At 42.3% G+C, this 144179-nt stretch overlaps 1 protein-coding gene across 4 annotated transcripts; it reads right to left on the bottom strand.

The window, feature by feature from the left end:
• Positions 1 to 5215: 5215 nt before the first annotated feature.
• On the bottom strand, positions 5216 to 77358 carry LOC141917670 (mitogen-activated protein kinase kinase kinase 1-like). 4 transcript variants are annotated; one of them, XM_074811050.1, is made up of 20 exons: positions 76890 to 77358; positions 39454 to 39604; positions 36809 to 37012; positions 35037 to 35237; positions 34044 to 34160; positions 33343 to 33491; positions 23780 to 23901; positions 22981 to 23062; positions 22671 to 22848; positions 20765 to 21055; positions 20215 to 20336; positions 18986 to 19077; positions 18536 to 18728; positions 16951 to 18220; positions 14834 to 14986; positions 13319 to 13481; positions 10687 to 10818; positions 9565 to 9707; positions 8972 to 9103; positions 5216 to 7635 (listed from the first exon to the last, which is right to left on the bottom strand). In XM_074811050.1, the coding sequence occupies exons 1-20, from the start codon at positions 77306 to 77308 to the stop codon at positions 7486 to 7488; spliced, it is 4464 nt and encodes a 1487-aa protein (XP_074667151.1). In that variant the 5' UTR covers positions 77309 to 77358; the 3' UTR covers positions 5216 to 7485. The 4 variants fall into 4 exon arrangements, 3 of the variants coding, with proteins under 3 accessions (XP_074667151.1, XP_074667153.1, XP_074667152.1); XM_074811051.1 differs by having other exon boundaries at positions 7499 to 8470; XR_012621394.1 differs by having other exon boundaries at positions 7547 to 7635; positions 8278 to 9103.
• Between the last annotated feature and the right edge of the window lie 66821 nt (positions 77359 to 144179).

Genomic DNA, 144179 nt, shown 5'->3' on the forward strand with positions numbered 1-144179 from the left:
AAGAATATGAGGAGTCTTCCCCCCGAGGAGGAAGGAGCAGCAGAAACAATGGATGATGAACTGATCACAACCCCCATTTGCCATCCTCCTGCACTGCTCAGGGGGAGGAGGTAGAGAAAACAGGAGCAAAGCTGAGCCCAGGAAGAAGGGATGGGTGGGGGGAAGGTGTTTTTAAGGTGTGGTTGTATTTCCCACTGTCCTACTCTGAGTGGTAAATTAGTGGTGGTGGTGTTTAAATTAAATTGATGCTCTTTTTTCTTCCCCAATCAAATCTATCATTTGCCCATGACCATAATGGGCCAATCATCCCTCCCTGTCCTTATGTCAATTTTATTTTCTTCCCCCCCCTCTGTGAGGGGGAAGGGGTGAGTGAGCAGCTGTGTGGTGCTCAGTTGCCCTCTTGTCACGTCCCAATTTCTGGGGACAATGACTGAGATTCGCCAATTCACAGGTCAGGATTAAGGTGAAACAACACCAGGGATTCTTCAATTCACAATTCAATTTTTATTTGTTCACAACAGATATTGGCATGAAACTTTGTCAGTAAGCCTTGCAACCTCTGCAACAAGTGGTAAACCTCATAACATACACCGCCAAATTGCCAAACCTTACAACATACACCAACTAGCATCAGATCTTATACCCTGACAAGCCTTGCCTTATATGCAGGGATACAGAATGAGAAGAAAAACAGAAAAAGAGAGTGAGAGAGGCAGGGAGGGAGACAGACAAAAAGGAAGATTTCACCAGTCCTGGTTCCAGCATTGGTCCAGCCACCCCAAGGGTCCAGTTCTGGAGGGGTGCAGCCACCTGGGGCTTTGACTCATGTCCTTTTATAACTCCTTGCTCCTCTTCCAGGCAGGCACTTGGACTCGTTATGCTAATTAGGCATCATGTGCAGTCTATGCTTCTAGAATTCTCCTTGCTTTTGGTACATGTGTAGTTTGTACCTTCAGCTTCTTCTGGAAATGAGTCGGTGTGCTCGAGGGCTGTTGGGGAGTTACTCCCCCCTCCCCACAGGTGTGACCATTGTCTGACCTTTCTTCTTGGCACATGCATCGTGAAAACAGTTTCTCTATTGGCTCTACAGAGTCACTCAGGATAGGGAAGTTCAGCCTCCAAAAAGTGTGGTCCCACCTTCACGGGACCCCCTCCTCTCACCGTGCCTCCCTGTCATTACCTGCACAGTCCCAACGTTTCCATAGAAATAGTTTCCTTTACCAAATTTCTTTATCGGATGTTTGAGACATTAACTATAGTTTCATTGAATTGTCACACCTCTGGGCTTAAACACATGACCCTAACCATTCTATGGTTTATTTATCTGCAGTTTACAGATGCATCTTTAACCTTGCCTTAACAAAGTCTAAGGTTAAGCAGAAAAGCTGGTTTTCCAATATGCACAATAACTCTATCCAACCAAATTTTAGATTTTTAAAATAGCTCCAGAATTACATTACAAGTCTAGATGATCTGCTCTAAAATCCTTGTACATCCTCTAAATAAAGAGGATTAATTTGGTCCCTGAAGGTAGCAACTGTGATATAGTATACTTCATATTTGCTAAATTTCATGGTTAATAATTATGCTAGTAGCTATAGCTACTGCACACCTGGGGATAATCATAAGATTGGTCAGGTGAGACATTGAAATTTATAAAGCATAGGCTTTGTTCTCCACACCCTAGAAAATGACTGGAACATCCTGGACCATAAAGACAATGTATAGAATTGTGTTGAGAATGAGCTATTTGACAGTCTGACAAAGTGATTAATCGATCAGTTAACTTGGCAATGAAACCAACTTTTGGGTGTCCTGTAGTGAACTACCTTCATTATAATACTAAAACCACACCCACAGGTCAAAGAGACCCCTGCCCAGGTTAAGACCCTTCCCCTGAGCATGCAGAGTAGTAGAAGCATTAGGTAAGCCGTGTTATAATTGTATGATAATCACAAACCAATCAGTATCTAATAGGCGTGTTTGGAAAAGCACTAACCTCTGATTTTTGTGTATAGAAGCAGCATGAAAACCTGCTGTTGGGGTGCTTGATTTGTGGAAAAGTCCACTGAGCACCCAGGTCTGAATAAATACAGTATCTCTCCTGAATGTGTTAAGATTGGTTCATTGCATGCCGGGCACAAATCTGCTTTTCAGGTAACAACTGGTCCAGAAATTTCTTTGGGGTGTTAAATTCAGGACTAATTGCTTTCTCACAGCTTCAAAGTTATTCTTGACTACATACCAGTACAGGACACTCACTTGCAGACCGCTCCTTGTAAATATTGATCTAATTGTCACTTTTCCCACATTTCCAAACAAAACTGCTACTACTACACTGTAGTGTAACCACTGCTTGTAAAACTGCATCTTCAGAGCTATGCTAATCTCATTTGTAAAGATGTGGAAAAAAGAACAAAAAGAAATAATCTTTAAATCACTTAAAATCAGTCTATTAAAAAAGCTAACTCTTCTACGCAGGTGCACACTTTTGTGTAACTCATCTTCATATGGAATAATATTCAACCACGTTTGTCTTTTTTACACATATGTGGGGATTCGGAAGGAGTCCCTGCAAGAAAACGGACGTGTGAGCAATCCTGCATATGGGTAAGACTGGCAAAGCCTCAGCTTCAGCGAGGATGTGACGAGGGAATGACCCTGGAAGAATGAGGAAGAACCCAGGAAGGTAAACAACTTCAAGGTGTTGGCCTGGGCAGAGAAGAAGTTTGTACAATGTCGATGTGGCAGTTCTCAGCCAATCAGAAGAGAGCTTAAGGAGCATGTGCAAAGCTAACTGTCCAATCAGAAAGAATTGTACCATGTGATTGTACCTTGTGATTTTCACCTGCAGTATAAAAGGCTGGTCTACCATATTAAAGTTGGCATTGCTTAATCACTGTGTGATCATACGCATGTCTTTATCTCCCATACACATATAGTATTGTGTTGTATCATACAAATCTATGAGCTCTTTGATTCACTGCTAACCTCTCCATGTTGTGGCTATAGACAGTGTTTCACTTCTGAAAAATATCCCAGCACATCAAACTCCTGATAACACACGTTGGCTGTTTTTTCTAGATACTGAGGAATTCCTAGACAGGGTTTAGAGATGTATAAGAATATTAAATGTACTGCTGAAAAAGGACCAGATGATTCATCAAGCCTGAAAATCATGCCTCTGTCTAGAGCTACTACACTCCTCTGAAGTCCTATTTTGAATTTACACAAGAGATACCCAGACAACTATAGGAGCTTTAATTCATCCTTATTGCACTAAACACAGCTATACTCCTGCTTCAGCAGGCAAAACATGCTCTGCTGCCCAATTCTTGGACTGGTCCCAATCCCATACCACCAGCATAAGCTAGAGACCACATGCAGGGGATGATTCTGTTGACAAATTAAACAGAAACAAATCTAAAGCATTTCAACAGATCTGTCCTAGCTTGGCCACACTAACAGAATTACAAATCTTTTTAAGAAATGTAAGCAAATACAGTTCCAAGAAATGAGAAGGAAGAACAGAGAAGTGCTGATTTTCCAAACAGAAGAGAGTTCTTCTAAGTAAAGGGTTTATTTTCTTTCTCCAACTTGTATTTTTGTGCTTTGAAAAAATTTATAGTCTTGTCTGTTGATCCCTGTGGAGACCTCAAAACTCAAGTTTTTCAGATCCTTATCCAAAACAGAAACCCCAAAGGATTGCTCACCTGCTTGAAACTGCTCCTATGCATTTCTGTTTGAAGAATGTGGAACAACTTTTCTAGCAGCTGAGAAATCAGACATTGAGTATGGAAAGGTTTGGGTTTTTTTAGAAACAAAATTACCCCCTCCCCCAATAATGCTTTGCTTCTTTCCAAAAAAAGTCTAGGCAGTTTATACATAAATATTCTTATTCTCCTAATTGTGATTTTGTTAAGGAATGACAAAAATAAAACCCGTGGAAAGAAATTAGTGTAGAATTTTGGCATTCTATAGTTAGATAGAGGGTTAGAAATCACATCTAACAGACAGAAATAAGAACATTTCATTACCAGGATACATAGACACAACCATCCCTTTTGGTACAAAACCTTTGATAACAAAGACTCCAGTTCCAGCAGACACCAGGGAACTTTGGTCTTGAGTAATACTGGACCTTAGTGTATTAAACAGAACTTCCTCTGGACTAAATACATGTTGATTCTGATAGCTACATGAAGTTACTTTTGACCATTTCTGCTCAACAGTCAGTAATTCCAGATATTTACGTTTAAATTTATGGAAGTAAGGCCAAGATAAGCATTTGTCTACTGAAATAATTTATGAACAGAGCTTTAAATATTTTTCAGTAGTGTTTCAAGGACATCATCAGAGATAATTTTGTCTTGGGAGCTTTTGGTAATATATCAGAGGGTCCCATTTAAAAAAAAATAAATCTTAAGATTACATTTTTCATAAATAAAATATGGGAGAGTCATTTTACAGCAGTAAGTTATCTGCACTATTGTTTTAAACTAACCTGAATGAATGAATATTCTTTCATACTGGTCCTACTATAAAACCATCATCTGATGTATTTATAGCTACACAAACAGATTAAATACCACTGAGCTCTTGGTGACAAACATTGAAGTTGTTTTTAAGATTTTAATATTGAAGGGGTGCATCCTTTGATACACTCCCGCTTCCTTGGGTGACATCCCTTAGACTAATCCAAAGGCCACAGCTTGTCCTTGAGGTTTGCACAGACACAAGCAAGCTTTGAGACAGTCATATGACATTTCAGTCTCTCACACACTGAAAACCATAAAAACAGCAGATTAACTTCCAAGATACACCTCAATGGCTCCAGAACTGATCTAACCAAATCAACTCTCTTAACTTGGCAATTAATAGTTACATTTCTGTAGTAATGTGAAATTTAGATATTTAATGTTAGATCTAAGGGCATAAGCAAAATGAGGTTCATAGATACAGAGCAGTTCCTACCCTTATTATAAATTTAAAAATATTTAGTGTTTGTTACTGCCCTTTATCTAAGCATTCTTCATTGATATACCCAAGATATACATATATCAGTCAATATTCATGTCATTTAATATTAGAAACAAAGTCTTACTATATCAAGTGTTACAGAATTTCATATGCATAAACAGTGAAGTGTACCAGAAATATTTTATGCACATCATTAAATTGAACATATTTACATTAAAATAAGCAAAGGACAATATTTGTTCAAAAACTTTATTATAAAGAAAAAACACCAAAATAGGTACAAATTATACTATACAAAATTGTTTCAATGGGATAAAAACTTAATTAAAGTATCTTGATATATTTAAAATAACAGGATACAATGAAGCCAAATGTCTTAACCCAGAGATTTCTGTAAAATTTGCTTGCACAGCTAATAGAAGTTAGCCCTTAAGCCCTGGAAGTCTTAGGAATTAGTCACATAGCAAATATAGTTTCATTGTGAAAATGAATTTTGGTAGAAGAAACTCTATAGGACACCTGAGGTAGTAGAAACTGGAATAAACAGCAATAGACATTATTTATAACTTAAGTACCAAATAACATTAAGAACACAAAAAATAATTACACAACAGTTTGCAGTCCAGCTTTGATCCAAAGAAAATAAGAATACTGCATCACATCTGCATTTTAAAAACACCACAATTACCAGCAAGCTGAGGGAAACACAATCTCAAATACATTTGGACACCTAGAAGCAGTTTGAGTTTGAAATGTGATAGTCATGGTGATCTACAAAGTAATACTGATTAGCTGAGGTTCATCAGTTTATACAGTTTACATTTCTGCCAGAAACAGCATTAATCTGACAACTAATCTTCCAGTACATGAATTGGCAAGAGGGCATCCTTTAAAGGTTGCACATAAACACATTCACAACTAATGACACTGCTTTGTATTAGTATGAGCACTATCATCCCTGTAAACATATCTTTAAAATGTTTTACTTTCAATTTGTATTGTACATTTTTAATGTACTATAGCCTATTTAGTCCCGAGTCTTTGAAAATAACCAATTCTATTTCAGTCCAACAATTCAACTGGCTTATGAAGAGTTAAAACATGAACAGTATTTTTTTTTTCAAAAATGATTAAACAAAATGAGTATTTGATTTAAAAAGATCCTCCCTCTTAAAAAGGCAAAAGAAAAGCTGCCATTTTCCTTCAGCATTACACACATCAATCTAAAAATCTGCCTTTAAAATAATTTTTAAAACACACCTGCTAAAACACACAAGTCTTACACTACAGGTGAAGCTTTACTTCACATTTTAGTTCACCTTGTTTTTCAAGTCCAAGTTTGTTTCTTGTTAAAATAAATACCTTTCTTATGGTAATATTTTTAACACTTTCAAATTAAATCATCACTAATGGCTACAGTAAATAGATGATGCACAGCAGAAGGAAAACCGCAGGTAAAACTTGTTATCAATGGAGAATGTGACCTCAGTTTTGTTACACAGAGAATGAGATTTGCTCATAGGTGGCACTTGCTCCCACTGAAGTACAGGACAGTCTCCCATAAACTTTAATGGGAGCTGGGTTTGGGGCTTTTGACATGAAACTTCTCTACATCATTTGCCAGAAGAAACTGCTATATGAAAAGAAGGCTCAACGTTTAGCACAATTCAGACTAAGTTGTTTTATGCAAAACATTTTTTTTAAAATAACCTATACTATCAGAGGCTGAAACACTGACTTGAAGATGGCATTTTATTTTATTCCAGATTTCAGAAAAACTGTTTTTAAAACTTGTGTCAGCAAGATGCTCCATGACACAGTTTACATCTTTTTCTAAAGACTATTTTAAAAGATCACCTTTCCCTGAAAGTTAAAAATACAATGAAAACAAACTTTAATTTCAAAAGAAATTACATGACCAGCAATAAATGCAGTGAACTACAACTGCCTGCTCTTACTTTAAGGCAAAATGTTTTTTTTAAAGTATCCATCAATGTTTGGATTTGTTACTCAGAGAACTTTGTATAATTAAGAGACACAGATACAGAACTTCCTTCTAACCAGTGCTGAAAATTGACTAATTGCAGAACCCTCTGCTTACATCTACATGATGTGAAATGGAACAGTGATTGCTATATTAAAATAGAACCTGAGTCCCTCAGCTGCCAATATTGCTGAAAAAAGTGCTCCAAATAAAAATCACTTATCTGCAAAATAATCATGCAGATTTAAGGAAAAATGCTTTTGTGTTCACATAGAGCCAGATGTTTGAAAAGACAGTTTACAAGTCTCTGTACAAGTTGTGAAATGTTGCATACTGAGGCTTAAAGATCTTGATTTGTCAATCACATACTTAGGTAGGGTCCTCCACTGTCCTTATGTCCTTGATGTATCTACCACATTAGGGACAACAGAATAACACAAGCTGCTGTGCTTAACTGCACTGCAAGACAGTTATCATATATTCAGTAGCATCTTCAGTATATCAGCCTTACACATAAGTAGCTACCATGTAGTACAGAAGACTGGGTGTTTCAGCAGCTCCCTTGATGGGGGTCTGTCTTGAGGTTGAAGTTCTAAACACCGAAGAGTCACATCTCTCAAACCAGGAGACAGATGTGAAGGGATTGATGGAGCAGTAGTTGCACTAGCAATCTGAACAAAGGGAAAATAACTTTTTTTAGAAGTTAGTGATTCTTAAGCCCCTCTCCTACCCCAAAAACCTTCAACAAGCTAGTCATTTTCAGCTGACTAGTTATATTATGAGCTTTTATCCACTTAACATATTTCCTACTGCAGTTTGATGATTACATTACTGCTTCCATTTTATAAAATGGGTCTTAAGTTCCCTTTATGCTTCTTTCCCCAATAACATATGCTCTATTACTTTTCAGTCTCTCTCCTTGCATTTATCTCTAAATTTTCCTCTTACAGCAAGATTCTGAAGTAATCATCTGCTAAGCAGGCCATAAGAAAAGCTCTTATGCCACACTTACAGCTATTATTTAGCCTAATACTTGCCATCACTTAACTGTCATAGTATAAGAAAACATTGAGATACATTAAGTTGAGCAATGTTACATTATGATATGTTAAGCTGGGTATGCTCTCTTGCATTGTCTTACTGTATTTCTGCTACCACCCCAAAGGGCAATCTTTCCCAGATAGAAGCAGATCACTCCCAACCAAATTTTGATCTTCTCTAGATCAAATTAAGTAAGTTGAGAACACTAGGGTGACACCATCAGATTCACACAGAACCAAGACAATTACATCTCTCAAGTGATTTGTACTTACTTAGAACATACTTGAATACCCCTGTGTTAGTTCTGTTTTGTGGAAACACTTTCTTTACTCATGCTAGTGAAGATGCTAATCACTTTCTTCACTTGTGGCAGTATTTTCTTTATGCCTACAGTTCAACTAGATTTTTAGAATTAAATATACCTAGTTGATTTTAGTGAGAAACATGAATGCCAAAATAGATGACCTAGAAGAGAGAATAATATTCATATATAGCATGGCATAATGGTAAATATCTTTCAGCAAAATCTGAACATGGAACATCAGGTTTTTACCAAAGGACATTTCCCACTATGAAATATGAATACACACATAAATGTTTTATGGTAGAAAAACTTCTTTTGCTCCTGTACTTTACAGGATTGTAAAGAAAGAGTTCAAATACCAATCTTCTGCCTAGAGTCAAGATCAACTCTATTCCCAATTTTTTTTTTAGCCTGTTACATTATGTATTTAGATCTTAGAACAGAGCCTTTTCTGCATATTATTGTGTTGGTAGCTTTTTTTTTTTTAAACAAGTATGATTATTATGTTGGTATCAACATTGATTTTGTACTAACAGCTCCAATATAAAGAGCAGCCATTGCAACAAACCCTACTACTTGTATACTTTTCTAAAATTCACATTGCTATACATGAAATTAGTCAGTATCTTTTGTAGCATATTTGTAGCAACAAAGTACCTCACCTTAAATATCAGAGCGAGATGATTGGAGTGTTTCTCTGCATTCCAGGGAGGTTTAGCACAAGCCATTTCTATAACAACACAGCCAACACTCCACACATCACAGCTCCTACCGTATTGCTGACCTCTCAGAACCTGAACAGACAGATCAAAACTCAGATTATCTACTTCAAAGTCTCTTAACTCTAATTTAGATTTTAAAAAAAATCATCCATCAAGTGCATTCCAATTAACATTTCAGGTTGAGAGTATGATCAGTGATGCCATAAGATTTATACAGCTGTAGAGAGCTAGTAAATAAAATGCCTGATTTAAGGGGCAAGTATCTTGCAATAGTTAGCTTTTGACCAAATGGTCATTTGAGCTTTAATAACAATATTTATTATGTAGCTTGTAACAAACTACTTAGAACAACTTTGACAGCAAGAAAAAAATGTCATTATCATGGTGATAATGTTGGAATCATTCCTATTTTTTAGAACGAGTACATTTAAAACATTTGAAGCATTTACAGCAATTTTCTGTTAATTTGGCTGTATGAATTAACTTAAAGAGTACAAACTATTTGAAGTAACTTCCAAAACTGGTTTTCTTACCTCTGGTGCCATAAATGCAATAGTTCCCAACAACTGTCCTTGAAACTCCCCAGCACCAGTTCCTTTTGATGCCAACCTGGCTGCAGCTCCAAAATCAGCAATTCTTAATCTATGACCTGTGCTGTCAATTAGCAAATTGGCACCTGTCAACAGCATAATAAAAATATTGCTAGTAGGCTTTTTATTAAAGGCAAAAGGATGAACAGATACTCTTTCTCCCTCTCTTTCAAAGCTATAAATAGGTTGATGGTCCCCACCCACAATATCAAGGAGATCCAAATATCAAGGACAAAGTCTAATAATGTCACTTTTCTGTTACGCCTGAATGATACTGCACACAGCTTGAGGCTGTCCAAAAGATTTAGAGAAGCAATCAAACTTTCAAAGTAGGGCCAACACAGGATTCTGGAATAATACCTGGAGATGGAATAATGAAAGAAAATGGTGACCTAAAATCCTGGAAGTTTTCATTGCCTGCAGCTCCCTGTGAAATTTCATACTTAAGCAACTTTGAGTTGTCTTGAAGAGAATTACAGAGGAATTGAAAGTTTTCCTATTTTAAAGAAAAATACTGAAAAGCAAATATTTGCCATCACTATGTTGCTACTTACCTGAATATCTCTCCAGTTTATGGACAGCTATAGTGACATTACAGGGAGAAGTTTAGGAAGACTGGTATTTCCTAATAAGGTTCACATTTTGTTCGTCAAACAGTACAACTGTGTTTATGTTCAATTAGGATGAAGGAAGATGACCCATCCTAACATTCCCATACATTAGAAACCTGACCTCTTTATTTTGGCTTATTCACAAATTTTACTATCATTTCAGGGTTTTTACATTAATTTAACTAACAATCTTTAAAGCTATATAACAACTTCATATTTTATTTGAACAAATTCAGAAAATAAATTTTTTTAAAACCATTGGCACAGGTAGCAAGTATCCCCAAGCATACCATAAATGTTCTGATTAATTTCAGTAAAGGTTCTTAAGCACGATCAAACCCAATGGAAATAACACTCTTGAGATGGCATCCAAGAGAAGCAATAGGTCTCAAGCCAAAATAGGTGCTGCTTTCTGAATATTCCTTTTTAAAAAGGCATTCTAAATAATTCTCACCTTTAACATCTCTATGGATTATCTGATTCTCATGGAGGTAAGAAAGGCCACGTAACAGTTGATCTGTGTAATTAATAATAACAGATTCTTTAAAGGCTCCATATTTACTTAACAAATGAGCAACTGAACCACCTAGAAGTTAAAAAAAAAAATACAATTTATCAACACTTATATTTCATATTAGTAGAATGCAGCACTGCCTCCCTAAAATTGGAACTTGGTATTTATATTTCTCATTTATAACTAGATTTGCTCCCCCCTCCCCAAACCTCAACATTAAAAGTTCCATAGGCAAAAAGTAATATACTTGGTTACTTAATTACTTTTTACCTGGAACTGTACACATTACAAAGACATAAGTCTTCATGCTTCCTAATATTTTCATCTGTCCTTAAAAGAAAGTACAAACCCCTTTGTGTATAAAGTACTGTTGCTGATAAACCACATATATGTATACCTACATTTTGCACTAAGGTTTTCAAGTAGTAGAACACTAGCTTTCTTTGGGGCAAGGGATATGTGCAGCCTCCAGTAAGTGTGCCCTCTGAAGATCTTAATTTACTTTTGTTATCATCTAAGTACCAATATATATCCTCAAGATTTTGGATTTCCATTGTGCCTCTCAAAGTATTCCAATATATTTGGGCTGGAATGAGGTAAAGACAATTCCCAACATTTCATTATCTAAATAATACTATTTCAGAAAAATTATACTTGAGTTAAACATGCTTAAGTTTTGAGAAAATATTTTCTGTGCTATTGCTTGCAATAACACATACTTGGGCTTTGCTTGCTAGCACTTTGGTATTGCTCAGTGGTTTCTGCCAAAGAACGTAAGTTAAGGTACAAGGTATTTTTTTTAAAAAAAAAAAAAGAAACAAGGATGTATAAAATATCAAATCTAGCCTTGGTAACTGGACTGCAACAACATATAATCCCATTCATAAAATTAATAAAGCTCCTTCTTAAAAAGGTATAAACTATCTTGTACCTGCTCTGTACAGTAATGAAGGTATTTCACTATTTATGACTAAAATTACCACTTTGTATATTTAAGATTTGAACATATTTTTCCCAAAGCATCCTGCTTACTCCCTATTATTAGAAATTTACTTCTCAAATACCTTTGCATGTCACGTCACACAAATTTTATGATAAATGCTTTGGACAAAACCCAAGTGACAGGTATTCCAAACATTTTAGCAAAGTTATTTTTAATAATAATTTGAAGTTACACAGGTACACTGAAAATGCAATAGTTTGATATATTTCCAACTGAAGTGTTTGTGTCTTAGAGTTTCTAATTTGTGGTGGGTTGACATTGGCTGGATGCCAGGTGCCTGCCAAAGCCACTCTATCACTCCCCTCAGCTGGACAGGGGAGAGAAAATGTAATGAAAGGTTTGTGGGTCAAGATAAGGACAGGGAGATCACTCAGCAGTTACCATCATGGACAAAACAGACTCGACTTGGGGAAATTAATTTACTACCAATCAAATCACAGTAGGATAATGAGAAATAACACCAAATCTTAAAAACAACTTCCCCCCACCCCTCCCTTTTTCCCAGGCTCAACTTCACTCCTGGCTTCTCTGCCTCCTCCACCCCAGCAGTGCAGGGGGACAGGGAATGGGAATTGTGGCTAGTTCATCACACATGGTCTCTGCCACTCCTTCCTCCTCCCACTCTTCCCCTGCTCCAGTGTGGGGTCCCTCCCACAGGAGACAGTCCTCACAAACTTCTCCAATGTGGGTCCTTTCCATGGGGTGCAGTCCTTCAGGAACAGACTGCTCCAGTGTGGGTCCCCCATGGGGTCACAAAAGTCCTGACAACAAACCTGCTCCAGTGTGGGCTCCTCTCTCCACAGGTCCTGCCAGGAGCCTGCTCCAGCACATGCTCTCCACAAGGTCACAACCTCCTTTGGGCACATCCCCCCTGCTCTGGCGTGGGGTCCTCTATGGGCTGCAGGTGGAGATCTGCTCCACCGTTACCCTCCCTGGGCTGCAGGGGCACGGCTGCCTCACCATGGGCTGCACCAGGGGCTGCAGGGGAATCTCTGCTCTGGCACCTGGAGCACCTCCTCCCCCTCCTTCTTCACTGACCTTGGGGTCTGCAGAGTTCTTTCTCTCACATATTCTCACTCCTCTCTTCTGGCTGCTTTTGTGCAGCAGTTTTTTTCCCCTTCTGAGATATGGTCTCCCAGAGGCGCTACCACCATCACTGATGGGCTCAGCCTTGCCCAGCAGTGGGTCCATCTTGTAGCCAGCTGGCACTGGCTCTATCAGACACAGGGGAAGCTTCTGGCAGCTTCTCACAGAAGCCACCCCTGTAGCCCCCCTGCTACCAAAACCTGGCCACGCAAACCCAATACATAACTCCTCATTTAAATTCAGAAATTGAGGTAGTAGAATTTTTGTTCAGGCCTTCCAATTATATGACAGATTAGTTATGGAAAATTCCAATTAAAAAAAAGGATGCCAGTAAGAATGTAGTAAGCCTTTATACTGGTTACCAACAGCAATAAAAATATAAGTTTGCAAACTGAAGTGATGCATGAAATATTTCGCAGTATGAAACTACATAGTTCAAGACTCAACTGATACTTTAATTTTCCTTGTCATACAGTTGTTTACCTGCCATCCATTCAATAAAGAGGTTATAGTTATTCTTCTCACATGTAGCACCCAACATTCGAATAATGTTAGGATGGTTCAGATGACTCATCATCCTTATTTCTTCTCTCAGTGCTTCAACTACCTCTTCTTGCTCAGATGATGTGTTCCTGACATACATCACCTGTTTTGAAAAACGGTATTCAGATTTACCTCACATAATTAGTAGTTCGGTAATCATTCCCCTTCAGTACAGTAACAAAAATGGATGGTTTTCTGTCCCTTTTCACTATCTGGAAATAGCAAGTATTCTCTTATCTCAAGTCCCTCTAGCTGAGACTGTGTATCTCCATGTGAGACAGTCATAGAAAATTAAGAGTGATCTTCTGGAGAAATACCAACAAAAACCTCTCCAAGTGTGGCACGGGGAAACTTCCCTCTTCACTCTGCTTAAATTGTGAAAAAAAAATTATTTTTTTTTTAATTCCTATGTTGAAGAAAGGGAAAATAGATCAGGCCAGAAACAAAATTCTGACAGTGATGTTATCTGTAAGGCTTTTTACCAGTTTAACCATACTACCCGTTTCATAACTAAACCTCTTATCCCAGAAAGTCAATGGGCAAAAAAAAGCCAATCAGAAGTCCAGAAATGGAACTGGAGCCAACCCCAGCTCTGATCCATACTAAATCTAAAATAATAAATCTGAAATAATAAACTGCAAGGAATTTCCCCCAGGCCTCAGAATAGTCATCATCTCTCCAGAAGGAGCCTCAAGGACCACATGGACAGTCTTACTCTTTCACAAGAAAGAGAGTTTCAAAGGAGACAGATATTTTTTCCCTGATTAAATATTCTGAAATTGCTCAATTCCATGGAAATAAATTCATTCTAGAATCAATAAGAAAATGTTAGTCCTAAGACTCCCTCTATGTTGGTATCACTGATTCAGACCTAGGACACCTTAAGTGTGAAAGATTTACTCATATCTAGAACCTTCCAAAATCTTGAGCAAAGCATGTGTGTTTGGGTCTCTCTGCTCAGTCTCATTTTTGTATCTAATAATTTTAATATTAAAAATACTTGCCTCCAAATTGGCTGTTGGATCAGAGGAAACAAGCATTAAACTACATTTCCTCCGCTTAAACTGTTTTGGGAAAAAAATCTTGACAAGGAGAAATTACTTTTATAATAGCTATCTTTCAAATAGAGCATCAATTAGGAAGAGACCTGGACTCCATTCCTATCTCTGTCACTGATTTGTGAAATTGATAAAAACAAAAATGCATTTGAAGAACTATGAAAGAAAAGGGGCATATATTTTTTTTTTTCCTTTTAAGGAGAAGTAAAAGAAACTGAAAACATTATGATAATTCCATGTACAGAAAGACTTTGTATTATGTATCATGTGAGTACACATGACAGAAGAGGAAGTGGGGAACAGAAGTCTGTGAGAACAAAGAGCTTTTATATTTTTTAATATTTCAAAGAAATATTGAAGAACAAGCACAATACATTCAAAGAAGTGAAGTATTTACCTGTTTTACAGCCATTAATGTTCCTGTTCTTACATCTTGAGCTTGGTAACAGGAAGAGAAAGCTCCAAGACCAATTTGCTGACCTTTAAGCCATTCTGCATCTTCTCTGTAATGGTGTTTTGTTTTGGTATGTCCAGGCAGGGTTTCTGGTGTCTGCAAATGAAATTTCAAATCAATCCTATGTTTACTAACATGCATCTAAAACACAGACATTCTGGAAGGCTATGAAATATCCAAGTTTATATGTCTCTCCTCTCCCTTACAGTTATTTGTACTGCATATTATACATGTTTCAGTTGAGACCAGAATACCAGTGTATTCCTTAATCCACATATTCATACTGTATGTAAGAACAGAGAGCCTCCTCTACGTTACTACCTGAGTGTGAAAGGCAAGACATAAGGACCCAAATAGGAACAAGACTTTTTTTCTATTTCTGATATCATGTCTAGTCAAGGTGTGGTGGTGCAACTCTACCCCCTCCCTCCCCCTCTACTTGCTGCGCTGCTCAGTGCTTGGTGTGATTCCAACCCTCTTCTGGGTCATACCAACCTGGGGAGGTAGAAACTACTAATGGTTGGGAACCAGAGCGTTAAGGCGCCCCATTGATGAGTCTGGCTCCTGCTCTCCTTTGAAGTGGCTATAACAGTCCATCACCTCCTGACAGCTTGGTACATTTGTGCCCAGGATGCAGTTGAAGGAAAAATAATAACAGAATTGCACATCCATCAAGCTCTTGTGTACCTGGTGAGAACACCAGAACACCTCATTGTCCGAGGTAGGCCAGAGTAATAAGTACCTGACAAAAGTCAATTATCTTGGACCCTATAAATAGTGACCCCAAGCGAGACCCTTTGAGCTCTCCTGGATTGCAGCGGGCCTGTGACCAGCATCGCCCCTGAGCTGGGACGCCTCTCAGGTACCAACTCCTTGAGATACCGTCTGCCATTAGAGTCAACGGGAGGCCAGGGCGAAGTTGATCCCCTCGAGTCTCAATTATGGCCCATTGAGGAATGCTGATGCATTGTGAGTATTTACTCTAAACTTGAGAAGAGGGAAATTTTAACTTTGGGCTAGCTTCTCTTTTACCCACCTCTCTACCTACCGATATGTTTGGGTATACACGGTTATTTTCATGAGTGTGGGTACATACTTATTCCACTGGATCCAAAAACTTTTGTCTGTCTGTGTGTTTGTATATCTTGTGTTTATGAATATACATATATATATTGATTTAAGATACTTTATAGTAAGTTAGTGTGAATCTTGTCATTTTCAAATCTGTAATTAAGTCACTAATCATAACATATCTTACTGCATTATTTTGTAAATCCTTAAATTGGTTAATGATTAAGTGCTGCTAGTCATTAATAAATCTTGATTTGCTGCTAAATCATTATCATGTTAATATTTCCATCTACAACAGTCATTTTATGTTTCACATGTTGTTACCTTATGCAAAGGATCACAAAACCCAACATTTCATTCCTCTTCCCAGTAACTCTACCAAGTCTATTACCTCTCCTAGGCATGCAGCCTCACAAGCTTCCAGCACCTGTCTTACCCTCAAGTCAATGCACTCAACCACTTTGTGAAATTTGTAAAATACTCCTTCCTTTCTCTATTCTTATTTCTTATGCTTTTGTCTATTTTCAAACAAACATCTTTTTTACAATTTCTACAGCATCTCACATCTCTCTCAAGACATGCTGACAGTAAGATCTCTTCCTACTCTATCTGCCTTTTCTTTCAGAAACTAATTTGGTTTTGTACAACTCAAAGTAAATCAACATTAAGACCCAGTACAGTTCTCTACTCCTGCTTAAAACCTTTGTTCTCATTTCCTGTTTCCCCACTTTTACACTTTCTTCTTTGCCATTTTAAAGGTTGGTATATGACATGATGTCTCTCTTCTAAATACTGTCTCTAAACTTGTTAACAACCATAGAAGGATTCTGTTAGCATCCTCAACTGGTAGACTGTTTGTACTCCAACTCCTCAGAGTGGGTATTGAGTCCCTTTGTGTTTTATGTAACTTTGGAAATACAACAGCACTGCTTTATAAATTCAGTGAACTTCAGTTGAGACTTATGCTGAATTACCATATGTATACTTACATCCTGCTGAATGATTATATCTTCACCATTCTCAACCTGTAGTTGGGGAATTATTGGCAGGGCATCTTGAGATGCTGACATTGCCATAGCAATAGCTAAAGCTTCCTCTTCTTCAGCTTCCATCTTTTCCTTGCATTTTTGATTATGATTTACATCATCTTTGTAAGTATCATCATTTTCTGCCTGCTCAGGAGAAAGAACTGCAACTTCGGACTTGAATGTAACTGTGCCATCACTCATTGGCATGGAGGCCTCGAGTAGGTCCTCAATACTGGAATCGAGCTCTACATTAACATCCAGTTGACATTTCTCATCTACTGGTGTGAACATTGTCTCTTCACTTGGTATAACTGTGCTGCTACTACTATTGCCATCACACTGCAAAATATCATTCAGGTCAAGTATCATACTGTTTCCTGAGGTTTCTCCCTGGTTGTTCACATCACTTGGGGTGGGTTGTGAGGGCTTTGGCCTGTGTATATGACTGGATGGCAATGGCCTGACTTGGGTAAAAAAGGGAGAAAGTTTCTCCGGTTCTTTATTTTCAGAACAGTTTCTCTGAAACTGGAGAGGAAGTTTCCGCTGTGTTTGAGGCGGTGGTGAGGGAATTTTGCAGGGAACAAACCCCTGAGGTCTGAGTTTAGAGACATCTGTTACAGTGCCAGCTAGTACAGATGGGTTTGAAGGAGACAGAAGCATTGGGAATAGTGACTGAGAATGACTGGATGAGGGAGAAGAGGTCAAACATTGACTGGGAGGGTTTCCTTTTGTTTGAATGGCTGGTTTCAGTTGCTCAGTAGTTACTGATGAAATGGGAAGTCCCACTGCAAGGCCAGCCAGTGTCTCAGAAGCATCCTCTGGACCGGCACTCAGTTTTTTATCACTTAAACTTTTCTCACGTTTCCTTGATAACTGGACAGTACTGTTTGGAATATTACTTTCCATAGCTTCTGGAGAGTTATCTGGTACGGGTAGCTGCAAAAAGTCTTCATGTTGACATTCCTCAGAGCGCATTTCTTCCATGCCTAGCTGGATGGCACCTGCAATTTCCATTTCATCTGCTATTGCCATCAGACGTCGACGCATCCTTACATAATGAGTTGAGCTTGTCACACTCAACATTTCTAACAGCTTTACAAAAACATGGGGCACTCTTGCCACCATTCTTGCTGCACTCAAAAATACTCTCCGTGATAGTTTTCCAACCATTGAATGGGAATTGTCAATTGACTGCAAGGTGAAATTTAAGAGGGAGAGAAGTTTCTTATATCTGAAAGTTAAAAAAAAAAAAAAGTGTCTTATAAACTGATGTTCTCTAGTTAACTAGTGCCAAGAAAGCCATTTCAAGATAATTTATTTAGCTGTCAGTTCTGCAGTAGAAAGGAGACTTATTGCTGTACTGGTGCTTCAGAATTGGTTTCACAGGTCAGAAGTTAAAAAAAGAAAGGCAACCATTTACTCTGTGAAGTAGGTGCACTTTTACATATACACTATTTGTTTACAGGAATTAAAACAACCAATTGTTGGAAGAAATCACCAACAACACATTCCATTACAGAGTAATAGTCACAGTGTAAGTACGTACCTGTCTACTACTACAGTATCAGCCTGTAAAACACCTCCACAGACAATGTGGGGATAAAATTCACCAGGAAATTCCAACAGAAGTCTGTCTATTAGACAAAGTCGTCCCAGTAGTACTTGCCAGTTGCTAGACTCGGTTTGGGTTCTGAGAATACAGTTTAAGACATAATCAATGCCACCAATACCAATAGATCCTATAAAAAAGTTGATAAAATAAGGATTAGATATGTTCACAATCTAAATTTTGATCTAAATAAAGATCAGAACTATATCATACAGAAATACAGTGTGCACCCAGATTAACACCACATTTCCCCCCAAACTGCAGAGAGCAACACTGTTCTCTTTGCCATCCTGGCAGATACAGGATAAAAACCTGCATTAAATTTAAAACACTTTAGTATATTTGCTTGCAATTATAATTCAATTATATATGAAGAGCTATTATTACCAGATGTAAGTATTTCTCTCCCAACTGCCAGCTCTCCCACTTGGCCTTTACACATCTCCAATAGCGTTGAGACTGAAAGTTGACTTGTTCGACTAAGAAATTAAAACAAAAAAACTCAAACAATTTTTAGCATATGCTTTCAAGAAAAAACATTTTAATCATTACATTTCAATAATCATTAGCTTGGAATTGTGCTTGGAAAATAATTTCACGTCACTTTATTCCAATACACTTCTATAATCCTCTGTCTGTAAGCCACCAATAGTTGTGATATTTTTTACAAGGACACTTACAAAAATGCAATGTCTATCACTAATAAACAAAAAACCCCAAATAGAAATCAGCTTCCCCATTTCTCAAATTAAGACATTCAGGCAATAATCTCTTTATTAAAAGAAATTAATTCAACTGCACATTAGGATCTCATCCTTTTGTACAAACAGGCCAAATCAAGGAATCCAGTACCATAAGGTACCTTTAATTTTAAATTTTCTATTGCTAAACTATTGCCAGTGCATCTCTAGTTGCAGTTTCAGAAGCAGTGCTGCTTAAGAACTGGGACAAAACACAAACAAAAAAAATCAATCTGGTGGACTTCTGCATCTAGTTTACAGTACAGCTGAAGAAATGGTTGGTCTGGCAGAACAGATGGGGTAGCTTGGGAGAGGAAGACAAGGCCTACTCAAGCAAGAACTGCCAAATGCATTCACTCAGAATAGCCATCTCATAACATTACACTATGAAGTAGCAGTGTTACGTTAACACTTCATGACTTAGGTGTACAACAACTTTTGTTGAGGTAGGAAACATACATATATATTAAAGATACAAAATTTGATGACTGATACTTGCTAACTGCTTAAAGGGGAGTCATGAGAATTAGACCAAGGCAATATCAACTGAGATGGAGGGGATGGTTGATGACTGCACCCAACATATTTTCCTTTATTTTAAGGAGAAAAAAGGCCTTATGGAAGCAAAGCATCATTTAAGACCCACAAGTGGTAGAAAATTTTAATCAGGTGCCTTCAAAACCTTTATCTTTCAAGACAGAAGTTGGTTGGTAGCAACTAGACTTTAACAAAAACATTTATACATATGATCCACATATTTTATTTCACCGCCACCTACAAATGGTCTCCTAGTTCCATATAAAATAGCAACAAATGAAGCTTCAAGACATTTCAGTAACAATCCAAAATTAATTTGAAGTTCATGAGACACCATACCTGTTGGCATCTGCACATTTAACTAATATTGTCTCTACAACTGGCTTAAGAAGTTGCTGTAGTTTAGTCCTCTCTGCTAAAGTATGACAAGAAGCATATACCAGCATGGCTCTTAAGGTTTTCTAAGAGAAAGGAAAAAACAATACATATGAAATCAAATTAGCTACACAAATTTATTTTTTTTAAGAGTTGTAAATAATTCTATACAAAATTGCATTCAAAACATCAGTAAAATTTTCAAAGAATAATCAACTTGCTATATATTCACTGCTAGAATTAGTCATGTATTCTTTGAGATTGGAAAGAATTTGGTCATAAAGTACTGTTAACACTTAACACTGTAGCAAGCATTTCCTTATATTTGACCAGTGGAGTCATGCCATTTCACTCTTGTTGAGGATTTTGTTCAACCTGCTTTCAGATGATGGTTAGAAGTCATCAGTGGTGCTCAACGACAATTTTTAGGATTCCTGTCTACATATATCTCCTGACTTTTGAAAATGAAGTAATTTAGAAATTACTAGAATACAACAAGTAAACAGCTACTTACTAAAGCAGCAACATACACTTTGTAGACAGGGTCGGCACAGACCATGGACAGCACACTGCAGCAAGATTCTACCACCACACCTCCTGAGATACTGGTCTGAGATGACCCACTAACTGCTCCTAAAGCTCCAGCACTTGTGTTGTTTCCATTGCTACTTCCAGAATCTCCAGTGCTTTCACCATTAGCCAGTAATAGAGCACCACTAACATCATGGGAAAGACGTCTCAGTGCCATCTCTCGTATATTCCAGTTTCGAGAAAACAAGCAGCCGACTAACTCCATTCCAAATACCTGCCAAGGAAAAAGCAACATTACAGGAGCCAAATTGACTAACACTGCAACTTAAGTACTTTAGAAGAGCAATCAAAAAGAGCAAAGAAATGTTTCTGGTGAAAGATCACCTTAAGAAGCCTAAGAGCAAAAATGTGCCAAAAGGTAGTGTCTTAAAGATTCTGTGATATCATTTATGATGGTCTCATTTCTAAGTCATCAGTTCTCCAAAAACTCTACTAATAGAAGTGGGGGAATGACTGTATGGATGGTTTCATTCACTCTGAGTTTTAATTATTCAGTATGGACTTCATTTCTAGACACTGATGTCATAGAACGGTTTGGGTTGAAAGGGACATTAAAGATCATCTAGTTCCAACCCCCCTGCCCCAGGCAGGGCCACCTTCCACTAGCCCAGGTTGCTCAAAGCCCCGTCCAACCTGGCCTTGAACCCTTCCAGGGAGGAGGCAGCCACAGCTTCTCTGGGCAACCTGTGCCAGTGTCTCACCACCCTCACAGTAAATAATTTCTTCCTTATATCTAATCTAAATCTCCCCTCTTTCAGTTTAAAGCCATTACCCCTCGTCCTATCACTACACTCCCTGATAAAGAGTCCTTCCCCACCTTTCCTGTAGGCCCCCTTTGAGTACTGGAAGGCCGCTCTAAGGTCTCCCTGGAGCCTTCTCTTCTCCAGCTGAACCCCCCCAACTCTCTCAGACTGTCCTCACAGGGGAGCTGCTCCAGCCCCCTGACCATCTTTGTGACCTCCTCTGGACCCTCTCTAGCAGGTCCGTGTCCTTCTGATGCTGCAGGCCCCAGAGCTGGACACAGTACTCCAGGTGGGGTCTCACAAGAGTGGAGTAGAGGGGCAGAATCCCCTCCCTCGACCTGCTGCCCACACTTCTCTTGATGCAGCCCAGGACATGGTTGGGTTTCTGGGCTGTGAGCACACATTGCTGGCTCACAGGCAGTTTTCCATCCACCAATACCCCCAAGCCCTTCTCCTTGGGGCTGCTCCCAATCCACTCCTTGCTCAGCCTGTATCTGTGCTTGGGATTGCCCCGACCCATGTGCAGGACCTTGCCCTTGGCCTTGTTGAACTCCATGAGGTTTGCACGGGCCCACCTCTCCAGCCTGTCCAGGTCCCTCTGGATAGCAACAAGGGACATATAAACAACCCTGAAACCAAGGTCTGGCTATACCAGACAAAAGTTACAGCAGACATATAGGCGATATAAGTTCTCCCACTCTGAAGTATGTGATCCCTGTTCAGTTGAACCCACTTCTAGACATTATTTAGGTCATTTGGCACCTGCAACCCAACTTGGGTAACAGTAAGTGCCAGCTTTGTATTTATGTGACACTTGCACAAGCAAAACTAGAATTAAGAATACTACATTTTATTACATGAACCTTTAATATGAGGCCTAAGATGAAGTCCAAAACTGAAAACCCCAGTGAAGACTGGAAAAACCTTTTCTTCTGATGCAAGTTAAATATAATTATTTCCAATAATAATCAACCATAAAGCTGATGGTATTCAGAATAAAGTTTTGAATTGTTGATTTAACAAGTCTAGCTAAACAGTTAAAAAAAAGTTCTTACATTTGCAGCTTCTTTTACAAAGTGAAGTTACCTGAATCCATGGCTCCGCTAAATCTTTATAGGTAGAAGGGATCTGCTGGACCCCATAATGAGTAAGATTAAAATTGCTATCTTGAGTTCTTCTCTGTGATCCAACTGTAAATTGCTGCTGAATTTGTTGGTGAACCACATGGAGAACAGAAGAATCCACTGGGCTTGGCAATTCATGACTACAGATTAACAACAAATAACACAGATTAAAGAAATGAAACATTTACCAAAGTAAATACTTTAGCATATTCAGGAACATCAACTAAGGATCTAGAAACAGATAATTTGTTATAGTCAGATTAAATCCTTACCTATAGAAATCATGAGATCTCCATTTAGATCTACAAAGAGGACATATAAGTGGCTCTCTGTTTCTTCTGCATTCTTCTGCCCCTGGAACACAGCAACAGGATAATATGTATTTTAGTTTTACAGTGCATAAAACCAGAAGATGGCATTATTATTTTTAACTTTTACTGAAGAATATCAGTTTCAGGATAAACACTTCTGAAATGAACCATGTGCAGAAGCCTGATAAATATGTGCATTTAAATGTTTCTGCATACAGAAACACTTCAGCTTAGCACTATGATTAATATTAGAAGTTATGAATTGAAATGCAGTTCTTTTTGTGCCTCAATCATAAGCAATGCTTTTGAAAAAGTATTAAAACATGGGAGATGGAATTTTATTTGTTAAACCAAGCTATTTATATACTTTAATGCAGTATATAAAAACATACTTCATAATTCACTATATAATCCTAGTAGATGACTTTCATGCATTTTAATGAAAAGTCAGGGGGGTAAAAGTGTCTTCCTAACTTTGCTCTAATTGCACATGATCTTCTCACTCAGGTAAGAGGCTCAAACCTCTAGCTCTGCAGTTAACTTTTCTCAAAGCATTCACAAATCAAGTTGTAATTTGATAACTGATAAGGCATATCAATAGTACTCAAATGATACCAAACTAAGAGCTAAAGTCACCACTTAAGAGCAGGTTTTTTGTTTAACTTTTAAAAACAAAACCCCTACAACATACACACTAATTTGGAATACTTTTGCATATTTAGAGTCACCAGAACTTAATGAGACAAAGGTGACAACATACATATTGACATGCAGTGGTGGTGTAATTTGTTCCTGCAGCCATCTTCACACACAGTTAGGCTCTCTTCATCCAGCATGCCTAACAAACAAATGGGGCACATCTGTTCTTCTTCATCCTTCATACTATAAAAATAAACATTTGTGATTGCAAAAATGGCATATTCATGAATCATTATCTTAAACATTGGTCTGAATAAGTGAGCAACCAAGTTCTTAGAAGCACTGAGTACAGACAACACTTTGTTGAAATGAAAGGGAACTTCACAAAGCACATGACATTTTTTCAAACTAGGTCAGATACCAATTAGAGATTGAAAGTCCCAGCCTTGGGCACTGTCCTGGTTTCGACCAGGATGGAGTTAATTTTCATTGGAGTATTTCATACCATGCGATGTCATGCCCAGGGATATTGGGGGGGTGGGCTCTCTCCAGCGAGCTGTCGCTTGGGCTTGGGCTTGTGCCATCTGCTTGTCGGGCCGTGTTGTTGCTGTGGGGGGGCGGTCGCCGCGCTCGGTAAGCCACTGCTGCATCTTACCCGTTCCTTTTTGGACTCGCTATTGTTACTGTTGTTCTCTTGGTATATTTAGTAAATGCTTTCTTTTTATTCAACCCACGAATTCTCTTCTTTTTGTCCCTCCCCTATTTCACCAGAGGGGGGAGGTGAACGGCCGGCCACGTGGCGTCTGGCTGCCGGCTGAGCTCAAACCTCAACAGGTGCTTATTACCCTACCCCCCCCCCCACTTCTTTCAACAAACCAATCTTTGCTTTTTTACTTATCCTTTGGTTTTGAAAAATTAAGAAATTTTTAGTTTTTGAAAGCTACATACATTTTTTTTTTTCCTCCACACTCCTTTCAGATTGAATCACAAGATAGTCTTTAGTCCATTACAGAAAACTGTAAATACTATTCTGTAAATACTATCTGATGAACATATGTAAAACTCAAAAAATTAACAGAAGGGAACAGCCACTCAAGAATTTTCTGCCACCAAGAAACAGATGTAATATTCACATGAACAATAATATATCTACATAACATGTGTGAATTTAAAAAAACCCACCATTTCCTGTTTTACACGTTGCTTCCATTTTAATTCCACTTTAATTTTTAAATGGATATAACCAGATATTTCACCAGAAAAATTTATTCTGAGCTTAAACAACATGCAATGAAAAACACAGATTTAATCTTCTATAATATTGTTTGAATGTGCAAAACTTTTACTACTCATAGTAAAAATTTAAGTTGTTGGTGTGTGTCTAAAAGTTTGCAGGAAGCCTGTATTTGTTCAGCAACAGTATATTTTTAAAATAAAAATAATTTGTATATATGTTGTTTCTATACATATATATATTTGCTTCTATTTTCTGGCAAATGGTTGACATTGTGAAGAATAGGGTGGTGATTCGTGTTAAAATATGATGACTTTGTTAAGAATTTGCCATGTACATAAGTTGAAGGAGATTTGTCATGGTTTTATTGTTGAAAGGGATTTGGAGGTTTTTTTCCTCAGTGACTGTTGTTAAGCAGGTGGAAAATTACCGGCAGGACCCCTGTCAGAAGACCCCAGCAACACCGGATTGCGCAGGTGAAATATGATTGGAGGAATCCCTGCCAGGAGCCCCAGCAACATCAGAAAGCCCGGAGAAGTTTGAGGGACCCCGCTGCGCATGTGAAGGAGGGACTATAAAAGAGAGTGACGTAGCACCACCTGGTGCTTGTCGGTGCGGAGTGGGAAGCCCCCCCTGCCCCCCGGCGTGCCTAGTTTTTTTTTGCTTGTTCTTATTGCAAATAAATTTATTAAAGATATTTTCGCCTCTGCCTCGGCATTTATAACAATTTGGTGACCCCGACGTGATACTTCGGGACCCGTGGAGCGTTGGTTTTCAGGGGAGGCGCGCCCCACCTTTTAGGTGGCCCCTGGACTCCAGTACTTCCTCGGACCGATAGTATCACGAACGGAAGGCAGTAAGAACAAGCAAAAGAAAAGCGAAATCCCCAGACGACGCTCCCCGGAGATTCCCCGCAAAGGATCCAGGCGAAGACCTCGGACTGTGAGTGACGCCTGGTGCGGGAGGGGTGACTTTCTGCCTGAGTGAGTGCGGTGTGACTGAGACGTGACTGCGTCACGAAGCGAGTGCGGAGCCCTTCTAGCTGCGGTTTCAGAGTCTCGCGAGAGGCCTGGCTGGCGAAGGGGCGAAGCGAAAGGAGTGAGTGCGGTGTGACTGAGACGTGACAGTGTCACGAAGCGAGTGCGGAGCCCTTCTAGCCGCGTTTCCAGAGTCCCGCGAGGGGCCTGGCCGGCGAAGGGGCGAAGCGAAAGAAAAAAAAAAAAAAGGTTTGAAAGGCCTCAGGCCAGGGTTTTCAGGATAGGCATTATCCTAGGGTTTACGGGATCAGTCTTATCTCAGGACGCCGGCAAAGACTATGGGCCAGAAAGGGAGTAAATCCCGCGGCTCGGGGAACCCACGGAGAGGTTCCCAGAGAGGGAGCGATTTGCCCAATATTTCTCAGGACAGTCCCCTGGGTTGTATGCTAAAAAATTGGTATAATTGGCCTGAAACAAAAGGAAAAAGTAAAGAAAAAATGATTCAGTATTGCATGGTCGAGTGGACCAAAGAACCTATCAAATCTGATGATTTATTTTGGCCAAAATGTGGAACTACGGACGATTGGACATGTCAGGCATTAAATTCATATGTACGCAATAAAAAACCCTATAATCAAGAAGAATGTAACTATGCTCAGGTGTGGAGAGGTTCCCGAATAACATCAAAAATCCTATTACTAAAGAATAAAAACACTAATAAGAAAACTTTCAAAGAAAAAGAATGGGAGCCTTTAGAAAATCTTCCTCCTCCTCATGAGGGAAGCTCAGAGGATGAGGAACCAAAGCCTACCGCTCCTTCCCCTCCATCAACTAGCAGAACCAGCAACCAAGAAAAACAGAAACAAACAACAAATAGTGGGGCAGAGGTTTGGGAAGGCGTTGGCGGCGGCGGGCGGCCCCCGGGACCGCGGCACGACCCCGCACCAGGACCCGGCCCCCCCGCGGCACCGCAGGGAGGGGCCCGACGGCGGCTGCACCCCCGCGGGGGCTGCGCCGAGCGCTGCGGTCTGAGCGCGGTGCTGGAGGAGCCCGGCCGGGGAATAAAGCAGAGAGCGAGCAACAGATTTTACAAATATGTTCGGGGGTAGACCCGACCTCCCCGGTGGGAGAGGCTTTGCTGAAAACTCAGTTCGTGGCCAAATCGTGGGGTGATACCAGAGAGAAATTAAAAAAGTTAGATGACTGGCAAGATCGGGGTCTGCAGGAGCTGTTGAGAGAAGCACAGAAGGTATATGTTAGAAGGGATGAAGAAAAACAGAGAGTGAAGGCAAAAATACTTGTTGCAGCAGTCAGAGAAACTCAGCGGAGAGAGGAGAAGCCTCCGAGATGTCGCCCTAATGAATCACCTGGAGCGTTAGGTGGTGAAAAGAGAGGGACAGTAATTGGGGAAAACACATCAGCCTGCTATTATTGTGGAAAGAAGGGACATTTACAACGGAATTGTAGAAAGCGAGAGCGGGATGAAAGGATGTTTAAAGAAGAATAGGGGTGTCAGGGGCTCTATTTCCTGGGCACAAAGACATCAGAGGAGCCCTTGATGAAATTAGGTCCCCAGGGAGAGGAGTTTGAGTTTTTAGTATATATGGGTGCCGAAAAATCAACTGTGAGAAACATTCTGAGGGGATGTAAAGTGAAAAAAGAAACTGCTCTAGTAATGGGAGCTAAAGAGGAACCATTTAAAGTACCAAGTGTCGGGGATGTAGAAAAATAGAATCCCAACCCCGTATCGTTATAGGGGATTTACTGTTGCTACCAGAGGCTGAAAATAACCTTCTGGGAAGAGATGTAATTACGGAGTTAAAATTAATAATAATACAAGAAAAAGAACTAAAAATTTATACATTAACGGAAAAAGACAAACAACAAATAGATCCGAAGGTCTGGTATACAAAAGGAGAGACTGGAAAACTTGAAATAAAGCCTATTAAAATTAATTTAATTGATCCGGAGACACCAATTTGGATAAAACAATACCCCATTCCCCTAAAGGGTCGAGAGGGGTTGAAACAAATAATAGATGAATTACTAAGTAAAGGCACATTGGAGCCTTGCATGTCTCCACATAACACACCTATTTTACCAGTTCTAAAATCAGACGGATCTTACAGATTGGTGCAAGATTTAAGGGCTGTGAATCAGCGAACTGTGGCTCGTTTCCCTGTGGTAGCAAACCCCTATATGCTACTTAACCAACTATCCCCTGACTATATTTGGTAAAGTAATGATTAAAACCTGGAAGGAGGAAAGCTTATCTTCTAGGTGGGAAGGACCATTCCTGGTATTGTTGACTACGGAGACAGCTGTAAGAACTGCTGAAAGAGGATGGACTCATATTTCCAGGGTGAAAGGACCAGTCACAGGTGAATCAGATTGGAAGATCTAGTCAGCACCTGGAGATTTGAAGCTTCAAATACAACAAAGCTAAAATAGAACTGGACTTACTGAAACAGACAGAGCGACATCAACAGTAGTAAAGATCTTGAATCATCCACATGAACCCTGTGTGTATGTATATATGTTAAAAAGTTGTAACATTCACAGCTTTTTTTTTCGGTTTTAGACGGTTTTGCATGAAAACATAAGTCAGTTTGTATAGTTGGACAAAGAAACTGAAAGAAAAGGGAAGTAAGAGAGTGAGGGAAAAGCTGAGAGTAAGTCCAAGTGAGGGCAAGACCGGATTGGCCTCCATTTTTGCTGTTAAGAAGACACAAACCCGACTGTTGGCAGCAACCCAATGGGTCCAGGGGTAAACAGAAAAATGTGCCATACCGGACCTCACGATGGCAACTGGCTTTTCCCCCTCATTTTGTGTGTTGGCCTCGTGATGGCTAAAAAGGGTCAAAACACTACCAGCTTATCTGACCCCTTTGAAGAGAATGAGTTTGTTCTGTTAGCAAAAACTATAAGTAAAACTTTCAATTTAAGTCATTGTTGGGTTTGTGGGGGAACTTTGGGATTGTCAGGTTGGCCGTGGGTTTCTGTGCCGCTTTCCCCATCACAAATTGTAAGTAACTATAGTGATGTTAATAATACTACCTGGGAAGATAGTGAAAAATGGCCAGTTCAATTTCCTAACAAGGGTAAATTTTGTCTGAACCGAACTCAGAAAGGAGGAGTTGATGTGGGAGAGAGTAAGTGTCAATGGACACTTACACATAAGTTAATTAACAAAGATAGAGGTATCTATATATGGTTGTGGCTTAATGAACAAGGACGCAGCAAAGGATTCAAGGGGTTCTGGGCAGACAAAAATGAAACCGAATATGCCCAACTACGAGGAAACAGTTTTTATAATTGAACTTGCGAATGGAAAAATGACACTGGGTCCTGGTATTGTACTATACGGATAAATAACAATTTAAACGAAGTTTTCAGCCCTTTGGGTGACAAAAATACGACTTATTTTCAAACCCCAAGGACTGCAGAGGGACCATTTGCCAAAGGTACGAAGGCCAAAAAAGGCCACTATTGGATATGCGGACATACTGCCTACAAACAATTACCGACGAACTGGTCAGGAATTTGTTATATAGGGATTATCCGACCTCTATTTTTCCTTCTTCCAGAGGCGGATGGCCCCCAATTAGGAATAAAATTAGGAAATAAGAGTATTACCCGTTGTAAGCGATCCATTGATTTCAAAATAGGTGGAACACAAAAGTGGGGGGAAAATGAGTGGCCTCCTGAGAGAATAATTAAACTCTATGGACCTGCCTCCTGGAACCCTAATGAACCAATATCAGGGGCAAGAGAACCAATTTATAATTTGAATCGTATAACTAGACTGCAAGCAGTTTTAGAAATCATTACGAATAAAACTGCTAATGCCATAGATCTTTTAGCTCAACAGGCTCAGCAGATGCGCACTGCGATCCTCCAACATCGCATGGTCCTGGACTACCTGCTCGCTGAAGAGGGAGGGGTATGTGGAAAATTAAATGTCTCCAATTGTTGCCTAGAAATAGATGATGTAGGAGAAGTGGTCCTTCAATTGACCACAGATATCAGAAAACTGGCTCATGTCCCTGTCCAAACATGGAGTGGCTGGAATGGCGATCTATGGTCCTGGTTACCTGGAGCCCCGTGGGTAAAACAGCTTTTATTTTACTTGTTGTGTGCATTTGCTGCCCTAATGTTTATACCATGTATGATTCCATGTTTTATTAGATTGATTCATTCAGTTGTTCAAGGGATGCAAATCTCTGCAATACCAATAGATCCTGAATTAGCCAAAGGAGGAGAGGTACACCCACTAATGATAGTTAAAATAAAGAAAACAGAACACCCAAATCCCATACAACAAACCCTAGCACGTTTTGAAACTGAAACACGAATCAATTTAATAAAACAAAAGGCGAGGGATTGTGAAGAATATGGTGGTGATTTGTGTTAAAATATGATGACTTTGTTAAGAGTTTACCATGTACATAAGTTGAAGGAGATTTGTCATGGTTCTATTGTTAAAAGGAATTTGGAGGTTTTTTTCCTCAGTGACAGATGCTAAGCAGGTGGAAAATTACCGGCGGGACCCCTGTCAGAAGCCCCCAGCAACACCGGATTGTGCAGGTGAAATATGATTGGAGGAATCCCTGCCAGGAGCCCCAGCAACATCAGAAAGCCCGGGAAAGTTTGAGGGACCCCGCTGCGCATGTGAAGGAGGGACTATAAAAGAGAGTGACGTAGCACCACCCGGTGCTCGTTGGTGCGGAGTGGGAAGCCCCCCCTGCCCCCCGGCGTGCCTAGTTTTTTTTTGCTTGTTCTTATTGCAAATAAATTTATTAAAGATATTTTCGCCTCTGCCTCGGCATTTATAACAACATTAATTTTCTTTATCCTTGAAAAATCCACAAAAATAAGCTTACAGTGAAAAATTCAGTACCACAGCATGTATAGAAACACAAGTATTAATTTAAAACTTATTTTTGAAGAATTAGTAGTAAACCAAAAATAACTGCAAATCACAACAATTATCAGAACTGAGTAAACTTTTATCTCAAATTAATCTGATGCTCAGTGATCACCAATACTTATATCATGCAAGATTAGACTCACACAGAATGACAAACTATCTCATTGAACCAGTAATGCTGAAAACTAATGATCAGGTGTACTGGCAAACAACTGAAAGAATCTTTCATCCTGTCAAAAATGAGAACTAACGTAGCAAAGTTCACAGTCCAATAAAGCCATTCCTATAAACAAAAAAATCTTCCTATGCAAGGCATATAATTAAAGGAACTGGCTTGCCAAATAAACCAACCAGTTAAATACATGATATACTCTGGAGCTACTCATGTAATTTATTTAGTGTGACACAATTTGACAATTTGGAAAAATAATTAAAAGACTATGGGAAATTAAGGTCACAGTCTGTATATCAGAATTATAAGCCTGTCTGAATATATTCATCTAACTGTAAGCTTATCACAAAGTAACATATCAAGGTACTCAAGTTTCACTTTACCAAAAAAGCCTCAGTTTTGGTGGCCTTCTGAGGTTTGATCTCTCTATAGGATATCTAGTTCACTCAGTCCACTAACTAATGCATGCACAAATCACTTGTTAAAAAAGTTAACCAATATCTTTTCAAAATAAAGGAGGAGAAGAACAAGCAAAAGCATTCAAGTCAGGAAAAAAAAAAAAATCTATCAGAGAATCAAACATCACTTAAAATTGATAAATAAGGCATCTTTTAATATGGTATAAGCTAAACTGTTATGATTTATAACTCCCTTATTGCAAAATGACGGGTTAAACTATTTTAAGTGTTTTTTAAGATGTGCTTTATATATAAAAATATATTTATAATATATGTCTACACAAACAGTACATTTACACAGAAATTTCAATATATTGTCATAGGCACAAACATTTCTCCAAAGTAGTAAAAAGTTATTAGGACAAGAGAAAAAAAATCCCGTTTCTTCATTTGTTAACACTTGCACAAGTGCTGTATTTGAACAAATGCACACAAATAAGTTTCCAAAGTTAATATATCAGAATCACAGAATCATCTAGGTTGGAAAAGACCTTGAAGATCATCCAGTCCATCCATCAACCCAACATTGACAGTTCCCAACTCCACCAGATCCCTCAGCGCTGGGTCAACCCGACTCTTCAACCCCTCCAGGGATGGGGACTCCCCCCCTGCCCTGGGCAGCCCATTCCAACGCCCAACAACCCCTTCTGCAAAGAAATCCTTCCTAAGAGCCAGTCTGACCCTGCCCTGGCGCAGCTTGAGGCCATTCCCTCTGGTCCTGGCGCTGGTTCCTTGGGTCATGAGACTCATCCCCCCTCTCTGCACCCTCCTTTCAGGGAGTTGGAGAGGGCCAGGAGGTCTCCCCTCAGCCTCCTCTTCTCCAGACTAAACCCCCCCAGTTCCTTCAGCCGCTCCCCATCAGACCTGTGCTCCAGACCCTGCACCAGCTCCGTTGCCCTTCTCTGGACACGCTCGAGTCATTCAATGTCCTTTTTGGAGTGAGGGGCCCAAAACTGAACCCACTCATCGAGGTGTGGCCTCACCAGGGCTGAGTACAGGGGTAAGATCCCTTCCCTGTCCCTGCTGGCCACACTTTTTCTGACACAAGCCAGGATGCCATTGGCCTTCTTGGCCACCCGGGCACACTGCTGGCTCATTATCAATCAACCCCCCCAGGTCCCTCTCTGACTGGCAGCTCTCCAGCCACTCCTCCCCAAGCCTGTAGCGCTGCTGGGGGTTGTTGTGGCCCAAGGGCAGCACCTGGTATTTGGCCTTATTGAAACTCCTCCAGTTGGCCTCAGCCCATCGCTCCAGCCTGGCCAGATCCCTCTGCAGAACCTCCCTACCCTCGAGCAGATCAACACTCCCACCCAACTGGGTGTCGTCTGCAAACTGACTGAGGGTGCACTCGATCCCCTCGTCTAGCTCATCAATAAAGATGTTAAACAGGAGTGACCCCAACACCGAGCCCTGGGGGACACCACTCGTGACCGGCTGCCAACTGGATTTAACTCCGTTCCCCGCCACTCTTTGGGCCCGGCCATCAGCCAGTTTTTTACCCAGCAAAGCGTGTGCCCATCCAAGCCTCGAGCAGCCAGTTTCACCAGGAGAATGCTGTGGGAAACGGTGTCAAAGGCCTTGCTAAAGTCAAGGTAAACAACATCCCATATGCTTCAGTCTTGCAGATGACCACTTACATTTCTAGAGTTTGCTTCCCAAATTCATAGTCAAAAAAAAATGATTTTCACAACTCCACTTAATATTTTCCAAACAGAAAGTATAAAGCAAATATGCCCACTTGGTATGACTGTGACTAATATATACTTGACTCTTGATTCTTTGCAAATACAGAGACTTAATGTGGCTTGAAATGAAAGCAGCTTTGAACAAATGAATGTCGGTGATTCTAAACCTCATAAATTAGAAAAAGACCTATAGAATAAAGCTTTTAATTCCTTTAGAAAAATACTAACCTGTTTTCTGAACTAGATGTAGAAGTACTAGATGATGACAATGTATGAGAATTTGACATGCGTGAGACAAACTTCTGGATGGTGTTACGAGATGGAGCTTTGATCCTTGAGCTACGTCTACTGTGATATTTCTGGAACAAACTCTCAACCTAGCATCAGAAAAAGATAGCAACAGTCATATTTATGCTATGAATAGCTTGTATTTAAAAGGCAATATTACTGAAGCTTAACTACTGCTAAGAAAGATCTATTCACCTTCACAATAATGCATTAGCAGCAGCAGAAATTTCAGAAGTCTTACTAATAGATCACAAGAAACTTAACCAAATAGATTTTTGTTGTAATTAAAAATAATAGCTTTAAGTATACACACAGTTACTTCTGAAGATCCTTGTTCTGTTTACCTTTCAGCTAATCAGTGAGACAGATATACAAATTTGAGTAGAAAAATCCAAGATTTGAATCACTCACTAAACTACAGCTCTCTACTAATTCTTTTAGTTACGCCTTTTATTTGCAGATTATTTTTCTACTTGCAGAGCTCTTGAACCCAAATTAAAGACATAATTAAAAACATATATTTTTGTTGCTTTGAAATGCAGCAGTTCTCAGCATTTTTAAGATAATACCCTAAAGACTTTTTTTTTTTTTACCCAGAGTGTATTTTAGATCTGCCATTAGATCTATTATAAATCTATTACCTCAAAGTTCTTCAGAGTCTTTCTCCAGAGCATTGGGTCTGAGGGTTCAAGCTGGAAGACCCGCAACATAACAAAAAGCAGATGAATACAAAACGTCCCACGGCCACAGCTACAAGTCTGCAAAGAAAAGTATATGCTAGGGCTCTACTGAATTGATAATTACATAGATCATTAAGTGCATCACGGAGACATACGTGTGTGTGTGTGTCCCCACTTTTTTTTTAAAAAAAAGTAGTTAATGCAAAACATTTTATATATAGATGTAAATATCTTGCATGGCCTTACAGAAAATGTGAATCCCCAAAACATTATTCAGGAATATGTATGGAAAAGCAGACAATTATAACACCAGCTCTCTCAACTTTCCCCCCCCCCTTCCTTTTTTATTTTTTAAAATCAGCTGAAGCTATTGCTACACTTCATACTAGAAGGAATTAATGCATATCATCATCACATACCCATAACATGACAGCAAACTTAAATGAGATGCTTCTGTTTACTCAGAAACTTAAATGTTCCCCAATGCAACATCACATCAGTACTATGCAAATCTCTGAAGAGAACCTCACTGAGTATTAATGAAATTATCACACCATTAAAGGAATTGTGTCATGTGCTTGTCATTTATATATATTTCCTCCATTCATGGGATAGTGTTTCAGTGAGAAACTAGAAAAATGAAGTGGCCAAATTATAGCCAAAAACACTTACAATATATAATTAGGAGCCACTTCTTATAATGAGAAATATACAGAACATTAGTAATTACTTCCCAGTCTTTTTTTTAAAGATAAACTCTAGACAAAACTAATACTTGCTACATATTTGAAAAAAATACAAGCTGATCATTACATTACATGAGCACAGATTACATCTTTTAAACATTACTTTATAGAACTGTTAACAAGGGTTGACAACTAACTCTGTTTTGTACAGTTTTCCAAGATTAACTATAAATTAATAAAAGCTACACACAACACAAACGTTCACTACCTGAGGCCCAATAAACACTCTGTATTTATTATCAGGGCTATCTCCTCCAATTAATAAAGAGTTGGGTCCTATCTGCTGCAGCAGGTACAGCCTGGCTTGCATAACTTTGTTGACACGACGATTTGTTTCCTCAGGGCTGTATGGAGAGGAGCCATCTGGAGATGGGGCCCGTCGAGGTGGTGTTATTCGTCCACTCTGAAACTACATAAGCAGTTCCATCATGAGCATTCCCAGGACAATAGTAAGTTTAACTATGTATTTTTCCCCAAATGATGTAGAATAAGAGAGTCCCCCAAACCTGAAGAAACTATAACCTGCTTAGACTATGTTAATTTAAAATTATTAATTTTCTTCCATGCCCAGAACTCAAGAGCAGAAGAAAGTTGGGGGAGGTGGGTGGGAGGTGGTGTGTCCAGGTGGGAGTCTAGTGAACAATCCTGTCATCAAGGGATGTGGTGGCACAGACTCCCTGGGGCACGTTACAATGTCAGGAGCCAGCCAACACTGTGCTGGGATAATCTGGAACTTTCTTATTCTTTATACAAGTGCAGTGAGTTGAGATGATTAGGCACTCCCTGAGCATACCCAAACTCCTGTGCCAAACAGTGAGTTAGGACAATTAAGCACTCCCTAACTGCACCTGGAACTCCTGTTGTCTGGAAACCATATCTATAACTCCTGCGGCCTGGATTGTAGCTCACTCTGGAAAGTACCAGAATTACCTGACAAGAATTGTGGCCGAAAAAGTTATCGACCAAAGTCAATTATCTTGCAATCCTAGAAATAGCAATCCCGAGACCCTTTGAGCTCTCCTGGATTGCAGCATGCTGTGACCAGCATTTTCCCTGAATTGGGATACCTCTCAGGCACAGTCTCTGAGTTTTAAAGACTTCTCAAGGCTCAGTTATCACATGTTGAGGAATATTAATGCATTGTGAGTATTTACTCTGAACTCGAGAAGAGTGAAATTTGAACCATAGGCTAGCCTCTTCCATCCACCTCTCTACCTGTCTACATGTTTAAATACACACATTTGTCTTCACAAATGTGGGCGTCTACATATTTCACTGGATCCAATTATTTCTGTCTCTGTGTGTATATTTTGTGTTTATACATATGCACGTAGATATAGTTTGATTTAAGGTACCTTGTGGTAAGTTAGTGTGAATCTTGTCATTCACGAATCTATAATTAAGTTGCTGTTTTAATTATAACATTCTACCAAATCACCTTGTTAATCTATAAACTTAATCTTTAAGTGCTGCTAAAATTCAACCTTTTGATCAGACTCACACCATTAATAAATTTTGAATTGCTGCTAAATCATAACAGTGTCAAGTATTTCATCCATGACAAGGGAATATACCTGCCTGGAGAACTGACATGCAAAACTGCAGGGAGAAAAAAACAACAAACAAAAAGCCAAAAAGCAAAAACCAAACTCCTGGCACCTCTTCACGCAAATCACGCTAATAGAACATACATGTCTTCACAACCAAGTACCTATATTTCTTAATTTATTTCCTACAAATAAAAACTGAAAGCAAGACTGAATAAAGAAGAAAATACACACTTAAGAGCAAAGAACAAAATTGCACATGGAGAAGTGTAACATGAGATATGCTCTGCATATCTCACTCAAGTAATACCCTGTCATAACCCCTTTATATCAGCATCTTGCCTACCCAGGAAGGATTAGACACCAATTACCTCTCTAAGCAAAATATTGCAGTATATATCCAAATTAAATTACATCACAGCTTGCAACTTACAGGTACTGGAGATACCCTTTTTCTTCTAACACCCGGTGATTCAGATTTAACTGTCCTACAGGATGATGAAGAGCTTCTAGGAGAAGGACTACGTCTTCCTTTCTGGATAGGCGAAGCAGCAGTGCTTTGTCCTTTAGCCCGAGGCTCTAGAGAGAGTTTGTTCATCTCCGATCCATCTCCTTTCCCAGGGGTAGGTTTCACCACCTTGCAGGAATTAAGCCACATGTAAGAACGAATTGATCATTTTACATTATAACAAAACAAATTCATCAAAACTTGTTTTGCTAGCATAATTAAGCCATTATTTAGACATCCAAAGTTTGCATATTCCTTAGGTTCTAATATTAACATCTAATAGGGGCTATCTTGTTAATCTATACACAACACAAAAGCAAGAACCTTTTTTCCTGTCCATTTGTGACATCTATGTTAGAGTTGTGGCAGCAACTGATTTAATTCTCAAAGTGCTTCTGTAATAGTCATTCATGGTATCTCAGAGGACAGCAATTCTCCCATTTGGCTAGTAGGAGCCAAAAGATATTTTTTTTCCCTACAGGTATTATCTGCTTATTTAAGAGCTATAACCTTGGATTTATCTGTTACATTATATTTGCTACATACATTACTTTAAACCTAGAGGCAATACAGCAAAATTAAGGTGTGCCATGCCCTATAAGAACCACAGCCAGCTTTTCTGCCTGCAATAAGTAAAACAGCTACACTGCATCTGGTATCTGAGCTAATAATCACTGTGCACAGTGCTGCACTACCTGAAGAGACACATGTGCTCAAGAAGAGTGAGCACATTCACTTCTAATACAGTGCTTTGTTGTATAAACACTGAATTTTGACACTGTGAGATATGGAGTATTTCAAGACAACTTTCAGCTACCTGCCCCTCAGACCTACATAATGTGTGAGAAGATTAAGGTCCCATGGAATCAAATTAAAAGCAGCCACAGCAGGCAGTCAGTTTTAGTTCTACGTTTCTCCATGTCTTAGAGGCTTAACTCAAAGCCAGAGGGAAGCTCCAAGTAACACTTCAGTTTAACAGAGCAGACCTCTCCTAGAAAGTTGCAGAGGTCTCTGATTTAGGAAAAAAAAATAAAATAAAAAAAAAAATGGAAGGGACTTTCCCTGCTCAGGGTATGAGGAGAAAGAGACATCCAGCCTCCATGCCTTTCTACATGATGATTTGGACTGCATCCACAAGGTCAAATGCTATTTTAAACTGAAACATTTAACTCATCCAGCTGAAGCTGTTCCACTATCCAGAAATGCATTTCAGTAGGCTACAGAGAAAAGAGGACAACAAGGAGGTTGCAGCCTAGCAGTTAGGCACTGTCCCAGAGAAGACCAACCTGTGTTTACAGCCTTGATACAAGCACTGCTTGTTTTAAAATATATTACTATCTGATTATGAAAATGAACAGGATAAAGAAAAATATGAAAAAGCAATACAGGCTTTTTTTTCCTTCCTACTGATGCCTTTTCTCTTTGCTGAAAGGTCAAAATGCAAATTCATGTGCCTATGGACAAGTTACAATTATCAGTTGCTAATGCCTGAAAAAGTTTAAATGTAAAATGGTAGTAATTGACAATCTGAAGCATCAAAAGTTGTATTAAAAACTCAGAAACCTTAAGGGAAGTAGTCTGAGCATGGAACCATAATTTCAAGCTATACAGTAACCAAGATGCATTTAAAAATTTTTTCAAGAACTGTTTTGTGTTATTCAAGATATTGCTTTTAGGTGCACTAAGTATTTTCAATGTTCTTATGACAGAAAGTTACCAATGTAACCCTTATTTCTGCTCTAGAAAAGCTGCCCCCACTTATTTACTGCATCAGATGATCTTAGCTTTAAATTAGCACTCCCACCAATTGTTACACAGGAGTCACATTGACCAATGCAACTACACTTATATGTAACTAATTGCTATTAAACAGCATTATACTGAATATGCCAGTGTTAGAATCATAACCGTATTTAATAAGTTTTCAGTTTGATCTGTCTGAAATTTCTTAAAATTACTTCTGAGCCATTTATACAAAAGTATTACCCAAAAAGGCTAATAAGAATACTCTGGCATCCAAGTTTTAGCAGACTTGAGACTTATGTGAAGTTGTTTGTTACTCAGATTTGATTTTTCTGGTTCAAATAAGCTTGCAGTTTGTATATTCATCTAGCAAAAAAAAAAAAAAATCCACACATGTTAAACATATAGAAAACTTCGATTTAACATTTTCAAACTAAGGAAATGCAAAGTCATGAAACCCTAAAGAATGAAGGGAATACAAACCACTACAGTGCAGTTTTGCACTCAAATGTAAAAATTTATCTAATGAACAAGAGCTACTTTTGCTGTTGACATCAGAAGTCAAGGTTGCTACAGCAGTATTTTACACTACACAATCAGCAGCACAGCAATATACTTTTTTTAAAAAAATAAAGCTTAATAAATGTGTACTCTTCAGAAAGTCAGCCACAATTTCCTGTTAAACAGCTCTTTAAAAAAATGAGATATCACTATTAAGAGTCTGCAAACTGTTAATGATAAGAGAGGTTTCAAACACAAAGAAATTTAAGAGATTTTTATTTGTAATAGTTGCCACAGATAATTGCCTTTACTTCCGTGCCACTTACCACAGGGCCTCTCCTGCTTCTTCTTTCCAGCCATTCATGCTTCCAGGCTGGCATACACATTGCCTTGAGTTTCTCCCTGATCATACGCTCTTCTGGGCGGTCATCCATCTTCTGCAACCCCCTAAGGGTTTCTCTATTCTCCATGTCACGACTAGAGCAAAGAAAAAAAATATTAGAGTAATAGATACAATTATTTTTGGTTAAGGTATAATATTATAGCATTCTTAAGCTTTATGCCATCCTGTTCTCCCTCTCCTTACAGTGCAGCTACTAAAACATTACTTCCAAGTGACTGCTGCAAGCCTTTTAAGAGTTACGACTAATTTGCTAGTCTGCAGTTCGCAGCATACCTGTTTTGAGAGGTATTTCTTTAGAACGTGTGTATTGCTTGTAACATTGGACACCCAGTAAAGAGAAATGTCTTGGCAAATATTAAACCAATACAAAAATTACTCTGTATTTCATGTCATTCACCAAAAGTTTCAGAAGCGTTGTGATGGTTCATGTATGCATCAGCAATGCAAAGCTTGCAATCTGTTTTAAAACAATTTACAAAATATAAATCAATGGTGAAAAGCTTCCATCTTCATTGGATGCACAAGCATGAAGCTATGTATGTAGTGCTTCTTCCTATACATGAAGACTTCCTCAAAAAAAGAGGACTTGTAAACTAATACACAGTATGTTTAAGCTAGACACAGAAATAATGGAAATAAAGCTAGCGTCCTTGACAATTGCTTTCTGAGTGATTAATAACTCAAAAGCACTTCAAATCAGCTATAATTATAGCAAAACTCACAGCAAGTTCATATCTATAAAATGAAAGTATTACAGCAAAGTAGTTGCCTGTGATTGCTGGCAACAACAAAGCAGCAAGAAATACTGTCAGACACTGAAAACCAAATATGAACAGTCTGGAAGATCTCCTGATTCTGTTGAATATCTGCTAAATCACCAAGAAAACCACATTCTTAAGCAGCAGTACACGATCCCCCTTCCATCTTACTGAGATTAGCTGTCTTTAAAAATAAGCAAGCTTGATTAAGCCAACTCTCAGAATAAAATTATGTTTCAAAAATAAAATCACAGCTTAAAGTAGAAGATAAGACTATATAATAATTTAGTTACAGTGAGAAGCAGTTGCATATTTACATCCACTGCTTTCATGCATGCAGTCTTCAACTTCCAAAACTTTTAGCTATGCAGTTAAAACTACAGTTATGTACTGCATGATGACCTATGCCCATCAGCAATGTATTAATAAAGTTCATTTATCAGAAGTCCCTACTGGTCAGGAGTAGTCATGGGTTTTTTTCTCTCATTGTAGACACAAAGGAAACAAAGTATTCTGAAACAGGAAATAACTCTTCCTGTTCAGTGCTGAAACATAATAAGCAGATGGATATTGTAAACAAAAATATTTTTCTTTCAAGCAACATCTAAACCTGTTAATAACCAAATTTAGACACTCAGAACTGTCTAGCAATTAAACACTAATGTTTATAAATAGAAAAATAATCTACCTAAGAATGAATGTTTTTTCAGAGGTTAAGCATTAGTGCTTGCTTAACTTCAAAACTAATGCAAGTGATAAGTTATTTTTGTCCCAATACTGAATTTCATACTATTGCTTTCTAGAAAGAGACAAAAACTAGCAATTCTTCATGAAAAACAAAGACATTACAGCAGCAGCAGGTAGAGTTCAAATAGAGAATGTGCCTAAAAGCTTAGAATGGGGGAAAAAAAACCTATTGTCTAAAAAGGGCTGCTTTTACATTTTTTCCCCTCAGTCAAAAAAAAAAAAAAATCAGTTCGAAGACAAAAATCTTTGTCTGCATAAGAACAATACATCTCCAAAATAATATAGGTGCAAGTTAAAAATATAGTTACTCTGTTTCTATATTAGTTATTCCATGGCATGAACCATCTCAGTTGCATGAATACTTTGTACACAAGACAGAAAACACTATCCCATCAGTGAAAGAATGACACAGTATTTAATTTGTTCATATATCCACGGTTAACTTCCCAACGGATATAAAAAAGTCTTTTAGTGGCCCTTGGACTTGAATTCACAAACAATGCAACATGACAGTGGAGGCTTCACAATCTGTACTTGTTCTCTAAGAAGCAGAAGCAACTATCTTCCTCTCATGTGACAGCTAAACTGATCTACTCTTGCCTGCACAAAGAACTCTTGTGCTTTTCCTCCACGCAGGTGGGAAAGACTAACAGAATCTGAAAGCTTTTGCTCAGTAAACCAGTTATCTTTTTACAGAATTTAATTACTGTGTGTATTTTTATAGAACACAGTTTCTGAAGTGTTCAAAAACCTTCCTATTTTAACTTAAGCTTGGCTAAAACTATAGTTTACTAAATATTCTTATACTCTTGGATCTATAGAAAAAATATTTTTCCTGTGAATGCACAAAGTTTCCTGCATACTGCAGAACATCCTCATTTTGTAGCCTAAACCTACGGGTTTTATTTTTTACTCTAAAGCAAAACCCCTCATCTATTCTAGTCAAGCTGAAGTTTGCCTACATGACAACAGCTGGGTTGCCAGTCCCCATATCACTGTACCTCAGCACAAAAAAAAACCCCACACAAACCCAGAGCATACTCCACTGAGGACTTGATCCTGCTCTGATCCTCATCTTCATACAGCAAAAGTTATTTCTGAGTCAAGTTAACAATATACTTAAGTGACTGCCATGCGGTACTTTATTTGAACAGCAATGACACCACTAAGGAGCAAGCCAAAAAAAAAAACCTCAGAGAATGTGCTAGCTTGGACCAGGAAGTGTCACATTTCTCAACATCCTTGTGTCTTAATTTTGAAGACTTGCAAACAGTAATTGAACATTTTTATTGTTAACAACTGGTTCTTTATGGATCAATGATTCAATATTTTAAACACAAGGTATGCAATACACATGTTATTTACCAAACTACTGTTAAATATACAAGCAAGTTTTACTTCTGAATGGCTCAGTGAATTTAATACTAATTCTCTGCAGGTATTTTTCTTACAAAAGGCATATAGCAGTATATGAAAGCTGAATAGTAGCTCCAATCCATTTTCCTGTGCTTTTCAATGTTTAGAAACAGTTAGTTAAAATAGCAGAGAAGCAAACAGCTTTATCCAATAGCCACACTGGACCAGATTTTATTAGCAGTAGGAAAGCAGGAAAATGTGAAGTTCTGAAATAGGAGAGAGTCAATTCACCAAGAAAAGGAAAGCTCTGTCTGCCATACCCACAAATACTCAATCATAGGAAGGAAAAAAGTTATTAGCTACTAATTATTTATTTATTTATTTTTAAAACCATTTGTCTGAAGCAAGTTAGCAAAAGGTAACTTGCATACCAGGAGTGGTCAAACCATAGAATCACAGAATCATTCAGGTTGGAAAAGCCCCTCGGGATCATCGAGTCCAACCCTCAGCCTGACTCTACAAAGTTCTCCCCTACACCACATCCCCCAACAGCTCATCCAAACGGCCCTTAAACACACCCAGGGATGGGGACTCCACCCCCTCCCTGGGCAGCCTATTCCACTCTCTGACCACTCTTTCTGGGAAAGATTTTTCCCTCATGCCCAGTCTGAACCTCCCCTGTTGCAGTTTAAAGCTGTTCCCTCTTGTTCTGTCACTAATCACCTGTGGGAAGAGACCAGCACCAACCTCTCTACAATGTCCTTTCAGGGAGCTGTAGAGAGTGATGAGGTCTCCCCTCAGCCTTCTCCTCCTCACACTGAACAGTCCCAGCTCCTTCAATCTCTCCTCACAGGATTTATTCTCCAGGCCCTTCCCCAGCCTCGTTGCCCTCCTCTGCACTCGCTCCAGCCCCTCGAGATCTCTCTCGTATTGAGGTGCCCAAAACTGGACACAACACTCCAGGTGTGGCCTCACCAGTGCAGAGCACAGGGGGACTATCACCTCCCTACTTCTGCTGGTCACACTATTGCTGATACAAGCCAGGATGCCGTTGGCTTTCTTGGCCACCTGGGCACACTGCTGGCTCCTGTTCAGCTGCTTGTCAATGAGAACCCCCAGACCCTTCTCTTCCAGACAGCTCCAGCCACACCTCCCCAAGCCTGTAGCCATGCAGGGGGTTGTTGTGGCCCAAGTGCAGGACCTGGCACTTGGCCTTGTTGAAGCCCATCCCGTTAACGTTGGCCCACCGATCCAATCTATCCAAGTGTCTCTGTAGAACCTCCCTATCTTCATGCAGATCGACACTCCCGCTTAACTTGGTGTCATCTGTGAATTTACTGATGATACACTCTGTGTCCTTATCAAGACCATCAATAAAGATGTTGAACAGAAATGGTCCCAACACCAAGCCCTGAGGTCACCATGGGTGACCACAGAACATACTCATGAACAGAAGTGGTCACACAGCAGCTCTATCAGAACAATGCACTTAACAGGTTGTGAGAAGGCCAATCCAGGGTTTAATGAAAAAACACTGAATGAGAAGTAAAGAATATGGGAGAAGTTATATATTTTGCTCAGTGCAAATACCATATATGGTGACAATCAATACTGGGGGCGAGCTTAGATGGGATGTACAAAGCTCATTTTGGAGACAGTAAGCAAGAATTAAGAATATTGGCACCCAGCTATCTACAACACAACCCTCAACAGGTCCCAAGAACACTGGGTTAGTCCAGCTGGACTGGAAGAATGCTAGGAGCAGAGCTCAGCATGGGGAACAGTAGCAAATAAAAAGTTAGCCATTCCCTGAAAAGTCCAGCTACTAGTGTTTCAGATAACTTCTGGCCACTAACAGTTCCAGTAGTGTTCACAGTTTTTCTTTTACCATTAAGTATTTTTAATGATATCAAGATCAGTAAAAAAATAATCTGATCAAGATGAGCAAGACATGGTCTGGCCTCCTGCCAGCACAGGCACCCCTGCTGGAAACCACCATCAGGTGACAGCCACTGCATCTTTACAAAGTAGTTTTAAAAGCCAAAGCATATCCTATTTCTTCCAGCATTTTTCTCTAAAAGGGTAACAAATCCATTGAGAATGTGAAAACATTGAAGAAAAGCCTAATGAAATGGGCTTCTCTCTTCCACATGCTTAAGCAAGCTATCAGACATCTGAATCAAATATTACAAAAGCTCCTAGGTCTCTCTAATCCTTCCTGCTGTTATTTAGTCTCCCCATACCAACTCGGATGCATCAAGGCATACATATACTGTGGTATTTTCAAGATTTAAAAATAGCAGTTCATTACATGATCTCTCAAACTCTTTACTTTCATACTAAAAGGTTTGCAGAGGGAGTCTAGTATTTTATCTCTATTCAACTAAAAGTTTATTCCATTACTGAGCAAAATTTCTAGAAATTACAGGAAGCAAATAATTTATATTGATACATGGAGACCCAAAGCTACTAATAATTGTGCAGCTTAATTCCATGTATTTGGACTAATATCTGAAGTGTGATAATACAGCTTACACAAAGATTCAGTAAGTTTATTACTGTATGACAAACTTCAGTATCCTAACATAGAACAAAATCCAGTATACCCAGTTCACATTGGGGCAACTAAAGACAAGAAGCACGTCCTGCCCCCATCCCAGTGTGACATACTACTGAGCGTTACTCCAAGAACTGCAGTAATGTCATTAAAAAAAAAAAGATAGCAATACAAATGCTGACAGTCAACTATGATTATTTCATCTGCACCAGGTTATAGGATCACAAGCATAGGTATTAGAGAAAGGGATTAGCATATAAACAAGTAACTTGGACAGGATTATCTACGCAGATTTTTCCAAAGCTACAACCTGTTAAATAATTTCTTGAGAAGCTATAAACAAGAAAGGGAATTTAGACCACTCTGGCACTATTCAAAACTGCAGAATTATCAGCAGATATCAAATGTTCCAAGATTGCTGCTGTAAAGAGAATTTTAAAGTTCTCTCAGCAAAATATGATCATAAAAAATAAACCACATAAAGCAAATAAGAAAATAAAGGCTTATAAATACGTTATTTCTAGCAAAGAAACATAAGAGTCTAAAAATTTAAGTCTTAATGACTGGTTAGGCAATAAATGGTATGTAATGCAAATGGAGAACCAAACTTACTCTTTTCAAAACAAATAAGTCTTTAAAAAGTTTTAAAGCTAAATTGAAAAAGTTATAAAACCCAGCAATTTAAAAAATAAATTTAAACAATTTCTAAAACCCAACCTTTACAGAAGGAGACTAGAGACCCAGAAAGACAACAAATTTGCTCTTGGTCTTTTCTGAAGAATGATTTTAATACCATGTTTCCATGGTAAAAATCGTATTTCTCACCAGGATTGTTTGTTAGTGTACACCGCTGACAATTATAAAGTTGTTATTGTCATCTACTAGTTTTACTGAAGTAGCATTTAGAAGTCATGAAGCAGGACCCTGGTATACTAATCATCCCAATTTTCTTATTTATGTATCTAGTTTTGCTATTTGCTATTAATCTTTAAACTTATGCTCCAATTTGTTTTTTCTTCTCTTTTCATGTAAGCTTGTCCATATATTTATCAGCCTGAGTTACGCTGGCAGTTAATATCATTAATCTGATTTCTTATGATTTTAGAATAATAAGTTATATATTAAATAAGTACTAAACCTCACTAAAGAGACGTCTGTCTTGCTCACCGACACTCAGACTTGTTCAAAATGTCTCCTCCTGCATTCAAAACTTCTGCAAGCATATGGTTAAAAATGGTTATGGATTCAATAACTCCTATTTCAGCTTCTTTAAAACCCAGAATATAAAGAGAAATTAAGTGCAGCAATCTTATCTGATGAGGAGGGGAGTATTTAGTGAGGTAACTAAAAAAAAAAAATATCAATGTAGCTAGGAAGCAATTTTTAAAAACTCCATAATCACCAAATAGGTCTGTGATAAAGGAAGGAAGCTGATTACAGGACAGCAAGTATACAGACTACTCCTTAACAAAAATATACTATTTTTTCTTATCATCCTCAGCGTATTCCTGACTGATTTTATTTAAAGACTTTTCTGCATTCACATCCCACTTATAACAATGTACTTAAGCTTTTAATTTTAGGAACATATACTATTTAGAAATATAAATCTTGATACTAAATAAAAATCACATACTGTTAAAAGTGCAAGGAACTCACATCCCCTTCTTATTGGCCTGGATAAAGGAAAAGAGATATCTCCAGTATTTGCTTAAAAATTGACAGAAAAATTGCAGACACATCACATAGTAGTGTGAAAGCATAACACTAGAGAAACATTACTTTACAAGAGCTCCAGCTTGTCACCAGTGATTTGAGGAAGTACACAACATTCCACATAAGCAAAATTTCATCAGAAAGGCTTTACATTCAAGTTTCAGTACAGTCATTCCCTCCCAGGGTCCTAGGCACAGTATATTCTCCTGTAAGCAAGCACGCGGGAGAAACAGTTTCACAAACCATGGGCACCCCACCATAAAAGATAAAAACAACATTACATATATCTAGAAAGATGCATGAGCACGAAACTATGGAGATAGATACTACACTTATGTAAAATACACTTTTTGGAATAGTCCAATTCCATGAAGACATACTGTACAAGAGCAACTAGAAGCAGTATTAAACATTGATACAGTACTTGAGGGAGGATGGAAGTAGTAAGAGATATTGGGTCAGCTGGATGTCATTTTTTTCCTAGCTGTGAAAATCTTAGAGACAAGCAAAATTTACTTATTTTTATCTAGTGAAATGTATGTGGTCCTACTAACTCCAGATTCATTAAGGAGTAGCTATATTTGACATTACCTTCAGATTTTTGGTTAGGACACTGACTTCCAGTGGACTACTGCCAACCTTCAGCAGGTTTTGTGGGCCATCAAGCTTACTGAAACCACTGCTCAGTATGTGTAAGCTCTACATGCTAGCTCCTGCATCCCACTTCGACCACACTCCTGAGTTCTCTAGGCCAATGGCTTCAGTAACCATTACAGGGGAAGTAATATGTTAAAAAAATAAAAATTTAAAAAGCAAACCTAGATGTGTTGCAAAAAGTCAGATAACATTTTGAATTCAAATCAAGTAAACGCTATGGGGGAGCAGGGGGTGATGCCTTCACTTCTGCCTTTCAGCAGTCTACCAGAAAAAGCTTTAGCTTCTTCTCAGTACTTGAATTTCTTTTTCAAAATAACAATATTTTTTGGATCCAAAGATAGCACTTTTTAGGATTGTCATGCTTGTCAGCTACAAGAAATCTTTTCCTTCCATCAAGATTGTGTAAGCAACTGTTTGTTACTTTGAACACTGAAAGCAATTCTGTATTGGAAGAAGTACAGAAAAATTAAAAGATATGACCAACAGGACAAAATAAGCCACATTGGGGAATAACCCCAAATCTACACTGATATTCATCCACTCTTGCATTATCCAAACATTCTGGTATATGTGCTTATAGGGTACTTGAAACAAGTCTGTTTCTAACCTCATGTGGTACTTCGAGGCCACAAAATATACTGAAAATAATCAGTGCTTTAAAATAAGCACTGAACTCTAAATCATCCCAATTGCATCTGTTTGGCAGAACTGTGATCAATTTTCTTACTGCTGCTAAAAAACCTCTTTGAAGAGAAATGGAGTTTTCCAGAACTGGAGTGTTAATCTTTCATTGCGCTTTCTACTCAGCAACACAACTGAACAGTAATTCTAGTTCATAACTCCATTATGAGATCTCCCTCCCCAAAGTAACTACATGGGTTTTGGCTGGGATGAAGTTACAACAGTAATTCAAACTTTCATATACTATTGTTAAACAAAATCAGAAGAGCTGAATTTACCAATGTCATCTTTTTATTGATCCAAAAGAATCAGGGAAGGAGAAAAAAGTTGTTAAAAAACATGAAATGTATAAACATGAATAAGCACAAGCAACCATGGAAGACAAGTTTTGCTGATATACAAGGGTGTTAAAAAAAACCCTATAAAATTGGAAAAAAAGTCAAACTGAAACTGACAAAACCCTCAGATATTTAAAAAAATATCAACAGTAGCACTCAAGTACTTTTTTTTATTGCCATGGATAGGTACCACATTAAAGTAACTTGTAAGAAAGCTTTTTCATTTATCCTAACCCACAAGCACACAGAAGAAATGACCACTGCCTTAGAAGAGTAAGTAGTCTTATACTGCTGAAGCTACAAATAAGTACGACAAAAAAAATGAACAACCCACCACACACATTTACTTGCTTATTGAGAGAACTATCTTATAACTAGTACTGTTGAATACAAACATCAAAGACATTTTCAGTGAGATGCACACCAAGTATATCTGCAAGATAATTATCAGGAGCACTGGAATAGAAATATATATACACTTTGGGCAGAGGAGACATGTTTTCAGTGACAATGATCTCTCATTAGGTTGCCTTAAAAAAGGGAACTTAATAAATGGAATTATAATAATGCACTTAAAAATTCAAATTCAGCTTTATTTGTGACTTATTTTAAATATTTCATACTGACAAACATCAGAGACAGAATAAATAGAGTATTTAGAACTTTACAAGTGCTCAATTGTATTATCCTTCTCTTAAACTATCTGCCCATTTAAACTTCTTATATAGAATATATTAGACTATTCTCACCCATTTTTTAAGTGACACCATAGTTCTAAAAGTTTGCACAGCAATACTCCACCTTAGAACAAAACCTCATGCTTTCAGTCAGAGGAGATTCTATTCATTAGTGCTGGAAAAAATGCTCAGGGCAAGCAGTTACTATATATACTGTCTCTAGTGTTATTGTTTTCTATTTTGCTGCTATGCAGTTACTTTTCTTTGGATTTCACTTGAAATGAAGTAATACTTCCCTTAAAATCGTCTTTTTCAGCTTTTCATCACAACTACCTTCTCTCCTCACAGCATTTGCCATTAAATATCATACTGCCATGTTACTTCAAAAGAACAACTATTTAGTTTTTGACAAGTAACAAATGATACCAAATCAATTTTAACTGGCAGGTAAAGGTAGTATATTTAAACTGGGACAGCCTAAGCAAACATGCTTTCCTTTGCATTCACTCTGCCACAGTTGATGACAGCTCCTGGCACCAGAATACACATATGTAGACAGGGACTTTTTAAGCTGCTGCAGTCTAACTCTACAAGATTTTGCCTACCAGTCCATAGGCAAACAATATAAACTTCCACAGAAACACAAAAGGAACAAACCCAAGACTTCTGATATGGCACCAAAACACAAGGTCCATTTCTCAAATCACTGTTTACATATTTACAGTACAAGTCTTATTTCAAAATAAGGAATAAAAAGATTCTGGAAAGACTGTCAATATTGTCAGCTATTCAGTGGATTTATTATGTCCCAGGCTTTATACATACAGTTCAACAGTTTACTTCTGTGAACATACCCTCCAAAGCTTCACACTGAATTGAGAATTTCCATGTTGAAAGAACATATTGCAAAATTAAGACTTTGTCAGAAATTGACTGTCAGCATTCAACCTAATAGGTTTTGATTTCCTATATGTTTTTGATCACTTAAGACATCAGTTACCATTTAAGGCCAGTGATATTCATTTTTCTTCAATTACATACAACCTACAACTACTCAGATCATCTTTCAGGTGACTGATAGAATAAGCCTGGGGCCACTCAAACTTTTTAATTAAGATAGACAAAGAAGAACTGTGAGAAAGACACCAAGCTATGAACCAGCAATTATCAGGGAAAAATTGGTTTTAAGAACTGCCATGCAGTCCAGCCATGCTAAAGGACTCAAAAAGGTCTAGATAGGAAGTGGTTATTAACCATTTGTGCAGTATCCTCAAACACTGCTTCAGTTGAAATAGCAGCACTCAGTAAAGTCCACACCTTCAAAGAAGAAACATGAATATATGTGTGCTTTCAGATTTTTAAATTGTGCTCCCACACAGCCCAAAAGACAAGATTGCATTTGTTTTGCAATACTACACGCTAGGCTTTTCTGAACTACTCATGCAAACTCATCAATGCAGTTCTCAAACAACCATCTTCTGTCCACAATTGTGTTCCCCCCTCTACAGATTAAGTCTGAAATTTAATGGATCAGTTCTCTAGAATTATGACATTATCAGTAATTTTGCATTCAGAAATCTTAGCAAGGCCCTTTCATGAATATTCCCAATTTAAGGAAAAATACTGAGATGCTTCTACATTCACTTCACAACGCCTAAGTACTCATGTACAGCAATGACAAGGTTTCCTTGCCTCATCCTTGCCCCCTCCAGAAGGAACCAATTAAAAAACCTGGTATCAAGCATGTGGTCAGGCTAAAATGAAGTATTAATGCTTACCTGATCTTTACAGTGAAGTGAAAGAAATGTACTGCTTCCCTGAGGCCAGAAAAACAGAATGTTCTAATGCTTTTAACAGTAACTTTACTAATAAAAATTAAGATATACATAAAGGTAAACTTTAGCCAATGTGCTGTGTGTTGGATTTGTGTGGGGGAGGAGACTACATGGGTGGCTCCTGTGAGAAGCTTCTTGAAGCTCCCCCAGCTCTAAGTCAGACCCACCTCTGGCCAAGGCCAAGCCAATTAGTGATGGTAGCTGTGCCTCTGTGATAATGCATTTAAGAAGGGGAACCTTGGAGGAAGAGTTGGAGTGGTGAGGGGGACACCTCTGCAAACACCAAGGTCAGTGGAAAAAAGGAGGAGTAGGGGGGGAGGTGTGCCGAAGCAGAGATTCCCCTCAGCCCATGGTGAGAGGGCAGGCTGTGCCCCTGCAGCCCATGGAGGTCACCAGTGGAGCAGATGCCCACCTGCAGCCCGTGGAGAACCCCACGCTGGAGCAGGGGGCTGTGCCCAAAGAAGGCCAGGACTCTGTGGGAAGCCCGTGCTGGAGCAGTCTGTTGCTGGGAGGACTGCAACCCACAGGAGGGGACCCACTCTGGAGCAGTTTGGGAAGAGCTGCAGCCCATGGGAATGACTCACGTCGGAGAAAGTTCCTGGAGGACTGTCTCCTGTGAGAGGGACCCCACGCTGGAGCAGGGGAAGAGTGCAAGGAGTCCTCCCCCTGAGGGGGAAGGAGCAGCAGAGACAACGGGTGATGAACTGACTGCAACCCCTATCCACTACTCCTCTGTGCTGTTTGGGAAGAGGAGGTAGAGAAAAGCTGAGCCTAGGAAGAAGGGAGAGGTGGGGGGAAGGTGTTTTTAAGATGAGCTTGTATTTCCCAGTGTCCTACTCTGATTGGTAAATTAAGTGGTGGTGTCCAAATTAAATTGATGTTCTTTTTCTTCCCCAATCAAGTCTGTCATTTGCCCTTGACCATAATGGGCCAGTCATCCCTCCTTGTCCTTATCTCAGTCCCTATAGCCTTTTGTGTTATTTTCTCTTCCCCCTCTGTGAGGGGGAAAGGAGTGAGCAAGTAGCTGTGTGCTCAGTTGCCCTCTGGGCTTTAAATCACAACATGCTGAAATTAAAACCAAAACACATTAAAAATATTTTGGATAGGTTGAGCAACCACTTAGTTACACATATATGCAAAGAAGTTCCACAGTTTTCCCAAACTTCTCATGATACATGACTCAGAAAATTGTATCAACAACACAAAAACCTCCTATCATCCATCTGGAGGATGACATTTTACCATTACACATGAGAAGTAAGGCCGTATTGAAATTAAAATTGCAAGGAATTAAAGTTCTCTTTAGAAGGCTTTTCTCCCAACCCCACATTTACAACACAATTTCCAACCTTCTCAATTTGCAGACCTTAATTTTCATTTTAAAACTATGATTTGTACAGAAAAGCCTTGCTTTTCTTGGCTACATTTCACAAATTACTTAAAACTAAGCTAGAAACCCTGAGGAACCCTCCTTCTTCACTGACCTTGGCGTCTGCAGAGTTATTTCTCTCTCATATTCTCACTCCTCTCTTCTGGCTGCTTTTGTGCAGCAGTTTTTTTCCCCTTCTGAGATATGGTCTCCCAGAGGCGCTACCACCATCACTGATGGGCTCAGCCTTGCCCAGCAGTGGGTCCATCTTGTAGCCAGCTGGCACTGGCTCTATCAGACACAGGGGAAGCTTCTGGCAGCTTCTCACAGAAGCCACCCCTGTAGCCCCCCCCAATACCAAAACCTGGCCACGCAAACCCAATGCATACTGTAAAACGCCTTCCTTAAATTTAGTTCAAGCAATAATGACACAATGTGGTTACAGCAGCATGACATGTAGAGTCATGAAGCCTGCTCTGTTCCCCTTTTCATGGAAGGGACACAGTTAGATTATATATTGCTGGCATAGAGCCAACTACTACGTGAAAGCAGCAGATTTCAAAATGAAGCCTCATTTGAAAACTGTTTTCTATGCAGTTCAGTCCAAAAGAACAACTTCCTGATAGCAATTTTAAAATTAAATGTAATAAATTTCAATTTATTAAAAAAATAGTATTAGGCTATTAAGAAAAATCCCTGTGTAATTTGTTTTATAAAACCTGTCATGCATAGTTAGATACAAGATGCAACATTTTCCCTAGTTAGCTCATTAGAAAACACAAAAATCAATTAACTATAAATGTTAAATTCAACTCAAAAAGCAAGTAAAGCTGACAATTTTATTTTTAATACTCCAACTAAAGGATGTACTCATACAAAAAAAGGGAAATTGGATACACAAACTCTACTCTATAGGCCAGAGTTGAACTGCATCATAAACCAGAAGTCAGTAATACTACGATTTTTGCAACATAAAATTTAATAAATTATTATTAAAATAAAGGTGCCAAAGTAGGAATTACAGCTTAAAAAATCTGAGGTTTGTTTTCCTTTAACCTGAATCTACTCAGCAAGATAGCAGGGTTATGACCTGCAGACATGAGACTGGATGTATTGGAAGACTTAACACTCTGAAAGCAATTAATACTACTTTTTCTGTTCAAGAGGTTACTCCCCAAAAATAACTACTTTTGTGTCCTATTTATGGTAGGAATAAAGTGCTACGTTTTCAGGACAGAAAGGAAGTATGGTAGCATGACTCAAAGGAAAACATAAGAATAAAGCTTACAGGCAACTGTAGCTGCCATGCATTCACAAGGCTCCCAGCTGCAGAGTCTGAGACTTCACAGGATCTCCCATGAGAGCATTTTTATGAGATCAAACCAGAAGTCCACCTAGCCCAGTATCCTATGTCAAACAGCAAGTACCCGTGGATGCTATGGTAAAACTACAGGAACAACCTCTGAGCAACTCCTTCCCCAAATTCACTAGCAATACATGGCTTCAGGGAAGAATCAGAGAAGGATGCCTCTGCATGAATTTGCCCAATGAATTTTTGATCTACTGTAAACTTTTACCTTCTGGTTTGTATGCAGACTGCACTCTAAAAAATCCTAAGGCACGTCACATGAAATGACCTGAGATGTTTAAAAGAAATTGAGCTGACCTTAGGAAGAAAAGAGATAATTTACTTAGCACACCACAATACTACAAAAAAGCAAAGATGATGGTTCGCTGAAATTAAGGGTAAAACAGAAAGGTATGTTAGATATGTATTAGAGGTAAGTGCACATTTTTTATTTGAGTTTATATGCCACCTTTGTGTACAAATGAAGGTCAGGGAACAAAACCCACAGATAGAAAACAAAAAATGAAGGCCTGGAAATACAGTAGCTTAAAAGAGAATCCCCATAAAGGCACACCTTGAGCTCCTCATCTCTCTTTTTAAAACCCTGAGGCAATTTAAAAAAAAAAAGTTGTAATCATCAACTCTGCTCCTATAGATAAGTCAGAAAGGAGAAGGGTACTTAAGTACCCTCTTGAGTATTGAGAACTAATTGGTCCACAAAATACAGGCTTTGCTTACCTTATTTTTGCTATGAATACATTTATCTCAAGGTCTTCTACTGGTCTAGGTAGAAGACACTGCATGACCTCGATTACATGTCACACTATTGGCATTAATACACAGGAAGACTGATACAAGAAATCCCACTATTTCAATGTTCAGACAATCCTACACCAGAAATACCATTATATACAACTGCATTTAAACTAGAAAACCCAAATAATTCTCCCAATGCAGAGAGCTACAGACTCCAATATATATTACCATAAGTTATATAGATAGCATTTCCTAGCAATATATATAATCTACTACCTTAAGTTTTCCTTAAAATTTTTTTCCCCCCTTTAGGTGGGGGAGGTGGATGAGGAGACAGAGAAATACCACTTAAGGTTAGGACATCTGATATTGCCATAAAATACTTCATGTATTCAATTAATATGTTTCACTCAAACTGGCAGAGGGAAAATTCCAAATTACCTACTTCACCTTTTGGGGAAGGATGGAGAAACTGTATAACTATGGCTTATGTTAAAACTCTAAAAGAAGCTGTCCATGCAAGTAGACATTCAACAAACAGATCTGTCAGTGTTATCACATACATACAGGTCAGAAGAGCAGAGGAAGGAAGGCAAGTTTTATGTCATGAAGGCTTTCTCTGATATAACTAGCAATGAATTCTTAGAAATAAGGTCTGATTGCACCATGGCTTGTTAAAGAAGTGACTTGTCGTACCTAAACAAATTAACATATGATTATCAACTATTACAAACTAAAAAAAAGAAAAAAGCTTTCTATGCTTTTTAAGCCACTTCACTTAAACCAGTTCCTCACAAACTGTGAGGTTAAAACAGAAATACTGTGTGTTTGCATCTTGGAACATGTTCTTAGGGATCTCAGCAGTTCTTCCTGCTCAAGGCATTGAAGTTTCTGACAAAGCACAAGTAGTCCATAACTTCCTGCTTTGCAAAAACTATCAAAATGACTAATTCACTTTTTCAACATTTAACAAGCAGAAAGGAACAGATTACTGTACCTAGATATTGAGAGCATTTCATGGTACTTCAGCTATAACCCAAACTCCTGAATGCATCAACAGAAAGGCAATCTCTTCCTAAGGCCTAAACAGAAGAGGACTAGACACTGGTTAAGAAAGATGAATTTTCATGCTTTATCTGAAACAAATACCAAAAAAAAAAAAAAAAAAAGAGACATTTCAGTACACATATGAAAGTTGTATATGCCATAACACAGACTGCAAGAAGACAAAGATAGTTACTAATGGAAGTTAAAGAAGGCTTCATAAGGACTCCTTCCCTTGCAGAAGTGGAGAATGAAAAACCATTTTGCAGAAGTCAGCTGTATGCATTCAGTTCCTCTTATCTGGCCAAGAAAAAAAATAACATTCTTTCCTGCGTAGCATGCAAAAATCTGTGAAACTCAGTTCATGGAAGGCAGAAAACTGGAAAACAGAAGTTACCTTCAAGTGCTGTCCTAATATCTGAGCATGTTTTATGAAGCAATTCCATTTCTATGGATTGTTACATTCAAAAAACCAAAACAGTTGGTTTGGACAATGGAGAAATACAACTGTTTGTTGTGCACACATTTCCCTTTTTATAATTGCTTTAACAGTCTTACATTACTTCCAATCCAGGTCGTGACACCCTGTCCTGCCTGGTGTCACAAACTGTTCATAAACAAGAAACTGTTCGTCAAGAGGATGTCTCAAACAACTCGAGTGGGACGCCCTGGGTGGAGAAGCAGAGCAAGCTCTGCGGAGGTGGAGCGGTGGGCTGCTTCTCTCCCCCTCCCTCCTGTTGTTGCCCAGAGACAGAACTTGCCTAACTGTGCAGGTACAAGCCAGAGAAAATGAGAACCTTCTGGAACAACCTACTGCGCATGCGTAAGAAAGACTATATAAAGGCAACACCCCACGTGTGTCTTTGTCAACCCACCACCTACCCACCAAGCTGGCTACTCTGCAATAACACGGGATCCAAGGGTGGTGATTCCCCTTTTCCTATCCCCTCCTCCTCTCCTTTTCTTTCCTCTTTCTGCTCTCTCTCTCTCTCTCTTACATATATTCATGTATATAAGTTTTGTAGGAGTTGAATTGCCATCAGTTGATTGTTGACGGGTTATTAGGAAAATAGTCTCATCGCCAAAGTGCCTTTATTCATTCCCGGACAGTTATCAGTTGATTGTTGCCAAAGTGTCTCCATTCACTTACTAAAGTGGTCAGTTAATAAAGTCACCAGCACAACTGTTCCTCTGAGTCACTGTGGTGACTCGCCCGCCCTGCGGCTCTGCTGAGCACAGACCAGCTCTTCCACCAGCACGCAGGATCTCGGGGAATTCAAAAGATTCACCCCCTCGTAACCCACCGCGTGGGACGAGACAATAATTTTGGTGTCAGAAGTGGGATTCCCTGAGTTGGTCATTGAGAGGAACACAGAAGGGATATCGACTGAGTTCGAGAAGAGAGTGATGCCTACTAGCTGATGGCTGCTAGCAGTTGGTGCTAACTGCTGTAAGGGGCCTCAGACAAGAGTGCACCGAAGGACATAATTTTTGCAACTGTGATGGGTCCATCCCGGGGAGGGCAGAGAAACCAACAGACACCTGTGGGAGCCAAAGATAAGAAAGCTGAGAAACTTTACAGACAGAGCCATGAGCCAAGACGAGGCCTTATATGAAAACCCTCAGAGTTCACGGAAAGGACACCAAGAGACACCTCTTCAACAGCCACTAGGGACCACCACAGACCACCGAAAACCCCCATGGAAGCCCCTCGGAGACCCTGCCCCAGATTTTAGTATGCTCGCGCAATGTATTAACACATGCATTAGATCCTCTGGAAAGAGGTGGGTACTTCTCAGAAGTTACATGAATATTCATTTCTTTTATTGTATATAATAAACGTGCCCTTGTCTTTCAGCATGCGCGTTAGGTGGAGTGATCCCCCGTGCATCCAGCGCTGCAATAAAGAATGCCTGCCTTCTAAAACTGCAAACTAAGTCTTAGGGGGTTCTTTTGAGACCAAATTTACGGTAACATTTTGGCAACCCAGATGGGAAACTGCTTCTGAATCTCGACGGATCCATGGGATCACAGGACTTCCAGCCAGCACCGAGGGATTCTTGGGGAGAGCCTCTGATCCCCAGACCGAAGAGCTCAGAGCAAATCCCCTGGTAAGATGAAAGGCATTCTGTCAGGATTTCCAGTTGCCTGCCTGTCAGACATGGTGAAAGCCTCGCCAGGTTGGGCCAGAAGGATACTGAGGGCTTCGAGTCCCTCCTGCACAAGTTCTACCAGACAAAAGTTTGGAGGATGCCTGGTCTGAAATACTGTGGGTTCGAGTCCCACCTGGTCTGAAACGGGTATAGGGGTTCAAGCCCCTTTTGGGAGAATTGTGGGTTCAAGTCCCACCCATTAGTCTCGGTAATTTTGAATTACATGCTTTGTTTACTGGATTACGATTTTTGGATTGTGTGCTTTGTTTACTGGATCATGGTTTCTGACTTTGTGCATCGGATTATGGTTTTTGGCTTTGTATATGAATAAGGTTTAACTAAGATGGACACAAAACAATCTAAAAATAATCTTTTGAAAAAGTCTCCATTAGGATGTATTTTAAGGAACTGGAAAAAAATAGCAGAGTTCCCTTTGGGTTAATACGCTAAGGTGTCTATTGTAGTTCTGTGTTAGGTTATTGTTTTGTGTTGTTACTGTACTATTTTGTTTCGTGTGTTGTTTTTGTGATGGGATCTGTCCAATCACAGGATGGAGGAATTCTAAAGGCTGGTCCTTTAGGCTGCTTATTGAAACACTGGAAAGATCTGGGGGGAGAATCATTGACCTGAAAGAAACTGATTGAATATTGTAATCATTGATAGCCCTTATATACTTTAGATGATCAGGAGAAATGGCCTGAGAGCGGAAGTGTAAACTGTAACACTGTGTTGCAACTGATGCTGTTTTTTAGACGTGAAGGAAAATGAAATGAGATGAAATGCTCAGAACATACAAGCCCCTCTCAGGCAAGCAGTAGGAACAGATAGATCGGTTGAATCTGCTGGGTCCTGCCTGAGGAAAAGAGAGTGGTGCTGGAAAAAGCTCAGGAGGAGGAAGAGAGGCTAAATACAAGGGATGGTCCAGATCATCCTATGCCAGCACAAGAGCCAGACTGGAATCTAAATACAGGGGCAGGCAGATTGATGAATAAACAGTATCAACAGTTGACTGCTTTGTTCATAGGTCAGTCAGCACCAGATATAAGAAGAAAGTTACAAAAGTAGAGGGTGTGTCTAGAATGTCAACATCTCAGTTGACAGAAAATGCTGCAATTTTAGCAACTGCATTTGCTTAAGCACAAACCTCCTCTGGGGGAAGAGGTTTCCCGAGAAGATGAAGAATAGGAGGAAATATGAGAAATAGAATCCCTCTGGGCAAGGATCAGTATGTGATCTGCAAGGGAAAGGGACACTGGTAAAATGAATGCCCGAAGAGACAATCAGTTAATTAGATGTCCCTGTCTGCACCCATTCCGGAGGCACACTTATTTATGATTGGTACAGAAAACTTGGATTGACAGGGACCGGGGATTGAGGAATTAAAACGCCCCAGCTGAATCCCTGGTTTCAGTTAAGATGGGGAATGAGACAGTTAAATTCCTAGTTGATACAGAGGCAACATATTCTGTACTAAATAGTTGCAAAAGACCCATGAGCAAATTCTTTATGTCAGTGATTGGTGCCACAGGGGGGAAAGAAAAACAGCTGTTTTTCCAGCCTTTGAAGTTTGAAATTGGGAACAGGGTGTTAACCCATCAATTTCTTTATATATACACCAGATTGCCCTGTGCTGCTGTTAGGACAGGACATATTAAGTAAACTGAATGCATAAATCACTTTTGAAAAAGGGAAAATCTAAATCCATAATCCTGAAAATAAAGCTATGGATGCCCAAGTCTTTATGTTACAGGAGGAAGCCGAGTTACAGGAGGTACCTTCAGAAGTAGAAGATGCTGTGATTCCTATTGTATGGGCCAGAGGAGTCCCAGGAAAATCCAAAAGAGCAGAACCGTAAGAACTGAACTTAGACCAAGATCATCCCCGGTAAGAATTAAACAGTATCCTCTAAAGCTGGAAGCTAGAAACAAATTGGTGCCAATAACTGAGAAATTCTTAAAGTACAAGTTATTAGTAGAATGTGAGTCAAAATACAGCACCCCATTTTGCTGGTTAAAAAGGCCAATGGTAAGGATTACCAGTTGGTCCAGGACCTGCGGGTAATAAATCAGATAACCCAGGATATTCATCCTGTAGTGACAAACCCAGACACGTTGTTAACAACCCTCACTGGGGAACAAGGTTGGTTCACAGCCTTAGACTTGAAAGATGCTTTTTCCTGCATTCCCCTTGATACTAAAAGTCAGGAGCTCTTTGCTTTTGAGTGGAAAATCCAGAAACAGAGGGGAAAACAAAATATACCTGGACAGTTTTACCTCAAGGCTTTAAGAATAGCCCGACAATCTTTGGAAATCAATTGGCAAAAGAGTTAGAAATTTGGAGAAAAGAAAATCACCAAAGAACTGTATTACAGGATGTGGATGTGAAGTGCTAAGGCTTGGACAATAAGCCCAAGCCAGAGTTGACCTATAGATGAATCCTGTACATTTTATAACTGATAACCATTGTGCTAATAGGTATAATACTAAGTTATAGCAAACCACCTATTCTGATGTAAAAGGTGGGAGTATTGAAGCCTGAGCAACAGGCCCTGAGCCGAAACTGCTAACTCAGTATGTAGTCATTAGTGAAATATGTATGCTCATTAATGAAAGATGTAGCTTAGATATCATATACTCATTACTGATGATGAATGTAATGAAAACATGTCTATCCTGAATGTATCTTTCTTCTTCTCTGTGTAGGGGTAAGTTAACAAGGCCATGAAGCCAGCTGTCCGGCCTTGGGACAGACGTATGGCCTTGTTTTAAAAAGAACATAAATTAACTAGATAAGCAGGGAAACTCCCTGAGCTTCTCCCTTGAGCCCTGGCCAGGCTCGGGGGGAACCTAACGTGAGATGAAAACCAGATATTTCCGCTTAAAACAAAGGTGCCAGCTATTCTGGCTTACTGATTTTTAGGTATATAAGGCTGGACCCGCTCACAGCGACTTTGGAAGCCTCACCTACGGGTGGACGCACCGCGTAGGATTTCCCACTTGCCGGGACAGGCTCTCCAAATCCTCGCTGTAACCGGGGCTGCCCAGTGACTGCGGGTCTGGATGATGGGAATGGGTGCAAGTGGTGATGGGTCTTTCTTAATGGCTATTCTCTCTCTCAGGTAGTAATGATGTGATGCATTACCCTGTATTTTCCTATTTGTTTAAGTACACTATTCTGTCTTTTCTTACTGTATGTTTTCTGTATTATTCTGTTATATTATTTAGTTATTTCTAGTAAAATACGCCTGCTCTTTTCACTCTGGTGTCTGAGTTTTGCTGATTAGGGATATCAGTTAAACAGGATGACATTTTGATTGCAGCAGAGACTGAGGAACAATGTCTTGCCCTGACCATAAGCCTTTTGAATTTCCTGGGCATCAGCGGATAGCAGGTGTCAAAGGACAAGGCCCAGATTGCCCAAGAATCGGTTACGTATTTGGGATCTGAAATCCTGAAGGGCCAGAGACAGCTAGGATCTGAGCGCAAAGAGGCTGTCTGCCGCCTCCCTGAGCCCAAAACTGAAAGAATTACGGGTGTTCCTGGGAACGATGGGATGGTGCTGCCTATGGGTTACTGGTGAAACCTCTATATGAGATGTTAAAAGATTCCCACAATGAGTATCTTGATTGAACTGAAAACAGCAGAACTCCATTTAAGCAATTGAAGCGGTAACAGCAACAGTGTTGCTAATCCAGGAAGCCCACAAGTTTACTCTGAGACAAAAGATTACTGTATATGTTCCACACATGGTGGTTACTGTGTTAGGAAAAAAAAAGGGGGGCATTGGCTGGCTCCCAGCCGCATGTTAAAATACCAAGTGGTGTTGCTAGAACAGGACAATGTTCATCTTAAAACCACCTCAGTTGTTAGCCCTGCTGTGTTTCTCTCGACTGACCAAATAGGAGGAGTGCCAGAGCATGAGTGTTTGCAGACCATCGAAGAAGTCTACTCCAACCAACCAGACCTCAAGGACACCTCATTAGAGAACCCGGATTGGGAGCTGTACACCGACAGAAGCAGCTTTGTTCCAGATGTGAATGTCTGGGTATGCCATAACCACCATTGATAAGGTAATAGATTCACAAGCTTTGTCTTCAAAGGTGTCCACCCAGAAAGCCAAATTAATAGCCCTCAAGAGAGCACTAGACCCAAGTGAAGGAGAACGACCCAACACATGGACAGATTCCAAGTATGCCTTCGGGGTAGTCCATGCCCATGGGGCTATTTGGAAAGAAAGAGGGTTGTTATCAGCACAAGGAACTGGGATTAAACATACCCCCCAGATCCAAGAATTACTGAAAAGCATTCAAAAACCAATGGCAATTGCAGTTATGAATTATAAAGCCCACCAGACAGGTAAAACTGCACCAGAACTGGGTAACCAACTGGCAGATAAAGCTGCAAAGGAGGCTGCAGAAAAAGGCATCCTAGCCCTGGTACCTGAAAAAGAAATTTTACCAGACACACCACCCAAGTATGATAAAAAGGATGGTAAATTGATAACTAAATTACAGGCCAAGGAGCAGGTGGATGGGTGGGCCGTTATGCCTACCAGACAGGTAATTATGATGATGAGAGAAATTGCTAGGAAAGAACATAATAAAGTACACTGGGGAACAGAGAATTTGGTGAAACACCTTCAAAAATGGTTATTAGCAGAGCTATGACAGAGATTGTTCGGTCCATTACAGGGAAGTGTGAAGTTTGTCTTACAAATAACCCAAACACTAGTAGTAAACTAGTATTTGGGGTTACCAAAGGAAGAAATTCTCCTGGAGATTACTGGCAAATAGATTTTACCAAACTACCTAGAAAAGAAGGGTATAGATATATTTTGGTTTTAGTTGATACCTTTACTGGATGGCCCGAGGCTTTCCCCTGTCGCACCAACAAAGCAAAAGAGGTAGTTAAAGCTCTGCTAAAAGAAATTATCCTGCAATTTGGTACACCTTTGGGGATGTCATCAGATAATGGGCCTCACTTTATTGCTGGAATTGTGAAACAGTTGAGCAAAGCTTTGTCTATAATTTGGGATTACCACACTCCTTATAGACCACAGTCCAGCTGTAAAGTGGAGCAAATGAATTATACTCTCAAACAGCAGCTTGGGAAAGTTTGTCAGGAAACATCTATGACTTGGGTACAGGCCCTACTGTGAGAGACGAGAAACCAGGCCTGTGAGAAACTAAGAAAAACAGCCTGAGAAAGCAAAAGTTGAGGCTGATCGAAGAAATGCCTCAAACACTCGCAAGACAAAACTCTGAGTCCCAGGGTGGATGGTGTGGAGGTCGAAGCTGATAAGGCTGCCCCAATAACACAAGATGCAGCTGGAGGAGGGAGCCCTGTGGAGACAGGACGGCTCTGCTCTGGGGCACCTGGCCAAAACTTCAAGGGCCATCTGTCCGGTGAATGACCTTTGCTTCATTATCCACAAAATGCATATTAAAGTTAACACCCCTCAGTATGCTAATGAAGGCTGACATGATCATGCTAATTACATCATCCCATGAAACACCTTACCCCTCCCCGTACATGGGATACGTAGGTATGGGGGTCGACCTAGGGGATGGACCCAAGGAAAGTGGGTATAAATCAAGAAGGGAAGGGGGGGGGCGCGGCCCGAGGAGAGAGTGCAGTGAAGCGAAGAAGACGGATGCCAGTGAAAAAGCCGGCTGCCTCCTGTGCCTCCTGGAACCCTCGCGGGCGGGATCAGCGCAGAAACCCAGACCGGTGATCTGTATTTCCCCATTCCCTCTATCTCCCTCTTTTCCCTTTCCTATTAAGCAATGCAAGGCATATTATATTGCTTGCCACAACTCGTTATATACTTAGCCAACTATCGTGTGTTCAATTAGTACATTGTGGGTAGTTAATAAATGTTTAGACTTGGAGACTTGTTGTCCGCTCCATTGGGGCTTTGCGAATCTGAGTCACTTGTCCCCCTCGTCTGAGCGGGACGTGACATTAAAATTGGCGTAGTCAGCAGGATCCCCTTCGGTGTCGGAAAGTCTTATGAGATACTGGTTCTCTATCTGACCAACTCGGACAGGGAGAACTGGGAATTGGCCCCTCAGCTCTATGCTGGGAAAGGGTCGGAGGGATACCAATTCTCTATCCGATAAGGACAGGGAGAATCGGGAAGTGACCTCTCAGCTCTAAGCCAGGAGAGGTTCGAGCAGTGGCAAGCCATGACTGGCCAGGAAATGTCGGTGCTTGACTGCTCCCCTATTTTTGAGAAACTGAAGGAGTATAAGGCTTGTCCTCCTCCTTTAGTAGAGGTTTGGGCCCACGATAATTGGCATCATCCAGAAGCAGTGGCAAGCTCTATCAGTGCACTTGCGGGGCTGCAAGGGTCGCGACCAGGCAAAGGAAAAGCTGTAGTGTGCGCTGTATTAGGGGCAGCACTGACTGCAGCCCAAAAAGAGAAACATGTTAAGAAACAATTAGAAGGGGAAATGATCAAATCCTTACAAGATCTGGTAAAAGCTCTCCAGGATCAATTGGTTGAGGAACGTAAAGTTACTGAACAAAAAGCTAAACTCTGGCAAGAGCAAACTGAAGTTCTGAAAAGCCAATTAGCTGCTGAGCGTAACACCACTCAGCGACTTCACACGGCTCTGTTAGATGCCTTGGACCGAGAAAAAATCTCACGGTCCGAAAAAGAGGGGAATGAACAAGAAACCCGCAACCGGACAGATTTCGGCTCTGTTCCGGATAGTGAACAGGGAGTTACGAGTCTGGCAAAAGCAGCAGCCAGACCCTTGTATCCAACAAAGGAGTTAGAGATAAGTCGAGAAACTTTTTACCCTGAAAATGAGGGGGCGAATTTAAGACCATTAATTAAAACGGAGACCACCGAGGGTCAGGGTGGAAGAGCTCCGCAGGTCACCATTCGAACTACACCATATCCAGCGACTGAGCTTGCGAAAATTCAGGAGAAATACACCAGACGAGCTCAGGAAACTGAGACTGAATACGTGTGGAGGGTGTCTTTGACTGCTGGCAACCGAATCTTGTTATCAGAAGATGAGGCCCAGGGGTACTGGGGGCCAGGGGTTTTCTTAGTTACTGACGACCAGAGAGAGCCGTGGTCATTAACTCAACGAGCTGCTTATTGGGCTGGGGGTCTGGACCCCTTGGAAAGGGGGGATCCAGTATGTATTGAGACCCCAACCGTAAATCATTTGACTGAAAGTCTGCAGAAGGCTGCTTGTCTCCAATTAATGCATGACAGGCGCTTGGTTCCGCAGCAGCCTGCCCCGATGCTATTAATTGCTAATCCCGATCAAATGACTCCCCTGATCCGGGGCTTGCCGGACTCTTTGAAATCACATGCAGTACAATTACAAGATGGTTTGCGGAATGCATTAGCCCCGCGAGGGGGGAGACGGGCGGGGGGAGAAGCCATGACCTGGGGAGAGATAGCTCAGGACTTAATAAATTATGGCCGGAGAATGGGCCTTACCAGGGGAACGGGTAAACCTAAGCCCTCGGTACGCAGAGTGGAACAGCAGGAAAATCCGTCTCCTTCCCCTCCGCAAGTTTTAAGAGCAAAGAGAAACCTCTTGTGGACTGAGGGAATTGGACAGGGGATTCCCCGAGAGTTAATGGATGGTATGCCTACTACAGTTTTAGAAAAGCTCATTCGAGCCTGGAAAGACAAAAGAAAGATGCCCCCTCCCAACCGAGCAGACCTTTCAGGCAAAGAGTGGGACAGAACTGAAAACTAACGAGATGATGGTAATTGCTTCTCAAACACCAACTGCCCCTGAAGAGGACTTGATTGATTTAGGGTCAGGAAACTGGATGCGCCATCCCCAGTAAGTGAGCCGGGGGATGGCGGGTGGGTCCACTTAAGGAGGCTCACAGAGAATACTAAAGGAGACTTGTTGATTACCTTTCCGCTCGGCCCCCTTAAAACTCCAGTTGCATTTCTAGTAGATACGGGTGCTCAGATCTCAGCACTCCAAGCGGAGGTTGCCAAGCGCAATGGCATAATTGCTGACAAAAAGCAGATCTGGGTTACAGATGTTTTCGGGGACTCTAAGCCACAGCCGACTGCTCGGGTGAAATGCTGGTTACCTGGGAATGAAACTGCAACAGAGGCTATGATGATCCTGGGAAATTTCCCCACAAATATCCTGGGACTTGACCTATTGAAGGGACAAGCCTGGGTGGATTCAAAAGGAAGGGAATGGAAATTTGGGTCCCCAACTGCCTCTATCAGACTTTTACAGCAAGCGCCTGCGCTTCCTCCTTCTAAAACTGTTAATGTGAAACCTTACGCCTTACCGTTAGGTGCCAGGGAGGGGATCGCTCCGGTAATAGCAGAGCTGCGGGAGCAAGGGATAATCATTCCAACTCACTCACCCTATAATTCCCCAGTGTGGCCAGTCCGTAAACCTAACGGAAAGTGGCGTCTGACAATTGACTATTGGGGATTAAATGCCAATACAGGTCCTCTAACAGCTGCAGTACCTACATAGCTGAACTGATTGCAACCATACAGGAACAAGCCCACCAGATCTTAGCAACTATTGATGTGAAAGATATGTTCTTTACGGTCCCAGAAAATACGGTGAAGGGGTTAAAACGTTGGTTTAGCTACTTGCCTAAGCCCAAATCGATCCAATCAGACAATGGTAGTCACTTTACTGCCGGGGTGGTTCAGGAGTGGGCTCGAGATGAAGGAATCCAGTGGATTTTCCATACTCCATACTATCCCCAAGCAAATGGCATTGTGGAACGCACCAATGGACTTCTAAAGCAGGCCCTAAAACCCCTCGAACCAGGATGGCCACAACGGGTGCAGACGCAGTAATGAGGATAAACAGCCGGTGGGGAATTAATGGGTGCCCACGACTTACCGCGTTCTGTCCTAAGCCTCTGTCCATACTCGCCAGGAAAAAAGAGACTAAAGACCCTGCAAACCCGCTCCATTCTCCTGGACAACCTGTTCTAGTAGACTTGTCCACCGTGGGGCAAGTACCCCTAACCCTAAAAACTCCCATCAATATTTGTTCATGGGTGGCTACTGATGCCCATGGGAAAGAATACCGCATCAATACCAGGTGGATTGTCCCTTCTTTCTAACCATCATTGTTTTGTTATGTATATATGTGTTTTACAGGGCATTGATCCTGGACGACAGGAGACCTATGTTACTTTTAGCACTTTCAATGGTTGTAGGCATTATTGGCTAGTTATTATTTGTAATCTGCTTACATTATTATATAATTTGTGGAATCATACCTGCTGAGTGTGGAATAAATCATTGCCAATCAATTACAATCGACAATCCAGGAAATTTTACAGGTACATTTAATGAGTCCACCTATTGGAAGGCTAACCTGGAGTTGTGCCTTAAGTTACCTTATTGGGAATCACCTCCAAAATAAAGGAAGCCTGTGAGTCACCTGTGACTGCACACTGGTGCTTGCAAACACCAAACAGATCACAGTGCTCGCTCATATAACTGGATGTGCTCCTGACAACACCACATCCACCAACAGCAAGATGCAGTCATCAAAGACTGGCTGGAGGGGTCTGATCCCACAAATTAAGCATTAATGAATTGTACCTGAATATTAAATTGTATTCCCATTTAAATCCTTATAGACCTGCTAATGTGACTGTGTAACCTCAAATAGTCTTAGAAAATTTAGCTTAGCAATGATATGTACTAACAAGGTATGCCTTTAGGGAATTAAAGGTGCAGACCCAACAAGCATCTAAGATGGCGTTGCAGAATCCGGCTAGCATTGCTGAAGGAACATGGACTGTGCGGTGAGCTGAATCTAACTGAGGGAGAACGCTGCATCCCCATCCACAGTGCCACCACCTCTATAGAGGAGACCCGTGCCACGATGAAGATGATCAACAACGGGAAGTGAGAACCTTTTTATTGACTGATGGACTAGTTTGATGGATGGAACCCTGGGTCATGGGTCACATCACTGGGATCCTCAGGACTCACGGGGTGGGGAAGATGGCTTGTAAATATTAGTATTGTGATATTATGCAAATTTTTGCTTTTAATGGTATGCCTTGCAGCAATTAGCTATATGCTCTCTCACCTTCTGTCTTCTTTTTCCCTATACCTTTTGGGATCACAATGGTCAAAGAAGAACTTGGTGTATTTGAGTCACGGGGTGGGATGTGAGAGATGAGAAACCAGGCCTGCGAGAAACTAAGAAAAACAGCCTGAGAAAGCAAAAGTTGAGGCTGATTGAAGAAATGCCTCAAACACTCGCAAGACAGAACTCTGAGTCCCAGGGTGGATGGTGTGGAGGTCGAAGCTGATAAGGCTGCCCCAATAACACAAGATGCAGCTGGAGGAGGGAGCCCTGTGGAGACAGGACGGCTCTGCTCTGGGGCACCTGGCCAAATTTCAAGGGCCATCTGTCCGGTGAATGACCTTTGCTTCATTATCCACGGAATGCATATTAAAGTTAACACCCCTCAGTATGCTAATGAAGGCTGACATGATCATGCTAATTACATCATCCCATGAAACACCTTACCCCTCCCCGTACATGGGATACGTAGGTATGGGGGTCGACCTAGGGGATGGACCCAAGGAAAGTGGGTATAAATCAAGAAGGGAAGGGGGGGGGCGCGGCCCGAGGAGAGAGTGCAGTGAAGCGAAGAAGACGGATGCCAGCAAAAAAGCCGGCTGCCTCCTGTGCCTCCCGGAACCCTCGTCAGCAGGAGCAGCGCAGAAACCCAGACCGGTGATCTGTATTTCCCCATTCCCTCTATCTCCCTCTTTTCCCTTTCCCATTAAGCAATGCAAGGCATATTGTATTGCTTGCCACAGCTTGCTATATACTTAGCCAATTATCGTGTGTTCAATTAGTACATTGTGGGTAGTTAATAAATGTTTGGACTTGGAGACTTGTTGTCCGCTCCATTGGGGATTTGCGAATCTGAGTCACTTGTCCCCCTCGTCTGAGCGGGACGTGACACCTACCTTTAGTGTTGCTGAGAATTAGAATCCAGCCCTGTGGAAAGGGTAATTTGAGTCCATATGAACTATTATATGGACAACTGTACCAGGCTCCACATGTGCCACTCATATCATGGGAGAACTAAATTTTTAAAACTTATTTGATAGCTTTAAGGAATACCTTACAGAAGCTCCAGAAATACGTTGCAACAAATAGACCTTTGGAACTTGACACACCAGCACATCCTTTCCAGCCTGGAGATTGGGTCAACATCAAGTCATGGAACACTGAACCTCTAACAGAAAAGTAAAAAGGACTGTTTCAAGTTTTGTTAACTACCTATACGGCAGTCAAGGTTTGGGGCAAAGGCCCTTGAATTCATTATTCAAGAATCAAGAACGCTCCCACCCCATGGGTAGTGGAGCAGCAGTCTCCTCTTAAATTGAAATTAAGGAGCTCATGATTAAGTTTTATGTTTGGTCTGTGACAATTACGATAGCCATGAGTCAAGTCTGGCCAGAATCAAAATGGAATCAGAATCTCCATTTAATTTTGACACAACAAATTACTCACATACTACACAGAAGTGATTGTTGCGTCTGTATGCATTTACCAGAACACTCTCTAGAAACACCAAAGTACATGGGGATTCCAATGCCTGACGATACCCCCTTACATGATAACGTTACCATTAGTCGAGGCCAGAGCTACAGAGAGATTACAATGAGTGCAGACTTTCAGCGGGGCAGTGCTAAGATGACTACTCAACAAGAAGTCCAAATAGAAGACAAGCATTAGAAATTGAAGTGTCCAGTTTATCTCGAGTAATATCACAAAATCGAATGGCCCTTGACTTACTATTGGCCTCACAAAGGGGTGTCTGCACCATGATTAACACAAGCTATTGTATATATGTAGATTCAAACTAAGTCTTAGGGGGTTCTTCTTTTGAGACTGAAATTGTGGTAACACTTAATATGGGAGATCCTTTCCAAATTTTTAAGAACATGTTAGCACTGTTTCATTGAGCTTCTATGCTAATCACAACTGCAATATTTTTTTACATTAAGCAAATAAGTCTTTAGTCACAGGCTAGGCATCTATAGAGATATTTACTTCAGTGAAAAAGTAAAAGTTTCAGATGTATTTTATGGGAACATTTAAGATACCACCACATATGTAATCAGTAAAGTTAAAACTTGCACCTGTAAGCCAAAACATCTTGCTAACATTTTTTTTTTTGTCTTGACTTTTCATCTTGCTAAACATTTTTTTTACTGAGGAGAAATTAAGTGTCAATGCAGCTTCTGGAATGTGCAGACACAGCTGAAGGTTGGTGCTTTTGTGAAGAAAGGGGTTTGAAGATAAGACAGTAATAAATAAGATCGTTAGGGCCTATTCTTGAAGATAACAGGAACAAGGACGGGACAACTTAAAACAAACCAGCTCAAGACACAACACAGCTGCACAACACCTCCTAAACAGACCTTTGTGAGCATGTGTGAGCACTGAGGTCAACCAGCAGACATGGTGAGGAAGACTACCAACGACCCCCAGGGACCCCTCGAGACCACCACCCAGCAAGAAAGCACATGCGTAATTAGGATGCAGATATTGTAATTAGTTCCAGGAAATCTAATGCATATATAACTCATTTCTTGGAAAACTTATGAATATGTACAATCTCACTGTATATTAGCTGCCACTTACAGATGTGGGGCGTGCTCACTTTTTGTGAAGCTATTTCCATGTGTGCCCAGCGCTGCAATAAAGAATGCCTGCTTTCTAGAACTCCAAAACAAGTCTAAGAGAGTTCCTCTGATGGCTTTTACAGTAACACAACAAAACAAAAACATTAAAGTAATAGTATCATACCTGGCAACCCTGCAGTCTGAAAATATGAAGAAAGTTTAATAAGTGTAAAATATTGATAAACTGAAAGAACTGTCACTGACTACACATGAGTTTTCAAAGTACATATCCAGCAATCAGAAGTTAGAGTACTGTCATAAATCAAAGCAATTAAAATATTGTCTTAACCATGACAATAGACAAACACTTATCTACTAGAGTGTATTAATCTGACAAGGTCAATAAACACTACACAAACTGCAAACTGGAGATCACTACAAGTTTCAACACACATTTCAGATATTTGAATTTTGTATGCCTCTTCAGATACAGAACAGGTAAATATTACCTGAAGGTAATGGGGAGACCCTATTAACCACTAAGCTTTGAGGCTTCTCTTTTAAAGAATATAAAGGATTACCAAAATAAAATTCTGCAGGCATTTACTGGTAGTAGAATGGGAGGTAACACTGTTTAAAAAACAAAAGCTGTTTCTCAACTTGATAGTATCACAAATTAGGTATTTTTTCCTTTAACACCAAGCCCTTTCAGCATCTGAAAGGGACAATTCTGAAGATACAAGCATGATGGTCATAAAAAAAAAATCCTGAGTGTAAAAGTATTTGACAGAAATAACTAGCAAAATGAAATGCATATCCATGGGTCAAAACAAGAAGCATTAGTTGCATACCTTTAAGGGTTAACTACCTGTGGGAGACATCAGCCTGTCAGCCCTGCACAGCCCCTGAGAAGCAGCCAGGCTTTGATGAGAAACAGGCCTTGGGCGAAAGATCAGAAACTGCCGAGTTGTGCCAAGGTGGCAGGGAAAAACAACGGCCAGCTGCAACACTGAGCTGTGGGAAAGTGCTGAGCTGTGAGAAGTTACCGCCGCGTGAACAGCGCGTGAACGAGAGGGTGATTGGTCTGCACAGCCGAGTTAGAGGGGTCTGATGCTGGTAGGAGAAAAGGTTGATAGCTGTCTAATAGCTGATTTGCTAATGATGAAGTAAGAGCTTTACCGACAGCATAAGTATGTACCAATGTAACAATAAACTCTCTCTTTCTTTCTGGATTTCATCAGGAGTCTGTGCCTCAGTTGCCACAGAGAAGGGTTTTAACTCATGCACATACTCAAAAGTGTTGGAGTCTACTATAGGCCACCCACCCAGGACAGAGAGGTGGATGAAATATTCTATGGGCACTTAGGAGAAATCTCACGATGGCTTGCCCTTGTTCTTGTGGGAGACTTGAACTTCCCAGACATCTGCTGGAAATACAACACAGCAGAGTGGGACCAGTCCCGGAGATTCCTGGAATGTGTGGGAGACAACTTCCTGACACAGCTGGTGAGGGAACTGACCAGAGAAGGTGCCCTGCTGGATCTCCTCTTTGTGAGCAGAGAAGGACTGGTGGAGGATGTGGCGGTTGGAGGCTAACTAGGGCACAGCGATCATGAAATAAGAGAGTTCTCTATTCTTAGAGAGGCCAGGAGAGGGCTAAGCAGAACTGACATCCTGGACTTCCAAAGGGCTGACTTTGTCCTGTTTGGGCACCTGCTTGACAAGATCCCTTGGGAGACGGTCCTGAAGGGTATCGGGGTCCAGGAAGGCTGGGCACTCTTTAGGAAGGAAGTCTTAATGGCTCAGGAGCAGGTGGTCCCCAGGTGCTGTAAGAGAAGCCGGCACCAGAGAAGACCCCCCTGGCTGAACAGGGAGCTTTGGCTGCAGCTCAGGGAGAAAAGGAGAGTTTACAGCCTTCGGAAGAAGGGGCTAGCCACTCACAGTGATTACAAAGAGGCTGTGAGGCTATGCAGGGCGGAAATCAGGAGGGCTAAAGCCCAGCTAGAAATTACTCTGGCTTCAGCAGTCAAGGACAACAAGAAATGTTTCTATAAATATGTCAACAGCAAAAGAAAGACCAGGGAGAGCCTCTATCCCCTGCTAGACGCAGGAGGAAATGTGGCAACAAGTGCTGAGGAGAAGGCTGAGGTGCTTAATGCCTTCTTTGCCTCAGTCTTTAATAACAAGACCAGTTGTACTGAGGGAATCCAGCCTCCTCAGCCAGAAGACAGAGACTGGGAGAACGACCCCCCCACAATCCAGGAGACAGTCAGTGACCTACTGCATCACATAGACACACACAAGTCTATGGGACCGGATGGGATACACCCGAGGGTGCTGAAGGAGCTGGCTGGGTGCTCGCCAAGCCGCTTTCCATCATTTCCCAGCAGTCCTGGCTGACCGGGGAGGTCCCGACAGATTGGAAACTAGCCAATGTGACGCCCATCTATAAGAAGGGTCGGAAGGATGATCCGGGAAATTACAGGCCTGTCAGCTTGACGTCGGTGCCCGGGAAGCTGATGGAGCAGCTCATCCTGAGCACCATCACACAGCACATGCGGGACAACCAGATGCTCAGGCCCAGTCAGCATGGGTTTATGAAAGGCAGGTCCTGCTTGACAAACCTGATCTCCTTCTACGACAGGGCGACCTGCTTATTGGGTGAGGGAAAGGCTGTGGATGTTGTCTACCCTGACTTCAGTAAGGCCTTTGACACCGTTTCCCACAGCATTCTCCTGGTGAAACTGGCTGCTCGAGGCTTGGATGGGCACACGCTTTGCTGGGTAAAAAACTGGCTGGATGGCCGGGCCCAAAGAGTTGTGGTGAACGGAGTTAAATCCAGTTGGCAGCCGGTCACGAGTGGTGTCCCCCAGGGCTCGGTGTTGGGGTCACTCCTGTTTAACATCTTTATTGATGATCTAGACGAGGGGATCGAGTGCACCCTCAGTCAGTTTGCAGATGACACCCAGTTGGGTGGGAGTGTTGATCTGCTCGAGGGTAGGGAGGTTCTGCAGAGGGATCTGGCCAGGCTGGAGCGATGGGCTGAGGCCAACTGGAGGAGTTTCAATAAGGCCAAATACCAGGTGCTGCCCTTGGGCCACAACAACCCCCAGCAGCGCTACAGGCTTGGGGAGGAGTGGCTGGAGAGCTGCCAGTCAGAGAGGGACCTGGGGGGGGTTGCTTGATAATGAGCCAGCAGTGTGCCCGGGTGGCCAAGAAGGCCAATGGCATCCTGGCTTGTGTCAGAAATAGCGTGGCCAGCAGGGACAGGGAAGTGATCTTACCCCTGTACTCGGCACTGGTGAGGCCGCACCTCGATGAGTGGGTTCAGTTTTGGGCCCCTCACTCCAAAAAGGCCATTGAATGACTCGAGCGTGTCCAGAGAAGGGCAACGGAGCTGGTGCAGGGTCTGGAGCACAGGTCTGATGGGGAGCGGCTGAGGGAACTGGGGGGGGTTTAGTCTGGAGAAGAGGAGGCTGAGGGGAGACCTCCTGGCCCTCTCCAACTCCCTGAAAGGAGGGTGCAGAGAGGGGGGAGGAGTCTCTTGAGCCAAGGAACCAGCGCCAGGACAAGAGGGAATGGCCTCAAGCTGCGCCAGGGCAGGGTCAGACTGGCTCTTAGGAAGGATTTCTTTGCAGAAGGGGCTGTTGGGCGTTGGAATGGGCTGCCCAGGGAGGTGGTGGAGTCCCCATCCCTGGAGGGGTTGAAGAGTCGGGTTGACCCAGCGCTGAGGGATATGGTATAGTTGAGAACTGTCAATGTTAGGTTAATGGTTGGACTGGATGATCTTCCAGGTCCTTTCCAACCTAGACGATTCTGTGAAAACACTGACTTGTCCAAATGCAGGTACTTAAAATTAACCAAAACTATCCCTGTGAAAGGAAAAAAAAAAAAATCCACAGCTGCTCTGTCATTGCTGCTGTGGGACTGACAAGCAAGGATGAAGTCAATGTTTCAGCATCAATACAACATATATTGACCTTCCTGAACCTCTAATATCAAGCTTAGCTCCCACTTACTATCACACCAGAAGACTGAGTTGTTTTAAATGTGTTCCGGCACTGGATACAACAGTATTATGAGATAGAAGTTCATTATAAATTCCTGACTCAAGAGACAAAGTTGGTGCTAAGAATCATAAAAAAAGCCCAAGATACTTGCTAAAATTCATACATGATTTTTCCCCCTTCTGAAACACTTTCTCACTAATCCTTCTTTAAGTACAGAGGCATTTCTTACGTTAGGACCACACCATATCAAGTATTTTTACTTTGCCCTAGAAATAGACCAAAGACCATCATAATTGCTGAAAATTCATATAAACAGGACATTGGTCCAGAAACCATTTTTTATTACTTGTGGCAGGTGCATCCGCCCAATGAAAGCAGAGCTTCTTGGCTGCTGGAGTGCAGCAGCTCCTGACTGCCTTTGTTCTCAGGGCTCCGTGGTAATTGGGGCCTTTGGCCAATGGGAGCCACTATTGACTACAGGTCAGATTGGGCCTGGGTATAAATGGAGTCCCCTGGGAACCATTTGGAGCTCGTCCCCTGGAGCAGCAGCTGCGGTTGAGGATGCTGCCCAAGGAAATTCCTCGAGGTGCCTTGGGTCAGGACGCTGCCCTGAGCAGGTCCTCGAGGTTGAGAGCCCTCACTTGTCAGGTGAGTGATAGAGCGTTTTGGGTTGTCGTTAAACCCTAAAAAGTTGTTCTGTTCTCCTCTCACAGACATTCGAACCTGTAATTTACAGAGCACTAGTTAACTGTGTTAATAATTAATTTTTTATTTTTGGTGGTTGGTTGTTTGAGAGCCTCCGTAACATTACTGTATCATGGTTTAACCCCAGCTGGCAACTAAGCACCACACAGGTGCTCACTCACGCACCTCACACCCCCTCCTCCAGTGGGATGGGGAAGAGAGGATCAGGAAGAAGAAGAAAAAAAAAAGTAAAACTCACAGGCTGAGATGAAGACAGTTTAATAGGACAGAAAAGGAAGGGAAAAGAATAATAATAATAGAATGTACAGAACAAGTGATGCACAATATAATTGCTCACCACCCGCTGACCAATGCCTAGCCAATCCCTGATCCGTGGTACCCCCAGGATAACTCCCCCCAGTTTATATACTGGGCATGACATCATATGGTATAGAACAGCCCTTTGGCTTGTTTGGGTCAGCTGTCCTGGCTGTGTCCCCTCCCAGCTTCTTGTGCCCCCAATCTTTGCTGGCAGGGTAGTATGAAAAGCTGAAAAGTCTTTGACATATTATAAACACTGCTTAGCAACAGCTAAAACATTAGTGTGTTATCAACATTATTCTCATCTTAAATCCAAAACACAGTGCTATACCAGCTGCTAGGAAGAAAATTAACTTTATTCCAGCTGAAATCAGGACATACAGTAGTCCCAAAATAAGTCAATCTTTAAAAAAAAAAAATCCTTGAGGTTTAACTGCCATAAGACACAACTAAAAAGCATACACAAGCCATCTGTTCAAACTGAAACTAGATTTCTTGAGGTTTAAGTACTAGCCAAACTGTAATGCAGCACTAAAACAGGTCTTTTGATGTTAATACTAAGTCCTTAAACTACACAGTTCATATAACATAAAACCTTACAAGAAATCCATATGAAATTATCAACTTCACATCAAAATTACATCATCACTACTGCAGTGCCTTCCCACACACATACCAGTTAGACCTAGCAAGTGCATATTAAAGCTGAAATGTGCTCGGAAGTACTTAAACTGCTTCACCATGAACATGTTCACTTTCACCCTGAATACTTCTAAATATATCAAATAGGCATAGTATGGGCAGTTCTATAAAACCTCAAGAAACTGGACTTATCAAATAAAACACACAGAAGGCAGACAAAGACCACAAACACAAGGGCACTAAGTGAAACCACTCAAACCTAGACTGAACCACTACAAAATTACTTTCTCTCTGAAAAAAAAGAGAGGAAACGTTTATGTTTGAAGTCTTCCTTTCCCCCCCTTACTAAGAATCAAAGAAATCAGTTCCATAATATCACAGTGCTGTAAGTTAGAATTTAGACTTCAGAAAAGTCTTTTTTTTTTTTTTTTAAGAAAAAAAAAAAAATCAATTTTGTGCAGCAAACTGCTAAGAAAGTGCAGAAGGTGGTCGGGTACTCAGTGAGCACCCGAAGCAGAAGCACAGCTGCCGCTTGATCCACGCCGCACCCTCGTGCCCTGCTCTGGCACCGAGACAACAGAGCTGCAGAAATAGTTAACGGGCTCCACTCGCACCGAAATCCAAAGGCTGACACATCCGACCCCAGTCCCCGCCACCACCACCACCTCAAACTCCAAAGCCTTTTGGGACACAGGTAGAAGTTAAACACTGAAGCACACACACGGCTCGGCTCCCGCGCAGCTAATCGCCTACGGCGCAGGGACGCGCCGCCCCAACCCGCTCCTCCGACACCGGCTGCTGGACCTCGGACCGCTGACAGCTGCGGGCGACCCGCGGGTCAGCCCAGCAGCCACCCCTCCCTCACCCATGCACCAGGTGTCTCTGCGCCTCAGGGGAAGGCAGCAGGCGAGGGCTGCCCACCGCGCTCCAGCCCTACACTCCGCGGGCAGCTCCCGCCGCCCCCGCTCCCAGCCAGGCAGCGGCCGGGCGCCCTCGGGGGAGTGGGAAGGGGGCGCCCGAGCCCTCCTCGCGATAACAGCCCCACCGCATCCACTGCCCGCCCCCCCTCACCTCGTAGGAGGGAAGGGCTCCATCCTCCGCTCCGCGGCGGGGTCGGTCCCCACCAGGCTTCCCGCCGGCGGCGGCCCCAGGAACTCGGCGCAGCGGCTGGGGGAGGCAGCCGGGCTGGCGGGGCTGGAGCGCGGCCCGGGCAGGTAATGGAGCAGCAGCGTCTCGGGAGGCTCTGGCGAAGAGGAGGACGAAAAGGCGGCGAAGAAGGGCGCCTCAGGCAGCAGGTCCAACTCCACACTCCGCACTTTGCGCAGTTGCTTCCGTCTCCAGTCAGAGTGCTGCTCCCGGCAGCCGCCACCCACCTCCCGCAGGAGCTCCCCACCGCTCCCAGTAACACTCCCGGCGGCAGCAGCAGCCGCCTCCGCACCGATGCCCAAGGATAATCCCGACGACAAAATGCGATTCTTCGCCGCCGCCATTTTCTCTAGCGGGTCACATAGAACTCCCAAGGCTCGGGAGAAGCTAGTATTCTAACCCACTACGAAAACAGCGTAGAGAGGAGATAAGAGGCAGGCGCAGATTAGTCACAAGGCGGGGCGACCGCCTTAGGTGCAGCGGCCCATGGCGGCACCCCGCCCACCCCCGCGTAGGTGTTGGCGTCGCGCTCGCTCGTCAGGGGCGAGGCTGGGCTGGGCCGGGTCATGCCATGCCAGGAAACTAGCGGAGATGCTGGATGGGGAGGGTATCCCCACCCCCACATGGCTGGATGGGGAGGGTATCCCCGCCCCCACATGGCCCTTCCCATGTGCAAGAGAGCGACGGGTGCTCCGGCGGCCTCGAGGCGTGGGGCCGTGGCATGAGCCAGCCGCCGCCCTATGAGGATTCGGCACTGTGGGGCAGCGCGGGGAAGCCCTTCCCGAAACTCGAGCCGGCTCCTGGTGGCTCGCAACGCCCTGTATTATCCCTCTCCCTAGCACTCCCAAAATTTCCCCAGGAGCCAGGAGAGGCAAAGGAAGAAGCAAAATGCCTGCAGTGCCTTCATGTACTGCAGCAAGCTGCCTTGAAATTGCTGCTGTGCCCAGGTTTACCTGCTCATTTGTCTCTGGGATTGGTATGAAATTCAGTGCACATCCTTGCTTGCAGCCTTCACACATCCTTCTCTGAGTTACCCTCACTTGGCAGGTGTTGCTTCACCCATCCTCTGATACTTTTCCATGTCTGTAACTACTTAGAAATGTTAATGTCTTGTCAGAGTACACCCATTTCCATGGGTGCATAGGTACGCACATCTAGTTTAGATTACAGCCTGCCACATAATACCTGCTGCTGCGGCTGTTTCCCAAGAGACTGGGAGAGAGACAAAAGGCAGGAGACATCATATAACCAGAACCCTGGGGAAGTCCAAGTAAAATTTACTCTTGGTCTCTAAACTGGAGAGACATGGATTTGACGGACGGACCACTCGGTGGATAAGGAAGTGGCTGGATGGTCACACCCAAAGAGTTGAGGTCAACGGCTCCACATCCAAGTGCAGAGCAGTGATGAGTGATGTTCCTCAGGGTTGGTGTTGGGACCGGCGCTGTTTAACATCTTTGTTGGTGACATGGACAGTGGGATCGAGGCACCCTCAGCAAGTTTGCCACCGACACCAAGCTGTGTGGTGTGGTCAACACACTGGAGGGAAGGGATGGGCCATCCAGAGGGACCTGGACAGGCTGGAGAGGTGGGACCGTGCAAACCTCATGGAGTTCAACAAGGCCAAGGGCAAGGTCCTGCACATGGGTCGGGGCAATCCCATGCTGTGGAGGTCTGAACTCAGCCGGCAGCCAGATGCCACGTGGCCGGCCGTTCACCTCCCCCTCCCCCCTCTGGTGAAATAGGGGAGGGACAAAAGAAGAGAATTCGTGGGTTGAATAAAAAGAAAGAATTTACTAAATATACCAAGAGAACAACAGTAACAATAGTGAGATCAAAAAGAAAACGGTTAAAACGCAGCAGTGGCTTACCGAGCGCGGCGACCGCCCCCACAGCAACAATACCACCAGATGAGCCCACGGCCTGCGAGAGAGAGATCGAGAGAGCGAGCTAGCCCCAGAGAGAGCCCGCCCACCTGGGCATGACATCACATGGTATGAAATACTCCAATGAAAATTAACTCCATCCTGGTCGAAACCAGGACACATGCACAGATACAGGCTGGGTGATGAGTGGATTGGGAGCAGCCCCAAGGAGAAGGGCTTGGGGGTATTGGTGGATGGAAAACTGCCTGTGAGCCAGCAATGTGCGCTCACAGCCCAGAAACCCAACCGTGTCCTGGGCTGCACCCAGAGCAGTGTGGGCAGCAGGGCGAGGGGGGGGATTCTGCCCCTCTGCTCCACTCTTGTGAGACCCCCCCTGCAGTGCTCCATCCAGCTCTGGGGGCACCAACGTAATACAGACATGGACCTGTTGGAGTGAGTCCAGAGGAGGCCATGAAGATGCTTGGGGGGCTGGAGGAGCTCCCCTGTGAGGACAGGCTGAGAGACTCGGGGGGGGGGTTCAGCTGGAGAAGAGAAGGCTCCAGGGAGACCTTATAGCAGCTTTCCAGTACTGAAAGGGGGGGTGGGACTCTTTATCAGGGGATGTAGTGATAGGATTAGGGGTAATGGCTTTAAACTGAAAGAGGGGAGATTTAGATTAGATATAAGGAAGAAATTCTTCCCTGTGAGGGTGGTGAGACACTGGCACAGGTTGCCCAGAGAGGCTGTGGCTGCCCCCTCCCTGGAAGGGTTCAAGGCCAGGTTGGACGGGGCTTTGGGCAACCTGGGCTAGTGGAAGGTGGCCCTGACTGTGGCAGGGGGGTGGAACTAGATGATCCTTAATGTCCCTTCCAACCCAAACCATTCTATGATTCTATGATCTATGATTTCCACTTGACCACAATTGGGTGGTTTTGCTTTTAACTTCTGAGCTGTGGAAAAGGGACTTAACATTTTGAAGAACAGAAGGGCAAACGTTGTTGTCAGAGAGGTGCTGTTTTGCTGCTGTTAAACAAGTCTACCTATTTGAATGCTGATGTAATCTGAGACAAGAAAAGAAAAACTGAATGTCGCTATGCATACCAGGTTGTTTTCAGGTTAGTGTGATTTTGGATACAGTAGAAGTCACACAGTTCAAAACACTTTTCTTTAGCTGACCATCTTAAGATTATTTCTCAGAATTTGATGTGTATCCCCCCAGTGTAACATTAGCTAAGCATCTTGACAATGATTTTTAGTATGGTCTCTTTGCTGGGATCACTGCTTTCATCTGAAGTGGTAATTGGATGAGAAGTACCTCCTAAGAGAAGCAGATTCTTTCTGTCTTACATATGTGATCAGATGCTAACCTAAATGTAGAGTCTTTGCTGAAGGGTGTGATGAGCAGATTAGAAGAGTTCTTTTCCTCTAGACTTGCAAGAGCAAAAGTTGGAGGAAAGTGTTTCAAATGGTACTCCATATAATTGCAGAATAGTTTCAGTATGCATATGGCCTCAAGGTCACACTAAGTGAGTCACTTAAATAGTCTGTTAAGATGCCATGTTCTAACTACCCTTACAAAGGTTTTTCAGTGAAGGATGCTGTGAGAAAGTCAGTTGTGTTCATTGTCATCCTGTGAGTAGGGTACCTTTGGGATAAGCAGGTGATCTAAATATCCTCTTGTAATGTACAACTCAGGGATGTACACTTAAAGAGAAATTAATTCTGAATTTCATAAATGCAGTATTTGACACTTCTCTTATTTAAAGCCTCAACTATATAGTAAATTAGGGTCAGCTTTCTGGAAGATTCCTAAACCAAGCCTTATTGTCAAAGTGAGGATGTTACTAAATGCAGGGAATAACAAAGAAAAGTATGTGCTTTGTAGAAGTGGGATGAGATTAACTGCATGCAGATTCTACAGCAGATGGTTGAAATGAACTTAAATTATTACCAGTTGTTGGCAGTGTTGCCTGCATGTACACAGGATCCTCTAGTCTTCAATAGAAAAAAACAAAACAAAGCCAAATTATACAGTTATATCTGTTGTGGTTTGAACTCAGCTGGCAACCAAGCACCACAAACCCAGTCACTCACCCTCCCCCTGCCCGGGAAATAGGAAAGGGACAAAAAGGAAAAAATCGTAGGTTGAGATAAAAAACAGTTTAGTGATGGTAACAAATCAATAATAATAATAGGAAGTCCAAACGTATAATGCACAATGCACTTGCTCGCCAACCAATACGCAGCCCTCCCCTGGCAGCAATCCCAACACAACAAAGATCCCACCATGCCAACCAGAAGCGAGAGAGAACCCGCCTCCTTTATATACCGAGCATAACGTCACATGATATGGAATACTCCAATGGCTAATCTGGGCCCAGCACTCCGGCGGTGCCCCCTTCCAGCTCAAGGAAAGTTAACTCTATCTTGGCCAAAATCCGGATCGGGTGCTCTGGCTGTGCCCCCTCCCAGCTCAAGGAAATTAACTCTATCCCAGCCGAAACCAGGACAATACCATTTCAAATATTCCTCTCTTCCATAAAATCCCATTCACAGAAAAAAAAAAAAAAAAACAAACTATGCTTTTAAAGTATTCTGAACAGAAAAAAAAAAAAACAGCTTTAGGAATTTACTAAACACTTGTCACATGGAGAAGGAATACAGCTTTGAATAGTAATCAGTTAGAAAGGGATACAGAGAAGAAAAAGAGAAAGTCTCTAATAAAACTAAATCTAGGAAATAAGAGTGTATACATGTCCTTTTGGTCTGACAGAGTCCTAGGGGACACCTCTTCCAGAGTGCCAAGGCTTCAACAAGTCTTAAAAGAGAGAGAAACTTGAGAAATTTGAGGCAAAATGTCAGAGTGGCAATGGGGTACTGAGGAATGTGCATGTGCACTGAGATGAAATGGTTTCTGGGAAGCAGGGCAAAACATGAAATCCAGGGACAGTGGAAGGCACCAGTGTAAGAAATAATTAAACAAGGACAAGCACTGTCACCATCCCTGTTAAGGCATGACTTTGCCATTTGAGTAAGGCCAGCACTATCAAGGTTTTGAATTACTTTTTGGATAAGATGGAAAGTGGAAAAACCTCACTATTTAGACATTAAAGAATACATGGCATGCCTTATAAAGGCTGTTTATCCCTTGATTATTGGCTGAAATCCAACTAATAAATTACATTTTGCCTTTGATACTTATATTCAATCTATTGTTTCAAATGGATGTTTCTCCACTCTGCCTTGACCAGGGGAGCACAGTGGCAAATGAGAAAACACCTGCCATGCCTCACTCCAGAACATTAGGTAATGCAATGCCTGTATGCAACATAGACTTATGAACAATACAGAGACACTGTATAGTAGAGGCTCTCCTAGAAGTACTAAATTCTGAAATCATTAATTGAACTGCTGACTGATGTCTGTGTTTTCTTGTGATCTGCTCTTAAAAATCTTTTTGCACTTAATCAATATGAATTGACCTAATTGTAGAAAGCATAAAACTTACTGAAAAACTCAGAAAGATACTGAGTTATCTCTTGCACATATTCTTTTTCAGTCTATCAAACTGCTGAGTTCCACTAGGCCAGTTTAAAATACATCTCTGGAGGGTAACATGAGACTTTTAGCAGTTTTCAGTGAGCCTGTTTCCCCTAAGTCATAAGTAGTGGCAACCAGGCTTTGTTATGAAACAGCCTTTGGCCTCAAATCAGCATTGTGCAACATTTGGAACATCAACTGTTGTACACAAATAAAGTTCTGTTTGGCAACACACTAAGTTTTTGCAAGCCAAGGAGTTTCCTTATTGCACAAAACCTGTAACAGTGTCATGAATAACCAACTGTTTTCAACATGCTAGAGATAGGAATCTGTCATGCCTCTGAATATATAATGTAGGCATCGTCATCCACAAATAGAATAAATATGAGAGATAACACAGTGGCTGGTTTAACCTCAGCCATCAACTAAGCACCACACAGCTGCTCACTCACTCCCCCTTGGTGGGATGGGGGAGACAATCAGAAGGGTAAAAGTGAGAAAACTCATGGGTTGAGATAAAGACAGTTTAATAAGTAAAGCAAAAGCCATGCATGCAAGCAAAGCAAAACAAGGAATTCATTCACCACTTCCCATCAGCAGGCAGGTGCTCAGCCATCTCCAGGAAAGCAGGGCTCCATCACATGTAACAGTTACTTGGGAAGACAAACACCATCACTGCAAACATCCCCCCCTTCCTTCTTCTTCCCCCAGCTTTCTATGCTGAGCATGTTGTCATATGGTGTGGAATATCCCTTTGGTCAGTTGGGCTCCGCTGTCCCAGCTGTGTCCCCTCCCAACTTCTTGTGCACCCCCAGCCCCTCGCTGGTGGGGTGGGGTGGGGTGAGGGGCAGAAAACCCCTTGACTCTGTGTAAGCACTGCTCAGCAATAAATAAAATATTCCTGTGTTATCAACACTGTTTCCAGCACAAATCCAAACCATAGCCCCATACTAGCTACTAGGAAGAATATTAACTCTATCCCAGCCAAAACCAGTACACACAGTCCATAGCTTCTGGTCTTGACTAAACATGCAAAAAGTGCTTTAATACTGTATACAAACTAGATTCTCCCTTCCTTGTTCTTCTCCACAGAAAGACTTATCCCCACCTTGATCTTCCATTCATTTTTTCCATTGTGAGAAAGGAAAAGCAAACCTACTCCTAAGCCATAATCCTTTTCTGTTTACTTCTCTGTGTAATGGTGAAGTCAAGCAACTTAATGAGGACACAGAGTCTGAGGTCCTTTTCATTCTTGTTCCTAGGACCTGCTGAGCATCTCTGTTGCCTATAGAAATGCTTTGCCATCTTGCCAATGCTCAGTTCTTACTTTGTAGCATAACAGGTGTGCCTTTTAGAAGCAATTCCACCTGAGATAATCAGGATATTATATCACTTTTCAGGAGAGAGAAAGTGAGGTAAAACCAGAATCTGTTACAGGGAAGTCTCTGGGTTTAGTTCAGACACTGGGAATATCTAGTCTTACTGTTATTTTACTGTTATTTAAGTATTTTTCTTACTGGTTTACCTATTAATTTCAGCATTGATTTCCATGGAAAATGTGTTTAAAGATTTCTTCCCTCACATCTCAGTTCACACAGAACTGAATTGTTAAAAAATGTATTTTGGATCCACAAAACAAGATTACATCTTGACCTAGGCGTCAGACATATTATATAAGAAAAGAGCTGTATATAAAGCCTCCTTTTTCTGCCAAAGCATGTAATCACAGCTCCCTGTTTCTTTTTAAGAACTAATACTGATGTTTCTTCTAACAGCCCTCCCTGTACCATCTAGTCACATTCATCACAGTTACCAATTTTCTTCCTGTAGCATCTATTCATGAACTGGGGAACCTTTTTGTCTATCCACCATATGGTCCAAAGTAAATCTGTTCCCAAAGAGTTTGCAATTTAAGTATGAAAGACAGGCAAGAATTGGAGAAACCAGCAAGCTAGATTGCAGTCCTTGTCCAGCAGAAGTCTATCTGCTGCCTTGACTTTTTTGTCACTAGTTTGTACATCTTGCATTAACTACTAAAATCAGCTCAATTTGTGACCTCAGATAGTTTTTACAATATCAATAATTTGGCGTCTATTTTGGATATTCTTCCTGGCTGTGCTACAGAGGATTTTTCTGACTTCAAATAAGTCACTATCCTTTCGTGGCTCAATTTTTCCCAATTGTAACAGAGTAACAAATATATTTACCTACCTCAGGCCTGACAAAAGGCTGAGGGGTTTAATATTATTGAGTTTCTAGGTGATCCCTTGCTCAAAAGAAGTACAGTAATGAAGTGAGCAAGACCTGTTAAGCCTCTTTGTGTACATCACTTGGGAAGAGCTACCAAAATTATTGCAGCCGTCAGCTCTTTTTCTTATATTCTTCCAGACTACTAAATTGACAACATAGTGTCGCAGTAGAGACGGACACGACAAACATCAGATTGTGTGAAATGGCCAAAATGGCTGCAAAAGCCCCTTTATTGTTCTAACAAGCCTTTTTATAACCTTCTTCAAAGTAGGTGTTCATACAGGATTGGTTTACTTTAGTAACTAACAGTTCACGATTGGGTGATAGTTTCTCGCCTGAATCGTCAGGACAGTTCTTCTTATCTTAGTTCTCTAATCTTGTTTCCGTGGCACTTCTCGGGACTTTCTGGCCTCTCATGGATACACTGGAATTTCTTCAAGGTTAAATTCTTCTTCAGTTAGACTAGAGGCAGACCCGCTGCCTCCCCCGACAATTCCCCCTTTTTGTATTTGTGCTAGAAATATTGTGAGAGCAGTCTTCTGCAGGGCCCTTTGCAGAAGACTGACAAGACAGGGCAACATTAAAAGCACGGTCACAATTATCAAGATCACTACCCCCACAGTTTTGACCAGAGATATCAACCATCCAGAAAGTCCCCAACCTTTAAACATCCTTGTTAGCCAATCTAATCCATCCTCTTCTGTTAAACGCTTGACACCATCCCTTAGCTGCTGTATGCTTTTGAAAATAGATTCTGAGTGGTCAGACAAATTCATGCAACACATTCCATCAAAATCTTCACATCCATGTCCTTGCGCTAAAAGCAAAAAGTCAGTAGCAGCTCTATTCTGTAACGTAGCATGTCTAACACTATCAACATCAGTTAAAAGGCCACTTAAAGCTAAAGAGGTAGCATTAGTCTGTTTGCTAAGCCAGCATCCCAACTTATTTAAAGTTCTTAAGGCATTTGCAACACCAACTCCTGGTGCCAATATGGAGGCTGTTATGATCTGGCCTGGATTCCAGAATCCAATGTTATCTTGACAAGAACTGCTAAACTGATGAACAGTCCTTTGGACTCGCTTATGTTTTCGAGTCATATTCAGAATCATTGACACATTAATAACGTGAGGCATCCGAGGCTACACGGGCCTCCATTCAGTTTAGATGGGACGCCTCCCCAGGCACGATCTCCACAGATTAAAAACACACCAGGAGGTAATACAAGAGGAACATTAGAAGACCATGAGATGTTAGTCGAGGTATAATTGCACCAAGCAGTTGAGTTATGATAAGCAGCATTAGTTGCATTCACATTTTGCCCTCTCCGTGCGGAAGTATTATAAGAGTAATTAAAAAACACACAAGCATCCATTGTGACAGAGCCTAGCAACTCTAGTTCTTGGGGTTCTTGCGTAACCTGTGGAAGGTGACTATATACACCATCCCAATTATCTATACAATTTTTTGGAGAGTTGCAAAGAGAGAAAGGCTGAAGGGTTTGTGGGATTGGCCATGTGTCTACTGGCAATCCCACCAAACAGGTGGAGAATGGATTTTCCGGGTTCGCAGTAGAGAGGCACAAGGCTTCTTGATGTGTCATGTTTGCCAAAGTTACCCAGACATTCTGCTTGGGTTGTGGAACTACCCATCCTTCACTCTGATGCAGGTTCCAGCACAGGCCGAACACACCGAGCAGGAACCCAGCAAGGGCCGGCATCTGTAGAGACACAAGCATAACCCCTGCCCCAGGTTAATAGCTCACATGGTCCACTCCACTGGCCAGTAATTAGATCTCTGACATGCACTTTGACACCCTTTTGCAAATCCTGTTTTGAAAAAAGAGAAGAGAAATGCTGAAAAAGAGGAGGTAGAGAAGAATTATCCCCGTAATGGAGAAAGTTAAGAACATAAACTGCTTTATCTAAACATGCCTGTGGTGGTTCCCCAATCATTCCCCCTTTTTGTTTTTGAAGCTGCCGCTTCAGTGTGCCATGTGCACGCTCAATAATTGTTTGTCTTGTTGGGGAATGGGGAATTCCTGTAACATGAGTAACACCCCACAAATTAAAAAATGTTTGAACTTTCTGTGAAACATATGCTGGCCTATTGTTGGTTTTAATTTGGTGTGGTACCTCAAGCATAGAAAAAGCCTTTTGGAAATGTTGAATTACATCTTTTCCTGTTTCTCCATTATGTGCTGTTGTTACTAAGGCATGAGAATAAGTATCAATAGAAACATGAACATATTTCTGTCGGCCAAATTCATTTATGTGAGTAACATCAGTTTGCCAAATCTGTAAAGCCTGCATACCTCTGGGGTTAGTACCAAAATACACTGGTGTGTGAGTTCCTTGGCAGTCAGGGCAGGCAGCTACAATGGACCGAGCTTCAGTATGAGACAAGCCGAACTGCCATCGTAAAGCTCAGTATCCTTGGTGAAAAAATTGATGTGATAATACAGCTTGTTGCTTTATGTTAGGAACAGTATTAAGAGCCATAGCGGAAACAAGAGCATCCGCTCTGGCACTACCTTCTGTATAAAATCCTGGTAAAGTGGTATGACTACGGACGTGCATGATAAAATAAGGTTCTGTTCGTAGTCGAATACCTTTCCAGAGTTCTAAAAGTACATTAAATAATAATTGATTGTCTGACATGGTCAAAACCACTTTGTCTAGTCAAGAAACTAAGTTAGCTACATACGCTGAGTCAGTTACAATATTTACAGGAGTGGAGAAAATAGAAAAAACAACAGCCATTGCACGCAGCTCTACTACTTGTGGAGAGCCATTTTGATATACTACTTTGTTGTTCCAGTTGTTGTTTTCATACCATACTACTGCTGCTTTACCTGTTTTTCCTGAGCCATCTGTAAAAACAGTAAGGCCGTTCACTGGTTCTGGGTGGTTTAAATTTTTCTGACCAAATGGTACTTCTCGAGCAAATTTCAGCAGCGGGTGTGATGGCAGGTGATATGATATCTGTCCCTGAAAGCCTGCCATGGCTGCTTGCAGCTCATAATTATTCACCAGACACCATTCAAAATACCAGTTTTGAACAGGTAAAACAATCGTAGCTGGGTCACGCCCTGTTAGTTCTGTACATCGTTTTCTGGCTTTTATGATTACATCAGCAATAAGCTCAAACAGTCCAGGAGCAGTTTTTCGTGGTCGGAATGACAGAAACATCCATTCCAGAATATGTAATGGGTCATCCCACTCAGAATTCCACTGCACTAAAGCACCAAATGGCACAGTTCTGTCAGTTAGTACAAAGAGTTGTACCAATTGAGACAGATCTATTCGAGAAACAAATTTCTTGTGTATAGATCGTTCCACCATGTGAATTACATTTAATGCTTCCTCAGTTAATATTCTGGGTTCTGTTGGATCATTGGAATTTTTTAATAATTCCAATAAAGGTTGCAGTTGCGAATTGGTCAGTCTGAGATAGGGCCTAATCCAATTCAGGGATCCCATTAATTTCTGTACATCATTAAGGGTTTTAACTTCAAGGTTAAGTTTCACAGGTTGAGGCATTACCTGCTTACCTGTAACTGTCATTCCTAGATATTTCCAGGGTTCTACTTTCTGCACCTTTTCAGGGGCAATAACTAATCCATATTGTTGTAACGAGTCTCTGGCTAAATTCTCCATGTCATTCAACTGCTCCTTGCTGGGTGATGCTAACAGGATGTCATCCATGTAATGGTAACGATAACTGGTTGGGAATCTTTCCCTTACAGGTGACAAAGCTCGTGCCACAAACCATTGACAAATTGTTGGTGAATTTTTCATGCCCTGCGGCAGAACTCTCCATTGATATCTTTTTGCGGTTCTGCATGATTGACAGAAGGCACAGAGAATGCAAATTTTTCTCTGTCTTGACAAGCTAATGGTATTGTAAACAAACAGTCCTTAAGGTCCATGACAATGATTTCCCAATCTTGAGGGATCATGGCAGGTGAAGGCATGCCTGGTTGCAGAGCCCCCATCGTGGCCATGACAGCATTGACTTGCCGCAGGTCATGCAAAAATCGCCTTTTTCCTGATTTCTTTTTTATCACAAACACTGGAGTGTTCCATGGGCTCTGAGAGGGTTCAATGTGTCCAGCAGCTAGCTGTTCTGCCACCAATTCTTGTAGGGCCTTTAATTTCTCAGTTGGTAGGGGCCACTGATCCACCCACACAGGGTTATTCGTTAACCAAGTTAAAACAAGCGTGGGCTGTGTGACACCCTGCAGCACAGTGGCCCCCGTTAAAAATCCGTGGTAATTCTCACCCCCCATTGTGACAAGCAATCCCTCCCCCATAAATTGAGGGGAGCTGCCGTCACATATGGTTTGACGACTGCTTGTTGGCCCTCAGGATTGGTAATCAGAACTGCTGTGGCTGCCGTCCTTGCTCGCGCGGATCCTCCCAGCCCCACTACCCCTGTGTCTGCCACCACCATGGGACAATTAATTGGCCAATTAATATGATAGATAATAGTTACGTCCACTCCAGTGTCCAGAAGTTCACAGATTGAAGTAGAAGGATGTCGGGGGAGGCAGCGGGTCTGCCTCTAGTCTAACTGAAGAAGAATTTAACCTTGAAGAAATTCCAGTGTATCCATGAGAGGCGAGAAAGTCCCGAGAAGTGCCATGGAAACCAGATTAGAGAACTAAGATAAGAAGAACTGTCCTGACGATTCAGGCGAGAAACTATCACCCAATCGTGAACTGTTAGTTACTAAAGTAAACCAATCCTGTATGAACACCTACTTTGAAGAAGGTTATAAAAAGGCTTGTTAGAACAATAAAGGGGCTTTTGCAGCCATTTTGGTCGTTTTCATACAATCTGATGTTTGTCATGTCCGTCTCAACTGCGACAGAAGGAGGAGAACTGTCTTGATTGTAGATGATGCACTTCATGGACAGATGATGTGTCTCAATGGGTTGTGACTAAAAAGCCATCGGCACCCCGGTCGATCCAAAGCTGTTATCCCCATGGAGGCACTGTTCTGCTTTTGGAACACAACTCAAAAAAGGTACAAGTTGAGCAATGCGAGTGTCTTTTGGAATTGTTACAGGTGGATAAGGAGTAGAAATCATAGCACAAATTTGTCCAGTAAAATCAGCATCAATAATTCCTACATGTACAATTAATCCATTCAAAGTGCTACTAGATCTTCTAACCAATAGGGCACTTAGACCTTGCAATTCCATTGTCTTTCTCAAAGCGGTGAGTCCCACCTGTTGAGACTGTTCCAATATAATAGGGGGTCAAATGGCTTGTAGTTGAGGATTACTAAATGGCCCCTCACCAAGCAAAGCATCCTCTCCAAGGTCTAGCCTCGGGTCATCCTGTGGCAGTCGTAAATTAATCTGCGCGGCTGCGCGTGCCATCTGCCTCCAAGTAGATTGAAACACTTGAAATTGCACCGGCTGAAACAGCACTTGTGCGAGATGCGTAACGTCATATGGACACAGCAGAACTGTGCTGATTATTCAAATAAGTTGTATCTCCTCAGGAGAATTGATTCCAAATTTCTGTGCTTTATTCTGCAAATCCTGCACCACTTTCCAGCCGATTGGATTGTGCTCATCGTGCTGGTTTGTGCCTGCAGCAGCTTTGTAAACAGGGAATGCACCAGGAGCCTCTGCTGCCATATCTACAGGCTTTGGACATGCCGGGGTTGGAGAGTATGGGCTGAGGCGTTCAACTAGATCCCGGTTGCCAGCTTCAGCAGCATACTTCCTAACTCCCTCCCAAAATCGATCAGGGGATCTTGGGACTACAGTTATTGTAGATGGAGGGAGAGTCCACGGCTGGGCTTTTTTCACTATGGGTTTATCTGTAATATGCAGAGTTCGCATAGCGGCAGTTAAAGCTTCTTCTCCCTCACTTTCACTTTCGCTCTCACTCTCCGGCTCTGTGTTATTCGCCGGATTCGCCGGATTTTCCTCCTCGGGGGGGGCCGATGGAGTCACCCCTTCTGCCGCTGCACCACTAGGTGGGGGGGGGGGCCCTCATCGCCCGCAAAATATTTCATGGTGGAGGAGGAGGTGGGCGAGGGTGTGATCTGCTTTTGCCCATGAGGGGTTTCCTGCCTGCTACCGCTGACGCTGAGGCATCAGCTTCATTTGCCCCTTGGTCACAATCTCTCCCCTTCCTCACATTTTCTGGTTTCTCATCTTTCTTTTGCTTATCATTCGCCTCACATTCTGCTTTCCATTCCTTCAGGGTCTCGCTTAACAGAGGCCATGTGGTTGCCAACTCACATGCCTCTTTTTGTCCTTTAGAGACCTCATCCAATATTTTCCATCCTATTGCTTGCCATGCACTCACACCGAATGCAGTTACTGTTGTGGCTTCAAAGCCTTGCATCTTACTCCATATCAAAGTCTTTTTCAGGCTTTGTTCTGTGGTTTTAACCCCCTTTCTTTTTAATAGGGCTTTCCAGGTAGACAAAATCGGCTCCTCTTCTTTTGTTAATTGCTGCCCCATAATTACAGTCCCGTTCCCGGTGGCTCACCTTTTTAGGTGTCAAAGTTCAGGACCGGACCAAGCAGATTCCCTCTGCTCTCAGCTTCACCAGGCTCCGTCTCCGCAGCTCTTCCCGCCGCCGTTATACTTCTCCGCAGCTCTCCCCGCCGCAGAATACGTCGCCTTTAAATGATCACTTCACCCGATCACGTCGGGGTCACCATTTGTCGCAGTAGAGACGGACACGACAAACATCAGATTGTGCAAAATGGCTACTTTATTGTTCTAACAAGCCTTTTTATAACCTTCTTCAAAGTAGGTGTTCATACAGGATTGGTTTACTTAGAAACTAACAGCTCACGATTGGGTAATAGTTTCTCGCCTGAATCGTCAGGACAGTTCTTCTTATCTTAGTTCTCTAATCTTGTTTCCATGGCACTTCTCGGGACTTTCTGGTCTCTCATGGATACACTGGAATCTCGTCAAGGTTAAATTCTTCTTCAGTTAGACTAGAGGCAGACCTGCTGCCTCCCCCGACAACATAGAGCTCACCCAGATCAGCAGTTATGTCTATTGTAAGCATCACTATTAGTTTCCTCTCCAGGAGAAAGCAACTGTACCATTTCTGGCTCAGGAGACTATCAATAGCTTAGTTTTTCTTTGCCATACTGCTCTACCACTGGTTGTTACATCTCTTTCAGCATAGGCGCTTATTATTCCTTCTGTTCTATGAGACAAAGGCATGGGGAATAAGCGCAGCTGTTAATAAACTGTGGAAGCCTTTCTCCACCAGAAGCTATAGATTTCCAAATTACAAGGGAACAGATGCAAGAGTTTCACTCTTATTTTTGTCTCTAAGGACAATATAGCAACCTACTGAAAGGGAGCATGAAGGGTCAGGATGGAAGAAGGACCACTTCCTCACTCTCACCAAACAGGACCCCTCAGTTATTCTTTTCCTCTGCCTGCTTCTCTGTCATCCTTCATCTGTCAGCAGCAGAATCATGCAGTGCCAACAATAAACTGCAGTTACTAGAGGATAGTAACATGACAACAGCATAAACATCCAACCATCACCAAACACAGAAACAAGGCCAAGTCTTGTTGGTGTGTCTCAGCATGACTGTGGGCTGGGAACCAACAGTCTCACGCATACCACATAAGCTGTATGAGGATCCTGTAGAAGAGGAGCAGACAAGAGGGACAGAGTTTGACAGCTACCTCTGGATAACTGCCCCCCTAAATAATCACCAGATAAACAAGGAACTGGCAGAAACACCCTCCAAAGAGTACCCTTCTTGCTTTCTCCAGAACCAGTGCGTATCTGAATAACCATTTCTGGGTGCAGTAATGACATCCTGCCTGACACATTGTCTCCCTCTTTTTTATTTCTGTTCATCCCACTCTGCCCCTCTAGTAATACTGTCTGTATGGTTTCATTCATGATGGCTAGCAGTGGTGGCAGTGCTGTTCTTCTTAAATCCAGCAGACACACTCTGCCAAGGCCCTCACAGCTGTCAGAGAGAATAAGAAAACTCAGCAGCAACATTAGTGTCTAGTTCATCATGTGATCCCTTTATGCCAAGACTGTCAGTTTTCTGGCACCATGGCAGAAGAAAATCAAATAGCTTTCCGCTGTAATGATGGCAAGGAGTCCACAGATCTTAAAAATAGTTATGGGATCTTTTATGTCCAAATAGACAGATCTTTATTATACCTACCTTTTTAGAAAAGTCCACATCATATTTTTCCTAAACTCTTAAATATAAGTTATTGCCTCCAGCAATTATAGTAGTTCCAACACTACTTTATTGCTTGTGTGCCAGTGGCAGTCCATGAGAATGGTGTTTCCAAAGCCATTTAATCACAGTGTCCCAAGCTACCATCTAAACTAAACGTACTCAAAAGCCAGATAATCTGGACATGAATAGTAGGCATTTGCCTATCCTGAGACAAAATGTTTTCAAGATTCTATTGCTTCAACAGTTTTCTCTTCTGTGCATGCATAAGTACATGTAATAAGAGCCCAAGAGTCATAAAAAATGTTTCCCAGGCAGTTTCTGGAAAGATTGAATCAGAGAATTCTGAGGAAAGTAACTTCAGTTTTACTATTTAGTTGGTATTAAAACCAAACATCTTACCTTTATATTGCATGAGCAGCTGGCTCAAAAAACTCCACAATTAAATAAAATATATCTTTGCAAAACAAATTTCTTATATTTCTTGAAATCTGATTTACTGATAAAAAGATATTTAAAAATATATTCTATCTATTTCACAGTATAAACCTACTTCTTGAACTTCCTGGGATTTATTTATGATTCATAGGGCTCTTGCTGCTCTATATCATAGCTTCCTTTGCTACACCCAGTTCATTTACTTTTTTTATGAGGTTTGTAGAGATTAATGAATCTCACCTACCAATAAATTATCAGTAAATAAATCCTCTGCTTTCTGCATACTTACCTTTCTTCTCTTGGATACTAAAATCACAGAAAATAGATGTATTAGTTGATCATCTTTGACATCTGCAAAGTTAATTTGTATGTAATATAGATAATATATATATAACATATATATGCTGCTTCTCTAATAGATTGGGTTTATATTTTGCAATTTTAATTTTGATGATTTAATTTCCTCCTGCTGATGTAACTGAAAAACATTGCCAGGGTACAAAACTGAGCTGACTTCACATGCTCTATGTGTTTTCTCTGTGAAAGGCCTTGAGAAGCAAAGAATGACCTTGACACATAATGTCTGTTTGGATTTGGGGGAGGGCATTAATTTAATTCTTGCCAAGATAGGATACATAATTTATTTTGACAGATTGCCTATCTTCCTCATTTGTGATTTAAGCCAAAACTTTTCAGATTTTGAACAAAAGCTTGCAAGTCTCAAGAGTATAAATGTCCACTTACTGTTGAAGGTATTGAACATGCAAACCACTTCCTGTGAGTTGAGTAACTGCTTTTCAAGGATAGTGCCTTGAGTTTATTGTGCACAGTACTAACAGTGCAAGTCAGATTGCTTCAAAAATACATGTCACTATTTTCTCTTGAATTTCATTAACAAATGAACACCACTGAACTGCTGCTCTCAGTTTCCTGTCCTCTAGATGCAGGATTTGGAAGTGATTTTATTTAAAACTTTAACACCAATTTCATTATATTAACTTCGTTAAGTAGTCTCTAACATCTTAATCATAAAGCTGTCTGCTTTATGTTGAAAAGACCAATCTTCCTTTTAATTTCTATCCAAGATAAGAACGTGTATTGACATATTTACATATTAGGCACAGAAGTCTTGAGATTATAGCTATTTGTTTGCTCTGTTTAACCAGAACAAAAGATCCTTCTTAGGTAACATACCTTTCAGTCTGCAGTAAGAACTACTGCAGGCCCCTTTCTAATAACTTCTTGCACCCTGTGGATCATACACCTATATATATATTTTATGTATGGAGAGGTACCAAATGAAAAAATAAAATGTGGGGTGAAGAAGCTAAATATGGAAAATAGCACCTCCTCTTATTTTTAAGTTCCTAAACCCAAAACTTTCTGAGTTATTCTCAAATTCCTTTGCATATTCTAACTCCCCATGTTTACTATGAATTGTGACAATATATTTTCTTTCTCCTTTTTTGCAGAAAACTCAGATTTATTTGATTTTAATTTAGTGAACACACTTACACATAATTGCAGCAACATTTTATTTTAAGTATGAGGAAAGCCCAGCTATCTATGTCAGTTAAGTTACAAGCAGACATTAGATTCTTTAAACCCTAAGAAAAAGTAGTTTTCTCTTCATATATTAAAACAGCTTTATAGTTCAGGTCAATCCTGTATTATTTTATCTTGCAATTAGATTTTAATAGAGTAGATTGCCATTCACTGCATCATTAATCAGTAGATAGCCCTCTTCTCTCCCTGACTAGTAGAGTCCCTGTTGTTTTCCACATTTCCAAAAATCCCTCCAAATTTTTAAAATCCAACTTTGCTTTTGGGAATCTTCAGTCTCAACACAATGGTCAGATATATACTTCTATAGAGCACTATACATGTCCCCCAGAATCTTCTCTTTCAGATTTTGAAAGATTTGGGGTAGTATGTACACTACTATATGAGCGTCTAGATATCAAAGAACATCACAGCTCATCTTTTAACCATCCTAAATTATCCAAAGTTTGAAGGAAGCTGAAAAACTCAGAAAAGTATCACTTCAGAAAATTATGAATGAAGAATGTGGCCAACTGGAAATGCCTGTAGAAAGACAAAAATCCTATTTTTTAAACCCAGCATTTCCCCTAATATGAGCAGTATGAACCAACTTATTTATGTCTGAAATAAGTCAGGAGTATTTCCCTAACTAATGTGAACATATGTGTTAATCAGTCAATAAATGCAAAATTCTTTGTATGTAATTTTTTCCCCCTTAAAATTATCTTTTGTTCTTTTCATTCTAAAACTATTACTAATGACAGCATATTAGAAAGGTATGTAACATAAACTCCTGTGTCCTTCCTCCTTCCCTCTTTCTTTAAAGTACTGAAAGAAGAGAAGCTAAATTCCAATGCATTTTGATGATGTCATGAAAGCCAAAGTTGTAGCTATAAAAAGAAAACATTTCTATTTCCCCTGCCCCCAACAAATTATGAGATAAATAGCTATTTGGAACAATATTCATATAAGAGATCTAGACTAGCTTTATAAGCCTGAAAATTAATTTGTTTAAAACCATAGCCAAAAGTAGATTTGATGTCAGATGCATATTACAGAACTGCGTGAGGGTGTTTGTAGTATATGTTGGTACATGGAAAGGCATTCCAACCATCTTATTTTCGTAACTGTACCACACTAAAGACAACAAAAGCTGTTCTGAGATTGAAGTGTATGATGCTGTGGTGGTTTAGCCCCTGCCGGGGTCTGAGACCACGTGGCCGCTGCCCCTCCTCCACAAAGGGAGTGAGATACAAAGCCCCGATCTGAGATAAGGACAGGTTTAATACAACAGTGCAATAGCAACACAACAAACAACAACAACAACAGTAACAGTAATAACAATGAACAGAGCAAGGTATCTACCAATACAGCAGTGAGAGAAAACCTGGCTACGCCAACCCACGCGATCACCGATTCTTCCCGCGCTCTGGCACCTGGACCTGACGTCAGCATGGCATATGAATAACCCGGCTAGAGCTTCCCCCCACTGCTGGGGAAACTTAACCCTGTCCTGGTTAAACCAGGACATAATCCACCCCTTTATTCTATACCATGTGCGTCACATCCAGCTTCCATTCAGCAATTAGCATTAACAAAGGAAAATTAACAAAAGCACAGTATAACTCACGGTGTGTTTTCACCCACAATCAAGACCCCTTGTGGTACACATCAGACCTCTCCATCCTTCTGCATCACCCACCAGGTGCACCCAGGTCCTTGAGCAAAAACAATCCCGTGGATGGGTTTGCCTTTGCCCGGCGCAGGACTAACCCAGACCATTTTTCCCAGCAGGTCCCTCATGTGCACCACAGGGACTTTATCCCCGTCTACAACACGTGGGAGTTTTGACTGAGCCGGGCCAGCTCGATTGGCAGATCCTCTTGTGTTCACTAACCAAGTGGCCTTTGTCAGATGTGTGTCCCAGCGTTTGAAGGTTCCACCCCCCATTGCTCTCAAGGTAGTTTTTAACAGTCCATTGTAGCGCTCGATCTTCCCGGAGGCTGGTGCGTGGTAGGGGATGTGGTAGACCCACTCGATGCCGTGTTCTTCTGCCCAGGCATCTATGAGGTTATTTCGGAAGTGAGTCCCGTTGTCCGACTCAATCCTCTCTGGGGTGTCGTGTCGCCACAGGACTCGCTCTTCAAGGCCCAGGATGGTGTTCCGGGCGGTGGCGTGGGACACTGGATAAGTTTCAAGCCACCCAGTGGTTGCTTCCACCATTGTGAGCACGTGGCGCTTGCCTCGGCGGGTCTGTGGCAGTGTGATGTAGTCGATCTGCCAGGCCTCTCCATATTTATATTTCATCCATCGATCTTCATTCCGCTGGGGCTTCACCCGTTTGGCTTGTTTGATCGCAGCACACGCCTCACATCCGTGGATGATCTCTGCGATGGTGTCAATGGTGAGGTCCACCCCTCGATCTCGAGCCCACCTGTATGTTGCATCTCTGCCTTGGTGGCCCGAGGTCTCATGGGCCCACCGGGCTATGAACAGTTCACCTTTACGCTGCCAGTCCAAGTCCACCTGAGCCACCTCAATCTTAGCAGCTTGGTCCGCCTGCTGGGTATGTTGATGTTCATCAGTGGCCCGACTCTTGGGTATATGGGCGTCCACATGGCGCACCTTCACAATGAGGTTCTCCACCCGGGCTGCAATGTCCTGCCATACTTCAGCGGCCCAGATGGGTCTGCCCTTGCGTTGCCAGTTGTTCTGTTTCCATTGCTGCAACCACATCCACAGGGCACTTGCCACCACCCACGAGTCAGTGTAGATATAGAGCCTCGGCCACTTTTCTCGCTCAGCAAACTCCAAAGCCAATTGGATGGCTTTCACCTCTGCGAACTGGCTCGATTCACCTTGTCCCTCAACAGTTTCAGTGGTTTCTCGTGTGGGATTCCACACTGCAGCCTTCCATCGTCGATGTTTTCCCACAATGCGACAAGACCCATCAGTGAACAGGGCATATCGCTTCTCCTCCTCTGGCAGCTCGTTATATGGTGGGGCCTCCTCAGCACGTTTCACCTCCTGTTCTGGTGACATCCCAGCATCTTTGCTCTCTGGCCAGTTCATGATCATTTCCACTAATCCTGGGGGGTCGCGGTTCCCTATTCGAGCCCGTTGTGTTATCAACACAACCCATTTACTCCACGTGGCATCTGTTGCATGAGGTGTGGAAGGAGCCTTTCCTTTGAACATCCATCCCAGCACCAGCAGTCGAGGTGCCAGGAGGAGCTGTGTCTCAGTGCCGACCACTTCTGAGGCAGCTCGAATTCCTTCGTACGCTGCCAGTATCTCCTTCTCAGTCAGGGTATAGTTAGCTTCAGAGCCTTTGTATCCCCGGCTCCAAAAGCCTAGAGGTCGGCCTCGGGATTCCCCATCTGCTCTCTGCCAAAGGCTCCAGGAGGGGCCATTCTCCCCGGCTGCGGTGTAGAGCACGTTCTTAATCTCCTGCCCTGTCCGGACTGGCCCGAGAGCCACTGCCTGGGTAATCTCCTGCTTAATTTGTTCAAAGGCTTGTTGTTGCTCTGGGCCCCATTTAAAATCGTTCTTCTTGCGGGTTACGTGGTAGAGAGGGCTCACAATCAGGCTGTAGTTTGGGATGTGCATCCTCCAGAACCCCACAGCGCCCAGGAAAGACTGAGTCTCCTTTTTGGTGGTTGGTGGGGCCATGGCTGTTATCTTGTTTATCACCTCCATTGGGATGTGGCGACGCCCATCTTGCCATTTTATTCCTAGGAACTGAATCTCCCTTCCAGGCCCCTTAACTTTCTGTTGCTTGATGGCAAAACCAGCCTTCAGGAGGATTTCAATTACCTTCTTTCCTTTCTCAAAGACTTCCTCAGCTGTGTCCCCCCATACAATGATATCATCAATGAACTGCAGGTGTTCTGGAGCCCCACCTTTCTCCAGTGCAGTATGGACCAGTCTATGGCAAATGGTGGAGCTGTGTTTCCACCCCTGGGGCAATCGATTCCAGGTGTACTGGATACCCCTCCAAGGGAACGCAAACTGTGGCCTGCACTCTGGTGCTATTGGGATGGAGAAGAACGCGTTAGCGATGTCAATCGTGGCGTACCACTTGGCTGCCTTCGACTCCAGCTCATACTGGAGCTCTAGCATGTCCGGCACTGCAGCACTCATCGCTGGCGTAACTTCATTCAGGCCACGGTAGTCCACGGTCAGTCTCCATTCGCCATTAGGTTTTCTCACTGGCCATATAGGGCTGTTGAAAGGTGAGTGAGTCTTGCTGATCACCTTCTGGCTTTCTAGTCGACGGATCAGCTGATGGATGGGGACCAGGGAATCTCGGTTAGTGCGGTACTGCCGCCGGTGCACCGTCTTGGTGGCAATTGGCACTCGCTGCTCTTCAACCTTAAGCGACCCCACCACCGAGGGGTCCTCTGAGAGGCCGGGTAAGGTGGACAATTGCTCAACCTCCTCCAGGGCAGCTATACCAAAGGCCCACCGGTACCCTTTTGGGTCTTTAAAGTACCCTCTCCTGAGGTAGTCTATACCTAGGATGCACGGGGCATCTGGGCCAGTCACAATGGGGTGCTTATGCCAGTCCTTCCCAGTTAAGCTTACTTCAGCCTCTAATAGGGTCAGCTGTTGGGACCCCCCTGTCACTCCGCAGATGCAGACGGGTTCAACCCCACTGTGGCTTGATGGCATCAGGGTACACTGTGCGCCAGTGTCTACCAAGGCCTTATATTCTTGTGGGTCTGATGTGCCAGGCCATCGGATCCACACCTTCCAGTAAATCCGATTATCCCCTTTTCCTCCACCTGGCTGGAGGCAGGGCCCCTCTAATCCTGCTCACCATCACTCACTTGATCTAAGAGTGACTCCTGCAAGAATGACTTCCTGGTCCCCTCAAGAGGGTCAAGCATACTGTTGGCCATTCTATTCTGTCTGGGGGATTTCTGACTAGACACTGGAGCTGCATCTCTCTTGGAAGACTCCCCTTTCATGGTGGTCTTCCCTTTCTGTTGCTGTACTCGTGCAGCTGGGACGGGAGTGGGCTGTCCATGCCACCTCCTCATGTTCTCCCCATTGTCGCGGAGGAAGAACCACAGGGTGCCCCGTGGTGTGTACCTTCCACTGCCCTTCTCTTGGGTGGGGAAACGCCTGCTTCTAATAGCTGAGACATTGGCCCGTGCAGGTGGAACATAGGACATGTCCTGTTCCACTTTCTGGAGCCTCTGAGACAGTTCCTCTACAGCTGAAACCAAAGCATGTTGGGAGGAAGGGAGACTCCCCTCATAGTGCCGGAGCTGTATAGTCACTTCATCCACTGTCTGAGTGTCTCGCCACCAGGATGCTGCTGCTAATGCTTTGGAATGTCCCTCTGGTCCACTTTGCAGGAACTTCCCCCACATCAGCTGTGTGCAAGGGACCAGATCTGGATCCAATGGTGACTGCTCATCATTCAGATCACCATAGATCATGTCAAACACAGCCATTTCCCTGAGGCTTTGGATGCCTTTCTCCATGTCGGTCCACTTGCCTAACCGACATAGAGCATCATCCTTGTAGGGGTACCTCTCCCTCACAGCGAGCAGGAGTCACCTCCAAAGGCTGAGGGTTTGAGCCTGTTTCCCTATTGCCTTGTCAATACCAGCCTGCTTGGCTAAAGGTCCCACCTGCTTGGCCTCTCTCCCCTCCAATTCCAAACCAGCAGCTCCACTATCCCAGCACCGGAGCAACCAGGTGCAAATTTGCTCACCTGGACTGCGGCCGAAATCCTTCCGCATATCTCGCAACTCACTGAGGGATAGAGATCGGATGGTTACCTCCGGCTCTTCCTCCTGCTCTCGTGATGGGCCTGGTTCATTATCACCCTGTGCACTGCGAGGGGATTTTTTGGTATATTTGGTTTTCCGTATCGGGGCAACTGATATTGGTACTGCTTGTCCCTCTGGCCCAGCTGCTGTGCTGGTGGAGGCGACGGGTACTGGCACTGCCTGTCCCCCTGGCCCAGCTGCTGTACCAGCAGGTTCACTTTCAGACCCTGCAGCTCTTTCGCCCCCTTGAGGGCAGTGATCAGTGTTAAGGGCGATGCGGTAAGCATGGGCAAGCCCCCAGCACATCGCAACGACTTGTGTCTCCCGGGGTTTGTCAGATTGGCAGCACACCTTTTCCAAACACTCCACCAGTTTATCAGGACTCTGCACTTGTTCGGGAGTAAAATCCCAGAACGTTGGGGGTGACCACTCACTCAGGTACTTGCCCATCTTCTCCCACACACCTTGCCATTTATAGCTATCTGCCCCCGGGGCAGGTTTCCGGGTGGTGCTATTGTTAGAGAAGTACCGCATGGCCCAAAACAAGATCTGGCAGACATTCAGAAAGCACAGAGCCGCAAGCACAGTGGCCTGGGTGCTCCAGGGATAGCTGAAACTCTCAAAAACCGAGAGGATCTCTTCCCCTGGCTCACCCATAGAGGGGGTGAGACCCCAAACAAAAGACCAGGCAGCAAACAGGTACGGGTTCACCCCCACAAGCAGCAAAACGAGCCCATTATAAGCAGACAGTAACCAGTAGAGCAGAACAAGACCCTTGATACATTTTCCACCGAGAACAAACACCAGCACTAGGAGCACAGAGTGGAGATGAGGATTAATCCAGCCCCACCACGCAAGCAAATTGCCCAGCATTGCAAACGTTTCTTATCAAACAATACAAGTAAAAACAGAAAAAAAATTACACCTAACAGATTGCTCTAACACACTTCTCCTTTTGTCCTTATCTCAGTCTTCTCCAGCCCCACGTTGGGCGCCAAAGTTGTGGTGGTTTAGCCCCTGCCGGGGTCTGAGACCACGCGGCCGCTGCCCCTCCCCCACAAAGGGAGTGAAATACAAACCCCGGGGCTGAGATAAGGACAGGTTTAATACAACAGTGCAACAGCAACACAACAAACAATAACTATAACAATAACAGTAATAACAATGGACAGAGCAAGGTATCTACCAATACAGCAGGGAGAGGACCGGTTGCACAAACCCCATGCTCAACAATTCTTCCCACGCCCTGGCGCCAAGATGTGATGTCCACATGGTATCTGAATAACCCGGCTAGAGCTTCCCCCCACTGCTGGGGAAACTTAACCCTATCCTGGCTAAACCAGGACAGATGCTTTCAAAGTGAATTCATTGTGAATATTCAGAAGGTCTGTCGTGATTTTGTTACCCGAAAAGCAGATTTGTGCCCGGCATGCAATGAACCAATCTTAACACATTCAGGAGAGATACTGTATTTGTTCAGGCCTGGGTGCTCAGTGGACTTTTCCACAAATCAAGCACCCCAACAGCAGGTTTTCATGCTGCTTCTATACACAAAAATCAGAGGTTAGTGCTTTTCCAAACACGCCTATTAGATACTGATTGGTTCGTGATTATCATACAATTATAATACGGCTTACCTAATGCTTCTACTACTCTGCATGCTCAGGGGAAGGGTCTTAACCTGGGCAGGGGTCTCTTTGACCTGTGGGTGTGGTTTTTAGTATTATAATGTAGGCAGTTCACTTTCAGGACACTCAAAAGTTGGTTTCATTGACAAGTTAAGTAATCCCAGGCATTCACTTTTATGGTCCAGGATGTTCTGCTTATTGTCTAGGGTTTGGAGATCAAAGCTTCTTTTTAATAAACTTCTTATCGATAATCAAGATTAACTCAACCACGAGTCAAAGTCTTGTTGGACCAGGTTTTGAAACCTCATAATTGTCCCCATATGTGCAGTAACTATGGCTACTAGCACAATTATTAACCATGGCTACTAGCAAATGCGAAGTATACTTTATCAGTTTGAGCCCAGAGGGCAACTGAGCACCACACAGCTGCTCACTCCCCGCTTCCCCCCCAGTGCTGGGAAGGAAAAAATAAAACAAAAGGCTCAGGAACAGAGATAAGGACAGAGAGGGATGACTCGCCCATTACCTTAGGGGCAAAAGACAGACTCCTTAGGGGAAGAAAAAAAGAACACAAATTTAATTCAAACACTAACAAAGACAACACTTAACAGACACAGTAGGACAGTGAGAAGCATTACCACATCTTAAATACACCTTCCCCCCACCCCTCCTTTCTTCCTGGAACCAGCTTTGCTCCCAATTCTCCACCTCCTCTCCCCAAGCAGCACAGGGGCGCAGGAAATGGGGGGTGTGGTCAGTCCTGCTGCTTCTTTCTCCTCCGGGGGGGTGGGGGGGGGGGTGGGGGAACTCTTCGCGTTCTTCTTCTGCTCCAGCATGGTCCCCCTCTCACAGTAGACAGTCCTCCACGAACTTTCTCCACCTTGAATCCTTCCCACAGGCTGCAGCTCTCCCGGAGTTGCTCCAGTGTTGGTCACTCCCGCCTGTTGCAGTCCTCCCAGTGCTGAACTACAACAGCAGGAGATTCTTCCCACAGAGTTCCGACCTTCTTCGGCCTCAGTCACCTGCTCTGGTGTGGGGTCCTCCATGGGCTGCAGCTCGACAGCTGCTCCACTGTGGACCTTCATGGGTGGCAGAGGGGGAAGCCCTGCCCTCTTGTCACCAAAAGGGGATAAAAGAACTTATCGACACCAATGTGATGTAGATAAGCAGACGCTCCTTTATTAAACGGCCGGGTGTGCAGGGGAGTCCTCTCACCAACAGCACACACCTAACTCGTGTAACATGTTGATTATATTGGATACAGTCATACATATTAATCAAGTTCTCATACATAAACATGTTAACTCCCATAACTCATTTTCATATTCCCACCCCTTTCCGGTCACGCGCACTTGAGTCCTGAAATGAGTTGGGGGCTGCTTTTGCGACCACCACAGACTGCTGACCTAAAAGAAAGACCCTCCAATGCCCTTGACCCAAGGACTTTGGCTCACACTGCAATTTTAACATGCTTCGAGGCCCTTTCACAATGTAACTTTTAGAACACCTGGTCTACAGGGCAATAAATCGTCCTTACTGAACAGTCTAACAATGGTATCTCGTCATGAGTCTTGTTCTTTGCATAGAAATCTGGTTTAATAATTATTACCAGCCTGCGCAGCCTTAGCCTCGGACTTCACAAAGGACTTTGTAGCAGCATAACTGGTTGTATGGTTACTCTAAACTAAATACAATATTTCCATGACTACTTAAAACATTACACTACTATCTTTTTATAAAACTGATACTCCTGTAAAATTCCATTTAATTGATTAGGCCAAATCATTCCTTATCAAAATCACCAAAAATCATTAAAATCAGCTCAAATTAATAACAAATCAGTAACAATCAGTAACACTCTCACCACAGGCTGCAGGGGGGGCTCTGCACTGGCGCACGTCCCCCCTTTCTTCTCCTCCTTTCTTTCACTGACCTCGGTGTTCGCACAGATGTTCTTCTCACAACTCCAACTCCTCAGAATCACAGAATCACAGAATCGTCTAGGTTGGAAAAGACCTTGAAGATCATCCAGTCCAACCATTAACCTCACACTGACTGTTCTCAACTACAACATATGCCTAAGTGCTATGTCAACCCGCTTCTTGAACACCTCCAGGGATGGGGACTCCACCACCTCCCTGGGCAGCCCATTCCAACACCCAACAAGCCATTCTGTAAAGAAATGCTTCCTAATATCTAGTCTAAACCTTCCCTGGTGCAACTTGAGGCCATTACCTCTTGTCCTATCGCTTATTACTTGGGTCAAGAGACTCATCCCCAGCTCTCTGCACCCTCCTTTCAGGGAGTTGGAGAGGGCCAGGAGGTCTCCCCTCAGCCTCCTCTTCTCCAGACTAAACCCCCCAGTTCCCTCAGCCGCTCCCCATCAGACCTGTGCTCCAGACCCTGCACCAGCTCCGTTGCCCTTCTCTGGACATGCTCGAGTCATTCAATGGCCTTTTTGGAGTGAGGGGCCCAAAACTGAACCCACTCATCGAGGTGTGGCCTCACCAGGGCTGAGTACAGGGGTAAGATCCCTTCCCTGTCCCTGCTGGCCACACTTTTTCTGACACAAGCCAGGATGCCATTGGCCTTCTTGGCCACCCGGGCACACTGCTGGCTCATTATCAATCAACCCCCCCAGGTCCCTCTCTGACTGGCAGCTCTCCAGCCACTCCTCCCCAAGCCTGTAGCGCTGCTGGGGGTTGTTGTGGCCCAAGGGCAGCACCTGGTATTTGGCCTTATTGAAACTCCTTCAGTTGGCCTCAGCCCATCGCTCCAGCCTGGCCAGATCCCTCTGCAGAACCTCCCTACCCTCGAGCAGATCAACACTCCCACCCAACTGGGTGTCATCTGCAAACTGACTGAGGGTGCACTCGATCCCCTCGTCTAGATCATCAATAAAGATGTTAAACAGGAGTGACCCCAACACCGACCCCTGGGGGACACCACTCGTGACTGGCCACCAACTGGATTTAACTCCGTTCACCACCACTCTTTGGGCCCGGCCATCAGCCAGTTTTTTACCCAGCAAAGCGTGTGCCCATCCAAGCCTCGAGCAGCCAGTTTCACCAGGAGAATGCTGTGGGAAACGGTGTCAAAGGCCTTACTGAAGTCAGGGTAAACAACATCCACAGCCTTTCCCTCATCCAATAGTCAGGTCACCTTGTCATAGAAGGAGATCAGGTTTGTCAGGCAGGACCTGCCTTTCATAAACCCATGCTGACTGGGCCTGATCCCCTGGTTGTCCATTATATGGCTTTTAATGGCACCCGAGATGACCTGCTCCATGACCTTCCCTGGCACCGAGGTCAGACTGACAGCTCTATAGTTTCCTGGATCGTCCTTCCTGCCTTTCTTGTAGATGGGTGTCACATTTGCCACCCTCCAGTCCAATGGGACCTCCCCAGTCAGCCATGACTTCAGGTAAATCATGGAAAGCGGCTTGGCGAGCACATCTGCCAACTCCCTCAGCACCCTTGGGTGTAACCCATCCGGTCCCGCAGACTTGTGTGCAGCCAAGTGGTGTAGCAGGTCTCTGACCACCTCCTCTTCAACTGTGCTGACCTCAGTCTGCTTCCCCTCCCCATCTCCCAGCTCACGAGTCTGGGTGTCCAGGGAACAGCCACTTCCACTGCTAAAGACTGAGGCAAAGTAGGCGTTGAGCACCTCAGCCTTTTCCTCATCCTTAGTTACCATGTTTCCCTCTGCATCCAGTAAAGGAGGGAGATTTTCCCTAATCCTCCTTTTGTTGTTAATGAATTTATGGAAACGGTTTTTATTATCCTTAACAGCTGTAGCCAAGTTGAGCTCTAGCTGCGCTTTGGCTCTCCTAGTGCTCTCCCTGCATAGCTTCACTACGTCTTTATAGTCTTCATGAGAGGCCTGGCCCCTCTTCCAAAGGCGATAGATTCTCCTTTTGTTCTTGAGATGCAGCCAAAGGTCCCTGTTTAGCCAGGCCGGTCTCCTTCCCCGCCTGCTTGTTTTCCGGCACACGGGAACAGCCCGCTCCTGTGCCTTTAAGACTTCGCTCTTGAAGTATGTCCAGCCTTCCTGGACTCCCATTTCCTTCAGGGCAGCCTCCCAAGGGATTTGGTTAACCAGTCTCTTGAACAGGTCAAAGTTAGCCCTCCGGAAGTCTAAGGTGGCAGTTTTACTGACCCCTCTCTTTGTTTCTCCAAGGATCGAAAACTCAATCATCTCATGATCACTGCACCCCAGACGGCCTCCGACCTTTACCTCCCCCACAAGCTCTTCCCTGTTCACAAGAAGGTCCAGGAGGGCACCTTCCCTGGTCGGCTCACTCACCAGCTGTGTGAGGAAGTTATCCTCCACACATTCCAGGAACCTCCTGGACTGTTCCCTCTCTGCTGTGCTGTGATCCCAGCAGATACCCGGGAGGTTAAAGTCCCCCACAAGAACAACGGCAAGTGACCGCGAGATTTCTCCCAACTGTTTGTAGAAAGCTTCATCCCCCTCACTGCTTTGGTTGGGAGGTCTATAGCAGACTCCCACAGCAAGATCTGCTTTATTGGCCCTTAACCTAATCCAAACACTCTCAACCCCGTTATCACTGTACTTGATTTCTGAGCTCTCACAGCATTCTCTTACATACAGGGCCACTCCGCCACCTCTCCTTCCCTGTCTGTCCCTCCTGAAGAGCTTGTAGCCATCGATTGCAGCACTCCAGTCGTGTGAGGCGTCCCACCACATTTCTGTTATAGCTATGATGTCATAGTTCTCGTGCTGCATGATGGCCTCAAGCTCCCCCTGTTTGTTGCTCATACTGCGGGCATTGGTATAGATGCACTTGAGATGAGCTCATGAGTCCAACACCCTTTTGTGAGTGTGGGCCCCATTCCCTACCAGACCCTTCTCAGGTGCTTCCATGATTTCTAAACATCTTTCCCTTCTCTCAAATGAAATGGCAGAGGGAGAGCCCTCAGCAGTCCACCATCCTTCAAGCCTTGTCATGCTTCCCTTGAGCTTGTTCCTAACAGGCCCAGTTATCTCCCCCTCCCCCCTCATATCTAGTTTAAAGTTCTGTCAATAAGTCCTGCTAACTCCTGCCCCAGAATCCTTTTTCCCCTCTGGGACAGCTGCATCCCACCTGTCTCATTTGTCACCAGCAGACCAGGTGCCTTAGAAACCTCGCCATGGTCAAAGAACCCAAAATTGCAACGGTGGCACCAGTCTCTGAGCCACGTGTTAATCAGATATGTTTTCCACCCTCTATCAGTGGTTTTTCCTTCCACTTGAGAGATTGATGAAAACACCACCTGAGCTCCCGAGCCTTCAATTAGCCACCCCAGTGCCTTGAAGTCCTTTTTGAGTGACTTAAGACTTCTCTCTACCACCTCATCATTATCTGCCTGGATAACCAACAAGGCATAGTAATCAGAGGACCGCACCAGAGCAGTGACCTTCCTTTTAATATCTCTAACCTGAGCCCCAGGGAGGCAGCAGACCTCTCTATGGTATGGGTCTGGTCGACATATGGGCCCCTCTGTACCCCTCAGAACAGAATCACCCACTACAATTAGCCTCCTTTCCTTCTTACTTGAAGAAGTCGCAAGTCGTGGGGCTGAGGGACAAGCTGTGGATGAGTCACTAGATGGGTCCTCGTTTCCATCTTCATTTGGCTGGCCATCTAGTTCCAAAGCCTCATACCTATTGTATAATGACAACTGGGATGGTGAGGGGGGCCAAGAAGGTTTTCGCTTGCCTTTCTGAGGAAGGACCTGACTCCATTCCCCCCTGTCCCCCACATGCCCTCCTTTTGCCTGGTGAGAGGAGGGGAGGGAGTCATGTATTTCTTGTAGAGCCTCTACCTGCTGCCTTTGTCTCAGAGTGTGGCTCCACCAGTCAATCTCGTTTTCACACTCTTCGATCCTTCTCAACCTTTCTACCTCCTCCCTCAGTTCAACCACCTGCCTGAGCAGATCGTTTACTTGATCACTCCACACACAAACGGTGTCTCTGACTCCCTCCGATTCAAGTGCCAGGCTCAGGCACTCTCGGCAGGCAGAGACCTGAACAGCCGCCTGTTTGTGCAGGACCTCTGTCTGGGTTCCCACATTCCTTATCACTCTGCCTCTTGGCCGTGTTGTGACCATGATCTTCTCTCTGGCTGGGAGGGAACCAATCCCTGGGTGCTGTTTCCCACTCCTCCCAGGTTCCCCTTCTTAAATACATTATCACAGAGGCACAGCCACCATTGCTAATTGGCTCGGCCTTGGCCAGAGGTGGCTCCGACTTGGAGCTGGGGGAGCTTTGAGAAGCTTCTCACAGGGGGCCACTGCTGTAGCCCCCTTCCCCACTACCAAAACCTGCACCAGATACACAGACCCAGCACAAGGTTTTGAGTCTAAATTCCACTGATGTCTTGTATTCTAGTCTTGCTGCAGAAGATGGGAAAGTATGAATGAAAATTTTGCTAGTGAGCTCAAGCTTACCATATGATTTACTGAGTATTTTGTAATTCATTGGTCTAGAAGAGGATATACGGAGGCTCTGAAATTACAGAGAAGAGACAAAATCTGTCCACTTGTCTTTAGCACTGCAATCTCAACTAAGCCTTTGTAGGGCACCTGTCATGATCCAGATGGTTCAACTCCAGTGACTGTGGAAGGATCCTGTTACCTTTCCTGCTAAGGTCTCTGGGGCCAGTGAAGGCAACATCTGCCAGAAAGTCCTCTTTTGCCCAGAGCCCAAGTTTAAGGGTTCTGGATCTGGTCTCTATAAAATTTTCAAGCTTAGAAGAATCTCTTCGTTGGAAGTGTGGAAAAAACAAAACAGTGAAAAATCTGCAAAACACACATTTCCTTAACACACGGTGCCCAGAACAAACACAGGACAGGATGGAGATCCAGTGATTTGTGTTGCTGTGGCACTAAAGAGGAATGCAAAGTGAGGTGGAGGCTGTGCAGTCCCATTCTTCCACTTATCTCAAGGAACATTTGACATGACTATGCAGATTTATCTCCTGCTCTTCCTCTTCTCTCAAGGACTGTTTTGCAGAACTCTGCAGACCTTATCTCTCATTCTTCCTCTTTTCCCACAAAACCAGCGTACACCTGGCACCAAGGAATGTGCTGTGTTGTTACTCAAGAAACAATGGCTTGACCACAGTCCCACCCACTCACACATACACACTTAGATAAATACTACCCCGAGTTTGTATCTAACTTGGAGGGACCATAATCCGATACCAAATCGGAGGGACAGATTGACGGGTTTGTGCTCCTAGCCCCCCTCCCCGAGAAGGGACGCCTTTTGGTAAGATTTGGGCCCTCAGCTACACCGAGTGATTACCCAGGAATTAAGTGTGTGTGATTGCAATCATTTTTTGTGTGTAGTGCTATAAAACCAACCTGCAGTCTGTGCATTTCTCGTAGGCAATCTCAAAGAATCTGTAGATGTTGCATAAGAATAAACTGTACTATTCGTGAACCTGACGGCTTCTCTTGAATGCAACCGGACCTACAGCCTATGGGCTGTTTGTGCATCTGGTGTCAGGCCTATAGTTACGGCCATAATTGGCATAGCTATTAAGAGATAAGTCCAGCTGCCCCCAGTCCCGCTAATCTCTGAGGACAGGCTAGAACGCAAGGGGATTCATCTCTTACCAAATTAATTCATTACCTTAAATGCAACATTAAATTGGTGTCATGGACAGGATTGCCATGGATAAACTGCTGCAGGAACATAATTGTGCACCATCCCAGACAGGGATGGAATGGGCCCAGAAATTTTGGAAAGATAAGGATAAAGTAGTAGAATGAATAATACAGTGTAAGTGTCGACAAAAAGTAAAAATCAGAAAAGGTAAAGGAGTTATTTGTGCAGTCTTGGGGGCTTGTTTATCATGTGCGCAACAGGAAATCAAAAGGCCACCCCACCCCACCCCCCCCCCCGACAGATTGCAAATGTAGAATATCAAGCTATGGAATTGGAAAATAAGGTGCTTAAAGCATCATTGGCTTTTGAAAGGGAAATACGGGGGAAAATGGAAAAATGAATAGATGAACTTTTAAGTAAAACAGAACAGTTAGAAAAACTATTGGCTGCAGCTGAGAAACGAGAGGAACAGCTGCAGGAAAGGTTTGAGAAATTAATTGATCGAACATGTTCTAATTCAGACCAACATATTCATAAAGTAGTACGTTGTGATGATCCTGAAACATGGGACGGAAACAATTGGTATGATGACAGTGACTTAGGAGAAGACACTGACTTTATTTCAGAGCCCATAAAGGTTTGGCCAGTAATTAAGACTGAGTTAATGATGGAGACAGGGAAGCCCAAACTACCATGCGTACCATACCCTGGTCCCCCACTGAATTAGCTAAATTGCAAGAAAAATATTCTAGATGCCCAGATGAAATGGAAACAGAGTATGTATGGGGAATTTCCCTCACGGGCAAAGATTGGGTCTTGTTAAGTGAGGAAGACGCAGAAGGTTATTGGGGTCCTGGAGTTTGTCTAACTACCACTCCAGGTGACCACAATTACTCAATAACTACTCAAGCTGCTTATTGGGCTGGAGGCATAGACCCACAGGAGAGAGGAAATCCTCTCATGGTTACAACTTCAGGATTTTCAGATCTAACAGCCTCTGTGCAAAAGGCAGCATGTATACAAGCAATGTATGAGAGAAATGGATTACGCCGATCCCCGATGCTGGCTCCTATCGATCCGGCCAGATTGACCCCTCTCATTTGTGGCCTTCCAGACAGTCTGAAAATATATGTATCAAATGTCCAAGATCGTATTCATGCGCTTTATGTGAATTTGTTCAGGAATTGGTGAGCTATGGGCACCGCATGGGGTGGATTGGACCGACCTCAGGGAAACCCCCTGAGGGTCCCCGGCGAGTCTGTCAAATTCAGGCTGACACGCACAAACCAGAATCTAAAAAGTGATTTGATCCAGATCGAAATGCTTTATGGCAACAAGCTCTGACCTTAGGAGCACCGCACTACCTTTTAAATGGCATGACTACAGCTGACCTCCGAGCTCTGGTTTGAGTATTAGAACAAAAACCAGAACGAAATAAACCTAGCCATCAAACTGAACACAGGTCCACACCTGCCAGAGCTGCACCTTCAGCCCTGCAGCAGGACTTGATTGATTTAAATGATTCCCCAGCAAAAAACATGCATCCCTGGGAAGGGTAGTGAGCCACCCTACCCAGCAGGTTTTAGCTTTACAGTGGCTCTCGAACAAATGTCATGACCCAATTATTAGTATCCCAATTGGCCCAAGGAAAATTTGTGTAGATGTTCTTATTGACACAGGCACACAAGTGTCAGTAATTAATAAAGAAACTGCAGAATATTTAAATGTGAAACCTTGCTGTCGCAAAGTAGCTGTTACAGGAATTGACGGCATCATAAAGAGATGTCCCACTGCAAAAATTACTCTGTGGCTCCCCGGGGAAAAAAGACTGACCCGAGCTGAAGTTCTGGTAGGAGCTGCCAGCAGTAACATTTTGGGATTCGACCTATTGTATGGCAGAGTGTGGAAACTCCCTGATGGATCAGTATGGAGTTTTGCTGGGTGAGGTGAACCTAAAAGTATCAATTTGTTAGAAATAGCTATACCTCTGCCCCCAGCAAAAATCACTAATGTTAAACAATACCCCCTGCCGTCAGCTACACACTCCGATATTGACAGGGTGGTTGCAGACCTAGAAAAAAGAGATATTATTACTTGCACACATTCTCCCCTACAACTCTCCAGTGTGGCCAATGAGAAAACCAAACAGACAGTGGCAACTTACAGTCGATTACAGATGACTGAACGCTGACACTGCTCCGCTGACAGCAGCTGTGCCAAATATAGCAGAACCAGTGACTCAGATACAGGGAGCATCTCATTTCTGGAGGGTGACCCTAGATATTAAAGATGTGTTTTTCATGATTCCACTTCAGGAACAAGATCAGTTTGCATTTACTTGGAAAGGAATACAGTATACCTTTAACAGGTTACCTCAAGGATACAAACATTCCCCCACCATTGCCCACAATGCCTTGGCGAAAATTTTAGCAGACATTTCTCATTTGCCAAGTGTTACAGTCTATCAATACATTGATGACATACTAATAGGAGGGGAAAAACCTGAAGAAGTTAGGCATGCCATGGAAAATATACAAGAAAAATTGACAGCTTTAGGACTGCACATCCCACCATCCAAATGTCAAGGGCCAGCACAAGAGTTTAAGTTCCTAGGAGTCTGGTGGATTAAAGGAGCTGCCTCTGTTCCCCTGGACACCCTAGAAAAAATAGAACATGGACAGAATCCAGCTAGTAAAAAGGAATTACAACAAGTTTTAGGGACTTTAAGTTACTGGCGCAAACACATCCCTGGCTTTTCTATTATTGCTCGTCCTTTGTACAACCTACTTAAAAGGGACAGATCATGGGAGTGGACTGAACAACATGAGATTGCATTAGATTTACTGATTAAAGAATTAAGACTTTTCCAACAATTAGGCTCTCTACAACCCTCAGGTGGAAAAGAATATATCCTGGTAGGAGTAGAAGTTATTTCAGGAATTACCATGGCCACAGCTGTTACTGCTGCCACTGGAGAAAATACAGTCCTTAGTCTGAGAGAGTGGTTTAGTACCCTACCCCTTCCAGAGGAGATTCAAAGTGATAATGGAACCCACTTTTCTGCTGCAACAGTACAAGAATGGGCAAAAGAAGAAGGTATCTGCTGGGTATTTCATACTCCATATTATCCCCAGGCCAATGGTATCGTTGAGCGAACAAATGCCTTGGTCAAGTGATTTGCTAAAACCCATGAGACTGGGTGGCATTTACGACTCTCCAATGCCATCTATCAATTAAACAATAGATGGAGTGGACATGGCTGTCCCAAGATGAGAGCTTTTTGTGTTACTGCTACAACTATAGCACCAAAAGTGCATAAGAAACCTGGAGAATATCCTATGGGTTTCTATGCAGGACAACCTGTGTTAGTCAAACTACCACAGATTGGAATGGTAGCAATGGTACTAACCACTCCAAAGAATCTCTATGCTTGGGAAGCAAAGGATAGTTCTGGAAAAATCCATTGAATCAATACCAGATGGATAATGCCCTCTTTCTAACTCGTTGTGCACCAGTTAGACAGAAGCTGAGCGATTCTTCTTTTTGTTTTTACAGGTTACCAGTACCCCAGATGTTGGACAACTGCACCTGGAATGAAGGATTCCCCTATACTAATCTTGAGTGTCCACAAGGATTATTAATTTTTGTTTGGTGTGATTTTGTTTTTAACTTGTATATGTGCTTGTAAACCAAATGTTAAAAAATGGAAGGTATTTTTCCAAATGAAGCAAAGATAAATCAAAATATTGTGTGTCATCCCATGGGTCTAATGAAAGGTGTGAACCATATTGTATTAGTACTGATATGAAGATCTACTTAAGCAAAGCATTCATTGCAAGGAAAAGTGTTAAGGTTGCCCCACACCTTTAAAATCTGAATATCCAGACTTTATTTGTACAACAGCAATTCCTAAAGCACGGACAAGTGAAACAATTTACCATCACACAGAAAACTCACGGCCTAAGCTGGAATTTAAATTGGATAAGACCATCTGCTCTGGTCACCAGGCACAGGCTCATCTCCTTGTGGAGAGAGAGAAGAGTTATGGGTCTTCCATGTCATGGCTTGGGCTGCCTCTCTGCCTCAGCAATGAGTGTTTTGAAGAGAGAGATTTAGTGCTCTATTGAATGCTTCTTAGTCGAAATGCCATTGACTGCAGTTAAGATATCAGGTTGGCTAGATACTGTTTCTCTTGGATTCAAGCATCAACATACTCATATTGGAATCCTTATAGACTCATCTAAAGCAGAATATGCTTAACTCTGCTGTAAACACATGTGATTCCCCTCCAAATTAATAGAAATCATCCAGGATTAAATTAATTCATCTAGGCCACTGCATTCTACTTAATTTACTCCCCATTCTTGTTACAGTCAGAAAAAAACACATTAATATTTTTAAGTTCTAACAATCTTCTGATAACATGAGTCAGATAAGGGGGTTTGTGACAGTGTCATAGAAAATCACATAGCTTTTTTGCATTTCAGGAACACGCACAAAATTTACAGCTTCTGTCACAATACTCATTGGACAATGGTCATGATTCAATTTTCACTAGGTCCAGATAGCGGAAACCATGACAAAGGGGCTAGGAAGTCTGCAGAATAAAGAGGCTGCAGTGGTCACGTCCTCCTCTTTGCCTGCGCTGGGCTCAGCAAAAAGCAAACTGAGCTGGCCAAGAATGAGTTGATTCAGCATGCTCTGCTGAAAAGGCTCTTAAGCTCTTCCAGACAAAACTATGAGGAAGGATGACAGTGACAACACCATCTATCCTTCAGGCTAAGTCCCCCCCCAGCTTTGGCCTGCTGTCAAAATGAATCATCTCTACTTTAAAATATACTAGGAAGTCCATGTCTGACACAGGTTGTTCCTTAGTTCTTTTTAATTGTCCTCCATGGCTGCACGATCTTGAAACTTGGAAGTTGCAAGTATGGTTAACATTGCAGCACAGAATAATGTGTGGTTGAACTTCAGGTAAAAAGGCTGAATCTCATTTGCTATTACATTCATTTGTATAGCATGATCCCAAGTTAAAACAGAAGGAGGTGAAAGCCAATGAGAACTGGTTGTGAATGAAGTGCTCACCTCAGAGAATTTTGCTCTGCACTGCTTGACCTACAAATACATTCCCTTTCCCCTGTACTTATTGCTTCAGGCCTTTTCTTTGGTCTTGTATGTACTACAAAAGTTGCAATGATTTAACTGAATCAGTTTCTAAAGAAACATATTTAAATCAGAGCAATCTTGTATGAACACTCAGAGCACCCCAAGTAATTCCCAGAGATAAGATCTTTTATTTAATATCAGCAACAAGTCTCTTGTTTTGTTTTTTTTCATCAATAGATCTCAAAGTACTTTTTATAAAGTAGGTCACTGCCATTTACTCTGTTTTGCAGATGGGGAACAGATGAAATGATTTGCCTACTGTGGGCAAATAGAAAGCTGGGAATAAAAACCTGTGTCTGACCAATTCAGTGTTTCAGCCACAAAGCCACATGGGGTTTCCAAGTTTTCCTGCCATGTGAAGGGAAGCTGCTACAAGTATACTTGAAATTGCTAATGTACAGGGACCTGTAAAATAAGACATTTAGTTTTAATGTTAGACATCACTTGTGTTTTACTAGCTTTTATTTTTCCTGTATTTTTCTGTAATGTATATAATTTCATTTATACTTTTTCCTAACTGCCCTCTGTAGTCCTCACCCAGTTACCCACTTGTAAGATGTTTTGAAACCTTTAACTCCTTGCCTAGTAAAGATAAGACAGACCTTGGACAGTCTGAAAAACTCCCTGAGTACATCCCTAATAGCAGGAACCTAAAGAAAACAAGGGCCTAAGAAGATGCCAGTGTCGAGATAAGTAACTGAAAGCTGGAACAAACAGGAGCTGAAGGACGGATGAAGTAACTCTATGACCACATGTGGACACTAGAGACCTGAAGTTCACTAACAGACAATGTGAGAAAGGCTGTGGGGACCCCTAAGGAGGGGAGGATACCCTCACTCTATTTTTACTACGCATGCTCAGATGATGTAAATGAATTCTAAGAAGCCATTAGCATAAGAATGCCTTTTCTAAGAAATCTAATGCATATGTATGCTTTTTGTGTATATTAGTCAGAGAGTTTTGTTAGTAAGTGCGGCACTTGTGGTGGAGCGATCCCCAGTGCTGCCCAGCGCTGCCAATAAAGAATCCCTGCTTAACACTTATACTCATTCCTGACTGTTGAGTGAAGCTCTTTGTTTCACATGAATGTGCTTTGAGGATCACATTTCTGCTAATCTTGTAATGATGTACCGGTGATTTCATAGTAATCACAATCAACTTGAAAAAAATACAAAATAATTATTTGGTGTACTTTAAAGTGCTTTTATACAATGTTAGCTCCTAACAGAGCCTCCATCTCTTAGAACTTACTTTTTGCCAATGCAAAAAATATTGGAAGCATCTCTCTAGCATCTGTCTTACCCCATCAAAGTCAGGCCACAGAAAATTCACTCAAAGTTATATTCAGATGATAAATAAACCATCTAACAGCCAAAATACAGTGCTATAGCAGAATATAAATCAGCCAAAGAATGAGCATACAACAAATTTAAAAAGGAGCAAGAAGCAATAAAAACAATTGTATTGAAACATCAACTCATTTTCTGTCCAGCTTTCAGGATGCAGTGATAAACTTAGCTTACATTTTCAGTGAAGCTATCCTAACACTGAGTTATCAGGTAGTGGGCTGATAGTGGATATTTTTTCTATTAAACCTTCTTCCTCTGTCACTGGAACAGGATACTGAGGGATGTAGTGACATCATCCTTGGAGGTTTCCAAGGCTCAGTCAGACAACATCACAACTGACCTGATTTAATGCTGACAGTAGTCCTGATTTGATCAGAAGGTTGGACTAGATAACCTCAAGAGACCCCTTCCAAACAACATTTCGACAGTCCTGTGATTTTAAACTTGGTGGAATGCAATTGATCTTACATTTGGATTGGCTTAGTATCTGAAAAAATCATGAGAATAGATGAGCTCTTGCAGAATTGCCAAATTAGTAAAATTCTTGATCTCAGAAAAATAGAAACACTTGATTTGCTATGATATGCTGTCTGTTATGGTAGGAGAGGGATTAATCAAGTTTTTATATTAGCTAAACCTTGTATTATGTATGCTGAAGCAGTCATTAACCCAGTTTTACAGATGAATAAGAAGGTGAGTTCCTGTTACAAATGATACTTAGCCCTTTTCTGGACTCTGGTATTGTCTTTCCCTTTGCAAGAAAAGGGGGGAAATTGCAGATCATCACAGGCATTGTGATCTGTAACCTTTGTCTTACCTTTTTGCCTTCTAACTTGCACAAAGGATCTGATGATGGGAAAGGTACCATTTTATCATATCATTTTATTACTAGTGCCTTACTAGAACTGGGAATACAGCTTTTTTTTTTTTTTTTTTTTTTTTGTCACAGGGAAGAAGCCAAAGCAAGTGAAGTACAAGAATCCATGTTATATGCTATGTAGGGCATAGCTAATAAGAAGCTACCATTTTCACATAGATACTATGCATTACTGCTAATTAGAGCCAGGCAGAAAGAGTTAAGGGAACCATTTTCTACCTAGAAGTGTAGTCACATCTAAACCAGTGTTTGTCATATAGTTATTTGGCTAAATTTTGTTTGGGTAAAGAAGCCCTTTAAGGGTTCTGATAAGGTATAAATGTTCTGTTCTGCTGTTTTCTAATATTTTTTTCTGTACATTTTAAGTTATTATTTATTTAATATTATAGTATATAAATTGATCACATAGCGGTTAGGCCTGAAATGAAATGTCTTATCAGAACAAAATGTTTGTGTTGATTTCAGCTCATATTTTTCACTTGGAGTGTTAAATAAAATTTTGAATTCAAAAGAAAGCCAGATTTTGAAATGAAGAAATCCTTCTGCCAATGTAATTCCTGGCTCATGTCTGTTACTAGTCATGTTTGCAAGATTCTGGAGAGCTCTTACAGACAAGTGAAATCTTGGCTTCCTTTAAGTCATTGGGAGCTTTTACTGTGACCTCAGTGGTAACGTTTGGGTAGAAGTACTATGTTTTAAACAAATGAGGTGCTAAAGTTCAAGGCCTTTCTTTGGGGACACCTAAAATATATTTGGTTTCAAAAATGTCTATATATCTCTGTACAACTGCAAACAATCTTTGTATATTGCTCAGTTTTCCCAGAGCAGTTGATGATGAACAGTTGCTGGAGCAACAATAATACAGAATTAGGATGGACATTTATCAAAGCTATCAAAGTTAGTTTGCTTAGAGTTAAAGTTAATGGTATTTTTTCAGTGTCTCCTGGTAAATTCATTCACAGAATAGTAACTTACTAGAAAAAATATGCATAAATCAACACAAAATCAGAAGCAGACAGTATCAATATGAGTACACTGGAGTTCTTGTTAAGCATGGATTTGTAAGGGAAAGAATGTTGTTTTCGCATAATAAGCCCGATGGGAAGGGCAGGAGGATTCACCAAAGCAATCAGCGAGAGCAATTCACAACCATTGAAATCCCTGGCCTAGGGCTAGAAGGCAAGTGGTCTTTTTGTCAACTGTGATGACCCAGTACTTGGAACTGGCTTTAGATGGATGCAGATACCGAAAGACTTGGGGCGAACTTTTCCATCTTAGTAGGCTTGCGTGATGAGCTCATGCATGTTAACTTCTCCGCCCTGGAGAAAGCCAAGGTTCATTTCCATGAACATGCCAGGTATGAACACATACATGAAGGGGCGTATCGGTAGGCGGTTCGGGAGGTCTGTACACCCTGTAGTACTCAGCCAATGAGGAATCAGGGGAGGGAACTGGCGGTTGGGAGAAAGGGATATAAACCATTGCATGATGGCTGGTAGGCGCGTCCACTTGATGGGGGCGCCCGGTCTTGCAAGAACGTAATAAAGAGTGAGTGCTTCACACCGCATCCTGTCTGAGCTATGGATAATTGTCAACTGAGTGTTTCTCACAGATTCATTGTGGTTATTTTACAACTCTAGAAACACTTCAGATATAGAAAACTAGCAAGATGCTAAGAAGACATATTCAAAGTCCTGGGATTTTTTTTCCCCAAAGTTTTTTTTGTGCTGAAAACTAAAATTATGTACATAGACACTGTGAGAAACGCTCAGTTGCCAATTATCCATAGCTCAGACAGGATGCGGTGTGAAGCACTCACTCTTTATTACGTTCTTGCAAGACCGGGCGCCCCCATCAAGTGGACGCGCCTACCAGCCATCATGCAATGGTTTATATCCCTTTCTCCCAACCGCCAGTTCCCTCCCCTGATTCCTCATTGGCTGAGTACTACAGGGTGTACAGACCTCCCGAACCGCCTACCGATACGCCCCTTCATGTATGTGTTCATACCTGGCATGTTCATGGAAATGAACCTTGGCTTTCTCCAGGGCGGAGAAGTTAACATGCATGAGCTCATCACGCAAGCCTACTAAGATGGAAAAGTTCGCCCCAAGTCTTTCGGTATCTGCATCCATCTAAAGCCAGTTCCAAGTACTGGGTCATCACAGTTGACAAAAAGACCACTTGCCTTCTAGCCCTAGGCCAGGGATTTCAATGGTTGTGAATTGCTCTCGCTGATTGCTTTGGTGAATCCTCCTGCCCTTCCCATCGGGCTTATTATGCGAAAACAACATTCTTTCCCTTACACAACATAAAACCCAGAAAGTTTTGGGAGCATAAACCTCCAAACACTGGCACTGGAGAATACATATGTTCTCCTTTTATAGCCTTCTGAATCACAAGCTGTGTTACACTCAAATCCTACACTCTGATCTTGTTACTGATTTGATATGTTATCAATTTAATATAGATTAGTATTAATTTGTTTAATTTTAATAGGAATATAGAATTATAGGAGATATTTAGTGGGAATTATATAATTATATGTTTACATTTATTTTGCATTTGCACTCTATACAGGAACCAAGGCTACTACGAACTCCCCTGTACAGCCCTGTACCAAGGCCGAAGGAATTGGTCAGAATCACCTAGTAGGAACATTTAGAACTATACATAACAGGCTTAAGATTCAAGATAATTTGGATATAGAGTTTACTTATAAGGTATTTAATAACCTGAAAGAATGCAGAGAGATGTCAGAATCCAGATTAATGGGAAAATGGGGAAAGTGGCTGAAGCAACATGTAAGTTTAAGCCAAGAAACAGTGTCCTCAAGCAATAGGTAATTCCAACAGGGGGAGATCGTGACCACTGACTCATTGACCACCGACTCACATTACACCCCAGACCCATTTCCAGGTGTTTCTGGACTCTACTGTGCAGAATCGGAAATAGGAGGAGAGTATGATAATGATTTCCAGGAATCGGTATGTTTATGCATGAATACTTAATGAATATGCATGAGTACGTTCCACATAAGATGTATGATTTTGGTGCATGGTGTGTGTCGTTGGTGAAAGGATTCACCCGCGCACCCAGCTGTCAATAAAGAAGTGTCTGCTTATCTGCATCAAATTGGTGTTAATAAGTTTTATTCCGAGTTTTTCAGTAACAATCTGGTTCATCTCTGTGTCCAAACTGGATTTCTATTACACATGACTAATCTGTTGGGAGCAGATTTGTTCAAGACATTACCAAACTTCTGAGCCCAGCACCTTGGTTTCAGCATCCCAAAAGTTTATCTTCTCACAGTTGTATCTATTTTGTTTCTTATATGGCTTGTGTAAACCAAAGTTGTGCAATGACCCTGCTTAAAAACCCTACCACCTCTGCCAAGAGCACTGACTCCTGAGCAGATGTGACATGGCTGAGGCTGGCGACTCAGGACACTGTTCTCCATGCACAGACAGCTGAGCTGCTCACAGATCAGCTGCTGAATTGCTGCAGATTACAACATGGCATTTTGTCTTCAAATTTTGCTATAAACTGTGCTGGCTCGGCAGCTTGTTCATGTACATCTCAGCCATTCTTGCAACTGGGGAGTGGGGAAATAAAATTGTCAATAATGACCTTATCAGCTGTCCCAAGGTATGCTTCCCCCCCTGGTGAATTAGAACATTTTTAAAAAGTCACTCTTGTTTGTTTGCTATTTTTTGAGTCAGATCATAAGCACATCCATTTTAAAGAGCAGACACAGCAACAGCTACTGGCACAACAGAGGAGATGGCAGCTTCTATCCCAGGAGGCAGGAACAAGGGGCCATGGCTGATAACCTCAAAAATAGCATTCTGTCTTGACAGGGTCCTGATGTACAGCCACAGCCCTGCTCTAATACAACAAGGGAATTTGGTCCAGTTATTGCAAATATACGTATTCAGTCATTGTTATCTACAAGGAGATATGCCCTGCTGTCCCTACCCTGATAATGTCACCTTCTGTCAGATGGGCCCTACAAACATTCTCATTTTCTGCAGTAGTTCTTCCCAAAGAAAACCTCATCAATGCTCATGGCACATGTGTGCATAGGATTAACCCCAGCCAGCAACTAAGCACCACACAGCCACTTGCTCACTCCTCCCCCCTCCCAATGGGATGGGGAGGAGAATCAGAAAAAAAAAAAAAAGTAAAACTCACAGGTTGAGATAAGAACAGTTTAATAACTAAACTAAACTAATAACATTAAAAATAAAATATAACAATAATAAATATTGTAATGAAAAGGAATATAACAAAAAGAGAAATAAAATCCAAGAAAAGACAAGTGATGCACAATAATTTGCACAATGCAATTGCTCACTGATGCCCAAGCAGCGATCCACCCCCCAGCCAACTCCTCCCAGTTTATATAATGAGCATGATGCCCTATGGTACAGAATATCCCTAGTTCAGGTCAGCTGTCCTGGCCATGCTCCCTCCCAGCTTCTTGTACACCTCCTCACTGGCAGAGCAGAGGAAACTGAAAAATCCTTAACTTAGGATAAGCACTACTTAGCAACAACTAAAACATCAGCATGTTATCAACATTATTCTCACACTAAATCCAAAACACAGCACTGTACCAGCTACTAGGAAGAAAATTAACTCTATCCCAGCCAAAACCAGGACAGATGGCAACCGCTGGAGACCCTGGCACGACCAAGTCCCAGTAAAGTCAGTGGGATGAGGCTTGGGGGACCTGAGATTTTTCTAGAGCTTTGCATAGACTTACTCACCCCACCCCAAAGTGCTCTTTGGGGAGGGACTGTCCCCCCCCACATTGATACCCATCTCTCTCTGCTGTGGCTGGCTGTGGCTGCCACGCTAGGGAAATTTTGATGGGAAGGGTTTGAAAGCAACTGAGAGCAGAGTGTGCTGGCATGGAGCATGTTAAGTAGCCAGGTCCCTTCACTCTGAAGACAAATGAGCCAACACAGGCTGGCAAAAGGTCTGGACACAGCTCAGCCTGCCCTGCAACAGAGCATCAGGACACTGAGACATCACCATCGTTTCTATCCAAACCACTCGTAGACCTCCTTCTACCTCACCACAATAACCAGTAAACAGATGTAAGAAACAGGGAATCTGCTTGCATTTTATGAACCAGTCACATAAGAACCATATGTGAAGAGCTTTAATAGTCCAGTGGCAGAGCCTTCAAAATGGGAAGCATCATTTCTTCTGTCATCTGAACTATGTAAATAAAGGCCATGACTACATGCATTTAAACGTAGATCAAAGTCTTACTGACTTGAAGACATGATTCCCAAAAGAAATTAATTTATCTGGGACTGGAACATGAAAGACCTTGAAGAAGGCAATACAGATGACTGTCACTGCAGCATCGTTCATATTTGTGACTTATAACGCTTTCCTCTGTAAAAAAAATCAATGACAAAATGATCCAGTTTAATGTCTGCAGACAAAAAAATTATTGTACCTGCATGCTTTGGAGTGACAGGAAATCCTCTCCCCATGGCAGCAGCAGGATGCTAAGGGCCAGCACAGCTCACTGAAGGGCACAGGCAAAGGATGGACAGGCCCTTGTTATAAACATACTGATAGCAACTGATGTGCCCCACTGCAGGCCTGTGATGGCAGCACAGCACAACACACTTCCTTTTGTTCTGGGAAGCCGTGAGACAAATGCAGCCACTTGGTGGGCTAGTTACAACAGCCAAAGAATATGTTTTTCAGCAGCACCTCCCCTTCTTTGGGGTTTTAACTGAATTATATGGCCCTAGTCACCTAAGCCTGTGTTCATCACCTGAGCTATCCTGTCTGTCTCCTGCAAGGTGGCAAAACCCAAGCGATCTATGTACTTGCTGAGAAAAAGCTTGAGACATTTGAAGTAGCATCAAGACTTATCAATTACACCTCATATAGAGTTCTTGCAATTATAGTCAGAGATAAGTGTTAGTCTCATATTGTCATGGTTTAACCCTAGCAAGCAACTAAGCCCCACGCAGCTGCTCACTCACTCCCTGCTCAGTGGGATGGGAGAGACAATCAGAAGGGTAAAGGAGAAAACTCATGGGTTGAGATAAAGACAGTTTAATAAGTAAAGCAAAAGCCATGCACGCAAGCAAAGCAAAACAAGGAATTCATTCACCACTTCCCATCAGCAGGCAGGTGCTCAGCCATCTCCAGGAAAGCAGGGCTCCATCACATGTAACAGTTACTTGGGAAGACAAACACCATCACTGCAAACATCCCCCCCTTCCTTCTTCTTCCCCCAGCTTTCTATGCTGAGCATGTTGTCATATGGTGTGGAATATCCCTTTGGTCAGTTGGGCTCCGCTGTCCCAGCTGTGTCCCCTCCCAACTTCTTGTGCACCCCCAGCCCCTCGCTGGTGGGGTGGGGTGGGGTGATGAGCAGAAAACCCCTTGACTCTGTGTAAGCACTGCTCAGCAATAAATAAAATATTCCTGTGTTATCAACACTGTTTCCAGCACAAATCCAAAACATAGCCCCATACTAGCTACTAGGAAGAAATTGAACTCTATCCCAGCCAATTTCAAATCTCTATATTATACAAAACTGCCAGCAGTGAAATTTGGCATGGAATTAGCAGCTGAGAAAGACAGAGAAGATGAATCATAATCACATGGATACAGCACTGCACTTATCACTGAAAGTTGTGTATTTTGTAAATGTGGACTAGCCATGCAAAATTTCAGTATTCTTTCAATTACAATGCATTTACATTTTTTAATAACCTATAGCATAAGAACAGTTCTACCAAAGCCATTTTGGAGATCAAAATCCAGAGATCTGAAAGGGAATATATATTAGAGGCTCTTAGAGCAATTAGTATCTTTTAAGTAATGTGTGAAGGAAGCATCTTGTGTTCAGACAAGCTGAACTGATTTCAACAAGGATTAAATTGGTTTAAAGGTATGCACACTCTGGGTCTATACTACTTAAGATTAAGCCAATTTTAAATTCTACTAAGATCTATATGATCTGTACAAACACTTGTCACAGCTGGGTGCTGTCTCTCTCCCAGAAGTGTAAAATGAAGGCAAAGCATTCATTTAGAAACACATGAGAATGAAGACTGTGTCTACATATGATACTTCAGCATGTGTGAGAAATGACCAAGGGGGTTGATTATGTATCCTTTACTCACACAAATCACTCAAGGCTACCTACTTAGAAAAATCAAGTTCAAAACATGTCTTTAGCATCATATTGCTCTAAAAGAAAATGAAAAGTTATTGACACTAGAGTCAAGTTTTCTTTTGATTTCACTTATTTTTATCATTTAAAGCTCTAATTTTTTATGACCAATTCAGAAAGTACATGGAGACATAACATCTAACACCTGCTATAAGAAGAACAGGGAAAAAAATTTAAAAACATTCCATGCACGGATTTTAATTACTATTTATTTTCTTCTTTTATAGCTTCATATAGAGGTAGTCAATTAAGTAAACCTTTAGACAAAAATCAGTGATGGCTGACCATGTCTGAAAATACAAAGTAAAAGGTATTGATCAGGTTAGAATTATTAGATTGGTTAGAATAATTTCTAGTTCAGCTCTGGGGTAGATCATAGTAGTAATAAAAAAGTCTGCTATCTGATTTCTAAACGTCCGTCTTCTTCCATTTCTTAAGAGCTACATATCCATATATTTACTGCTATATAGCTGATAGTCTGGGGCCAAGCAATGATCATGCGAATAGATCATCTTTCTAAATGAGAGGTCAAGAGACTTCCAGGGCAAGAAAGGATTGCATCAGTTGCACTGTATTCAGAAATTGGTACTATTTTCATTTAACCTGTGATGTACTGCTTAGATAAGGGAGCTTCATAGTTGCTCCAGTCATGATAATAACATAGTACTTTTTTTAAACCCTGAAATGGCTTTATCAAAAAGAGACGTGGAGCCTAATTTAAGTGATTTAGTTTCTGCCAAACCATGTATGGCTTTTTGGCATGGCAGGGAAAATTTCAGGCTTAATGCATCTCTCTTCTCAACTTGTTTCTCATTGTTCCAATTATCCCAACAGTAAATTGGGGGAATAATCTACATGTCTAGAAAAATAAAATAATCAACGAAAGGCTTTTTTCCCTGCAGGAAAATACTTGAAAAAACTTTCTTTTTGAGGTAGTCTGATGCACAAGAAAGCATTATGTTCAGGGAAAGGATTTTACAATTTATATAAGGTCAGACTGTTCTTACAGCACATTGATGGTACACAGCATGTGGTGCTTTGTCTGAACTCTACTGTTAGGCCATATTGGCTTCAGCTCCACTCCTCTATAATATACCAGATATTGTTAGGGGCAAAGGGACAGAATTAGGGAGTATCCATCTTCATTACAAAGTTTGGAATAAAATTTGCATTGGAATGAATGTGAAAACATATTCTTATGGCACTTATATTAAAGGCAAAGGAAGGTTCATTTTCCTTTAAAAACATGAAGTAACACATGGATATAGACATGTGAGAAGGCAGAGGTGTTTAATCTAAGCAGGAGTTTTTTTATATTAATGTGATTGTTCACAGTGAAACATACTTTTCTGGACTAAAAAGAGAATACAAAGTTTGCAATCTTCCATTTGGCCAAGATGTATTTTGCCTACAAGAAGTTTTATCACTGCCTGATGTTGCTGAAATGAGCTAAATTAGCTGGTGCTCATGATGATATCTGTACTTGAATGCCTCCTGATGTGTCATTATTCAGGGAACATTGAACAGGTTACTCAAATGGCCATGAAAGTTGTCATATCATAGTTACTTAGGAAGTACTTATCACATAAGCACGTGCAGAGTTTAACAGGATCCTGAAAAATCTTTATGATTGTCTATGAATCAGTTATGGGACTTGGATTCTCAGGTCCTGAAGGAGGTTGTAACGAGGTGGGTGTCAGTCTCTTTTCACAAGTAGTAAGTGATAGGATGAGAGGAAACTCAAGAGGCCTCAAGTTGTGCCAGGGGAGGTTTAGATTGGATATTAGGAAACATTCCTTCACTGAAAGGGTTGTTGAGCATTGGAACAGGCTGCCCAGGGAAGTGGTTGCGTCGACGTGTAGATGTGGCACTTAGGGACATGGTTTAGTGGTGGACTTGGCAGTGTTACTTTATGGGGGTACGTGATGATCTTAAGGGTCTTTTCCAGCCTAAATGATTCTATGATTACCAGAGCACATTATATCTGTATTTCTTTAACTTGATTTGAAGGCTGTCCAGTTAGCTGGAATTTCAGTGCAACAGGTTATTTTATCTTTCAGGAAACTCATCACTCTCAGCAGATTGAACCTGCTCTGCTGAAAGTACTGCTGAGGACTTCCAATGTGCTGGTGCATACCATGCTCCTAGCATTTGTGAGCCAAGAGGAACAGAGTCACTCTCCTGGACTGTAATTTACCTGAAGTACATGCATGATTAAGCATCATTAATCCTTTTGTTGACTTGGAGTAAAACCCTATGCATGCATTTGCATTTCAATATACTAAATGAAAAAAATTATCTGGAAGCACATTTGTGTATAGCTGTTATGAAGTTACACTTCAGATTATATTCTTGCAGGCTTGTGGACCCAAACACTGGAAAATTTGATTCAAAATGTGCATGATTATAAACTCGTGTGCTGCTGTAGATGCAAGGCTGTAGCAAGAGTATCATACACAGTTACTAGGACATTGCACACTGATCACAGAGAAGATGGGATAGCCCTGCAAACCAGAGGCTTATGCTGATCTATAGCATTGTGTGACTATGCTGTGTTCTGCAATTCATCTTATTCTGTCCTTAGACAACAAGTTACCTCGGGGCTTTCAATGCCCTAAGCCATTCAGGACCAAATCAATACTTAGGGAAGAAAGAAAAGGAGGAGAAAACGCGGCATAGATAAAGGAGACTTTGAAGCGATAAAATGCCAAGACAGAAGAGCAAAAATAACATGACCGGAGACAGAAAGCAGGCAGACCAAAGGTCTGAGTTTTATCCTTTATAAGAGAACACATATTATTTCTACATGGACTGAACTTGTGTGCTGTGATCATAAACATATGTTTGCAAAATTTCAGGATGTTGTTTGCTCACACTTTGGGGAGCAAATTTGAACACTAATAAAAGAGAAAAGTGATGAAGAAGATATAAAAATGTATCTTATTCACACCTATTTTGTATTTACTTCTTTCCTTTGATTGATCAGAGGATGTAGTTAAAAGGGATAGAGGGTGTAGCTAAAGCTAAAAGCTAAAACATTTTCTCTATGGCGTGAAAAATCCTTATGATTAATTATAAATGTTTTATTATATGAGAAAACAGCATAATCTACTGGGGATGTCAAAACATGAAAGGCTTATATGTTTGTGCTTTTCACTTAATTCCAGCTTCTTTGACAAGAATGATCTACTTACATAGCTCTTAGAGTGGGAAATTTTACAGTCTAAGTATTTCAGACAGCAATTTCCTCTAGTCTCAGTGACTGGCTGTGGAAATATTAGCCATACACTTGGGTTTCCTCAGACCAGTCCTTTACATCTTTACATTAATTTAGAGACCACTGATGTTATAAGAACTGCAGTAGTAATTCTATATTAATAGAAATTATAACTTGCAGCCTTTTTTAAAGACCTGCAAGCTAACCAGCCTCACAAGATGGAGACAGTCTTGTGTTTCTCTTCTCTGAGAATGTGTGCTATAAAATACAAAACAGAGTTCACACTCATCCTGAGCTGTTAGTACCTAAATCAAGTGCCTCAAAAGCAAATGGGATAAAATAATGCTGTGTGACCAGTAATAGAAATTACATGTTGCTAAAATGTCACCATATGTTACTATTTTGTACACTTCAAAAAGCAACATTCCAGCCTTTACAGGATGAAAAACAGAGACCTTTTTTCAGCTTTCAAAATGTCATTTTCAATTCCCCACCCATGAAAAAAAAAAGAAAGCTTTAAATTAGTTCAGAAAGGCATCATGTCTACCTTTTAGTTAACAGCACTTTGTCAGACAACAGCTAGAAAATGTTCTGACAACTGGAAATTGTCAATGAGAGGAACCCAATAGCCTAACATCTATTTCTATTTCTTGAATTTATGATTTGAGAAAAACTGCCTCTGCAACTCTCTGACTTCAGACCACTGGTTCCTGGAGTGCTCATTCCCTGCTACATTCCAAGGAATGAGAGATTGCATGGAAACAAATCACACCAAAACTGCAAATCTGTAATTTCCTCAAACAAACTCCAAATGTCTCTTATTTTACCTGATATTAGAGATTAACCTGGACCTTTTAGGGAGCCACCCCTGGGAGTAACAGGGACTCATGGTCTCAAGGCAATGATTGGATCATTAACCCAGGGCCACAAAAGAAATGAAGTGAGGAGTTTATACAGCATCAGTACAGATGAACTGATGAACTGCTAGGAAGTGAACAAGTCCTGATAATTATTTATGAGTCATTATTGTAATCAAGTAAAAATAATAGCTTGTAGTCTCCTTAAAAATAGTTTTAGGGAAGCCCAGTTTTATACATACACAGAATAATTGCAAGGCACACAAAATAGGATTGAAGGACTTTGTACCCTATAGAAATATAGGTAAATCCCAGGTGAGAGCTTGCTATTGACTCTCTGGTGCTCACTGGAAGACATTCAGCCATATTTTTCAGCCATTATCAGCCATAACAACATTTTTGACTGTCAATGCGGTGGCTCCACAGATGGTTTCCAGCATATCCAGGCACTGAACTATTGTCAACTTTACGACTAGATCAGACCCAGGGAATGAGATTACAGTGAAAGGTATGAAGGCCTATGGAGTGTTGCAGGCGGATATTGGACCTGCACAACTCTATGAGAGTTATATCCAGCAAAGCCGTTTATTCTTCCAATAGTTCATACTTCTGCTCTCGCCAAAGCTCTTACTTCATCATTAGCAAATCAGCAATTAGACATCTATCAACCTTTTCTCCTACCAGCATCAGACCCCTCTAACTCGGCTGTGCAGACCAATCACCCTCTCGTTCACGCGCTGTTCACGCGGCGGTAACTTCTCACAGCTCAGCACTTTCCCACAGCTCAGTGTTGCAGCTGGCCGTTGTTTTTCCCTGCCCCCTTGGCACAACTCGGCAGTTTCTGATCTTTCGCCCAAGGCCTGTTTCTCATCAAAGCCTGGCTGCTTCTCAGGGGCTGTGCAGGGCTGACAGGCCAATGCCGAATTGCTCTCTCCCACATCTCCCCCTTCTTTGTTTTGCAGCTGCACCTGCAAGACTTATTTCGAGACTTTATCAATTAAGGGTTAGGCAAACTTCAAAAAACACAGCATACTTAAAATAGTTTCACAGACCACTAGAAACAATGCAGCAGTTACAGTTACTAGGTAAAAAAGAGTAGGCTAATTTCAGTACCCATAATTAGGGGATATGACTAAATACTACAAAAGTAAACAGTAAGGAAGATACAGAATAGCACACTTACTTAATGGGGTACTAACATTCAGATCCGCAATTGCTGGGGAACCCTGGATGCAGCGAGAATTTAGAGTGCCCTTCCTCGCAAACCGGAAATCCTACGCGATGCGTCCATCCGTAGGTGAGGCATCCAACATCGCTGCAAGCAGGTCCAGCCTCATATATCTAAATCAGCAGGCCAAAATAACTGGCAACTTTCTTTGAGCGGAAACATCTGATTTCATCCTCCTGTTGGGTTCCACCCAGAGCCTGGCCACCACTCAAGGGGGAAAACCAAGGGAGTTTCTAATAAGGTTGAACACTTGGGGTCCTGCTTCGTGATACTGCTAAACAAGGAACTTAAATACACACATTCTTACAGCATTCCATCCTTATTAATAACTACATTTTGTCTAAGCTACATCTTTCACTAGTGACTAGTAAGCCTATATATGTCATCAAGGAGTCGCAATTACAGTCAGCATTTTCTCTTAAAAGAGTTGGTAACTGCAGTGTGATTAAGGACCGAGATAGTGTATTTGGTCCTATTGCAGCAGCAAGCATTACCCATACATTCTGCTTAAATGATCAGTCGAAGAGACCACAAACTGTCGGCACAGGGGCACCCACAGCACCCACAGCCGGCTCCTGAGTGTCCACCAAAAGCTGCCTCTCACGCCTCAGGTATGGTCACACACAGCTTGCTGGTAACCACCGGGGACCGTGACCTGTGGAGACACAACATAACCTCTTCCCCAGGTTATTAAAGGATCTGGTCCTGCCCAGTTACCACTCTCCAGGTTTTTGCTAACACTTGAGCCTTGCCCTGGACCTCTTGTTGATCTGGTATCTGCGACGAGAAGTGACGCAATATTGATGGCACCTGTGAGACAGGGGAAATGTTTAAAAAGTTCATGGCATATAATGCCTTATTTAGCCTTTCGTGAGGTGTAGATTGATCCCCTCCATCTCCCCCTTTTTGTTGTTGTAACAGACGCTTTAGCGTGCCATGCGTACGCTCCACAATGGCCTGTCTGGTCGGTGAGTGGGGAATGCCGGGCAGATGCTTGACTCCCCACTGTATGGCAGGATGCAAACACTGCTCCAGAAAAGGTATCAACACACACAGGTACATATTTTAACGTTCCAAATGCAGCGAAGTGAGTGACATCGGATTGCCATAATTCTGAGGAGGTGAGTCCCCGAGGGTTGACACCACTGGCTGCTGAAGAGAGGGAGTCCTCTGGTATTCAGGGCAAGTGGCAATGATGTCTTTAGCCTGACGCCCTGATAAAGAAAACTGGTTTTGTATTGCCCTGGCATTTTGGTGGAAAAATGCATGTGAAAGCCGAGCTTGCTCAAAGACATTTGTATTAGCCATGTAACATGTGCGTAGTAACTGGAACAATGATACACACAGGTTCCTGACCAGCAAGTAACAGTATGCGCTGCCTACCTTTCATGATCAGTTTGGCAAACATTTCTGGACAAGTAGTGACCGTCTTGTGCATTTGGTGTGACAAAACAAAAAACAAAAATAAAAATCCATTCAACAATAACAAGAGGGTCACTAAGTGTTTCGTCCCACTGAAACAGCAGAGCATAGGGCTGCCCTGGAGGGTTAAATAATACCAGTTGATACGGATGGCCGGGCACACATCACGATGCTTGTCTTTCTGAGATGGCATTAGCTGCACGGTGGAGATCTTGTTTCACTGTCTCTGTAAGTACTCTGGGTGATGTCAGTGAGGGATCTCCTCGCAAAATATCAAACAAGCTATGCAGATCATCATTAGTTAGGCCCAACAACAGCTGTATCCAATTTATGGCTCCCAACAGTTTCTGTCAATCATTTAAAGTCTTAACATCAGTTTTAAGTTCAACCTGTTGTGGGACATTAGTCTGTTCACAAATTCTCCACTCCAGGTACTGCCACGGTGATGATCTCTGTACCTTTTCAGGTGCTATTTGTCACCCCATTTGAGATACTGAGTCTTTGGGTAAAGCAAGAGCCTTTTCCATGATCTCCTGTGTTTCTGCTGCTATGAGGATGTCATCCATATAATGATATATAACAGCCTGGGGGACCTGCATTGTGGGAGTATTCTTTATGCCTTATGGTAAAACAACCCAGTGGTACCGTCTTGCAGGTTCATTAACATTAATACTGGGAACAGAGAAGGGAAATTTAGATGCATCATTTGGATGCAAGGGAATGGGGAAAAAATCAATCCTTCAGATCAATTATTACAAGATGCCAGTTTCGGGGAATCGTTGTTGGGGAGGGCATTCCTGGCTGTAACGCACCCATATCCTCCATGGCATCATTAATGTGTCGGAGATCATGTAAAAGTCACCATTTACCACTTTTCTTTAAAATAACAAACACCGGGGAGTTCCAAGGACTGGTGGTAGGTACGAGATGTCCTGCACTTAACTGCGCAACTGTTCCCTTGGCAAGGGCCACTGACCCACCCACACGGGTGATTCTGTTTTCCAGGTTAGTTTCAAGGTGGGTTTTGGGGTGGGTTGTGCTGCAGTGTGGAATCGCTGGAGAACAACGGACATGTTGTGAGCGATCCAGACCCAAGGGCCTCACTGTAACAACAAGCTGCAGCTGTGTTCAAGGACATAAGCAAGGCCGAGACGGCCTGAGAAACTACATTCCTGGGCAAAAGATAAAGAAGTCGGACTGTTCAAAACAGGGGGTCTACCTGGGGGGAGAGCAGCGCATGGACACCACACCGGGACCAATCATCGAGGGCAGAAGGGCGCGTGAACAAGTAGCTTTAGCCTATTAGCAATAAGATAGTGGCACGTGAAGCTTGTGATAGAGTATAAATTGCTGTGTAGCCTTTAATAAAGCGGCATCAACTTGATCACATTGGTCGTCTAAGTTGTGTCCAGGACTTCCGCGCCAGCACTGCAGAGGCGATTAAGACAAATTTGATCCAATTTGAGTTCCCCATTGAGCCATACAGTCACGACCCCATGATGTAATAGGGCTTTCCAATATAAATGGACAAATATTTGCTACCTATTTTTCTGGGCCCCTTACATGAATGAGATCTTTGCTTTGAAACGTTACAGCATGACCACCAACCCCGAAAAGCACTTGAGTTACCCGAGCTAACGGCCAATCTGCTCACAGATATTATGGCCACATCCGCACCAGTATGTAAAATGCCTGTCAGTGCAACAGATTCTTCTGCTTTGGTGAGGGCACATTTTACCAGAGGTCGACCTTGTGTCGCTGTCTGAGCCCAAAATATTTGAGGGGTACATGTTGACCCAAATCCTGAGTCACCCGGCTTCTCGGCATACTATTAGGGGGAGCTGCAGTCAAATAAACAAGCTGAGTAATTTTTGACCCTTTTGTTACTGAACACGGGGGTACAGGGGTCCAGGCCATAATTCTGATTGCCCATTCATAATTGCCATCTATGACCCCTGGTAAAATGAACAACCCCTGTAAGGTTGTAGATGATCTTCTGACAATATCCCCCTCAGGCAGATGGTACAAGGGTGCACTCTCCCCACAGAGTATGCACCTAAATTCAAGACAACAATGAACACAGAATTACTGCCTCCCGCTAGAGGAGATATTTCACCTGTGACACTTCAAACACTGAGCCCGAACAAACAGGCAGCACCAGTGACCCAGCGGGCAGGCACTAGGGCGCTCTGTCCTAAGGAATGTTCCCTCGTCCTGCACTACCCCCCACTGGTACAGAGTCTGCCCTGCGCTTCGTTCCTCTGCGGCCGCTTCCCTCGCGGGGTAACGGAACTGCGGGTCAGAGAACTCCGCACTGCGCAGCTGCAGCTGGGCTGCGTCTCACACCCGCAGAACAGTCCCACACCCACACAAAGGGGCCCCTCACACTTATTACTCACACAACATAAAATGACAAACACTACAAACATCAAAACACCATCAAGAATATATAAAGCCATTGCCAGTTGATTATGTGGTGCATCCAGAAAATTCCCCCTTCTTTGTTTTTAAACCAAGGCCTTTAGTGTCCTGACCATCAGAGAGGTTTAACGTTAGTCCTTTTAGAATGGACAAGGGACTCCGCATCCCAGTGTCAGCACCTTCTGTAAAAACTGCCGCTTTTGGTGTTCGGGGGAGGCAGACGGACGGACACATGGTGCCAGATGGCCGCAGGCAGTCGCTCTGCAGCGGGGGGGCTCGGGGAGGCCCGGGGCAGCCACCACCAACTTCGCACTTTAAGAGTGTCCGAAACCAACTTCCAAGTGGTCACGAGCTCACTGGCATGCTGATCCCCCTTGGAAATAGCTTCCCACAGCTGTTCCCCTATTTCAGCCCATTTTGCTGGTTCAAAGGCTGTGAGGGTATCAGCAGGATGGCCGTGGCTTCTGCACCATTTAAGTAACCTTCGTACAGAAGTTTCGTTCTAAGTTATCCCTCTCTTAGAGTATAAGTTATCCCTCTCTTAGAGAGTATATGCAGCAGGAGTCTGACAGTGGCCGTCTCCTCTGCGGACGTGTTCTGCCCCATGCTGCCCCCGATTGATCACCTCTCCCGGGTGAGTTTCCATCAATCGACTGTTCTCCTACCTCCCTGTCACACCCCGCTGCAGACAGTACCTCCAATCAGGGATCCTCCCGCAGCGTCTTCCGCGCTCCATCCTGGGACATCGGGGTCACCATTTGTCGCGAGAGGATATCGGACCTGCACAACTCTATGAGAGTTATATCCAGCAAAGCCGTTTATTCTTCCAATAGTTCATACTTCTGCTCTCACCAAAGCTCTTACTTCATCATTAGCAAATCAGCAATCAGACAGCTATCAACCTTTTCTCCTACCAGCATCAGACCCCTCTAACTCGGCTGTGCAGACCAATCACCCTCTCGTTCACGCGCTGTTCACGCGGCGGTAACTTCTCACAGCTCAGCACTTTCCCACAGCTCAGTGTTGCAGCTGGCCGTTGTTTTTCCCTGCCACCTTGGCACAACTCGGCAGTTTCTGATCTTTCGCCCAAGGCCTGTTTCTCATCAAAGCCTGGCTGCTTCTCAGGGGCTGCGCAGAGCTGACAGGCTGATGTCTCCCACAATGCAGTATCTGTACTCCTTCCCCGTGCGTGTATTGGACCACTGAGTCCTTCTTCAGTGTCAAATGTACTGCTGAGGCTTTCCTGAAGGTAACTGAGGCACATGACTACCTAACCACAATTTGATCTATATCTGAAAAGACCTTATAACTTATGATTTCCAAATATGTGTTTATATTCATGCACCTAAATCCACATGCATCAATTAAATAAGTAGCCTGATTTTCAGAAATTAATTTGTTTGATTGTATAGTGTTCACAGTCAGTGGTCCTTAAGTTGCATATCTTATAGAAGAGACTGTTTTTTAAAATAACTCTGTTACAAAAGGCTCAGTAGATTATTTTTCAAGTATTTTGCTCATTATTGAAGAGGTAGATGGGATTATACATAACATAAAAATCCATGATAACCTTTGGTTAGATTTAAGCCTATAATACCACTTTGATTCAAATATCTTAAAACACTAATATGGCCTAGTCTGCTCAGTTCCAGTCCTCACTCAGGCATGTACAACTAGACTATCATTTTCATTTCTCTGTTCTACAGACAGAAAGTGCAAGGTTACATTATTTATAGCTTCCCCTACTGACCAAGTACATTTAAAACAGAGGTAAGGACAGAATTAACTAATTCACTCCTAATAAAAAGTCCACTCTCTATTTACCTGCATAAAAGCTATCCACTAAAATGCAGTTTATTTTAGCTAACTGAAAACATAAGCTTAAAAAAATTAGAGAACAAAGTAAATTATGAGAGTTTATACTTGTTACCCAGCCAGGAACTAATAATCCTGATGCTTTCTTTGAAATAGAGTCAAGGGTTCAGTAGGTTTATGGGAGATGACTGTCATTATTTGCTTTATTGTGGTGCTTGAGGGCTCCAGATGAGACACTAGTCCCACTGTGCTACCAGAAATAGTGAGGCAACCCCTGCCCCAAAGCATTTTAAACTGACAGAGGGGAGATTTAGATTAGATGTAAGGAAGAAATTCCTCCCTGTGAGGGTGGTGAGGCCCTGGCACAGGTTGCCCAGAGAAGCTGTGGCTGCCTCCTCCCTGGAAGGGTTCAAGGCCAGGTTGGACGGGGCTTTGGGCAACCTGGGCTAGTGGAAGGTGACCCTGCCTGTGGCAGGGGGGGTGGAACTAGATGATCTTTAGGTCCCTTCCAACTCAAACCACTCTATGATTCTATGATTCTATGTCATATATATCAGAGAGAACTTATATCTTTGTTTTCAGATACACAGAGGGATGAAATGTAGATAGGACCTTTAATAGATAAAGTTTGAGGGAAAAAAGGAGATAGAAATTAACATTATTTCCCACTTATATTTTAAAAATGAACAAATAAATATTCTAAAATATAAATTGTTCAATAAGTATGGTCAAATTATACAACACCATTCATCAAAGTCATAGCTATGTAACCATTGAGCTTCAGAACCCATGCTAGCTAATACTGAGAATTAAGAATGACTCCATCTGAAATACATCATCTCAGTCCACGATCACAGGAAATATCAAATTAATTATTATTAAAGCTGTACAGTAATTAGCCAAGAAAAATACAAATAACTGTCAGAAGATACCAATATGGCTTTTCTTTGTAGCTCAAACAGGGAGGGTTCTTGAGCATGTTATTGCTGAAAGAAATGTCTTTTCAGTGGTTAAAATCCTAGCAACTGAGGTTCTCACCACAAGACATCATAAAGAACCTGTGGTGTTTCCCAGCTTCTGAAGAAGGAACCTCTATACCAGTGTCATAGCTTAGCAGTTACTCTTCTAAAGGGTTTGTGAAAGACAACCCAAACACAAGTACATTAGCAAGTAACTTTTTTTTCCCCTGAAATGTAGTTTGCACTCACTTGTAGATTTTTAGGGGCTTCCAAACAGAAAGAGGTTGAACAGAATTGCTGCAGCTAATTTCCCACTACATAATTAACATTCTTCTGATTTTAACCATCCCTAATTAGTCCCATAGTGTTTCCTGCTTCCTGTCACAATGAACAGCGTTATGTTGCAGAGATACTTTTAAGGATGAGAGCTTCTTATATATCTTGCACACAAAAAGAATCAAATCACAGTTAAAACAATATTTATCCTGTCCTATTTCAAAGAAAAGCACAGATCAGAGCTTCACACAAAGCTCATAAAAGATACTAAAATTAAAAGCACAGCCCATCACACTAACAAACTGCTACAGTTCCCAGAGATGTCAAAATATACAAGCTTAACCACAAGTACTGATTTTTAAAACAGCTCACAAGAGCCATCTGGGTTCATGCAGAGCACCTAAGATGACTTATAGTGAAGATAATAGAGCCATTGCCAGATTTTTTTAGAACAGAGAACAGTAATTATATACCAGATGAAGAAAATAACACACGATGATGCTTTCCATGTGAATTTGGACTGCATTAACTTTTTGGCAGTGGTCTGAGACTATTTTTGGTAGCTTTATTTAAAAAAATCCAGGAAGCCAGTTTCATTTTAGCAATGACTTCTATTAATGAAATACAAGTGATTTCACTTTGATTAGCTATCTTGTACATGTGAACACTAAATGAGAAAGCTCTTCAGGAGGTGGCCAGTTTGCATCAAGCCTAGCTAGTAGAGTTAGCTTTCTGCAGGTAGGCAGGCAATCTGTCTGTCTCCATGTAATTAAGGAGTTTCTTGTTCAAAACCTGCCAGGCCCTATTAACTTCTTCAATTTTCTTTGTGACCTTAAACAAAAATATGTTCTTGGGCCTGGAGGACACAGGAGTAGATGTTTATATGAAACATAGAGCAATGGCCCTACAGGGTCTGCTTTCTCTGCTAGGTTTAGCCTTGGTCAGGCTACAGGTCTATCACATCCCTTCCTACTGTTAGACAAGCTACAAATGGGCTTCTCCTCACCCTAATTTTTCATATTTTCTAGTCTTTTATGACAGATCATTTTACAAGGGAGCTTGTTATCCCCTTTGCTTGCACATCTGATATCTGTCTGCAAGGATGGGCATAGGCTAATGCATAAAACAGAGAAGTACTATTGAGGATATCCACAACTGTAATCATAACATTACCTTGGGTCTTTATTTCAAGATTAGACAAATGACTTCTCTCTCTGCCATATGTTTTTCCTCATTTGTGAGAGTGGAGAGAGTCAGTTTAGTCTATATCCTTTCATACTCTGGTAAAGACTGCCCTGTAATTTAGAGTGAGCTGTGTTTAGCTTTGCCTGAGAGTTTGTTTGTCCTTACAGCATTAAAATAGTTTGCTTGAGGTTATTTTTCCTTCTATGAGAGTTTTTACTAAACCTTTAATTGTAATTAAAAGCAGATCAAGAAGTATGTTGCACTTCAGTGTGTTTATTTCAGCATATGCTTACAATTGCTAATACTGATATGTTCAAATTACTGTCAAGGATTGAAATGCTATACAAGAAAGAAAAAAGTTGATTACTTACTATCAGAGGAAACAATGCAACCAAGTGCCAGTCATGTACCTAGCCAGAATAAATAAATAAATAAGCCTAATTTTAAACTCTACTTCCATCCCAAAGATTCACCCACAGGAAGGCATCCTGGGAAACAAGTGTCCTCTACATATATAAAGGGAAGAAAAACACAACCATTTTTATTTAAAAAAAGGTCAGAAAATGTTTTGGTGAATGTCTTGATGTTTTCATATAGTAATTTTTAGCATTTGCTTTTATAGTAGTCTACTTTAAAATGAAATAGGTTTTGCTTACTGTGCTGTGGGACATAACACTGTTTTCCTTTTCCCACAAGTAAGTAACTAGGACTCACTAAGAGCCATCTTATAGCTATATCATTTTTAGAGCTGTGTGGAGGACTGAACTATAATACTTCACTCCTAGAAGAGAGGCTTCTGACCATTTGTGAATAGCCAGAAAGCTGAAGAATTTGAAAAAAAAAAGTTATTTTCTGTATCTCTTCCATTTTCATAGCCTTCCGCTGAATATGTTGCTTAGGTGCACCAGGAAATCTAAGTAATTACTATGCAAGGTAATGGGAAAATCTATCCGAGCTTACTGGAGGCTAGATTCGCAAGCAGCTCTCAGGTGTTTTTGTAAGTATTTTCAGTGTATGAATAATGTTAGTGCACTCACTGCTCTAGAGTTGACCCAGGCTCTTCCCAAGGGACAAACAGTCACCCAAAATGAAACCTGTGAAGGTCAGCATGCTGTATTTGTGAGTCCTTAGGGGGAAGAGCTGAGGATCATTGCTTCTAGCATCAGTTATCTGCTGGGAAATATTGTCTTCCATCTGAAACTCCTTATCTGAAGACATCTAAACCAGCCACTTTGTTTCACCTTTTCTTTCTTTCCTTTTCCGTTTTTCAAGGGTCATTCCACCCCACTGCCAAGATGTGACAGCCAGTTGTAGGCTGATTACATGAGAGACTTTGGTTCAAATCCTCTTGCTGGCTGATTCAGATGGATAACCTGACCTCCCATTTTCCACATCCTAGTTTGGCACACTGGACATGGCTAGTGGATCCTTATGAACTGCACTGTTTTGTGTAGTGAACAAAATATTCTCTTTGGGATGGGACCCTAACATCAGTGCTTATCATTTCAACCCACTGCTATAACCATCGAGACCTTGATCAAGGTCACAGCTGTGAGGCTTAGTAGCAGGGTGCTGGTGGGAGGTGAGATGTCCAGAGAGCTTTGGGTTTATGCTTCTTCATGGAGGCAGTGAGAGGTAGATGTGGATGCAAAGCAGCATTGGGAGCCCGTGATCAGTTCCCTGCCTGTCGTAGGAAGACAATAGAATTTTTGTACCTCAGAGAGATTCATGTCCTGTGATGGGCACTTCAGGGAAAGTACCCATCTTGTCTTTATTTATGCAAAGCTCCCACAGTGTCCTACACGATTTTACCTAAATAATAGTAAAATATCTCTTTTCATCAGCTGATCTTCAAGCACCACAAGGAAACATTGCAAGCCCTATTTCAGAGATGGTGAAACTGAAGTCTGGGGAGGTAAGGTGCTTTGTCTGAGGTGGCCCAGCTGGCTGCTGGCCAAGTTAGCTGTAAAGAAAGCTTAGGTTTCTTGAGCTGCATCCCAACACCAGACTGTGTAAAAGGTGAATTAACATGGCAGGATTTAGCCTGTTACAAAGGACTTGATCTCACAAACTATCCCCTGATCTCAGACAGTGAGACCAGAGCTGATTCTTGTGATATTCTTGTGATGTTTATTTCAGTCTTTGAGCTGAGCACTGCACTGAAGGGAAGCTGCTGAAGACTTCTGCCTTGTACGTGTGCTGCAATGTTAATTTTCCTGTTTCTCAGAAAGAGGCATTTAGCTGCATGGGAACCTTTTGTGCAGCATTTTGAGGTGTGTTGTGTATCGTTCATAGTACATTGCTCACAGTTTGGCTATCTCTGTTCTGTATGGGCAACTCAGGCCTGATTCTTTTCCCATTGCTTTCAAGGAAAGTTGAAGTTAAGAAAGCTTTATATCATTAGAAGTAGTATGCCCATATAGACTGAAGGAGGAAATATCACACAAAATGGAACTGAGTTGTAGTAAGAGAAAAGGATATCAAAGCTACAGCAATGAGGATATTAATTCTTGCAGATCCAGGGGATCCAGGGGAGACTGAGGAGCAGGGATGCCTATTCCAAAGCATGGTCTGAAACATGCTTGGCAACAGAGCGTGACCAATTGCACAGAAACATCTACTCAGTGAAGGTGCATATCAGGGGCTAGTTGTAGATATTCATCAGCAAATTCCTTGTAATTGGCACTGAAGAAATATTAGAGGTCGGTGGGAGCCATTGCAAATCAGCATACATAGATGATATATGATGTCATCCACTGAGATGCACATATGAAAATATGGAATATGAACATGAACTTAGCACTTAGCACTACTGACATGTTTGTGAGAAAAACTGGTGTTACCAAATACAGGAAAATATCTTTGTGCATTATCGACTCAGTGACCCAAAGGTTAGGCTCTCAGCCAAGATCCTAAAGAAACGTAATGTGTCAAGATGCACATACTATTGATTGAAGACAAAAGCTGCAGCTTCTTTTAAGGACTACATGCCTGCACAAGTTGTGTGGCATGAATACAGGTATCTGTCATGTCAGTACAATGTGACAAGTAAAACTGTCCTCTCAAATATCTAAACACACTGGAGGAGCTTAACCTTGAAAATGTGAATGTACTCAAGTCTGCAACAGTTATTTGTTCTCTGTCACTGGATACCTGTTGGACACAATTCACCAATGTCCAGGTAGATATAATGATTTCCTCAACGTATTTCTATTATGAATCCATTCCAATAAAATGACTTCCAGAACAGTGAATGTTTACAGTACTCTATGTAAAGATGAATTGCTTGATGCTTACATGAACTTTAACAGTCACCATATTTTCTGTTCTCCCTATGCAGTGGGCCAAATTTTTAAAGTAAAGTAAGTGATGCTCTCTGATACTCAGACCTCAAACACAACCAGCAAGCACTTCAAGAATCGTTCACTCAACACCTAACCACTCTCACAGTGGAGCTGATGGCCACATTCCAAAAACTCTCCTGACACACATCTTTTTGAGCTCTCCTGAAGATCTGGGAGCAAATGCTAATGTGCATTTGAGAGCTAATTCGAAAATAGGTTTAGCTGTGGTTTCTAAGCTCTTGTAAACATTTTTACCTGTATCAATATGCCTCAATGGGCATTTTCTGAACTACTTCACTGATGACTAGGATTTAATACCACTATATGTCTATATGTAGTATTATTTCAGGATTTCATTGAGAAAGGAATTTTAATCCTCAATGCTAAAGCAAAAGAAAAGAAAGCAGTTCATCTGAAATGATCCACAGGCATGGGAATACTGTAAGTAGGGTAGTAAACCTAAGTGTTTCTGATGAAGTGAAAACTTTCTGGCTTCTTATTTCAGTTTTATAGTCGCCTAAAGCTGCAACGTGAGTATTGCTGCCTATCCATGTGACTCCATCTCTTTACTGACAATTATTCTTAGCTGTTCTTGGGCTTCAAAGGTCCCCTTTTCCTATATTTGGCAGAAGAGTGTGAATTTAGACCTGCATAATCTCTATGGACTACTAATCCATATTCAGAAAAAGTAATGCATTTTTAGACCTAAGTGCTTAGAAATTATTTTTGAAGTCTGAAAAGCAGATTTGTGGTGTGAAAGACTGGTCTGGCAGTAAATTTGTTATGATTCTTACAATACCTTGGTTTGAAAACATAACCACAAAAGTGAATAGCATTAAAATTGGAGACAAAGTGTACAATTTAAAGCTTTTTCAGATTAACTGGAACAAAATTAGACATGGCTCAATTTAGAGCATCAAGGGTCTAAAAGTATAGTTCGAGTCTCTGAACTTAGTTTTAGATCTCTTCTGCATAATAAATCACAGAATCACAGAATCATCTAGGTTGGAAAGGACCTTGAAGATCATCTAGTCCAACCGTTAACCCAGCACTGACAGATCCCAACTACACCAGATCCCTCAGCGCTAAGTCGACCCGACTCTTAAACACCTCCAGGGATGGGGACTCCACCACTGCCCTGGGCAGCCCATTCCAATGCATAACAACCCCTTCTGTAAAGAAATACTTCCTAATATCCAGTCTAAACCTCCCCTGGTGCAACTTGAGGCCATTCCCTCTTGTCCTGGCGCTGGTTCCTTGGTTCAAGAGACTCATCCCCAGCTCTCTGCAACCTCCTTTCAGGTAGTTGTAGAGGGCGATGAGGTCTCCCCTCAGCCTCCTCTTCTCCAGACTAAACCCCCCCCAGTTCCCTCAGCCGCTCCCCATCAGACCTGTGCTCCAGACCCTGCACCAGCTCCGTTGCCCTTCTCTGGACACGCTCGAGTCATTCAATGACCTTTTTGGAGTGAGGGGCCCAAAACTGAACCCACTCATCGAGGTGCGGCCTCACCAGTGCCGAGTACAGGGGTAAGATCCCTTCCCTGTCCCTGCTGGCCACGCTATTGCTGATGCAAGCCAGGATGCCATTGGCCTTCTTGGCCACCTGGGCACACTGCTGGCTCCTGTTCAGCCGGCTGGCAATCAACCCCCCCAGGTCCCTCTCTGACTGGCAGCTCTCCAGCCACTCCTCCCCAAGCCTGTAGCCCTGCTGGGGGTTGTTGTGGCCCAAGTGCAGCACCCGGCATTTGGCCTTATTGAAGCTCCTCCAGTTGGCCTCAGCCCATCGCTCCAGCCTGGCCAGGTCTCTCTGCAGAGCCTCCCTACCCTCGAGCAGATCAACACTCCCACCCAACTGGGTGTCATCTGCAAACTGACTGAGGGTGCACTCGATCCCCTCGTCCAGATCATCAATAAAGATGTTAAACAGGAGTGGCCCCAACACCGAGCCCTGGGGGACACCACTCGTGACCGGCTGCCAACTGGATTTAACTCCGTTCACCACAACTCTTTGGGCCCGGCCATCCAGCCAGTTTTTTACCCAGCAAAGCGTGTGCCCATCCAAGCCTCGAGCAGCCAGTTTCACCAGGAGAATGCTGTGGGAAACGGTGTCAAAGGCCTTACTGAAGTCAGGGTAGACAACATCCACAGCCTTTCCCTCACCCAATAAGCAGGTCGCCCTGTCGTAGAAGGAGATCAGGTTTGTCAAGCAGGACCTGCCTTTCATAAACCCATGCTGACTGGGCCTGAGCATCTGGTTGTCCCGCATGTGCTGTGTGATGGTGCTCAGGATGAGCTGCTCCATCAGCTTCCCGGGCACCGACGTCAAGCTGACAGGCCTGTAATTTCCCGGATCATCCTTCTGACCCTTCTTATAGATGGGCGTCACATTGGCCAGTTTCCAATCTGTCGGGACCTCCCCGGTCAGCCAGGACTGCTGGGAAATGATGGAAAGCGGCTTGGCGAGCACCCAGCCAGCTCCTTCAGCACCCTCGGGTGTATCCCATCCGGTCCCATAGACTTGTGTGTGTCTATGTGATGCAGTAGGTCACTGACTGTCTCCTGGATTGCGGGGGGGTCGTTCTCCCAGTCTCTGTCTTCTGGCTGAGGAGGCTGGATTCCCTCAGTACAACTGGTCTTGTTATTAAAGACTGAGGCAAAGAAGGCATTAAGCACCTCAGCCTTCTCCTCAGCACTTGTTACCATGTTTCCTCCTGCGTCTAGCAGGGGATGGAGACTCTCCCTGGTCTTTCTTTTGCTGTTGACGTACTTATAGAAACATTTCTTGTTGTCCTTGATTGCTGTGGCAGGTGCATCCGCCCAGTGAAAACAGAGCTTCCTGGCTGCTGAAAGGTGGCAGATTCTGGCTGTCTTTGTTTTCAAGGTCTCGCGGTAGTTGAGACCTTTGACCAATGGGAGCCGCTATTGACTACAGGTCAGATTCGGTCTGGGTATAAACGGAGTCCCTTGGGGGAGCCATTTTGAGCTCGTCCCCTGGAGCTGCACGC

Source organism: Strix aluco, chromosome W, assembly GCF_031877795.1.
Source record: "Strix aluco isolate bStrAlu1 chromosome W, bStrAlu1.hap1, whole genome shotgun sequence".
NCBI classification, from domain to species: Eukaryota; Metazoa; Chordata; class Aves; order Strigiformes; family Strigidae; genus Strix; species Strix aluco.

Excerpts from the sequence above, each read along its gene's own strand:
- LOC141917670 (XM_074811050.1), bottom strand. The coding sequence starts at position 77,308 with ATGGCGGCGGCGAAGAATCGCATTTTGTCGTCGGGATTATCCTTGGGC. Across the intron at positions 14,987-16,950 it reads ATATAATCATTCAGCAGGAT|ACACCAGAAACCCTGCCTGG; the intron begins GTAAGTATACAT and ends TTTCATTTGCAG. Across the intron at positions 13,482-14,833 it reads CATTAATGGCTGTAAAACAG|GTGATGTATGTCAGGAACAC; the intron begins GTAAATACTTCA and ends TTTTCAAAACAG.